At 40.6% G+C, this 110,281-nt stretch overlaps 6 protein-coding genes across 13 annotated transcripts; 3 read left to right on the top strand and 3 right to left on the bottom strand.

Moving 5' to 3' along the window:
* The first annotated feature begins 9,600 nt into the window (after nucleotides 1–9,600).
* Nucleotides 9,601–20,930, top strand: atp1b1a (ATPase Na+/K+ transporting subunit beta 1a). Its single transcript, XM_044128838.1, has 6 exons — nucleotides 9,601–9,957; nucleotides 14,920–15,048; nucleotides 16,351–16,506; nucleotides 16,655–16,839; nucleotides 19,174–19,257; nucleotides 19,352–20,930. Exons 1-6 carry the CDS (start codon nucleotides 9,864–9,866, stop codon nucleotides 19,613–19,615), a joined length of 912 nt encoding a protein of 303 aa, XP_043984773.1. The 5' UTR covers nucleotides 9,601–9,863; the 3' UTR covers nucleotides 19,616–20,930.
* Nucleotides 20,866–42,919, bottom strand: nme7 (NME/NM23 family member 7). Of its 2 annotated transcripts, none has more exons than XM_044128834.1 (12): nucleotides 42,605–42,919; nucleotides 40,564–40,665; nucleotides 40,295–40,461; nucleotides 39,288–39,398; nucleotides 37,072–37,122; nucleotides 36,700–36,907; nucleotides 36,483–36,588; nucleotides 31,235–31,299; nucleotides 30,573–30,641; nucleotides 30,261–30,362; nucleotides 23,117–23,224; nucleotides 20,866–21,012 (listed from the first exon to the last, which is right to left on the bottom strand). In XM_044128834.1, exons 1-12 carry the CDS (start codon nucleotides 42,605–42,607, stop codon nucleotides 20,980–20,982), a joined length of 1,125 nt encoding a protein of 374 aa, XP_043984769.1. In that variant the 5' UTR covers nucleotides 42,608–42,919; the 3' UTR covers nucleotides 20,866–20,979. The 2 variants fall into 2 exon arrangements, with proteins under 2 accessions (XP_043984769.1, XP_043984768.1); XM_044128833.1 differs by having other exon boundaries at nucleotides 40,564–40,677; nucleotides 42,605–42,792.
* Nucleotides 41,911–47,529, top strand: zgc:172121 (uncharacterized protein LOC337599 homolog). Of its 3 annotated transcripts, none has more exons than XM_044128836.1 (9): nucleotides 41,911–41,924; nucleotides 43,149–43,261; nucleotides 44,093–44,160; nucleotides 44,914–45,071; nucleotides 45,164–45,267; nucleotides 46,155–46,316; nucleotides 46,858–47,063; nucleotides 47,167–47,246; nucleotides 47,317–47,529. In XM_044128836.1, exons 2-9 carry the CDS (start codon nucleotides 43,157–43,159, stop codon nucleotides 47,415–47,417), a joined length of 984 nt encoding a protein of 327 aa, XP_043984771.1. In that variant the 5' UTR covers nucleotides 41,911–41,924; nucleotides 43,149–43,156; the 3' UTR covers nucleotides 47,418–47,529. The 3 variants fall into 3 exon arrangements, with proteins under 3 accessions (XP_043984771.1, XP_043984770.1, XP_043984772.1); XM_044128835.1 differs by lacking the exon at nucleotides 41,911–41,924 and adding an exon at nucleotides 42,999–43,040; XM_044128837.1 differs by lacking the exons at nucleotides 41,911–41,924; nucleotides 44,093–44,160 and having other exon boundaries at nucleotides 43,126–43,261.
* Nucleotides 47,530–49,002: 1,473 nt separating this feature from the next.
* LOC122838298 (basic immunoglobulin-like variable motif-containing protein) lies at nucleotides 49,003–56,559 on the bottom strand. 3 transcript variants are annotated; one of them, XM_044128841.1, is made up of 10 exons: nucleotides 56,312–56,559; nucleotides 55,511–56,048; nucleotides 55,255–55,384; nucleotides 53,517–53,612; nucleotides 52,550–52,654; nucleotides 52,355–52,449; nucleotides 52,149–52,281; nucleotides 51,936–52,019; nucleotides 51,771–51,867; nucleotides 49,003–51,102 (listed from the first exon to the last, which is right to left on the bottom strand). In XM_044128841.1, exons 2-10 carry the CDS (start codon nucleotides 55,989–55,991, stop codon nucleotides 50,797–50,799), a joined length of 1,527 nt encoding a protein of 508 aa, XP_043984776.1. In that variant the 5' UTR covers nucleotides 55,992–56,048; nucleotides 56,312–56,559; the 3' UTR covers nucleotides 49,003–50,796. The 3 variants fall into 3 exon arrangements, with proteins under 3 accessions (XP_043984776.1, XP_043984775.1, XP_043984774.1); XM_044128840.1 differs by having other exon boundaries at nucleotides 55,511–56,043; nucleotides 56,203–56,559; XM_044128839.1 differs by having other exon boundaries at nucleotides 56,203–56,558.
* si:ch211-201h21.5 (uncharacterized protein LOC555526 homolog) lies at nucleotides 56,019–60,509 on the top strand. Of its 2 annotated transcripts, none has more exons than XM_044128844.1 (6): nucleotides 56,019–56,112; nucleotides 58,638–58,839; nucleotides 58,958–59,140; nucleotides 59,212–59,323; nucleotides 59,398–59,534; nucleotides 59,970–60,509. In XM_044128844.1, exons 2-6 carry the CDS (start codon nucleotides 58,657–58,659, stop codon nucleotides 60,333–60,335), a joined length of 981 nt encoding a protein of 326 aa, XP_043984779.1. In that variant the 5' UTR covers nucleotides 56,019–56,112; nucleotides 58,638–58,656; the 3' UTR covers nucleotides 60,336–60,509. The 2 variants fall into 2 exon arrangements, with proteins under 2 accessions (XP_043984779.1, XP_043984778.1); XM_044128843.1 differs by lacking the exon at nucleotides 56,019–56,112 and adding an exon at nucleotides 56,801–56,853.
* A 1,450-nt stretch (nucleotides 60,510–61,959) lies between these two features.
* On the bottom strand, nucleotides 61,960–98,461 carry tmem131 (transmembrane protein 131). Of its 2 annotated transcripts, none has more exons than XM_044128846.1 (41): nucleotides 98,036–98,461; nucleotides 95,184–95,245; nucleotides 94,988–95,028; nucleotides 91,127–91,195; nucleotides 89,154–89,274; nucleotides 85,734–85,850; nucleotides 85,538–85,660; nucleotides 84,569–84,649; nucleotides 84,332–84,482; nucleotides 84,189–84,245; nucleotides 83,538–83,599; nucleotides 83,341–83,449; nucleotides 82,785–82,893; nucleotides 82,531–82,684; nucleotides 82,285–82,455; nucleotides 80,847–80,957; nucleotides 80,349–80,483; nucleotides 77,540–77,644; nucleotides 77,348–77,434; nucleotides 76,631–76,783; nucleotides 76,449–76,524; nucleotides 75,901–76,015; nucleotides 74,975–75,113; nucleotides 74,772–74,881; nucleotides 74,621–74,693; nucleotides 74,362–74,513; nucleotides 74,128–74,270; nucleotides 71,365–71,551; nucleotides 69,829–70,014; nucleotides 69,577–69,732; nucleotides 67,392–67,804; nucleotides 67,127–67,311; nucleotides 66,596–66,726; nucleotides 66,404–66,516; nucleotides 66,173–66,322; nucleotides 65,926–66,076; nucleotides 64,278–64,393; nucleotides 63,709–63,790; nucleotides 63,513–63,616; nucleotides 63,273–63,415; nucleotides 61,960–63,182 (listed from the first exon to the last, which is right to left on the bottom strand). In XM_044128846.1, exons 1-41 carry the CDS (start codon nucleotides 98,205–98,207, stop codon nucleotides 62,904–62,906), a joined length of 5,394 nt encoding a protein of 1,797 aa, XP_043984781.1. In that variant the 5' UTR covers nucleotides 98,208–98,461; the 3' UTR covers nucleotides 61,960–62,903. The 2 variants fall into 2 exon arrangements, with proteins under 2 accessions (XP_043984781.1, XP_043984780.1); XM_044128845.1 differs by having other exon boundaries at nucleotides 66,173–66,325; nucleotides 98,036–98,460.
* Between the last annotated feature and the right edge of the window lie 11,820 nt (nucleotides 98,462–110,281).

Genomic DNA, 110,281 nt, shown 5'->3' on the forward strand with positions numbered 1-110,281 from the left:
GTTAGTGAACAATAAGCAAACCACTGCTACTCAGTAAAGTCCATCAGTCCCACCTATTTACATACTGCCACTGGTGTTCAGTTGGTGCAACAATAACATCACGATGCTAAAGACTTTGTGATAAGTTTATCTAGCCTTTGTGTTTTCAGTTTCTCTTGTGTCCCTCTTTATGGAGATTTTTCTTTTGGTTTTCTACTAAGTTCAGGGTCATTTTTACAGTGTTTCCTCATACTTGGTTAGTTTCCTTGACCTCACCGTTCCCCTGTGTATTCACTGCAGGTCAACGGTTATTTTCCCTCAGCTCCTCCATGCTTTCCCACAGTTACAAACACATTTAGTTAATTAAAGTCACATTATCCTTGTTCCAGTAATCCCCCCCACCTCTTTTTTTTTTCCTTCTAGTTTAACATTTTCTTCCACCACTCATCTAGTTTTGAGGTGGCTTCCCATATCCATGTTAAAAACTGACAGGAATTATCTTGTTTGGTCCATAGAGTATGAAAGAGCACTCCAGCGCAGTAAGACTTACTTGAAAAGGGGTTTTTGTCGACTTGCATAAAAATAAAGAACTGCCACATTGATGCGCAACGCTGCGCAATCAAACTCGGAGTGAGTGGAACTTTAAAAACTGCAATGGAAAAGGGATCATCCCCCGCTGTGGTCACCGCATGGAAAATAACGTGACGCGCAACTTTATTGATGCTGCCGTGTAATTCAGACAGCCCTCGCCTGCAGGGCACGATCTGCATCCCAACGCTCAGCAGCAAACAGGCCCCCTGCTTCCAGTTCTGCTTCGGTCACAGAGAGAGATCGCCTGTAACATGCAACAACCCCGCACCGTCGCATGGAAGCTTAGTCTCTTGCTCGACCTGCTGTAAATAACTTTGTGCAAAAGTTGACCCGGCCCTTTAGCTGCTTCCCACTGCTCCAGTGCTTGATGACTAATAATCATCTGTCAGGCTGAGTGACAGTGATGTCAACGTCTGCAGATCCCTCAGTAGTAGTCGCCCCTCTTTGGTTGTTTGCACATTTTTTGTCAGCCTTGAATAATAGTGCATATTTTTTGAGATTTTATATGATGGATAAACACAAAGTTGAGCTTTTTATTTTAAATGGAAGGTAATAAGTACATAGTTTAAATTTGACCTCTCAATGAATAACAATCTGAAATGTGTGGCGTGCATTTATATTCATCCAGCAGAAGTTCTGCTCCTTCTTTTCAAAGTAGCTCAAGCAGAGTGTGATTGGATTCCTCAGGCTCTTCTGTGAGAACATCCGTTTTTAAGTCTCAGTGAAATCTTTCAGAAAGCTTTTAGTCTGGACTTTGACTGGGTCATTCCAACACATAGATCTACGCACATAGAAATGTAAAAACGTTTTGGCTCAAGTGCTAAAATTGGCACATTTAAATTACACAAACTACAAAATTCATCAAATTTTAAATAAAAAATTGAGTTTATTGTGATTTTTTATTTTATTTTAAGTTTTAGTGTTACCTGGTTGATAATAATCCTTTTTTTAAATGAAATCTATAAATTCTTAAAAAACAAACAAATAAAAGAATAAGCCTTATCTATTTGTTGCCTTTTTTAAATCAAAACAAAGAATTTCCAAATTTTGGGGTCATCTTTTTTTTTCCATCTTGCTGACCACATTTTTACCATTCCTGACCTGTGGTTGGGGTGGAGGTGTGTGATCAAAATCACTTCAAAGGTCAGAAATGGCCACACTTTGGACACTCCCGCTGATCTGTTTTTATTTTTAAGGTCGTTGCCGTGCTGCATGGTAACCTTGCGCCCCTATTTCAAGTCTTTTGCAGCCTCTGCCATATTTCTGCCAACATCTTCTCTGTCCCTGCTGAAAAAAAAGGCATGATGCTGCCACCACCATTTTCCACCAAAGTAGTTGGTTTCCCTCCTTTTTGTGAACTACAAATGTTGAAAACTTGGGTTGTAACTTAACATCGTCATCCGGGACCAGTCTGCTGGTGTCACAGGGAAACTCCTCCCCTTCCTGCCGAAACTGAAAGTAGGTCAGTGCAATGCATTATGGTATCAATAGTTCTCACTGCTTCATGGCTGTGGGCCCAACATTTGCATTGTGCCAGGTGATAGGGGAGTAGGTCTGCAACCTAATGCCAGCATGCAAAATGGTTTCACAAAGTGAATAAAAGACTAAGGGGAACACCTCCATTATATCAGCAGCTCAGAGACAGACAGGCAGATCTGTACACAAAAGTCGCAGCATCTGTGCTTCGGTTGTTTCAACTCATTCCAGTGTTTGTAGTTGTTCTTTCTCGTGAACGACTCCAGCTACTGTGATTTTCACACTGTAAAAGGACACACTACAAGCTAAATGTAGCTCTAATCACTGTTGCTCTCGTGGCATTCGGTGTGTTTTGCACGCTTAGCTTGCAGCATTTTTTCTGTAAATGGAGGCAGCTTAGCTTATGACAGATACAATGGATTTACTGTAACACTATTCAAATGACCATATACAGTACAGAGCAAAAGTTTGGACACACCTTCTCATTGAATTCAATTAGAAAGTGTGTCCAAACTTTTGCTCTGTACTGTAAATATTTCATCACCAGTATGACTTAAGTCATTTTTTGGAAGAAGTTATTTTATTTTTATTTTTTTATTTTTTTCCTAAAATATTTGTTGGAAAGAAAGAGGAGGTGATTTTTTTTTCCCAAAAAAATGACTTAGGTTATTATTTCAGGAAGGTGACAATATGACTATTGCTAAATATAACATATCATAGTATTAATCAATTATTGTTGGTGGTTTTTTTTGTTAGTGATACTTGATTTGTCTTTGTTTGTTTTTGGGGGTTTTTGAGAAATTGAAATAAATAGTGATTGTTCATCCACTGTAGTTGAAATTAAAACGATATTGATAGGTTAGAGATTAAATATATTTGTTATATGTATTGATTATACAGGTAATAAATGTAAGATTATGTAAGTGGTTAAAGTTTGCTTTATATTTTAGTTTATACTTCCACCCATTCCCTTGATTATATCATCCTTTATGTTGTTTTTTTCCTAAATATTGAAAAAATATCAATAGTATCAAATCCACAATCAGAGAATTTTATGTTATCATTAGCATTAGCTAATAATTCTCTCTTTTTTTTTGCAAGCCTGAAGAGTTAAAAAACAGGCCTGCCTGTTACATAATCCTGTAAAAAGAAACTCAAAAAATGCACAAATGTTCAGCAAAATTAAACAGAGAAACGTCTACATCTCTACAGCTAAATCTGTGAATGCACATGTCCAGATAATTTATAGAAATATGGATCATGCTCTCCTATATAAAAAAACCCAACACATGTCAATATGTGTGGAAAGTCTCAGGGGTTTTGCTCGCACGCTGGTGTTGCCTGTGACGCCGTAATTCTGGAACTATTTGTTCAAAAGTCACAAGTTTGCAGCAGAAAAACATAAACAGGCACCACAACCCCGAGGATACGAATCACCCGACTGGAGCTTCCCTCAGCTTGGGCGTGCCCATCCTCATTAGAGCATGTAGACGAGCACAGTGCAAGGAAACGGCGGCAGCAGCTTTGACACCGTCCACTAATCAAACACTTATCTGATTAATGTGAAGCATTAACGCTGGAAGCAGCCAAGAGGCTCGTGTTTGCTTTGGTTTGGCTTAGATTTTCTATCCTGGCAGCTTGAGGAAACGGTGTGGAAGGTCCCGCAGTGTTAGGGTAACAGACAGGCAAGAATGCAATATAGTTGGTTTGTTGGCAAACCAACTACCCCCTGCTCCCTGTGCATATAATACTGTAGCCATTAGACTGGCAAGGAGGAGCAACCAAGAAGCACATTGCAACAGATCTCCACAAATATGACTTTGATGGAAGAGTAACAAGAAGAAAGCCATTGTTGAAATAAAGCCACAAGAAATTCCGTTTGGCGCCTCTAGATGCAGTAAATGTGTAGAAAAAGTTGCTGAAAATTGAACTTTTTGACCTCCAAGCAAATAAATGCCATTCCTGCTAGTACACTTATGGTAAGACACGGTGGTAGCATTATCCTATGAGGACGTTGTGCTTGGTGACTGACAGGGACATTGGTCAGGGTGGGTGAGAAGATGAGTGGAGATAAAAAAAAAGGATAATCCTAGAAAAAAACCTGTTAGAGGCAACAACAAAAAACAGAGACCGGGACGGAGCTACGCCTGGAGCGATTAATCAGATTAATCGTGATAAATCGATTCTTGAAATAATCGTCAATTAATTTAGTAATCGACTAATGGTTGACTGGAGAATAGAGACTTTATAAAAGGCCATTTGCAACAAGAACATTATAATCAGAGCGGTAATTAAGCCAAAACTGTGCAAAAAATATATGCATTTTTCATTTAAGACAAAATAAACTTTGCAAGTACGTCCACCCAGTTTTAGCTTCACCTGGTTCAAATTGTGCATAAAATCTTCAACAAAAATCAATACATCAGCCATACACTGTATGGATGTAAAGTCAAAAAGAAAGGGCTGAGTGTTTCTCATTGCTGAGAGTAGTTTTACATCTTGTGCTACAAATGATCCAGAATACACCGAGGGGCAACTGCATATTATTCATTCAATAATATGCTTATTTTAAAATATTAATTGAGTTCTACAGAGACATGCTGCATGCGACAATAAGGTCCAAAATAAACTAGAAGTACCTTGTAATGAATCAAAAATGCTGAAGAATTAAATGAAAACTTGAAATTACAGTTATCGATTGAATAAGAAGCAGTTCTACACAGATACTGAATCAGAGGGGCTCACAACAAATGATTAGTACATAAAAGAAAAAGAAAACCATTTTTAATTTTCCTTCCATTTCACAAATTAAAACCTGCCACTTTGTGTTGGTCTATCACAGAAAAATAAATAACAAAAATATATTGAGGTTTGTGGTTGTGACTATGTAAAAAGGTTTAAGGTTTATTGAGAAGTTATTATTTTTTGGAGATTTTAAAGTCTATTCTCTTGTCAGATCAACGCTAGGACTTTAGCAGCCCAGTGTGTCGATGTGGATCACTCAGCGCACAGTGTGATCGCGTGCCAGCGCCTGCTCACCCACCTGTAACACAGGCTGACATAGAGGTCAGCACACGTAAAGAGGCCCCCTTTATGATAAAGGTCAATCATGTGGCCCCCAAGAGGGAACATGTTATTTGGGGAGTTTAAAAAGAAAAGCAACGTCCTAAAGATGAGAGCATCATGTGTGAAATAAGATAAAACCTAATCTGAGGCTTTGAAGAAGAAGGATTGTTCCATTTATTAGGGGTAGGCGATATCGACTTAAAGTTTTAGCTTTATTTTATTTTGCGGTAGTATTGTGATAAAGATAAATCTGACTTCTTTTTTACATAACATGACTTTGTGTCACAGCAATTACAGTCCCACAAAAACAATTACTGCTCTTGCAAACTATTCCCATTTATAATGTGCTTTTTTTAAGGACAATTTTGGGGGATTTAAACATCATTAATTGGACTTTATCATGACAACGATAAATAATATTTCTCATGATAAGATCAACGATAAGATAATTGCCCACCCCTACCATTTATTGATCTTTTTATGGTAAGCAACACCCTACTTTGTACATTTGTTGTTATAAAAATGAATCTGGATTGTTTTAAGGTTCAAAATGCTTTTATTTTTGACATAACAGTTTCTATTAAGCCGTGGTAAAATAAAGGATTTGTCTTATTTACTACAGCAAGTTGGTAAAAATAGGAAGACATCCAAAACTGTTTGAAGAAGTGACAGTGAGTCACAGTCACACATATGAGACATAACATTGTCAGATTGAAGTGAATTTATTTGCATCTCATTAGAAAGTTATTCAGCAAGGCGTTAAGTGTTATGTTTAAAAGTAATTTTAACAATTTACAGAGACAGGATATACTTTGCAATTAATCTGAACTCGGTATAATAAAGTGAAGATGTCAAAGTCAGGTTTTAATTTCATTTTCTAACTAAATGGAAACAAGAAAAAAACACACAAAAAACAAATAAATTTAAATTTATTTTCTGACATGGGTTTTCCAGGAGGTTCTTAGTTTCCTCTTACACCATAACTCAGTTTCAAATGGAGTACCAGATTTTTTTTTGTTTTGTTTTGTTTCATCCATTCCTATCCACTGAACTGTTGAAGATCCAGCGCAGGACGCCAGCTGCATAGAGGTGCTATTGTTGACTACCTCAAGTCCAGCTGACAGACTGCATACCAGATTCCCTCACAACCTGCTTCAGAATGCCTCACCTCCTGGTAGTCTTGACAAAGCCTTCATCTATGTAAACAGAGAGCTGCCATCTTATCACTCCAGAATCAATAACAGCCCCACAAAAGGAGCGTGTTACACTGTTTACTTTTGACGGTGCAAAAACAGGAAAGTATATGACTCCTCTCCAAACTGAGTTATAGATTATTTAAATAATAGGGTCATAAATAATTATGATTCAGTTTGAAAATATTTAATAGTATCCTTTTATAGTATTCACTCCCTATTATCTTTTTTTTCCCTCTTGTCACTCTTCCATAAAGGTCAAATTTGCAGAGAGCACAGCTATTAGTAATTTAATTCTCACCCCTGAGCTGTAGGTCTCTGCAGCTCCTCCAGAGTTCTGAGGAGCTTCATTAGCTTCTTCTCTAAATAATGCCATGTGAGATACTATTTTACTTTTCAGGTGATGGATTGAACAGTGTGGTGAGGCGTTTGCAATACATTATTTGGAAAGATCATGTATCATCATTTCTCTTCCACATCGCAATCATTGACCACTTTTTTTTTTTTTTGTGGTTAGTCATATGAAATCCTACTAAAATGCATTAAGGTTGGCGGTTGTACTGGGAAAACATAGGAAACATCTCAAGGGGTGTGAATATTTTTGCTAAATATTGCAAAGTTATAGTTAAACCTTATGGGGAAGAAAGCTCTGTGTATTGATCTGCTGACCTCTAGTCAGCAGGTCAGATAGAATAAAAATAAAAACAAACCCTGTTTGTGTAGTAACATATTTTATTTGTGGTGTTAGTTTTAATCTATTGTCTCTTACTCTTCAAATAAAAAGGTCATGGGTGAATTATTGAGCCAGATAATACTTCATATAATCAATAGGCCTTCCATTCAGTTTGATTTAATACTGTTGTGAAATGTAGTTGAATAATAGTGAGTCAATAATGGTAAGGCCATTCTTCTTGCATGAGTAATCATGGAGTAACTATCTGGTTTCTCAGGACAGTGTCCTCATTTTCTGACTCATTGCCAAATGATTCTGAGCTACTGTGCTGTTTTCAACAGAAACTTTATTTCTTCACTAACGCAACAAATTGTTTTTCCCAATAGTTTTCACAGCATCATATTAAAAACTGTATTGAAAAAATCTATATTTTCTGTATTTGCATTCAGGTTTGTCTGTGTGTATCTAATCAATTAATCAGTATCTTAACAAAAACGAAAAAAAGAAAGAAAGTCTAATTCAGTCAGACCAGAAGTAAGTTCACCTTCTACAACATGTTATTAATTGTCATGACTTAAAAAAAACAAACATTTTTAATAGGTTTCTACTGTTGTTCATTTCAGATATAGGCTACTACATTTTTGAACATACCAATCAGATTTTTAGATGTTGGCAGTTTTTAGGAGCAATATGGTTCGAATGAAATGTCTAATAGCTTCCTAGTATTTAGCTAGCAAGACTTTATTAACAAGCACATTTTCTACTGAAACCTCCATGCTACAAAATTAAAGAATATGCAAAAACATGAAATGACCCCGCCTCTCGCCCGGGACGCAGCTGGAGATAGGCACCAGCAACCCTCCCGACCCCATTAGGGATGAGAGGTGTTCAGAAAATGGATGGATGGATGAAATGATTATTCAGAATAGCTTTGATTATGTTATTGTTTCAATCCCATCAACAGCATGTGTTTCTTGTTTTAGTCAGACATTAGTTAGCACGTGTCCTACATGTGTCCGATTATAAACTCCTTTTTAGTTGTCTCCAATGTCTAACATTGAGCTCATATTAAAGTGTTTCCATGCTAGTCTGCTTCATGTTGTTATTGGCACATTTAGAGCCTGTTTTAATTTGGCTAATTAGTTATTTAATATAGTTGCTTAAAAACAGGCTAACTTCTAACTGGCGGAATGCTTACTCCAAGTGAACTAGTTTTTTCACTGAAAAGTCAGAATGAACCATTTGGGCCGGAGTACTTCGCAACGTAACGTCAGGCTCACGCAAGATCCCGCCCACGAGCTCACTGTTGGAGGGCAGCGCCATAGAGGGCAAAATAATTGATCGCAGACGATAACTACCATCATCTGTTAACATAACATGCTAAATCTTAAAAGTATGCGTGTTATATAAAAGAAAATGAGACATCGAGTTTTGCTATTAATTGTCAAAACAAGGTAATCTAGGAAACAAGATCCAACATTTCACAGGTCAGTAAAAAAATTTCATTAAAAAAATAGAGGGAGGAGGTACTATATCAGTTTTGCTAGCTTAGTCAAACGGTCATGTAGAAATTATGTTTGTTTTGGTTCAGTTAAAAGAGTGTATCAGGATTCATATATCAGGATGCTATATCGGCTAATTGAGCTGTTAGCTCAATTAGCCGATATTGAGCTGACTATACATAGCTATGCTACATTTCTTGCTCTATGTAGCGTAGCTCCGACATAGAGCAAGAAAAAAAGAATATGAATGGTTTTGAGTTGTTCTTCATCGGATTTTTTGCATTATTTTCCATTTCTGTGGTGCACTTCACTAAATTAATAATACCTACATCTACAGGTTTGATTTTTTTTTTTACGAAATTGTTCTACTGCGCCAGCGCGACTATGGATAGCAAGTACAAAATCGTCTTTTTGCCTTCTGGCATTGTGCGCATGCGCGACATTTCCGGATGTAAATTTTGCGGAAGTAAACAATAACATCTGTCCATACAACCTCTGTGTACTTTGGCAACTGAAACAAAGCCAGCCTTTTTAGTCATAAAGTCTGATGTAAATGGGCTCTGTTAAGTAATAGAAAGAACTCCAGCAAGTTCAGAAAGAAATCCAGCAAGTTCAGAAGTGCATTGTTCCTTTAATGCATGTAGCTTGTGTCAAAAACAAAAAGGGCTTATTATCTGCACAATTTTGCTGTCTTGAAGTACTTCCATTCATTAAGACTATCGATAGACTAGCACTGTTTGTATTAAGCTAGTTGTTACATGAAAGCTAAAGTACTGCATGTTCAGTTCTATTTTTTAACAAGAGTATTTGAGTAGCTTTTTGTACTTCTAAGGAAAGTTTTACAGCTCCATACGCTTTAGTTGAGTAAAATTATTATCATACAACATAACATTACTGTTACATGAGTACAAACTTTGTACCTATGTTTCGTCTGAACATGCAGAGGTGCCTTTGATGTCACCTAGGTTTATTGAGGAAACGGACCGGTTGCAAACGGTGCAGGTATCGTTTAAACGTCTGCAACAACCATTGGGTACTTTCTGTGTTGCCCCTTACTCCCCCACCTCCCACACACCTCTGTACGCTGATATGCGTCTCCTGTCTGGAGCGACCCCCCTCCTCGGTTCGCTTCTTACGCAAAACGCAGCGAAGGGTTGTGATTTGCTGAGCTGAGCCCTCCCTCCTCGATGGTAACTTATTACAGGAGTTTGCAGGCGGAGCTGCTCCCCGTGAAATAAATTGTGAGTGGTACAATTGGAGGAGTCGGGTACGAAACTGTCCTTTCGTGTTTCCTGTGAAGGACAGTTAACAGTCGCAGCTTTTTAAAACTCCGGTGAAACCTTTACAGAACGTTAACCGGGGGGATATTTCTGTGGAGGTAACATGGCTGGGAAAAAGGAGAGCGACGGCGGATGGAGGAAATTTATATGGAATTCAGAGAAGAGAGAGTTTCTAGGACGAACAGGGGGCAGTTGGTGTAAGTACTCCATTTTTTTTTTCCTCCTCCCTTCATTGAACTGAGCCAGTTCTCGTCAGACGTCTGTCGCGAAGGATGATAGTCCTAAGGTTGTTTCAAGGGAGAGTGGAAACCATTTTTTCTTCTTCTCCTCATTTCCTGACTCTGCAGACAGTCAGCACCTGTTAGAGCACAGTGGCTCTGACACGCCGAGTCGTGACTTCGGTTTCAGTGCAGACTGTGGGGAAGAAGTTTGTCTGCTAAATCCGTGACAAGCTCATCTGTAACTCCAGCCACCAAACACAAATCCGGGTTTCCTTCGAAGAGTTTGGCCCGGATTAAGAGTAGTGAAAAATATAAGCTGATTAATAAGCTCGATAAACCAATGAACTTTCGCTTAAACTGAATGACATCTCTGCGATGATGGCTTAATTATTTATCTGGATTCAGATATGGTTAACTGACAATACATTGTAATAGACAATGATTACCATAGGCGTAGCCCATGTCGTGCCAGTCAATTATTGCCCTTTAGAAAAAGGTCATCTTGAAGGACAGATTGTTGTGGGCCAGGACCGTCCACTAAACGAGTTTGGCTTAAATGTTTGTGATTTCCTCCACGGTTTTAATGGGTTTTTTCCACCAAGGAGAAGCAAGCGGAAACAGAGGACATTTATACAGTAATAAAGCGGATGGCTAATTTTGCTAGGCCCCATCTTTCTCTCATACCCCCGGATTATTGAATCAAACTCTTGATAATCGTTTTAGCGCTGTTTTCAATACTTTAAGACGGATGTGGGAGCTTGGCTAATGCGGGCAGATCTGGGGGATGATTTGATAGGATAACCCACAGTCGTTACACAGTCCTAATTACTGTTGCTAAACCGTTTTACCAATTAGAAATGATCAGCTTTTCCCTTTTTTTATTATTCGGCTCCGGCGCGAGTCTCACCGTTTGGGAACACGGTGCTGTGCTAGAGAGCCGATCACGACTCACATGTCTCATGGGCCGCCCCTCTGTCTGCCTGTCTCTCCCAGCTATTTATTTATTTATTCCCCCTTTTCAAAGACGCGAGACGCTGGTTGGCACGCTTTCCGCAAGTTTAGTTCGCTCGTTACTGAGAGCTTAATGATAGCTGGAGGTGCACAAGTCTCATTCTTTGAGGTGGGGGGGAGCAAGTTGTAGACGTACCACCTACAACTGCTCGTCTTAGCTGGCGCGTGCTGCCTAATGGCGAACTCTTGGGAGCTACTTTTCTGCGCAGATTTCAATCAGCTCGTGTCACTACAGAGCTAATGTTACCATGCCCGCAGTTAGGCTTAGCGAGAGTCTGTCCTGTGTTTGTTGTGGAGGGGGGGGAAGTGACGCCCCATTAGCTAAAAGTGTCCACTGAAAGCAACAGGTTTATCTGTGGCGTCCTTCAGTAGCCGAGAGGAACTACGGCCCGCCTTTTGAACTGCCCTCACATATTTCCGGCTAAGAGTTTGTTTGTGTTTTCAGCACGTGAACTACAACGAGCGGTAGGTGACAGTCTGAAAGAGGCCCGTTATTTCGTCCCTAGATAAACACGTATGTCTAAATCGGCTGTAGTTTCAGTAGCCCGAATACTTTTCTGAGCTTTATCAAACATGGAGAGAGATCAGCGGGGACGGTCCCTGCACAGGACAACACGCTGCAGCAGGCCGGTGGGGGGAGGGGCTCTCCATTCAAACTCTGCCTGTCAACCAGACTCCCCTCTGCCCACACTCCGCTTCTCAGAATATTGCATTTTCCGGTTTGTTTGGCGTTGTTTTGAAACCCACTTACCTGGAATCACGTAAAACAAAAGCCATAAGAACAATTTTGTATTATTATTATTATTTTTTCTTTAAACTATTATTAGTATTTTACACAGGATGTTTCATTTCACAGTTGGAGCTTGATTCGCATCCGCCTCTTGGATGTTTGACAGTCGATGATTTAACGCTATTTTCCACAATTAACTTAGCTTGAACGGAAATTTGATTATGTGATTCCAATAAACATTACTCACCAGCAGCAGACTGCCTAGAGTTGTATTAATATAGAGTTATATTACTGGATCAGAACCGTAATAAATGCAAATTGCATGGAATATAAAAGCTTTGTAAAGTATGCTGAAATTTAAGTTAAAGTTAGAACATTTTAGGATGATGACTGTATTTTTGAAATTACTGATAGATAGAGAATGGTTAAAGTTTGTGGGAACAAAATGAGTTGCTTACAGGCATAAAATGGAAGAAGGCAGAGACGGAACTTGCACCAAAGCGGGGCTCGACTTGGTGAAAAGGGTGACTTTTGTTTTATTTAATAATGTTGCTGTGGCAAAATTTAATTACGGTAATAGAATTAATGAATAGACAACTGTTCAAAACCGGTTCCTTCATTCGTTGAATTCATGGGTACAAGGCCAGAAATGCAACAGATCGGAATCGGACAAATTCCACGATCGGCTCTCATTCATGACCGTCCAATGCTGCAAAACCCCAAGTTTTTTCTCCCCCTTACATTAAATGCATCTAAACTAACAACTTCCACTACATTAATGTATCTCATGTTGATACATGAGATACATTGATGTATCAATGTAGATACATTGATACATCAATGTATCTACAGCTTCCTTGCTGTAGAAACATTGATTCTGCTTTGTTTACTTCATTTTCTTGTTGGATTCTAAGCTGTTACCTCTATCACAGTCCTACAGCACATCATGGTTTTTTTAAATGCTCCTCAGTCCTTAAAAGCAAACATGTGATCTGCGTCTCAGACCTCTTAAGACCACTGGAACTCAGTATCAATTAGTTAGGCCAAGAGCTATTGGCGGCTTCACTAATTTTATATGAACATATTCATGTTTGGATGACTGCAAATTTGTGTTGTTTTTTTTTGTTAGTTTTGTTTTTTTGGAAAGTAAACAAAAGTTGACCTGGTGAGGTCTGATTGGCTGGCTTGCTTGAAAACATGAAGAGAAAAACATTTATTTTTGCAAATTCCCTTCACCTTTTTGACAACAGGCAGCGAGTGGCACAGTGTTGGAGAGAGAAATAACTGCCATCCTCCACGTGCGTTGCATGTCAGCATGTCTACAGTGACTTCCTGACAGGTGCATCACCGCGCCAACGACAAGTTCAACTTCTATCTAGAGGCGTTTTGTACCCACTACCTCCTTGTTTTTTGTGTTTTTTTCCTTTCTTTTTAACCCATTCCCAACTCAAGAGCGCTTCTTATGAGATTGTGTCGCTCAAAAACTTGTCGGCCTGTTGCGTTCAAACACGTGCGGGAAGAATATCGGAGCCAAGCAGAGAGCTTGAGCGGGGAAGGGCCCAGTGAGTCCGCTCATTCCCCCGCTGTCTGTTTGCAAGAGATTATTGTTCAAGAGGTGGAGGCCGTTAACTCGCCAAACCAGTTGATGTGGACGAGAACCTGGAAGTGGAGGGAAGAGTTTCAGAAGGCACAAGTGAGGAAGAGGAAACAACGTGAACTCTGGTACAGAGAGTGCAACGGTGTAGAGTGTCCTGGGTTTTTGGGGTTTTTTCACATCTTGACAAGGTCAAGTTTAGGCAACACAACAAGCTGACCTTTTCTAAGCATTGCTTTAAAGACACAACAACGTTTGATCAGCGGTTCTGTTGAGACTTGACAGTTTTAGCTACCAAGCAAGATAAACTGAACTGTTACAGGGGTGATTGAACAAAAAGACTCCATCCAAGCAGCGGCTGCACACTGTAGCAGTAATGTAAGTTGTCCCCCTCACACCCCCCCATCAATGAACCTTAATGAAACTCTGCCAACAAGGAAAGCTAATAACATTCAGTCCACTACAGGGACATAAATAAAGGAGCTCTTTGTTTATTGAGATAAGGACAGCGTTGTTTTACCCAGGAACCTGTTGGAAGCGACACGTTGGGGGTGGGGTAAAAGACGGTGGACGGGGGTGTCCACATGAGAGCGAGCGGTGATTCTACCCGTCGCACTGGAAGCGCGACCCTGCAGCCGTTACGTAATTGGAGTAACGTTTGAATCGGGCTGGAAGTGTGGAGAGACTCCTTTCACCGCCAACTTTGGAATGAGTTTTAGCTTATTAAATGTGTGTTATTTCTCAAACTCCACGCTAGGCTGAGCTTATTTAAAGGGGAAAGAAAAAGGAAAAGTCTGAGGAGCTTCAGCTGTTCAATGCTTCGCTAAGTCCATAAAACAACAAAGAGTTTTAAGAGCTACAGTCCGGATTAATGAAGTGGCTGTTGACTGCACTTGCACAATATATCAAATCAGAATTATATTTGTCATAACAACTAGGCCCTGTCACAATAACAGATTTTACTGGATGACAATTTTGTCCCAGAAATGATTGCGATAAGCGATAATATTGTTGTTCAAATGAAAACTATCGCTTTCACTTGAATTTATCGTGCGATTAATTGATTTATCGTGACAGGCTTAATAATGTCCGATGCCTGTTGCAATGTGTGATGCCAATGTTTGCCTATTGCACTTTTTAAAGCCATGTTTTCATTAATTTACATGCCAAAAGTATATTAATTTGGCCAGTTGTAATAACCTTCACTACTCTTGGTTATAGATTCAGTAATGGTGGCGAGGAAAAAAAAAATGTTTGCATGTTTTCCTAACATGGCGCAGTTAAACGACATGTTTTTATTTCTCCCTAAGGACTATAAGACCTAAAATGAAAATATCTCAAAAAGTAAGTAGTTCTTATTCCAACAGGATATGAAGAAACTTATACACATTATTGTATCACAGCATCTAGGTTTAACTTCTGCAGCTTTAATTCAGCTCCAAAAAGGGCATCAGAGTACAAACAGAAGTCAGACTCAGACCTGTAAGTTTGGGAAATTGTTGTTTTTTCAATTAGAAAAAAAAAACCTGAAGCTTTTTCAGCATCTGATGTGACTGGTGCTTCTCTAACCGTCGGCCCTCTTTCCACCTGTTTCTCTCTCCAGTTAAAATCTTCCTGTTCTACGTGATTTTCTACGGATGCTTGGCCGCGATCTTCATCGGGACCATTCAGGCTCTGCTGCTGACGATACACGAGTTCAAGCCCACCTACCAGGACAGAGTGGCTCCGCCAGGTAAAACCGGGAACTTTTTTCCCCCCTCCCGACCATCCTTCCTGCCGAGCGATTCGCCCGTCGCCAAACGGCGGCGCGGTCGGACGGTTTAGGTGTGCTTTTGAGCAGCTACTGTATCCGGAGTCTTTCTGACCTCGAACAGGCTCAGCCATTTTGTCCTTCACTCTCTCCCAGCCAGTCAATGGTTCCCCCCTCAGGCTGCGGGGGAACTGAAACGATTTGGGATTATGAGTCACAGCAGCCTGCTTTTGACACGGCGAGCTTGTTGAACATTGTTTTGTTTAGAGGAAAAATAATGCCATTTCTCATCCCTGAATGGGCTTGTATCCAAGGAGACCGGGGGTGGGGGGGAGAAGGTGTTTAAAATTCGAACGCTGCCGTTGCAATAGAAGCATTTAGAAATCTCCTGCAAGCTTAGAGAGCGTTTTTCTTTTTTCTAAGTTGTTTTCATAGGTGCCAAGCCTCCCCACCCCTCTCTCTGTTCCCCCCACACCTCCACCCCATCATGTTGCGCCAGCACTTGTGTGCGCAGCACATGCTTCAGCCTCTGCGGTATTTTTAGCAGCCATTGTAGACGGCCGGCTCCGTTTTCCTGCCGCTCTCAAACCACCGACAATCGACGAGATCAGCAGAAGCCTGGCAGAAAGTGTTGGCCTGACGGTGAGCTGAAGCAAGTTTCCACTAGAGGAACGAACAAGAAAGCAGAATGACTCTAATTTTTTTTTTTCTGTTCTTGAGCTCAACCCGCCTCCCACTCCGGAGCTAAAAGTTTCCATTGTGAGAGAGAGAGAGAGAGAGAGAGAGCGCCACACGTGAGAGTGGATGGGTGGGGGCAGGGGACTGGTGAACTTTTCACTAGTGAGATTCTGACACTCTTCTCTCTCGCCCGGCCTCTTGCTTAAGTATATGGTGACGCATAAATCCACCCAGCGGTAAAAAAAAAAAAAAAAAAAAAGAAAACAAAGAGGAAAGGTTAATGAAAGTTATGTCTTGGATTGCCGTTAGAGCCCATCTCACTCTGCCCCGGTGCCACGCCTTCACTTGGGAGCTTTTGTGCGCGAGGTCTGTGGAAAATTCCCACTCCCAGGAGCTGCCAGAGACCATCCCCAAGACCCTACATTGTCTTAAGATAAAGAGCAGAACCTTGCTACGGCTTTGTTTCCCCTCTCCACCCTCCCACCAATCATTAATCTGTAGTGGTTTTGTTTTGTTCTTTTTATTGTGTTTTTTTTTTTTTTTACATATTGGTTATAATTTTCACTGATTTCCTTCTTCTTACCCAAACTTTTTGATGTTCCTCAGGTCTGTCACACACGCCCCGCTCCGAGAAATCTGAAATCTCTTTCAAGATGAGCGACCCGTCCTCGTACGAGAAGTACATCAAGAGCATGAAGGCGTTCCTCACCGCATACGACCAAGAGAAGCAGGACAGCGATCTGAATTATGAAGATTGCGGTGGCAAGTATCCAGGAGTCGTCACATTTGATTACTGACTGGCGTGTGACAATTAGCTATGGAGATTTGGCATTTTCTCACATCAAACACGTTAAATTCTGGATGTTTTTGATTGTTTTTTAATGTGTGTGTTTTGATTCGCTATTTGCAGACACCCCCACGACTTACATAGAGCGTGGCAAACTCGAGGAAGATCATGGAGTGAGGAAAAGTTGCCGTTTCACCAGAAGCTATCTTGGAAGCTGCTCCGGGGAATCCGACGACAGTTTCGGCTTCCGTGAGGGAAAGCCGTGCCTCATCGTCAAGCTCAACAGGATCGTCAATTTCAGACCAAAGGTGTGTGTCCCGTGCATGGAGCTGCTGGTTCAGTCGGGTTTCCTTTAAAAGATTAAAACCAGACCGCAGGTTACGGTATTCAAAGTCAGCTACTCTGTGAGTTTCTCCTTCAGCTTCAGACGTCCTATCTGCTGCTGGTTTGTATCCCGGTCAAACAAGCTTCCTAAAAATGCAAGAGAAGCTTTCCACAACACTCCAAAGGTCCTTCATTCTTAGCACAGTTCACTGCTAACGCCGCAGCAGACTGACACAATGATGCTAGATTCTCAGAGTCATCGAGGCATTTACACCAAAATCTCAAACAAAAAGCCAGTCAGGCTCTTCAATTTCCATTTCTCAATTAGGTGTGATCTGCCGATTCCTTGTTTATTTAAAGCTGCAGTATGTCAGAAACAACCAATTAGCAAAAGGGCGAGGGTCTTGGAGCTGTTAATCAACCTCATGTACCTGCTGCTTACTGTGCTAACGGTGGACAAACAACTTGCCATTCCAGGCAAAAGTGTTTATCTGCAGTTATTGGTGGCTATGCTAACTAGCCTTAGCATTCATCAAAGGCTCCATTGTGGGGAACTAGCAGTAGCGTAGCAGACAGAAAGGAGAAAAGGGAGAGTAGGAGCGGCGTGTACACAAGGATGTTTGACAGCGCTAAGAGCCTCCCCTCCTGGCTTTGATTGGTGTAGATCTGCAGATGGGTTTGATCTTTGCTTCAGGAGCGATTTTGTAACCTAAAATATTTCCAAACACCAAGATTTGTTTTTCTTATTAGACACTGAAGGTCATTCAGTCAGTTGGGCAGCAGTGCACAGAAACAGGCGGGGGAGAGGCAACTTGCCTGTCTCCATACAGTCGGCGGATAAAAAGCTGACCCTGTCTGGCATCCCAGTTAACCAGTAAAGCACAGGAGCAGTTTGGTGTGTCATGATATGAAACCCAGCATTATGAACACTAATTTGATTCTTTTAGCTAGCTAACAGTGTTGTCAACATTCTGCTAGACGATACGGCTGAGAAAAGTATCACGATGTGAGGGTTTCATATCAGTCGATATCGATAAGTGTTGACTCGGCTTTTTGTGTTTAATGTCTGAAATACTGACAAACCGGCGGCTTGAACCCTTCTAGTTTTATCCAGTTTTCACTCCATGCAGTTTGAGGCTCGGTGGCAAAAACCTGCAACTGCTGCTTACTTAACAGGTTGTTGCTAGGTAACCAGAGAGCGATGCCACCAACCTCCCTTTGCTGGTTGTGAGAGGTTGAGCAGCTGTATCCCCCAGAATGCTGTGCGGTCCAGTGAAATGATTGAAAACTCTCTCAGACGTATTACCTGTAGACATTGATCAGGTGTCAGTGGCGATAAATATTTTCGATTCGTTGTCCAGTCTTTCTTTCATGTGTGTTTCCTGAGCATAAATGTATGTAAACCTGCTCAAATGAACATTTTGGAGCATTATCATGCACATGATTAATTTATGTTTATAAGTGTAGCGTCTCGGATTCAAAACCTGGATGTAAAACCGGCGGGCGCTGAATAACGTGTAACAATGCGCCAACAGCACCTGGGCGATTGTTTGACGCGGCTGTGGGGATGTTGGTGAGTTTTCCACGCAGCGCGGTTCTGATTTTGATTCAGGCGGCTGACAGAAACATGCTTTCGCCTAAAGGGGAAGCCCGGCAACATGAAACATTAAAGTTACAGGTGTCACACATACATCCTATGAGTGCACGGAAGCTGCAGGTCAGCCCTGTAGCTGGCATGTTTCCTGTTTCCTATTGCATCACGCGACGGCTGGTAGAATTGAAGACTTCTGTAGGATGAGTTTGATTATTGTGCATCAACTAGTTTTTAATAGGCTGAACAAATGAGCCAATAACAATACTTCTCACCGTAGACACATGCTCAATATCAATAATAAATAATAAGTCTGATAGAATGGTCAATAATATCACTGGACTCCGAGGCAGAACCGCACAGCATTCTGGGGGATGTAGGCGGACGAAAGGCTTTAGCTGTTCAGCCTCTTGTAGCTAAGGTATCAGCTGACTAACTCGCTCTCTTGTTACCTAGCAACAACCTGTTGAGCAGCAGTTTAGGATTTCACTACCATAACTGCCTAAAAAAATCTATTTAAAAAAAAGTGAAATCTGTAGTTAAAACAGAAAAGGTCACACCCTCAGTTTGGGAGTATTTCAGATATCTAAAACTAAACACTAATCAATAATTATTGATATTGACTGATACAAAATGCTTATCTGTTCCTGATGTTGTCCGGCCCTAGACTGAATTTTTACTTTTGTGACAAAAACCGTCAGTGTGGAATTCTGCTCTCTGTCTTTAGCCTCCTACCAACAACAACACCCTTCCGGATGCTCTGAAAGGGAAAACCTTTGAAAACTTCATCCCCATTCACTGCAAGAACAAAGTAAGTCTGTGTATTTCACTACTTCTGTTGGTTTGCAGAACCAAGGGCTTCCCTGCTTGTTGGTTAGTGCTAACTCAGTGATTCCCTCCCACAGAGGGAAGAAGACGAAGGCAAGATCGGAGAGATCAAGTACTTCGGGTTCGGTGGGATCGCCGGTTTCCCCCTCCAGTACTACCCGTACTACGGCAAGCGGCTGCACCCCACTTACCTGCAGCCTCTGGTGGCCATCCACTTCACCAACCTCACCTTGAAGGAGGAGCTCCGCATCGAGTGCAAAGTTTACGGCGACAACATCGACTACAGCGAGAAGGACCGCTATCAGGGACGCTTTGACGTTAAGTTCACCGTGAACTTGTGACCCCAGGCACGATGAGCGCACAAAAACAAAAAAAAACACCGTAGAAAGATATTCAAGAGTTCAGATTAAGAAAAAAAACAAAACAAAACAAAAAAAACAACCACCACTAGTCTTTGAACATTCATTATTTACAGGACCTACACTTAATCCGTGTGCTTTACACTAGCTTTTCTCGTGTTTTCTGTCCAGTTAGAATGTAAAATACGCAAAAAAGTGAAAAAAAAAAGAGGTAGCAATAGCAAATATTTATTCTACTGTAAATGGGGGGGGGAGGGGTAAAAAAAAAAAGAGAAAAAAAAAGAAATAATCCTCGAGCCATGGGATGTTCATTGATTACTGTAAAACTGCAGTTTCACTACTGATGTGTAGCGAGTTGCGTCTCTGTTCCCCCCATGGTGTTTCATCCTCACGTGGTCTCTATATATTTTTGAAGTGTCCAGAGGTTGTAGGCTAGCCCCGTCGTGATCTCCTCTGTCTTATGTCCGCTTTAGTGGTCCAAGGTGTGTGTGCGCACATGTGTGTGTGTGCGCGTGCGTGCATGTGGGCTCGCTCGCTTGCTCGTGTCCGTGCAGGCGTCTGTAGTTTATGTGAGTGCGTGGAGTGTTTGTCAATGTGCTCAGACTAACTGAAATACTAGCATGGTACTCTGAACCTTGAAGACCCATGTGTTGAGAAAAGATGACTGCGCTCCATCTTTTTTTTTTTTTTTTTGTGTTTTGTTTTGATGCATTTCCTTATTCAAGTTCGCCGTAGAATATGTTTGCTCACTTTTTTTTTCTTTTTTCTTTTTCCTCCTCCGCTACACATTTAGGTGCTTTTAGACGATAGTTCTGTTTGATGCTCTTAACATCAGTTCATTCTTAATAGTGTAAAAGCTTTGTGGGTCCAGCCTAAGAAGACTGTCACCTCCATGGAAACCGTGGCAACTCAGTGCTTTTGAAATCTGCTTTGCTGGAGACGTCACGTTCCGTGATGTAACTTACTATTGAATGTTTTTAGCCATTTTCATAATGGAAGAATTTTATATTTATGCAGTTGTACATTTTTTTCTTTTCAGTTTTTTTTTTTTTTTTTTTCCTTTTTTCAACGTGTGATGTTTATGAATCCAATACCAAAGTCGCTGGTCTAAAATGTTCGAGAAAATCAGAGGCAATGCAGTATCATGTGTAATAAAGATGTTGTAGTGGGTGTGAAACAAAAACAAAACAATACTTAATTCAATGTTTGAGATCAAAAACACACATCAGGAGTCTGATCTTGTCACTTTATTTAATCTGCATAAGGCTGAAACAATAAACGGAAAATTGAGACAACAGTGAAGTCCTTGTGGTGTGTGGTGAATGAAGCGTGTTTCCTCCTTTCCTTCATCCGTCCAAAATCCTGAAGAAATATTGCACCTGGAGAAGATATTCCAAGTTACTCTTATTTTCACCAACAAATGTAAAGAAAAAAAAAAATTAGAATAAAAGGGAGTTCTTCAAAAGCACAGAAGAAAACAGCTTGTTCTGCTTCGCACTGATGACATCACAAGAGGCCCAAGAAGTAAAGCTGATCCGCCGGCGTTACGACACAAAGGACTTTTAACTGATTTCCTCACAGATCCTGAAAATCTCCTGAGTTTCATTCCCGCCAACCCTGATGCTCAAACAAACGTATCAATAATAACAATAAAAAAATAGACATAGAATCAGTGTGCGTCCATGTTTTTTCATTATTATTTAGACATTTTCCTGCAGCATTCCCACACAAGCTAGTAAGTACACAGCTTTGAATTGGAAAATCAAAAACTGAAGTGAAAGAAGAGGGAAAAGGGAAAAACATAAATAAAGGACTTTGTGCTTTTGCAGTGCAGCTTTAAAGGAAATGTATCACAGTATTTTCTGAATTCATCTATTATTTATCTGATTTATGTGGAACCCAGGTGTCTGACATCACACGCAGTCACACTCAGCCCCTCTCCTCTGCACAGGCCCTTTCTTGGTCACTCCGTTTCCAGTCTTGGGAAAAACGGCAGCCCAGTTGGCCACAGGCTAATGTTTAACAAGGAAGCGTTTGTCCTGGGTTACAGATCAGGAGTTCTCCCGAAACAATGACGTCCGATTGGTCCGACCCACTGCCTGCGAAACAATGGTTTTGTTTCAAATTCCCCTGCCACTCTTGTTCTCCTCAAAACCAGCGTGATCTGAGGTTGCCCCGGCCCACAGAGCGGAGTCATGGGACTTGTCTAAAGACGCGGCTTCACAGAGTTGAGGGCGCTTTGTTCTCGGACGAATGCAAGGTGGCTGCTTATGCACGGGGCCGTCAGACAATGACGAGACTCATTGGTGGGGGTGAGAACAGTCGCGCTGATGGAAACGTGTGGGAGTGGCATAAGGAGTCTAGCAACAGCACACACACACACACCATTTTTTTTCCTCTTCTTCCTCTGTTTGTCATGCTATGGCCACACACTTCCATGTGCTTTGCTGGCAGTTCCTAATTGTAGTTTATAATTGTGAACAAGAAGGAAAAAGGATACCCTTCTTTTGTTTACAAAATGGAATCAGAAAAGTGTGGAGTGCTTCTGCGTTTCACAACTAATCAATACTCTCACGCGAAACATGACTGCAGTTTTCCAGCTGATCACCGGCTGATTCTGATTCTTTTTTCTCTTTTTTTTTTAATTGCCTGAAAAGTAGTCAAATAAAGCAACTAGGCCTGTCACAATAACTAATTTTGCTGGACGATAAAATGTTCCAGAAGTTATCGCGATAAACGATAATATTGTTGTTTTTGAGACCAGGTAAAATACTGGCAATCCTTCAACAAAAAAAAAAAGAAAAGGGCCGATTGAGACCAAAGTCCCAGACTGAAGACTTTTATCCTCCAGTTTTTAGTAGAAAGAGAGAAAAGAGGAAAACACTAAATGGAAATGATTCAGCTTGTTTTAATTTATCATGTGACTAATGGATTTGTTGCTTATTGCAGCAGCTTGATAGTGACAAAGTTGCTAAGTTGGCAACAGCGTGTGGCTGTTGTTAACAGAGCATGTGCAGATTCAAATTCAGTTCAAAGACACTTTATTGATCCCAAACAGAAACTGAATGTTGCTGTAACTCATATTAGTGGTCAGGACTCTCATGGGAGAGCAAAAGGGGACAGTGGATGATTTTCAGACCTTTGTGGAGGGAGACATGGTCAGTTGAAGAAAACTGGGGCACCTCTAGTCTAAAACACACTGTGTGAACCTCTGGGTATGTGTTTAGGGTATGTTTAGTGTTTTGCAACCTTTTCATTCACGACTGGTTGTAAATTGGGAGACTTCTGAAGGCAGGTGGTTGGAATTTGTGGGGGGAAAAAAAAATAAAAAATCAGAAAACAATGCATTGTTTCTCCTTTTATTTCACCATTAGGTTGTTATTTTATAACACGAGAAAATGTAGGAAAACCAATAAAGCTTAAGGGTTAGGAGTAATTTGGTGTGTGTGTGTGTGTGTGTGTGTGTGTGTGTGTGAGACCCACCTCCAGAACTCCGTCCTCTGGGAGGTCTGTGCAGTGCACTGCGTTCCTCACTTTGTCTTTCCCATAAAGGCCGCGCAGCGTGTTGGGACGGAGGTGCCGTGCGATTTCCTGTTGCATGAAAACAGCCTGATTGTTATATCTTTCCTGATGAACACAAGGACACACCGTCCCATTGTCATTCAGCTGAGGCTTTCAGCAGCAGCAGCAGCAGCATCTGGTGACACACGAGCCGGGGCGTCCAGACGTCAAACTCCTGCGTGGACGATACAGCTGAGGTTGGAAACTGAACATCCTGTCCTCTTGCTGCGCTAATAAAACTGTGATTACTCAGCAGCTGATCATGTGATCCTGGAGGAGAAGTTAAAAAAAAACAAAACAACAAACCCCCCCCCAAAAAACACTGACACGCAGAAAAGCTTTCATGGACTCCATGGGGAGAGTGACTTAGAGGGGATATTTTCGTTTTAGTTTTATGTCAAGCTCACATAACGAGCGACAACACTGGACTGAACGAAACGGGAACGTTACAAATCATTTAACTCTCTTATTTCTTTAGGAAACTTGAAAGCATTTCCCATATATCAGCATATCACAAATCTGCCCTACAGCTGCACAGGTGGTTTCCTCTCCCTTCTTCTTCTTCTTCTTTTGAGTCTAAATGACTGTTTCCTTTCAACATCAGACACTCCCAAGGTCAAAGCTGGGTTCTGTTGCCGTGCGCGTCTCCAGGAAATGCAACCCTCCCCACGGCGTCTGCCGTAAGAGGGAGGGGCAGCTTGTGAATAATTCATTTACTAAGAACACTGTTGACTCCCTGTCCGTGGAAATCTTGGACAATAACCTTTGTTAATAATCTTTGACAATAATCTTGGACAACCAGTAGTAAGACGGTTTGGAAATATCCCAGAAGCCTGAGGGGGATGTGAAATTTTCCATGTTAAGGGTCCGACTGGCTCTTAGAAAACATTTTCCTGCAACCTCCATAACTCTGTCTGGGAAAGAAAATACTCTGGAATCCAACCTGGTTGAGAGGAAAAAACAAAGATAAGATGGAGCTTCAAGGACTTCAGGAGGTGTAGTTCAACTACAGACCACCTGGTTTTATTTCAGCTTTTATTTATTTTTTTCTCGTCATCGTTCCAGTGTCTCTTTCGTGTTTCATTTTCAACTTGAATTAATAAATTAACATAGCGTCCGTCTCCCTCCATCTCAAACTGAGCCACTGAACCAGAAGGTTGCCCTGGTCTTCAGGTTTATAAACCTGTTAGCTGCTCGCTGACAGGCTAACTGCTGTTAGCAATACAAGCTAGCAAGCGTGTATTTCTCAGCATTTTGTGCCTTTAAAGTGCAGCAACATGTTTACCTAAGAAGGTATGACAGTACTGTGTTCTTTTAGTAAAGAGCAGCATTTGTCTAACACTTACTATATTCCAATGAAAAGGCTCTTGTCCAAACTCCTAGAGGCCAGAAGCAGTACTGCACCATAAACCGACTTTTTATGGATTTTAACTCGATGGCATTACTTTTCCTTTAAGACACTAATCTAGCAAAAACTAAAACAAACTAGAACAATTTACCACTATGTTCCTAGAGACATTAATATTATGATATTATAATATTAATATTGTTAATACAATTTACTCCTCTGGGAAGCAGATCTTTGGAGGTCATCCCCACCCTGCTAGCAACAATTCTAGCAGTTTTCCGTCATTCCCAAGAATTAGAGCTTCTCTCCGTTTGATGAGTACTTCTTTTGTTTAGAGCTGCACAAACAGACAACTTCTTAGTTTTGATGAATACCTGCAGTGATTTCAAAAGAACATTGATTTTAATTTCTGTTTTAAACTGCACTAAGACAATAAGATGTTTATTGAAACACAAGGGGTTAGTAAAATGATGCTATTTGTCGAAAAAACTATGTAAAAAACCCCCCCAAAAAAACAGCCCATGGTCGAATACAATGAGAAGGAGAAGCTTGTGGTTGCAGATTGTTGCTCAATAGAGTCTAGAGGGCCACGTAAAATGTTATGGCAGACCGAATTTGGCCCTGGGCCTCGAGTTTGACACACAACTAAAATAAATCCCAACAACAGAGCGTAGAACTTCAAGAAGGCCTTCAACTCCATCTCATCTTATCATGCTGAAGGGGCAAAATGATGTAAAATCTACTTTTGTTTTGAGCTTCATATCATGTTATAATGTTATTCCCTCATCAAAAAGATCCCTGGAGTTTTGCCATGATATAATAGAAGAGCCGTGTTGGGATGACTTCCAGAGGGCGGAGTTTCAAAAAGACCAGGGTTTTTTTTTAAAGAAACAGAGGCCCAATTTCAAAGCTTTAAATTAGAAAGTCAAATTTCTTTTAAGTCATATTTGATATATAAAACATTTTTATAATAACTGAATTTACTTTAGTGTGATACAAAATGGCACTATGTGCCTGGAAATCACATAATAATGGCTTTAATAGAAAATGTAATTTTCTTTCTGTTTGAATGCCAGCATTTATATTGTGTACAGCTGCTAACAGGGAGAGCAGTGTCTTAAACTTTCCATGTCAAATATCAGCTAGTTCTCATAAAACCAGCAAAAACAAAGATTAACATAAATCTTAACTGTTGTCTTCCAAGATCACATTCTGCTGTTAACAGTTCATTTGACAATCAGTATTATGATGAGGATATCGCAATAAGAAGTGAGGTGAAAACAAAGAATGACATCAGCCGTTGACCCTCCGCTGATTGACGACGAGCTGCCTGCTGCAGCCTGGACATGAAGCGCAGCCACCTGGAGACCTGTCCATGCCGCGCTTCAAAGGAACAGGAGGACAAATCTGGTTAGCAGTACGAGGACGAGGTGCTGCTCCCTGCAACCCTATTGGCCAACGACGAGGTGCGCTTCGGCATAACGGACCGGGGTTCCTGTAACCGCTACCACGTGTGGACAGTAAGGACTTAGAAGTCACCATGGCTGCCCAGAAATGTCTGATGTCCTTCCCACCCTGCAGAGGTCAGGGAAAGGATGTCCACGGCGTTTACACACACAGTGCTAACCGATTTCAGTCAGGCGACTCACAAGGTGAATAAATGTTGAGAATGTGTCTTTATCTGCCAATGAAGCCTTGGTTCATTGGCAATGAAGCAAATAATTCTGGTCCGGCCTGCTTTTTCATTTAGGAAATCTACACTCTAACACAGGTGGACTCCCTCTGCAGCATGGAGTTATATTTAGGGGTATCAGATTATGTATTATTTAACAGCAACTCTAAATGTATCACGGTGGCAGCAGCTGGTGTCTTCTTACCTATTATGGGAAAGAAAATCAATAGCAAAAAAATATAGCCTCCAGAACAAAGAGAGCCTTTCAAGCCCTTCGTTTGTCGTCATTATGAAACACAATATACGTAACAACGGCCCACTGTTGCATGTAGCAGACATGGCTTCCTCAGTCACTGATTTAAAGGGGAAGCACTTAGTTTTAGGAAAATCAATCTCTGTGGAATGCACTTCAGAACCGGTTAGCAGGGCAGAACCGTGTCCCCTCGCTCTCACATCAGGGCCCCGTCACGAGACAAGAGCCCGATCCCGTGACTGCAGGAAGGTTTAGGTGTGAATCTGTGTGTGCAACTCCTTTTGCACTGGGATTGTTTACGTTCTCTCCAATAAGGAAACGTTAGAGTCAATTGATTTGACCTCAGCAGCCAGCTGTACAGTCACGGTGATTCCCATCAGACCCGTGCTGTTTATAGATTAGTCAGCCGGAACAAATCCATAGCTTATTCTCAGCACAAATAAATAAGCCTCCTACTGGTAAAAGACGCTTTGACCTCCTCGTCCAGTCGCAGAGTTAGTTACGGAGAAAGTTCAGCCTTATCTCTTAATTCCGTAATAACGTCTGGAATGTCTTTGCGCTTCAGTCAACAAGAAAATGTTCCGTACTTTGGGAGCCATCCAGACACCGCAACTTGAGGCAGCACAATCTAAGACAGGTGAAGAGAGGGAGTGCTAACGTTTAGGTTAGCGCTGAGGAAATGCTGCTGCGGGGGGGCCGAGGTCACACGGTGATGAAACAGCTTGACCCCCCCCCTCGGTGTGGGAAGGCTAACGCAATCAAAGTGCTGGCCGTCAAAGAGTCCTGAGCGGGGCGACAGGCGCGGAACGGAACGGAACGGCGGCAGATGAAAGATGCGACCTCTTGAGCAGTGTCAAAAATAAAGCAAAGAAATAGTTTAAGAAGTAAGAGTATGTTTTCAAATGTGCTGTATGTTAGCTTCACAGAGACGGGAGCGCAGCAATCTTGATGGTCAACTTTACCTTTTTTCAGCCGACTTCACAGTCACTATTTTTAAAAATATATATTCTGCATGCAGGGCTTTTATTGCATTGTTTCTTATTTAACATGACAAATTTCTTGTCCTGATAAGAATTTTGATTTATCGCCGTCATGACAAACTTCACTTATCGATGGTAAATGAAAAAACAAAACTGACAGTATTATTGGAATTATTTTTGCCATTTTCTCCTCTGTTTGACCAAAGGATTACATGCAGTTCCTGTGTGCAGTTGACTGATATGAAATTGCATTTTTTACGTCAAGGGTCGTCCTAAAGAAGCCTGTTTAAAATGGGCAAGTTTTTCCAAGAACAGTATTTGTGTTTGTGGAGTTATAAATGTTTTCACAGCCATATAGATACCTAAAAAAAAATTGGTATCAAGTAGTTTTATTGTAATCTTTATCGTTATCACAATAGCTCCAAAATATCGTGATGAAATTAATAATAAGTAAAATATGCAAATTTTCGGGGGGGATTAAGACCCTGGCTATGTACAACATTCTAGTTTTGTTGTCGTACTGCAAAGTATTATGAAAACACAGAGTGTTTCCATTGACCATAAAATGTGACCCAGAAGTACCTGCCTCTTAACACTGTCGAGTGCTACAACCAGAAGGGTAACCTGTTGCTGGGTTACAGAAAAATCAAGCAATACATCAGCTGTTAACAGAGTTTGCCACAGAGCTCTTTGAGCGTGTCGCAGATGGACAGAACAACGCAGGACACCAACGTGTGATCGGATGAGTCCATGTTTTGGATTACTGTCGGAATGAGAGAAACTAACAAAGCTGTTGTCACCAAAAGCCATATGTTCCCTTCAAAGTGACATCTTTTTAGGATTTCAGACTCCTTGGAAGCTAAACTCTCCCTTTTACCAAGAAGAACAAACACGGACTTCTCAAACGCATCAGTTAGCACGCTTACAGTCAGAATGTCTAAAAACTCTGTCACCTCAAATATATACATTCACTTTCGTCCTGTTCTATTTTATTGCCAAACTTTTCTCTGACTTTGGTGCAAGTGGTACTGATGGTACATGGGCTGAACTCTTCACAAAGCAAATATGAAGCAAACCAGCTGCATCCTGCAGCCTACTGAGTTGTTGGCTGTACATTGTATACGATCTAAGGCTGCGACTAAGTCTGAAATACTATTTTACTTTATCGCTGCATTGTTACTGCAATAAATCTCAAGAGAAAGTTATAATCACATATTGTCCAACTGCAGCTGACAAAAAGAAAATAATTGTGACTTTTAGTGCTTAAAATAATAAAATTAGTAAATTTTAGCAGCTCAGTTGCAGTACGTACTTTCTACGATAATGGCGTTATTTTTAGAGCAGAATTTTCTTTTGCGAGGCTTTGACAAGAAAGCCTGACCAATTTTAAAACAGTTTTTATCGTCACTTTATTGCTATCAGAATAAATTCCTTAAATGTCATCATAGAAGTTAAGGGCCATATTGCCCTCCCCTGTTCTGGAGTTAGATGTTGGTTCTAGACATAAGATGAAGCCCAACTTATCAATACTGCGTGTGCATCTGAGAAAACACAGGTGCTACAAACTAAACACATGGCAGCCATGTTGGAATTCTTGGATTGGAGTTTGTAAGAACTGTAAAAAAAATGTAATGTACACCTTGAAATGTGACTTCAAGGGCTCTTACTGATCATTTATCTAACTTCAGGTGGGAAAACTTTACTTTAAACTTTGGCTGTCATGTAGTTTTGAAGTGACTTGAAAGTACAGTGGTACTTGGAAAACTTTAATTTACATTTCTTGTTCTCTAGGCTTAAACTGGAACTGGTTTTTACTGCTGCTGCTTTTTGAATATTTAAGGGCTTAAAAACACTTTTTTTTTTTTTTCTTACGGTCAGAGGAATGTTGCAATTTCTGTATCAACGTTCCAAAGGAAAATGTGACTGTAGTTACTTAGCGAACAAAAAAAAAAGAGAAGCCTAATAGAAATGTGATGATAAATTCCTTTAGCTAATTATCAGAAGTTTGTTCCTCTTTTGTGGCTTTAATGGAAAGAACATCTCTGAGTGTTTCGAGGGAGGACCGATGGATGGTGAAACAGAGACAAAAAAAAAACTGAAAAGATCTGCGATGGAGAGAAAAACAAGCTGACCCTTTGAAATTATTAACATGATACAGAGCTGACTCATCGGTCGCAGCTGCATTTGGAGGAGAAAGTCTGCAGGTATGTCGTGTAGAACTCATGCTGACCAAGCACAGCCTCTTCATCTGATTCCACATCAAGTGTTGACCTTGCTGTAATCGACGGAAAACACGCCCACACACTCTTCACCGGTTGGTTTCAGGATTGTGTGAGTTAGCTTGAGCTATAAAGTGTTTCGCATATATGGCGTAAAGGTAATTTTATATATGCAGCACATTTTCCGCAACAAGGCAATGCAAAGTGCTTTACAGGAACTAAAAGAAAATGCAAACTAAATAACAAACCAAAGGAAAGAGCAAAAGAAGAAAGATAATAACGCTGATCCAAGGAGATGAACTAGATACTCCTATTCAGAGTTGGTAGATAAGTATAATTAAGTATCCTCTGGTCTAATTCCTTTTCTGGTTTGGAAGAAAGCCATAAAATCAAAACAAGTTAAGCCACCTTGATTTGAAACTGAACATCATGTCTACGGTTTTCATTCACCAAATTTATAGTGATTCAAAAATATATCTAAAAATGCATTTCCAAACTCCCTCCCTCAAACATATTAAGTCGGCTGCTGTTGCTGCTGCTGCTGTTGCTGCTGCTGCTGGTGTAAGACACAATAAGAACAGTTGAGGTACTCACAGGGTCGGAAGGTCCACATAATTCTCTGAAAGACTTTGGTATATCTGCGCCTTGGATCTCTAACACAATGCAGGGTCCAGAGCACAGCTCGCTCACCATACCCTGAAAAATCCATTCAAAAATGTAACAACAGACTCAGGAAGCACACAGACAATAGCTACAGCTCAGCTGCTGTGACACTTTAAAAAAAGAAAAAAATTTTTCTAATCAACCCCCTAGATCTTCTCACGCCGAGCCTTTGTTTTTGTGTAACCAAATGTAGCAATGAGCATGATGGCCATGATGGCACAACACTGTCATGTTTACACTTACAGGATACTCCATGACGACGCCTTTGTAGATCTCGTAGAATTCCTCTGCGTTCGCGTGGTTCACGTTAAACTGTAAATATATAAGAACAAGGAGGTTAAAAAAAACAACAAAAAAAACCAGGCAAAATGTCAACTAGATTATGAAGACTGAACACAAGAAGACAGAATTAAGAAAATAAAGGACGTGTATTAATCGGATGGAAACGCTTCCTTCTAAAGAGTGTCAGCAGCTTTTAAAACAAGCTCAAAAACATACCTAATATATCATCACAAATATTAGAGTATGAAACCATGGACGTAAAATGGGTAGTTGTTATTTACAATTTTCGTCTGAAATTAGGTCTGGACTTTGACTGGGCCATCCTAAAGACATGAACATGCTTTGATACAACAAATAAGTCCATAAGCTCTGGTGTACGTTTAGGTTTGTTTTCTTGCTCATGTTGTTTTGCAGCCTTCTATTGATTATTGAGAAACGTGTAGATAATTATTTAAATACCTTTTTTTGTTTTTTTCCATACCAAAATTGATACTCCTCTTTACATAATTTTTTATTATCTTTTGACAAATGCTTGTCTCACTTTTTTTGCTTAATGAAAATAATTTTAAATCAAGGGACATTAAATCAGAGGGTGTGAATAATAATGTGTGTCGAACGGTTACCATTTCAAGAGCAGAGATTTTAAAACGAGCTTCATGTATGGAGTTCAGGATCTTCCCAGTCAGACCTGCGAACACAACACAGACATTCAACAAGCTTACGCCGATTTATACATGCTGGTTTGAGTTCAAACGACCTGATGATGCATCTTAAAAGAGACCAATATGGAGAAAAATCTGCGCAGAATTTTGTAGACTGGAACTATTAATAATGATCAGAACTTTACTTAATTTAACTTTTTTTTTTTCCAGGGTGGGAAGACAACACTCAACTTTACTGAAGGGCTAAATTAGAAATATTTGATCAGAACTAACATTTGCTGGAATAAAACAAAGATTCGGTAACTCGACCACAGTGGTGAGAGGCATTTTTGAAGGAGTCTAGGTGTTCAGCTCGAAGACCACTGTATCAACTATCAAGCATGGAGGTGGCTGCATCATGCTGAGGAGTTGTTCAGCTAACAGCGGTGCTGATGCATTGCACAAAAGTAGGCAATACAATGAAGAAGATCCTGAATCAATAGAGCTGAAACTCAGACATTAAATCTAACCAGGCCTGTCACAATAACCGATTTTGTTGGACAAAATTATTGCGATAAATTATAATATTGTCATTTTGAGCCCATTTTTCAACTATTGCATAGTTCTCACCTGAGGTCACCCTACAGGGAAATGTGTAGCTGACAGCCATCTTAGTAGGTACCAAAACTAAATGTCATGACAGTAGCTTTGGAGTTGCTATGACAACAATAAACAAGCCAGAAGCTTAGAACTAGCTCTTGCCTCGTTCCTATCCAACTTAACAACATAAGTGCATTACAACTATTACTCGATTGCAGTTTTTGACTACTCTACCCAGTAGTAATAATAAGGGCATATAAAACCACAAAAAAATTAAAAGAACTTTAATTTCTAAAGAACACTGGAACTCAAACAATTTAACAGTCCAAAAATAATCAAAACAACAATAATTAAAATGGATTATGAATTATGATGATGGATTATGAAGTCTTGGTAATCAAAATTGAATTTGAACAATCCTAAAGCAGACCGTCACTTTGACGACTGTTATCCAAATGAAAATGATCATCAGTTTAATATGTTGTGTGATGATTTGATTCATCGCTTATTGTGACGGACTTAGTTCTAATGAACCCAAGCACACATCGACCCGGTTTTGAAACAGAACAAGCCGACTAGGCTTCTCAAACCTGCTGAAAATGTACGCTTAAGAGTCACATGCTCTGCATAAAACCCACCTAAAATTTGATTAACTCGACTATTACTGCTAAAACAAAAAAGGCAGGTGAAATATCCAGCCAGAGCATTGTCAGGCTGTTCATTTAGCTCACAAAAATATGAGTGGGAAGGGTATTTAAATTTTAAACGTGTGCGGACTATAAAAATCAATAACATCAGATGATGGGTGTACGTAAACCTCTGACAGGCAACACAGTGACCTCAGTTTCTCCTTTAGATGAGGGCTTCCTGACGTACACACGGACCACACCATCATTTCTGTCCAGTCAACATCTCCGACAGAGAGATTCTGAGCTGTGTGTGTCGAGTCACCGTGGCTGTACATTAGTGTAAAAATGCTGCAGCGGTGAAGGCACATCGGTAACATTGAAGGTCAGACTGTCTCAGACTCCTATTTGAACGAAGGCGCCGCTCTCATAATCTCAGTCTGACATCCTGATGAAAAGTAGCCGGCGAACTCATCCGACAAGACAGTTCCCATTAACTGTGAATGCTGCGGCATGCAGACGTGACTTTCATTTTGGACCAGGTGCTGCAGCGGGCATCGATAAATTTCCGTCTGGTTCCGTCACAGCCGAAATATGTGCGTTAGGTAATAAACCACCCTCTCCCCTCCGCCCCCCTGAGTCCTTTTTGCCCTCCCCAGGCAGCAGCCAGCCCAGGATCAGCGCAGCTCCCCGAAGCAGCTGCTGCTGTTGCTAGGAGATCCCATTCCGGGTGCCTGGCAACAGAAGCTTCTCTATTCCGGTCATGTCTGGGTGCGTTTTCAGTCACAACTTCCTTCATGGATAACTGGGATAGGCCAAGCTCTGAAGGCGTAGCTGCCACGTAAATTAGGGAACTTGTAGTTGATCCCCGGGGGGGAAAATCACAACAAGTATTTAGGTACTATTTGTTCTCAGCAGAGCAAATTGTTCAGCCTGGTTTACTATTCTTGGCTCAGACCAAATATATCACAGCTCTGACAGTAAATCCTTTGGAGTCTCGTTTTAAACAGCAAAAGTGCTTTTGAATGAACTCCCATTTGTAAACACACAAAAACTCGTGGAAGATGGCTAATTTAATTGAAAAGACAAAAGCTAAGCTAATGAGTTCGAGCCATTTTCCCATTTGGAAGGATGGAATAGGTGAAGGACTTCGCTTTGCTGCCGTCGTGAACAGATGGAATAGCTGTTTAAGTCAGAGAGAGCACACCTGCTTCCATGTAAACAGCTCCTGCGCTGCCAAACCACAGAGAGGGCAGAGAAAGTTTAAGGTTACACCCTGGTGAGATTGTGGCATTTCAAACTCACGTCGCTTTAGAAACAACCAAATAAAATGTTGTCCAGTCTTTAAAAAGAATAAGATAAAGAGACAGAAGTTAAAGTGTCCTCGATAAATTTGTGGCAACGGATTTCACCTTTTGCATCCATCCATCCATTTTCTGTTCACCTTTGTCCCTAATGGGGTCAGGAGGGTTGCTGGTGCCAATCTCCAGCTGTGTCCCAGTCAAGAGGCGGGGTTCACCCTGGACAGGTCGCCAGTCTGTCGCAGGGCAACACAGAGACATACAGGACACACAACCATTCACACACACACTCACACCTAGGGAGAATTTAGAGAGACCAATTAACCTGACAGTCATGTTTTTGGACTGTGGGAGGAAGCTGGAGAACCCGGAGAGAACCCACCATGCACAGGGAGAACATGCAAAACTCCATGCAGAAAGACCCCGGGCCGGAAATCGAACCCAGGACCTTCTTGCTGCAAGGCAACAGCTCTACCAACTGTGCCACTGTGCAGCCTCACCTTTTGCATAAAACATGAATATTCTCTGGAAAACTGAACCGCTGCCATCAAAATGCTCACAAAAGCAGGAAAACACAAGCGAGTAGCTTCTGACAATCATCAAACATTCAAGTATACATCCCACTTAAGCATGTTACTTAAACGTATACATATTAAGTATACATTCTGTACTGCTTACAATCAGTACAGAAAGTGCTTTTCTTGAAAGTGTTCTCAACCCTTGAATTTTGTCACATTTTGATACATTATATCCACAAACTTGAGATGGATTTTTAGGGATTTTGTGGAATAAAGCATTGCCAACCTCTCAAGTGGAACATTTTCTACAAATAAAAATCTGTGCAAAATAGCACCTTTCAAGTCTCGCCCTACATTCAGATTTGGATCCGTGCTCGGACTTTGAGCATGGATCCAACATGCTTTGATCTAGCTGTTGAGAGTCACTGCTCTGTCTCAAGTCTTTAGCATCACATGTGTTGAGATTGGTAATAAATAATGTGTTACACTTGAAGGAATCTAACAAGTCACTCAAGGTCACCGAGCTAGAAATACAAGAGCAGCAAAAGAGAAACAATGAATAATAATAAAAGTCAGACATTAATAAATCAGATTGGTCTAATTAGAAAATTGCATTAAACTGAATAACCGCATCTGAAAATTAGACTTATTTTGTTTTCTTCCAACAGTGTCTTTCTTCTTGCAACTCTTCCACAAAGGCCAGATCTGTACTCCATTTTGATAGGAGTTTGTTGTCAGCAGAATTCTCCTCCTGAGCTGTATATCGCTGCAACTCCTCCAGACTTAACATGGGGTTAGGATTAGACTTACACTTTTTTAACCCAACTTTGTTTTCACATAATTTTCCCTCCACTTTCACAGCACCCTGCTTCATCAGCGCTGGTCTAACACATAAAATCTTGATAGTGGTTGCAATGGAACAGAATAGCAAATGTTTAAGGGATATTAACCCTTTTCAAAGGCGGCGTGAATGATAACACCATTAACCACTGAGATAATTCATCAGGGAGTTGATTGCAAGCTTAACTCTGGCTCAACGAGGCCTCGCAAACAAATAAAGTGTATAGCATGTCCTTTCATCGCCTTCTCTCACGGACAAACATTTGAACATGTCCCGGAAGGCGCAGCACATGTGTGTCTGCAGAGGTTACATTAATAGTGGCTCTATTCCATCTAGGTGTGGCCAAAAGTCGTGTTGGAGAGCAGAGGACTAGAGTCCCGCTAACACTGCAGTATGAAAGTTTCATCATGAAGTGTTGGTCTTGACTAAACCTCTAATGGATTAGCAAGACTACTAGTATATGTCTTTATATAGTCTCTGTTCAATAAATAACATGCGGAACTATTTGAAGATGCAGCATTATACAGCTCTTCTGGGAAAAAAAAAAGAAAGAAGTGGTTAAATAATGTCAGACTGAAACAACAGTTTCTATATGAGTTTAAAAAAAATAAGACAGCCTGCCCTGAACCAGAAGAGATAGCACTGAAGGTAAACCTCAGGAGGAAGATTTTTTTATGGAACTATGTAATAAATAAACATAGTGGGTGCAGGAGAAAAAAAAAACAAAAAACCCCGAGGGTTTTTTTTTCTCTCTGTCCGGAGAATTTCCCATTTCACAGGTCAGAGCCCCGGTGGCATGCTCCATGAACAGGGGATCAAGCCTGGGATTAGGATAAATCCTGGGTCATTGTTTTGGTACCAAAGTGTCTTTGCATGGCTCAAAAACTTTTAACAGCAATAGCTGCAGGGAGCTGTGAGTAATACAAAACAGCTGCGTTACAAATCCGTACAACACAAAGTAAAAACATACAGTGCCAGTCATAAGAAATGACCAATTATTGTTGGCATGAATTCTATAGGTTTGGGCTCTTAATGGTGCATTTGAAGCTAGCAGTAAAACAAAACTTCACTTCTCTAAGCGTTAGCCAGTAGGTTAAATGTTACAGTCTGTAATATTAGACAAAGAAATACTTAAGAAGGGCCTGGACAAAATGAACTCTACAGCGTAATAAAGTGCATAAAGGTCGATGTCAATGACAGTTGAAGCTTGACGGAGGTTGGATCATCCAAGAGGACGACAACCTCCAACAAAGCAGCAAATTGCAAGAGTTGTAAAAACGAAGGGGCGTACTTCAGTTTTACGAGGATTTGTATTAACATTGCTTTGATATGTGATGACCTGACCTTCTGTTATGGCGTGAGGCTTGATGATGCAACACGTGCTGTCTTCGCAGACTGCTGAGTTGGGAAGACCGGGGCCTACCGTGGAAGGGAAAAAGAATTCCAGCTCCTGACAAACACACAAACACAAAAGCCGCAGGTTCACCATTATCTCTGGGAGCGGACATAACGGGCGATGAAGGCCCGGGCAAAGGGTGACTTTAGGTGAAACGTTTCTCACTCTTGCGGCAGCGGCGAGCGACTCGGAGCCGTGGCAAACGTTTTGGATGGCGTCGGTACCGAACTTGGCGCGGATGCTCTGCGGCGCTTCCTGTCGTGCCACAGCGGAGTCCGGTGGTCCCAGGAGCACCCTCCAGATGCACATGGCCTCGTCACCCGTCAGCTCCATGGCGACCACAGGGCCCGAGGTTATAAACTGGATCAGGTTGCTGCAAAATGGAGCAACGTTGAATTTAGCGCCGATGATTTGAATAGAAAAGTGGAACACATTGCAGTGTTTCGAATGTCACTGCAATGTCATTTGGATCATTATCACCACTTCTGGCAATGGTCTTGTGCCCAGAGCCTGCAAATCATTTACATAGGCACTCACTTGAAGTAAGGCTTTGACTGATGTTCCACATAAAAGTCTGCCGCTTGACTCCTGCAATGTAACAAAACCATAAACCAAAGTTAATCTGTGACCAAGTGATCTTGGACTTTTAAAGTGAACTCTGTGTACCAGATTAGAGTCATTAAGAGCGGTCAGAGATAATTCTGGGCTTTAGTCTCTGATCGTTTGGGAAATACTTCTGGACAGCAAGTGAAGCAGGACTTAATTAACAAGGTCATTATCTTACACGCCTTTAGTTTGGGCTTTTTTAACTGTGATAATATCAGTTTACTGTTGGCAGTTTAGGTAAGCTCTGAATTAAAGAGTAATAAAGCAAACATATGCTACAGCTAACGGCACAGGAACCTCCACTAGTCACACCATTCAGGAATCAGACGGGTCTTGATTTGCAGAGATTAAAAAAAGTGTTTTTGTAAAATAAATAAATAAAAATAGTCCTAAAACAGGTTGCAAAAAATTGGCTGAAAACCAGAATAAGCTCATGTGCAGCTCGACCCACAATGACTTTTTCCAATCTGTGATCAAAATGTAAATCCTATCAGGTTGTTCTTTGGTGCACACCCGTCAAGTCTCCCATTTCGGGTGGGAAACTACTGCATTTTACCCCTCTGTCCCAGTGTTCTCCCATAGTAGTATTTTCCCATAAATGTCCCATATTAGAGTAACTCGCCTACCCCCCTACCCTTAACTGTAGTCACCCCCTTATCAGAGTTGCTAGTCTTTCTTCCCCAGCCCTTACCTCTCTTACGGTACTTTTCTTCACCCCCCCCTCCCCGTCTGCTGGTCAGACGACATCAGCAGACGGATAAAGATTTCCCTAATTTCAAGTCCAAATCTTGACAGGTATGACTTAAAGGTCTCGTCACAATATTTTGTGATACTATCATAATAACAATAACAGCAATCATGGCCCCAAAAACAAATACTGCCCTTGAATAGCGTTCTCATTTGTAATGCTGTAATGTATTTCTTTTCGGACTAGTTCCATAAAGAAGTGTGATTTGTACCACTGCGGGCGTTAACTGTAGGAAATAGTAAAAACGATCAATCCCCACAACAGGGGAAGTTTTGAGGTTTTTTTAAACATCAGCAGGCCCAGTCTGTGATCCTTAGAGGGGAAGATCAAACTGGACGCACCAGCTGAATCTAGTTACATATATATCTGAAAAAAGCAACTACAGATTAAGTAAGGCCAGGTGCTGACTGGTGTTAATTTTTTTCAAATCTATTACCGTTTTGTTCAAATTGATTACCAATGAGCAGTTATACTTTGGACTGAACTCTGGTTGGACCCCAGCTAACCACCTCCGCCGGTGTAGATGTCGTTGCTGTGGAAGGAAAACTCAAAGTTTGTTATTTTTGAGCATCAGTGACGTGTTTAAAAGGCAAAGTTTCAGTTTGATGCTTCGGAGCTTCCGATCTCTGTTTGTGATGGAACATGCCAGATTGGCAGGACTTTTGAAATCTGACTTACAGATTTACATTCTCTGGGAGATACGCAGCAACACTGTACAGAATAATAATAATAGCAGTAATACAGCTATAGTTATAATAGCAGTGCTAACCATGCTATTCACTAAAATGACACAAACTTCTTTTATATTAGTAAATCAACGTTTTTAGTATGACACAGCGCTCACGCATGCTGGAATGTCACTTTTAAGATTTAATAACCACAAGTAGTTATTAAATACTAAAAAAAAAAAAAAAAGGATTTCAAATGCAGTTCTCATAGCATTTTAAATTAAAGTTAAAAAAGGTACTCTTTCAATGGCTCCTAATACTTTTTGCCACTTTTACCTCCAATTTTAAAGTAGCAATAAAAAGAAGTCACAGTATAGTATAGTACTCCTATTTCACTTTGAAAAACATCTTAAAGAGCAAAAGGATACATCAAGGGCGTTTCATTCAGTGTCCTCTAAGTAAAAGTGAGCTATTAAAGGCTATCCTAATTGCCTGGAAGCTACAACTAATTTGGTAATGATTACACCACCAATAAATAGATGTAGCTCTTTTTGCCTTGTGGCACGTCACATGTCCGCTGCACTAAAGAAAGTCATTCTTCTGTTTAAGTGAAGAAACAGCCAGCAAACAGCCTGTGTCTCCCTCTTGCACGAGGCCGTGTCATAAATTTAAAGAGTACAAGGAGTAGTAGCAGCACTCTCACTAAACACCCTGTGGCAGGGTGACCTTACCATGTAAGCCTGGTCATTTTTGCTTTGGTCACAATCAGTTTGGCGGAGTGAATCAGCTCAAAGATATCGCCTATCTTGTTAAGCACATCCGGCTTCACCAGAGCAAAAGTTCTGGAACAAAGAAAGACAGAAACATGCGATGTGAGATTTTACAGCGTCAGGCGATAATTAGGTTCCATTTATTTATGTGGCATCGACTCACTGCAAAGGTCGTGAAATGGCACTTCACACGTTCACAGACAAATTCATATACAGACTCAGATAGATTTAAATTGATATAAATATATTGAAACTCTTAGCTGTGAGGCATCCATCCATCATCTATGTTCCTATTATATTATTCTTACATTCATCTGGAAGTTCATCTCAGGTCTCAGCATTACTTTTTGGGCTTTTTTTTAAAAACTTTCCATAATACAGCATAGTTCGTGGTTTAAGTTCCACAACATATTCCTTTAGCTATAAAGCCAGTAATGACAAGCAGTGTGCATGTGAAGTCTGAGGTAAATGATACACAGTTTACAAATAAAATTCTGAAAAGTGCGGCAAGCTTTTTTTACTCACCCCCTTTTCCCTGATTCCACTAAATAAAATTCACTGCAACACTACTGAGCTTATTTTGAGAAGAAAATGGGCAAAAATGTCAGTTTCTAGGTGACCTAAGCTAGTTGAGATTTAACAGTTTGTGGACATAAGGTGACAAAATGTGAAAAGGTTTTGCGTCTGCTAAAGATAAATGTATTAAAGTTTGTTATACTTCTGACATTATACTTTATGTCAGAAGGATAAAAGTTAATAAAAAAAAAGAAAACACTTGCATCAATCTTTGATACTAAAGGCAGGGTTCCATATAAAGACGCATATATTGTTTAGTTTACAAATTACAGGTCCTGGATTATCATAAGGTCATTACCCTGCATACAATGGGGTTGATTGCTGTGAGGTACAGTGTGTACAGTTACTAAAGCGGATAAGAGAGATTTATTGCACGGCCTAACCAGGCGTACCTTTCTATTCTGCTGCCGAGTTTGTTTGCTGTGAACTGATCTCCGTAATCTATCAGTTTCAGCTGCCGTGAGAACACGGTCACCCGATTCCCCAAAAACAGGTCCTCCAGATGGAGGTCTTCATATTTGATCCTTCTCAAAAACATCCTTTGGTGCTTTAGTTCAAACTGGAAAAAGAAAAAGAAACATGTCAGTTTGGGGGTTTTTTTTTTAGAGACATTTACAAAAAGCGTGGGGAATTTAAAAAAAACAAACACATGAAGTGGTACCATTTCTACAGAGTTGTCTTTAGGGTAGAAGAATAGCTGGTAGCGCCGCAGCAGGGCTGCAGTGGGATCATACCACTCTGCTAGAAAAGCATACCGGTCCTCCTGAAAAAAAGTCTACATAATTTAGGGACAAAAATCTATTTTCATGCACTATTGTTTATTCTATTTCATTCATGTGTCTTGATTGTGAAAGACCTACTTGAGTTAGGTAACGCAACAAAGTCAACACCTGGTTTTTATTAGCCTTGCATGACCAGACCTAGCTCCAACGAATTATGGTAGCACATACGACGAGTTTGCATTGCCCTCAAGTAAATACTTACTGATGCAACAAAGAAACAAATCTGAGCTTTTTCAATAATGACAAAAAAATCTGTAGTCACTTTCTATAGATGTTTAATAAATAACTTGTATTTTATTAAAGGATAAATACAAGTTTTGTGTCACAACTTGCATCAAGAATTATAATCCTTGTATCTGATCACAGGAGGCTTGTTTGAAACTGTGGGGGAAAAGTTTTCTGACTGTCTCCTGTATGTAAACAAGTACAGTCAAAATCTGGAATTTTTTAATGTGATTGGAATTAGTCATTCTGAGAAAATAAATTTGACCTTAAAACAAGCGAATAATGACGGTCTATAACCACGTTGACCTTGAACCTCCTTGTCTCAGCAGTAGGTGCTGCTCACTTAAGACGTTTCCCTTAGATGTGTGAGCAGTTTGGCATCTGGCAATCTCTTTATTAGCCAATTAATAGTTAACAAAGCTAAATAAAAAAAGCTAGCTATTAACTAGCCAGCTTTCTTAGCTAACTAATAGCTAGCTACTAGCTAACAAAGATGTAATAGCTGGTTAATAACTAAGAAAGAGAAGAGTGGTTGAATGTCTGGCTACTAGAGTGCTCTTATGAATTGGTATTAACGCAAATATATGTGATCTTTATTGTATAGTCCCTATGAACTAGAAAAAATAGCAAAAGTAGTACTTTGCACCAAGTAGTATCATTCTAGAATTGCACCACTGACAAAAGCAGTATATTGGAGTTCTCTGTTATGTTATTTCTGACTTGTTCTTTTTGTTGTCTTTGACTGAGATGTTGCATGTTTGGATAATTATCCCATCTGGTTTTGAATCCTGTGCAGTTGGGAGAATTTTTTGCTCTTACATTTTTATTTTTTTTTACCTTTTCAACAGATGTTATGATATGTAACTGAGGCAAAATTTTTATTATTTTTACAACTGGGAGCAGCTGATTAGCATTGCAATAGTTTACATAATAAATATTATAAAGATATTAGCATGTCTTAAGAGACCTCTTCACATTCATTGCAAGACTGACTGCTAGTGGAGACTCTCCAAAGGTACTTGTATGAGATGAGTTTTTGGATAGATAAAGTATTTTCGAATTGAATTGAGTTCTCTCTTTCCTGACAAGAAAAATATTCTTCAATAATAAGGTTCCAACATTCTCAGATATCAGCAGTCTGAACTTCTTTTACTATTTCCACCATGTCATTACCGTGGAAAACCACTTTTTGTGTTCGCTTATTGAGTGGTGTGTCACTCAGCAGGGGTATCCTAGAAATGTTGTGAGTCACTACTGATAGTGAAATTCGAGATATCCATAATTAACGGACCATTACAAGACGTGCTTTGAAGATTTTACATCAATGTCTAAACTAGAATTTAACATAAATGTAACAAATAAACATTTATAAGCATTAAGACTAGTTTAGCCGAAGCTTTAGCTAACAGTTATAGCATTTAATGGTCAATACAATAGAAATGTTCATATATTCGAAGCATGTAGTTACAAAGAAACGTGCAGGTATTTATTATTTGGGAAACTTTAGCTGCTAATACTAATACACATCCTGAACGTGAGCTTCACATTGGGAGTCTGCTAGCTCTTGCTACACTCATATTGCTAAGCTAACGTCAACAAACAAATGACTATCTAGTTCGTTCACTTTCTAAGCAAAGCACTGGGTTACGTGGAGTTTTAACATTAGTGTTATCAAAGTTACATGTGTTAACTCACCATTTGAAGACGGTAATTTATTCTATATGGCTCGATACGGTAGACTGTCGGTTTTGCCAAACGTTAGCTATCACAGGCTATGCTTCGTTGCTATAGTAACTGCAGATCCAACTCGAGATGCATTCATGGTACATTGTTGACGAATGCCATGTTTTTAAAACCAGCCTTTTTGTCATTTCAGTTGTCCCAAACTTTTAGATATAATAAGAACCCCCTAATTATTATGATATATTCCAACCCTTAACCAGTTTGTCTTTTTTTTCTAAGCATTTTAATCTGTGCACTGAATTTCCACTGTATCGCGCTGACTGGTTGAAACTATTGTCTCAAACGCCATCTAGTGGTGAATTTAAATATGATCGATTTATGTCATTTTCAAAAATATTCCGATTATCATGAACGCAACAGTTGACCGTTAACCCGGAAAAACAACACAGTATGAACTTTAACCCTCCTCTTCTCCCACTAATTTCGCTCTCATGTTTCGTATAGAATAATGACTTATTTGAACGAAATGTTTTGTGCAATTTCCTCGTATTTATAGTGTCTACCATGGCTTCATCTGCTTGCATAAAACGGATGATACTCAGTGATGGTCCCCTGATCTTGGATGGTGGTCTTGCAACTGAACTGGAGGCGCATGGAGCTGAACTTCAGGTGAGCCAGAAACCAAATAAATAGAGACCTGCTTTTCTTGAGTCCAAGTTCAACCAGTGAGCAGTTATAAACATTACGCTGTTGACACCGATTTCATGAGAACTTTAAATGTTCATATTATCAGCTGATAGGTTGTTTGAATTAATTTGTGAACCTAAAGATTAATTAATTAATTATTATGTTTTTATCAGGATATATTTGGCCCTTCATTCGTCTGCTGGAGGGTTACCCTAACGTGTTCCATCCACCAGATTGCGCCATTTTGGATTTTGATATATTTTCTTATGCCCAAGATATTCTAATTGATTATTGTTTACCTACAGGTACGTAGAGCACATTGCTCTAGCTCTTGAACTTTTCTATTTTTCATTAAAAACACAAACTTTATTATGTTTTATTTGTAAGAATAAAGTTGTGCATAATCTATTTTATTATTTTTTCTAATAAAATCTGAACAAGGATTATAATTTAGGCTATAGATCCCAGAAAGAAACATAGTGGAGGCAGTATCATACTGTGGGAGTGATTTTCTTCAACAGCAACGGGAAAAACAATGGTAACAGTAGCCTTTAAAATTCAATCACATGATTAATAATGCCTAATTTTGGATAAAAACAGTTGCTATCATAGAAACCGAACGTGGAATTGGGATAAATAATTATTATAAATAATTAGCACAATTTTCAATCATTGTTTTAACACTAAAATTATATTTGAAATGTATTACAAGGTATAACTTTGGATGTTGTAAATGAGGGTGAAAGCGGGTCAGCCAAACACGGATGTATTTTTTGAAAGCTGGATTGAAACTTGCTTTTTTTTTCCCTGTAGGGGGATCCTTTATGGAGCGCCAGGCTTTTACGCACGAACCCCCAGGCAATAAAGGAGACTCATTACAGGTAGGTTGCTGAAAAACTGGAGAACTGCAGTGAGTGCCTTTGGGCCAAATTAATTAATTAATTGTAAATTAATTTTGTTTGTTTGAGTTGTTAATCAATGTAATCATTTAAAGGGGCAGTCCTATACAATTTCCAGGCACATAATGTCATTTTATAGTACAATCAAACTATTATATTAACTTCGGTTGTTAAAAGAACGCTACATGTATCAAAAATGAGTGAAGAGAAGTTTTACTTTGCAATTTAGCGCCTTGAAATTGGGCCCCTGTTGCTCAGGAAGTCATCGCAACATGGCTCCTCTGTTAACCCTTTAGCAACATTTTTACTAGCGTTTTCCTGAGCAGCAGCTCGTTTAATGATGCTAGCAGATGCGTAGTTCCACTAGGTGTTTGCTAGGTTGAGTGGGGGAGATGGGGCGGCGAGAGCAGCTCTGTGAGGCGGATACTTGGAAACTGCAGCTGCCTGAGGAGGAGCTTCGTCCTCAAAGGCGGGGCTAGGTCCACCCAGGTGTTTTTCACAGCTCCATGGTTGCTGTGGAGATTAAAGGATTTCTCAAACATGCATGAGGGAATAACATTATAACATGATGGAAAGCTCAAAAAGGTAGCCGACACTACCCCTTAAAGAACACACTTCATTGTTGGATATGTTAAATTAGATAAAATAATCCATCCTCTTAATCTCAAAATGACAAATTACTAAACTCTAGCTGAGTGGTCCCATTTCTTAATGAAAGCTACCAAACGCCAACAGGTTTCTCCTCAGCGGCGCTGATGTCATCACGACTGCAACGTACCAGGCGAGCGTCCAGGGATTCATCAGCCACCTGGACGTGGGCTGCGATGAGGCCAGAGAGCTGCTGATGTCCGGAGTTCATCTGGCCAAAGAGACGGTGGAGACTTTCCCCTCTGGTAACAAACCGCAACCTACACGCGGAAAAGAAATTCAACGTGAGCCGAGTTTATTCATACGCTTTGACGCCGTGTCAATATTTTTCCGCCAGGGGACAGAAGTCTGTTGGTGGCGGGCTCCGTTGGGCCGTACGGAGCCTTCCTCCATGATGGATCAGAGTACAGCGGGGCGTACGCGCAGGGGATGAGCGTGGAGGTGAGTGGCTCCTGGGCGCATGCCGACCGAGTTCCTGTACATGTCAGGGGATGTAAGATTTCAAAAAAAAAAAAACCTATTACAAAGCATTACTTTCTCTATGAAGCTTAATGACATCTTATGTGATCGATTTAATAATGGAGTGGAATGCTTTGAAACATTTCTGCAAATGAAAATCTGTAAAGTGTGGTGTGCTTTTGTATTTGTCCCCTTGAATGATATGTTTGTAGAAACTACTTTGTGTCTGTTAAGTTTGCAAAGATTTTTACCTGACATTACTTACAAACTAGATCAAGATTTAGTTCTGAACTTTGACTGGGCCGCTCTATTTCATTATTATGCTTCATGAAATTTCTCCTGCTGTATGTTTTGGGTCGTTTCCTGCTGAAAGGGAATTTAGTCTTTAGCATTTTTGAATTTAGCTCCATCTATTGTAAGAGTGGGCATTTATCATATAAATTATCATTTATTGTGTTTTTTTTTTTTTTTACAAGTTAAGAATTTTAATTCATCATCAGCTCAATAAGTTCCAAATAGTGTTTAAAAAAACACCCAGTATTATCGGAAATGTTGTCCCATGAAAGAATCAATAGATATAAATAAATTAAAAAATCTGATTAAAGATCTGCGGCTTAATGAAATAAATCATTCTTCCCTTAATAACCAGCTTCTTGGGGAATCCCATTTCAAATGTTCTTACAGAGCAGTATTTGTGTTCTTCTATGATCTTGTTTATTATTTTTTATCATCATTATCACAATAGTACCACGAAATATTGTGATAAAATGAAAAGTCCATATCAAAACCTGAAAAAGTCATCAGTGAACGCAGATATTTACGTACTGTCGGAGAAGTGTCGACAAATGGCTGACCTGTTCTCCATTCAGGAGCTCAAGCAATGGCATAAGCCGCAGGTGGAGTGCTTGGCAGCAGCCGGGGCCGACCTCGTGGCTTTTGAGACCATCCCGAGTGTCAAAGAGGCCCAAGCCGTGGTGGAGCTGCTGAGGGAGTTTCCGGACTGCAACGCCTGGCTGTCGTTCTCCTGTAAGGTAACCGCTGGCGACCCGCAGTCCGTTCACTTTCACCGCTTATTACAGTTAGAAACCGGTGACCAGGCACCAAATGTGCCGGGTGTAGTGATAAGACTCAGACCTGAACCTTCAGAGATGCAGAAAGACGGTTACAAAGTCAGCCTTCCGTCACCAGAAGAACATTTCCAGACTCAGCCATGTTTTTATCTTTAGTAGCAACGATTACTGCTACAGTGTCTTCACACAAAAAAATCAATTCTGCAGCTGAACCAGAACGCTGCTGCTGGTGTTCTGACTAAAACCAGATAGCTAAAGCACATCATCCCAGTTCTACAGTCTTTACACTGGCTCCCTGTAGCCCAGCGAATAGACTTTAAAATACTGCTGGTAGTTTATAAATCATCAAACTCTAAAGATCTGTTGTCATCGTATCAACCTTCTTTGAACTGTCTTGCTGCTGAAATGTGCTACACAAATAAACTTGACTTGATGTAACATTAAATCCCCCAAAAAGACCTCCATGTTGTTTTTTATTCTCCCTTCACCAAATCATCCCCAGGACGAGAAGCACATTTCGGACGGCAGCCCGTTTGTGGATGCCGTTCGGCTCGCCTGCAGGTCGCCCCAGCTGCTCGCTGTGGGAGTCAACTGCTGCCGTCCAGCGGTGGTGGAGCCGCTGCTGGACTCGGCCAGGGCGGCCCTGGGCCCCGGCGTGAGCTGGGTGGTGTACCCAAACAGCGGGGAGGAGTGGGACACCGAGCAGGGGTGAGAGAGTCTGCTGCTGGTGGTGGTGCTGGTGGTTCTGCTTTTCTGTCACTCGAAGCCTCTGCTCTCACTGAAACCGTCTGGGTTTCCTTTTCTCGCAAAGATGGCACAGGTCAGAGCTGGCGGCCGGATGGACGCCTGAGCTGAGCGACGCCTGGCTGAAGCAGGGAGCCGCTCTGTTAGGTGAGGTCCGCCGCTTTCCCACGTGACGTTTCGCAGCGTCTCCTCTGAGCTCCGTCTCCGTGCACCGCAGGTGGCTGCTGCCGCATCGGTCCGGCTCACATCGCAGCGTTGAGGGAGCAGCTGAAAGGAAGCAGCACGTCTTCATCAGATCTGGCCGACAGCAACACATAAAGAGCGTTTATGATCCTGTCAAAGCCCCTCCTGCTGCAAAAACCCCGTGAAAAAACTCAACGCTCTCCTTCATCAAGTCGGATCAACTCCAATAAAGTGCCATTTGGTGAAACAGTGGTTCGCGTTTGGTTACACAGCACACCATGTGCAGCTGTCCAATAGAGTCTCTCTGCATAAATAAAATGATTTGTCGTTTTGGATTTTATCATTTGTATTTTCATCTTGTCAAATGACGTAGAGCAGGGGTGTTGAACTCTATTTGATTTTGGGCCAAATCAAGATGAATGTTTTTAAAAGTGCCTGAATGTATTTCTAAAACCCGTTAACAAACCTTGAAAATATTAATAAATTCTTAACATGAAATGATATTATGATGTTTGTGTCACTAATTTGGAAATATTTGCCCTCAACCATGATGGGGATATGCAACTTTTTATTACTCATAGGAGTAAGAAACACATTCACCTGTAAGTGGAAATAAAAAGCACCCTGGATCCATTTTTGTGAAAAATCTGCAATAAACTCACAATTACGTATTAGCGCAAAAAAAAGTGCGGGGATTTGTTGACTTTGTGTGAATTTTCACGATAATTCGCAAAAAAGTAGAGGGGCTGATTGATAAAAACATCTGTGGTTTGATTGATAAAATAAAATTTAAGCACACTTATCTTCACGGTTCTAGTTCTGCGTCCCTTTAGAGTCTAAAGGGCCACATGAAAAGCTCCGCTGACAGAAAACAGTGAAGGTTGCAGATTAAATATGTTCATGTTTGTACAGTTTAGGAGAGAATTATTGACCTGTCAGGTTCAGGTTAGCCCAGCCAGAGTCAAAAGCGGAATCTGATATTAGTGACTCGCTCTTAATCAAAACGACCTCCTGGATTCAACAAACACTTGAGGATCTTCATTGGTCTTGCGGTCTCCGACAAGATGCTCATTTGAAAGTTGCACACTTGCAGTCAATCTAGTACAACCAAAATGTTCGCATAAATTGCTGCAACGCTGTGTTCAACAGTGACAAACAGCGACAACATGCACACCTGCTGAGAGCTGCTGAGAGCTGACCTGTGACTCCATTTGACCGTATGATGCCACCTACTGTGACTTTTAGGTATTGAGAAGAGAGAGAATAAAAACATATGGCTCTGAGAGAATCTGTGGAGGGGACAAACAGATTAGGGTGATGGAAAGGAGCCCTTCCGACTTGAAAGACTTGGGAGTTCATCAGCAGAGATACATATTGAGAGATGACCTTCTGCTTTATCAGAAACAAACCTTTTATTTCATTTTAAACCCATCAGGACTATAAATAAATCAAAATTATGTTTGGTCAAAGCTAGCTCTTGTGTTTTGTTGATTTTCATGGCAGAACCTCAGTTTTCCACAAGAGTATAAGTCTCTTTACAAGCAAAGCTGGCTGAGACATTTTCCAGTTTACTTTCCACTTTACAAGTCAGCAGTATTTTGCGTTGGTCTAACATAAAATCTCAATATAATTACACACAGGTGTGCTGTTGTAGCAAGGTATGAATACTTCTGCACGGCACTGTCACTTGTAGCGAGAGAAAAGGGACAGCTTCATGGTGTTATTTAAAAAAAAATCTGATTTTATTGTAAAATGAATAACTACAAGAATCCACGTGAACAGGCTTCCTTCATCACATCTGTGTTAGCTGAAACACAGACGGTATCACAAAGCTGCAAACCAAACCGTGTTCCCAGAAATGAAAACATGAGGATCACATTTTTAAAGAGATGTGACACGCATATACAGCTCTTTACAAAAAAGACAAAACAAAACCATGGCGATCCACCTATCTGTTACTGGAGGATTTCACGAGTCACAGGAGAACGTTGGCCGCTTTCACAACACTTTGACTGGACGCCATTTCCACTAAACCACTGCGAACCAGGCGGGAGACATTTCCACTGACTGTACCTGTACAATAAACCCTGTTGGTGCGTCATTTCTGAACCAAACGGGATTGTGGGTAATGCTGTTGTGCATTTTCTAGGCAGATCTAGCTCAATATGAAGCCCACAGTTCTACCGCAGCCAGGATAAGGTGAAGAGAAAGACCTGGAACTGTGTTCACGATGAAGAGATGACGGCTAAGAGCAGCAGTGCTGAATGCAGGCATGTTGGCTACATTCAGGGGTGATTGAACTAAAAAAAAAAACAACAAAAAAACTTCTCAAGATTTGATGTTTAAAGTAAGTTTTTAAACCTTCAAAAGTGTTGATGCAACTCGGTGTTTACTTCTGAAACTTTACCAAACACTCGTCTAAATACATGTGGCCATTGTAGATGGGAAAAAAATAGTAAATATCTGCCAAAAGACATTACAGATTAATTGCAGAATTTTTCTAAAATAAATAAATGAATAAATAAAATAAAAAAATTCTAAAGTTTAAAATTTCCCAGAAAAAAACTGCAATTTTGAGAAAAGAAAAAACTTGGAAATTTTGAGTTTCAAAAAGTAGAAAATGTTTGGCTTTCCAAACTCAGAATTTTCCTTGTTTTTCCAATCAATGTTCCGAGATTAATCTCAAAACTTGGGTTTTTCTCTCTCAAATTTTAGACATTTGGAATTCAGAAATTTCCTCGTCTTTCTAGAACATTTCTGAGATTAATCTAAAAATTCCCGAGATTTTTGGCAGAAATGTGTTTTTTTCTCTCTCTCCATCTACAACAGCCCTAATACGCTGTTGTAGTAAATTCTTCCCTCCTCATGATTTGCCATTATCTTTTATGAATGTTGCAAAAGATGACAGTGTTTGTATCTCTACTCCCCGTCCATGGACCGGAAACTAATAACAGTTAAGATTGCGTCTTCTTCATTCAGTGATAGCTTTCACGCCGAAGAGTGTTGATGTCAGTGCAAGTTCTAGAGCTGATCGAAAAAAGTTTGGATGGGATTTTCCGACCAGTTGCTTCTATTCGGACTGGAATTTGTTTCCAGTGGCTGGAGAAGTCCTGGTTCACCTTGCTATATTGTTTGTGGAAAGAAAGAAAATCCTTTGGCAGTGCTAAGATGAAACAGTGGAAACGCTTATTTTGAAGCTCCTGTAGCCTTTGGGTCACTCCTGAAACCGGAAAAATAAAGTCACAGCTTAGGGGATTGTTCCCGTATGTGGGGACACAAAACAGGAAAAAGGATTTTAGATGTGATCAGGTCAAAGGAACGCCCAACACCAACAAAAACCTTTAAACGCTATTTAAATATTTCCTAAAAACTACAAATAAAAACTGTTAAAACAATGAGCTGAACCAACACTTTGCAAGGTTTTTTTAGGGGGCCTATCCTGTAGAATCATCTGCTCTGTATCTTGTCGTCGGTTGTCATGACGTCCCGCCCCTGCATGTCCACAGGAAGCGTCTCAGTCTGTGATGTCCTCCTCCAGGTCGCTCTCGGGGGAGCCCCTCTGTCTGTACTCTGTGGTGTTGGACAGCCGTTTCCAGCTGCAGGTGTCCCTCTGACTCCCCATGCTGTGCGAGCGTCCCAGCTGAGCCAGGCGTTTGGACGGCGTCCTCTCCTCCGAGTCGTCGGCCACGCTCCCGTGGGCCCGGTCCGAGGCCGGCTGATGGAAGTCGTGGCACAGATTCTCCAGGTTTAGAGCCCAGGGGCCGAGCTTCTGCCAGTTCACCCTCTGGAAGGCCATGATGCAGTGCAGGTTGCCGCCCACCTGTGACACACGTGGTTCAGAGAGGCACCACTTCAATGTGGAACGCAGCACAACGCAATGTGGAACGTACCTTTTTTATTATTGGCTATTTTAAAAGGTTGATTTAAAAGAGGCAAACTCATTTTAGTGTAGGAAGAACCAAAGTTTATGATGACTGAAAAGGAGGCCTTCTATGTTCAAAGACTGGGAGCTCAACAAAAAATTAATAGTATAAAAAAACAAGGGTAACAGAAAAAAAAGTTAAAAAGAGGTAAGGAAGGAAGGAAGCAGGATAGGAAGAAAATAAAACCAGGAAATAAGGAAGTAAGGAAGATGAGGCAAGAGGAAGGAAGCAAGCAAGAAAAGAAGGATAGAAACAAAGACAAAGGAAGGAAGGAATGAAAGAAGGAGAAAAGGAAGGGAGCATAGCAGAAAATAAAGGGAAAGACAGACAAAGGAAGGAGATGAGGAAGGAAGAATGAAGCAAGTTGGACATGAAGGAAGGAAGTGGGACAGGAAGTAGAACAGGCAGGAAAGAAGTCATGAAGGAAGGACAAAAGAGAGAAAAATACTTTCAATACTAATGCAGATCTGATATTACGAATAATAACAAATTATTCGCAATATCCCGACTTATCCAGCCACTGCAGGAACCTTAATGGAAATGTACCAAGCGTTAGAACACGTACCTTTTTGGTCTTGCGGCGCTGCAGTCCCCTCTCTGTATGACGGATGTCCAGGTACTCTGGATTCTGCGTGTTGAGGTCGGTCACGATGTCCATCCATCTGCACAGAGAAGGTCCAGATCAGCAGGAGACGGTTACATTTCCCTACTGAACCGAAGAGAAACCTACTTTTTACAGTGGATCGCTGGATGTTTCCTACTGGGCTCGCCGATTAAGATCCAGTGCTCCATTTCATTTGTGAGCAGAGGACCCCTTCACACAGGAGACAAGCAGTCAGTCTCTTATGACGATGTTGACCGAAGGGTTTTGGGTGGATCTTGGACTTCAGAGAAGCTGTAAGTGATGGCATTCTTCTACGAGATGAAGAGTCACATGACCAACCTGTAGGCCTTTGCTGCTTTCAGTGGCGTAGCCTCGAAGCCCACTGGGCAGAAGTAATGGTTCTGACAGTGGTAAATGTAGGCCATGGACTCATCCTTCAAGCCTTGGGTCAGCTTCATCAGCGCACCTTCAGCTACAGAGCAGAGAGCAGCTGTTACTCCTCTAGCATTACTCCTCCAGCAGGTCTGCGCAGACGGGAGACTCACCCGTTTCTCCAGCCGTCTTGTGTTTACCGTGAGGCTTGTACAAAATGTAGGAGCAACCTCGCACTCGGAAATTGTCGTTGAGTTGCCTGAACCACCTGTAAGGAGTTGGGGGGGGGGAAGGGATTGGACCGTTTAAGAAGGTGTGATAGATACTTTTCTTTTGCTAAAAACTATGAAGGGAAACCATTTGAGTACCGCATCAACGTGGCATTGCCGGTGAAAGGGCCAAACTTGATGTCTTCGAAAGGCGGCTGGAAGCCCAGAATGTGCAGCGCCTCCTCCTGAGAGATGGGCGACAGGCTAGCCAAGCAAATAACGAACATGAAGTTAAACGGAGATGATTGTTTGCACACATAAAACTTTCATATTCAGCAAGTACAACTCCGTATTCCTTACACAACCGGGCAGCTTTGTGAGGGGCAGCTTTCTCAAGATCAAGTAAACTTGGCATTCACCCAACATCTACATACTGACCAGGACCAACAAAACATTAGTGAAATATTCTAAAAAGTGTCTACTTGAATGAATTCCCCTATTGTTACTTTTTCATATACAACGGAAATCACTTTACTTTTGATTGCTACTGTTGAATAGTTCCTACTGTTAACTCAATGGAAATGTCATGACCCAGAAAGAAGGCACCCATAATTTCACTGACCACAAGAGATCGCTGTACTTCATGGCGACACGGCTGGATTTGGTTTTCAAGCTGTTTAAGGTTCTTCTTGCTCCTGCTTTCACGTCCTCCATATTGGTTCAACAGGATAAAGATCTAGAGATCTAGAGGAGCATTTAACAACAACACGCCAATGTCGTTTTCTTATTGTATGGACTCAGGACTAACACCTTGATGGTCCAGAGTCTTCATTTTAATCTTGCGTAGATTCAAAGCCTCGTGAGTCAAGATGTGACGGTGTCTCTGCCCACAGACCTGGTCTTGAGTTAGCAGTCACCCCACTGTTTGCCAGATTTGCGACTTTTTCGGTAAATGTAGCGCACTCACTACAAGAAAAATTGGAATCGGCAGGTCCAGGTTCTAAAAATGCATCCAAGCAGAATTTGGGTCTTCTTAATGCAAAGCTAACTGGATTAGATGTTGAAAGTATGGGCGGGGTTCAGGAGTCTCACACTAAATGAGACCGGAGCGACTCAAGCCGCTCACCTTCCTGCACCCAGAGTGCTGTACAGGAAGTTCCAACAGGACACCAGAGAGGAGATGCCACAAGACGTCTTGTACTGCGGCCGGCTGATGCAGTACCTGCAGGAACAGAGACGTAAAGGGTTAACGTCAACGGAGAAACAATCGTCTCACACGAAGCAGGTAGAACGGCGCAAATTCTGACCTGTGGTTCACCCCTCTTGACGCCTGTCAGCACTAATAATTCTTATAAACGTGCTTTAAGGTTTCTAGGAAATTATGCAAATGAAGCTTTTTTTTTTGTCTCCTGCAAAATGAAGTCGGCCTCCCGTCTATTGCAACATGTTTCCATTAAAGGTCGCAGGGTAGCAGCTGCAAAACCAATGTTGATTTATAGTTTTATATGCTTATATGTTGGGGCTTGAAGAGCCATCTAAGGTCATTCTGTATTACACTGAGGTTTGGAATTGAACTTTAAGGCATTTACTGTCGATTGAACCCTCAGTCGATAAACAAGGAGGCAGAAAAAAAACAACACTAGTTGATAAATAAAATCAAATTTATAGTAAGCATCAAACTGTGTGTCTATTTAAAGTATTGCCCAGTAATAACCCCAGCCTCTTATGTAGCCTGCTAACAGTGCCTAGCAAGAAGTGTTCAGACTTCTTGCATTTTTCCACATTTTGTCACATTAGAAGCACAAATGTCACTACATTATTCTCATATTAGCCTACAATTACAAAGTGGATGCAATTATAAAGTGGAGTGCATTTTCAACCTCTTTCATCTGACACCTATAAATAAAATCAATTTGCCTTATTGGTACACTGGTCTACATTTGTATAGTTTAATTTATAAATGCAGCCTTTTTTGTGCCAAATGTAAATGTCTGAAACACTAATCAACAGTTCATATCGCCGAGAAAATACTATCACGTTATGATACATGGAGGTGGCGGCAGCATCATGATCAGCAAAACAGGGAAAAGATTTCAGTCTCTAGGCTGGTAGAGACATCCCAAAAAAAGACTTTCAGCTGGTATTGTCTCAAGAGTAGCTGAACACATACAATATTTTTTCCGATTTTTTTATTTGCAAACGTTTTTTTGAGAACCATGCATCAGATTTCCTCCTCTTCACAATTATGCACTAATTTTTGTTGGTCTGTCGCATTAAATTCCACCAAAAATATTACAACGTTTGAGTCTTTAAGGAGGAAAGTTTTGTGTGTTTTCCAGGGACATGGTGCCATTTTAGAGCACAATCAAGTAACTGTGTTAACTGTGCTTGTTATAAAATGCTGTATATATCAAATATGATTTAAAAGAAATGTTAACACCTTGAAATTAGGCCTGTGTCGCTTTAAAAACTCCTGCTCTTTCTGAATCTGCGCTGTCAGGAAGTCATCACAACATGTCTCTGCTGGCTAGTCTGAAGGATCTGAGTGAGGAAACTGCAGCACGGAGGAGGAGCTGAGTCTCAAAGGCGGAGCTAGGCCCAATCAGGGGTTTTTCACAGCTGAATGGTTGTCATGGAAATTAAAGGATTTCTCACACACGCGTGAAAGAATCAAGAAAACACTCCAGTTATGTTTTGGATGAAGGAATAACATTATAATGATGTGGAGCTAAAAAAAAAAAAAAAAGAGTAGATTTTACATAATATTTCTCCTATAAATTGGCACAATATGATACATTTTAAAGAACGTAAAGGGAACTGCAAATTTTTTGCTAAGACGACAAAGGAACAGAGTTCAATGTTACCATCTTCTGAGGTCCAGCACTTTCCTCTGTTTGATCTCCTCCAGGGATGCAAGAACAGGGACATCCTGCAGATTCCTGCTGGGTCTGTCTGAAGCCCTCATCTTCTTAGAGCTGCATTTCTTCCCATTGCCTGAAAAAAATAGGGCACAAGATTTTTGGATCAACACTGTCTAATAAGTATAGAGTTGATATGGAAGTTGTTTAACTAGCTTAAGGACCATACAGCCATTAAAGTAGACAATTATAGTAAGCTTACTGGTTCTTATTTTCCTAGTGAATACTGTATTAAAGTCCGCTGTGTCAATCTCCCAGGCTAGAAGAGGCTTAGCGTGGCCGGAGGACAGCTCATCCACGTCGCAGTCCCCGTCCGACCCCACAGGACCCCCTCCAATGTGACCGCCGCTGAAGTCCGAGGAGGCTTTGGGCTTCCCGTGCGGGGCCCCGTCCTCCTGCTTGTTCCTGGTCACCTTCGGCGGACAGCAGTACACGGAGGCCGCCTGGTTGAGCAAAGCGTAGTCGGAGCAGACCGTGTAGAACTTTTCCCGGGAGTGTGTGACCGGGCAGGTCCACTGCAGGTGAAGCTCAGCACTCGAAGCCCGCCTCAGCCTCGCGGCGTCCCGGGCGAGAGAGCTGATCAGCCCATGGTCCTCCTCCTCCCTCTCCGCGGGCCTCTGCAGCTCCGAATGCTCCGCGGGCCGGGGGAGATTCGCTGCTTGACCTTCTGATGTGTTAGGCATCGGGGCGCTGCGTGCGATGATGGAGGATGGAGGTGGCCGAGAATGAGGGCGTCTTCTCTGGGGATAAAAGAGCAGAGCTGGAGGAAAGATGGAGGTGGTGTGGCAGACTCCTCACGCGCAGGTTACTTTGAACACATGAAAACAGAGATCTGACTCAGTTGTTTAACGCATAGCAAAGCAATATAGTGAAAATTATTTAACAATACATTACCTTTAACCCAAGGCGAGTCGTCGCGTATTAGGAAACCAGAGAAAGAGCCCGGCTAGCCCGCCTGGTGCTAGCTGTGCGGCTATTAAACATTAATTAAATAGCATGTCACCTGTGAAGCCGCAGCTGAACGAGCGCAGCTACATCCCTCCTACTCTGGAGTTAGCTGGCATTAACAATACTCTCTAGTCGGCGTGGTGGGTTTTTTGTTCTCTCGGCTGTTCCTAGGGACCCCGGAGATAAGCTAACTGCTCGCTATTTTACATTGACATTTACCGACCAATAACTTCACCACCGTAAACAATTTACGCTGAAAATCCCGTTACTTCGCCCCACTGACCCGTATCTTCCTCCCAAGCAAGCTCACAGGACTGTACCATTCCAGAGACAAAATTTTGGGGGGACTCAAACAAATATTTCAAAAATAAAAACTATAATAAATGGAATAAGAATAATACACGCACATCTAGTTAATATTTCAAGGCTGTTTAGTTTGAATAGTATGAATTCAACGTTACATTTAAAATAAGTAGTATTTGTACATCACTGTCGTCGAATCTCCCCCCTCGCAGTCAGGTCGTATTGCAATAGTTCCACCATTTTTAAATAAATCACAAGAAAGTACTCAAGTGGGTGTTTAAACCATATACTGAGGTAAGTCAGGTGTTTACTGGCAATACTTTTTAAACATTAGAAATATAGGATAGAACGATACTTCCTTAAACAACTTTAAATTGGCAAAAGGCTAAGTTTATTAACATTTTCAAGCTGCCGCACAGCAAATTATAGTTTGTGAGAGCTGTCCGAGATTGGGTTCTGCTTAGAATTATGCAGCTTGACTTCTTTCCCAATTTTGTTAACATACAACCATAAGCTGTAATGTGTATTATTGGACGAAAAAACAACGCATAGATTCCAATTTATTTTTGAAATAAAATAACTTTTTTTTAAGGTTAGTCAGAATAAAATACGACAAATATTTTCACACACAAAACACTTGATTTTTATTAGACAAAAAGTGAGAAACAATGTATTCAGTAATTTTCTTGCCACCTATCAGTTATGTGCTAATTTGTTAGTCTACATCTAAAATACGTGGATATTTACGGTTGTATATATATGAAGCCTTTCAATGGATGTGAATACTTTTGCAAGAAAACGTAATTCCTAATACGTGACAATGTGTATCATGTTTTCTTTCATCTGTGAGGCTTTTATTAGGAAGTTGTAAATTGGTAGGTGTAACATCTTAGTGAGCCTGTGCAGGAAAAATTGCGACACTGGGATCAAACATTAGCTTTGTAATCAAAAAGACTACACTTGTGGTTTAATGTTTACCAGAGAACAGAACAGTGCACTCTTCAGTGACCTGTAATTAATGAACTACAAAGGCCTCAAAGATCTAGGAAAGTTTTAAGCTCTTAAACCGTTGAGTGAAAACTTCTTTAGCGAGACATATGAGTGGATTAAAAACAAAGAAAACTCTCATGCTAGCCCTCAGCTTCATCCTTCAGCAACAGCTAATCCACATTTGTATTAAGTGACACCAAGAGAGTTCTCTACAGCTGGTAACTACTTCTAACATTTTAAACAGAACATGTCTTCAAAGAACTCAAACTATCCCAGATATCTCAGTAGACTTGGTTCGACTGGGGACTAAAATTGCAGCATTTGTTATGTCTTCAGCTGGTGCGGTTTGCTTACACAGTGTACTGTGTCTGACTGAGCAAATCCCTTGAAAAACCTGTTCACCTCCTTGCAGGCGGTGGCGCTGCACCAAGAACCACTGAAGGAAATGACAGGAAAAACCTCAGAAGTAGACATTGTAAACGTAAACAAAAATGGAGTAGTGTCAGATTTTAGCAGCTAGTGGATTTTTTGTCTTTGGTAAAAGACCTATAGCATTAGACTCATGTTTGTTTCGATTGTATTTACCCAGAATGCCCAGGATGCTATAGTCCGCATCCTGTCTGTGGAACGTTCTCTTGTCCATGTATGCATTCAAAATGCACCAGAGTTCACTTCAGCCGAACTGAGACTTATATTTTTGGGCGATCAGAGTCCACGTCAGAAATTCATTACGCATTCACACCTCCCCAAACAAACCGGACTTTCTTAGCAAACAAACTAGAGTTCTATTAAAGTGGATTAAACATGACTGGTCTGAATGCGCCATAAGTGTTATAACTTGACATAGTGCATCCCATGACAGAGTGCATTTTAAAGTATGGGTACCTTCGTCTGTAGAACACAAAGCACGATCCACGTATGGAGGCCTTGGTCCTCGTGGCGGGTTTGATTCCTGGCCTGGTGAAATTTCCTGCATGTCTTCCCCCTCTCTCATTACCCTCTTTTCTGTCGAACTACTTTCAAATAAAGGCCACTAGAGCCAAAAAACCCGCCACTGATTTATTTCTTGGTATGTTTGGCGTGTCCAGGATCACAACAAGGTGAACCATGGCAAGCAAGTTGGTGATCATCGACACAGACTGCGGCATTGACGACGCTCAGGCCATAATGATGGCCTTGGCGGCGCCCAACCTGGAGGTCCTGGCCGTGACCTGCGTGTTTGGGAACGCCGCGGTGGAGAACGTGTGTCAGAACGTTTTGCGGGTTCTCTCTGTCTGCGAGCGCCAGGAGGTGCGTCTGCTGGAGCAGAACCTGAAGAAGAATTACTATTCCAATGTTTTAGAATAAAGGTTTACAGTCCTTATTCATGGCTTTCCATTTCCCGTCCTTTCTGCTTTTACCTCTACAGATTCCAGTGTTTCAAGGCAGTGCTGGTCCTCTTGTTGGAGTCAGTAGCCCATTCAGTGACCACTTTGGAGGTGATGGACTTGGGGATGTGATAGAGGATAAAGATCCTCAGTGGAAGGAGAAAATTCAACAGGAGCACGCTGTTGATGCCATGATTAGATTGGCATCTAAATATGAGAATCAGGTGAGAAGTCCCAGTATTTTTATGTCTGTGGGGGTGACCCTCTGGCATTTCTAAACCCCTAACCCCCACAGGTCTCCTTGGTGGCCCTGGGTCCGCTCACCAACCTGGCGCTGGCTGTCAGACTGGATCCACGTTTTCCCCAAAAGCTCAGAGAGCTCTTCATCATGGGAGGAAACATGGAGGGTAGGGAAGCAGGAGTTCAAATGTTGCCATGTGTGAGAGGACGTGCCTCGAAACGCTCGTTTCTGTTACTGCAGGAAAGGGGAACGTGACCGTCTGTGCAGAGTTCAACTTTGCAATGGATCCAGAATCGGCTTACATTGTTCTAGAAGAGTTCATCTGCCCTACTTACCTCGCTACATGGGAATACTGTGGTAGAAATGCCCTGACTTGGGTAGGCTGATCAAAGAGTGTCTTGTAAAATGATTTTACGCTCCATAAGTGTTTCCATGACAAAAATAAGAAATGTTCCAAGGGGCACAAATACTTTTGCGAGGTATTTAAGTCTAAGTCTAAAATGGTCTAAGAAAGTCTAAGAAACTCAGAAAATTAATAAAAAAGAAAAAAGAGAGAAAACATTTGTAACTCAAATGTTGAAATTCATCACAGATTAAAATTTCTGTGATTAATATAAAAATTTTGAGTTTTTCCTCTCAGATTTTTGACATTTGGAATTCAGAAATGTCCTCATCTTTCTAGAACATTTCTGACTATAATCTACAAGTTCCACGTTTTTTGGGTTTAGAAATGTACTCCTCTTTTTTCAATCTACATCGGCCCTGAGGCGGAGTCGTATATATGACCCATCCCACATCCCATTGTTTCGCAGGAGTTCTTTGAAGAGCTGGTCAACCAGGACTTCCCGGCGGCCCGCTTCATGAAGACGGTGACATCAAAGTGTTGGGCCTACTCCAAAGAAGCCATGAAGAACAAGAGAGACGTGTACTTCGGGCCTGGTTTCGTCTCTTACGACTCCTACGTGATGGCGGCCTGCGTGGACGGCGGCACTGTGCTGGAGAGCATCGAGTGCCCGGTGCGCGTGGAGCTGCAGGGCTCCATGAGCCGCGGCATGTTGGTGCTGGATCGCACAAAGTCTCTGCAGAAGAGCCACGTTGTGAGGGTCATGTCTAAATGTGATGTGAAGAAGTTTGGTCGGCTCCTAATGGAGTCCCTCAAACAACCGTGGGGGAAGTAACCTGTTCGGCTGTAAGGTTTATTTTTCTTACTACAATGCCTTCAAACGAGGGACAAATTTTACAAGAATAAAAAAGTGTTGTTTTTTTTAGCTGCTAAATAAACTTGGGTTATCATGAAAGACAAAACTTTGCGTTTCCTATTTCTAGTTAAACAAGATATATTTCAGTGAAAATATCACCCTAAAAAAATAAATCTTTTTTTAAAGTGTTAATCTGCTGTGTGTTATTATTGGAATCACTTGTTAAAGCCATTTCATTAAAAAAGTTTTGGTGCTGAACACTTAATTTTTTCTTACATATAACATAGGAATTTAAATCATACACATAAAAAAAAAAAAAAATCAGTTTTAGATATTAAAATGTATCCAAGTTCATCATAAGCTTCTTCTATAACAAGTGAAAAATTCCACCAGGTGTAGTTTTTCCTTAGTGGTCCAGCAGAGGGCAGCAGTCACCCGGTAGCGCTGCAGCCGAAGCATGAATTGTTGCATCGTGCCGACATGTTTTTATCTTTTTGAGGAAGAGGAACAGCACACAGTCTGAAGAGAACTAGCAGCTGCACCCTTGCAGCACTAGGACAGCTTCCAGACAGTATTTCATAAGCAAAAATAAACATCCAGACAAGAAAATCGAAAGATGTTTCCTCATAGCCAGAGGAAGGTTGACGGGTTACTCTGCCCTTATTCGTGGGTGCATGAAGTGCTCATTAAAATATCCCGGAGAGAAATGGTACATCCCTTCCGGAATTCAATGCATCATCAATTCTTCCCGCCTTATTCTACAAAAAACATATTGAAGAATTGAGTACAATAAAATAAATGCATTAAAATGCACATAAAAGTAATGATGGAGAATGAAATGTAACTTTTGCTCTGTTTGTGATTATTTGAGAGGATAAATCTTTTTTGCCTTTGGTTTCACATACTCCCTTCTTGCTGACATCAAATATGTAAACTTTAGGAAAATTTAAAAAGACGGCTAACGAACACAGTTGCTGACTGCTCTGGCTGTGAGGTGTTCATTATGTTCATAAAAGACAGATTGGGGGAAGAAACTGGCTGGTTTTTGCCATTAACTGCCAACTTGTGTCCAGGATGTGTGTGGTCTGCAGAGAAGTTAGCTTTCGTCTAGTTCTTTTCAAAATAACACTGCTAATCAGACCAGGTTCTGGTTCCATCTTGCTTGGACTTAATCTGCAGTCAAGTTTCTCAAAGACATTCTTAAAGCTTTCCTTTGAGTTCCTGTAATCACTGAAGTATGACGAAGGTGAGCAAATTTGGTCCAAAGTCAGCTCTTTAAAAAAAAAAAAAAAAAAAGTTTAAATTCATTTATTTCCGTTATGTGATCATTTGTGCTGATAACTTGTCAGATTTGTAATCGGCAAAACATTTAAACACCGTTTCAGAAGTTATACTTGTGATGCTTGAGGAAGATTATCACATTATGAACATATTCTTGTTATTCTAAGAAAGCTCTTTGTTACCCCAAATGTTTCTGTCAGAACTTGTACAAACAATTCAATTTAGTTTATCTTTTTAGTGCCAATTCACAACAAATTTCTTGAGACACTTTACAAAAAAAAACATAAAAAAAAACATGAGAAAATCAAGAAGAAACCCCAGATTTTCAGCTGAAATCCTTTAATTAAATTTGCAGACAAACGAAGGCGACAAGAATACAGTTCAAACCCCAAACTGAGGAATTTAGCTTTACTTGATCGCTAGACCAAATAATTCCACTTTAAAAATGGACAACATAAATGTTCCTAAAACTTTCATGGGGTGGGTATACAAAAAAAACATCCAAAATATCCAATACAAATCCAATTTTAGATTTTTTTATTTTTATTTTTTAAAGATCCCTTCTGCCGAATAAAAAGCAAAGTGCAACAATCCCGATGTGAATGACTATGTTTTGGCCTCTGAAACAAAGCTTTCTTTTCTTTTTTTTAAATTAAGAAACCAATAAGAACTGAGCTTAAATGTGACTTCAAATAAGTTATTTAATACTAAACCTTTAGCGGCTCTGCCACGTTTCTGAGAAGGAATGCAGCATTAACAGCCTTTTTATGCCAGCCGCGCACTGCAACAACACACATTACCACCAAGAAATTTTGATCTGGTTTCTAGTGCAAATATCTTGGTACACTTGAAATAAGAAAAAAAAAATAACTTACAAGCAACTTCTCAGCAAGATGAAGAAAAAGCACTAGTACTTTTTCTTCAATATTAAGGAATTATTGGTTCAAAACAAGCTTCTTTATCTGGCTGAAAAGTTACTTAGAAGTTTTTTTTTACTTTTATTTCAAATATACCAAGATATTTGCACTAGAAAGCAGAACAAAAAGGCATTGTGTTTTTACAGTGCGCTTATTTCCGGGGTCTCCTGTTAAAACAAACCCAAATAAAAAGTTAGCATCACTGCCCTCAGGAATAAAAAAGCTGCAGAGAAATAAATGTGGAGCTCATCCATGGCTCCCCGTAACGTTGCTGTCTGGAGGAGGGGGCGGGGCTTCTCTGATAGTAAAAGACTAGTTTAGCGTACAGGTAACGTTCGCCAGCTGCTGCTTAGTTGCCGGTATTGGAGGAGCTGGGCCAGGGCTCGGAGCTGCGCCTGGTCAGGGTGGGAAGCCACGCGCTCCAGGGGTTGAAGGTCCTGCTCATCTCCGAGGGAGTCGTCGGCGACTGTGACGGCGACGGGGCGGCGGCGCTCACCAGAGTGGTCAGAGCAGCCGGACCGGTCGACGGCGAGTACGGGTGCAGCGTGGAATCTGCGCCCGTTGACCAGATGGAGTTGCTGAAGGGCGTAGTGGCAGACCACGGGCTGCAAGTGTTTCCCAGGAACGACTGCGGCAAAAAAGCAAAACACAAACAATGGCGTCACTGAACGGAGTGAGCCACGGCGGTGACGGAAAGCGCCGTCAGCGGGGAGCTTACGGCCGTCGGGGCGGTGGGCGAGCCGGAGCTGCTGGGCCAGGTGTGCAGGGGGTCGCTGCTGGGCATGTCCCAGATGGTCGGGGTGAACTCGGGCCAGCTCGGCTGAGGCTCCGAAGGCTTTGGGAGATTCATGCCACTGAAAACTGAAGCAGACGCACGAGAACGCACGGCGTGATTTTGGCTGGCTAACCATGTCACGCAACATCCTGGTGTTGGCTCGGGATCAGGCGTGTGACGTACCTTGCGTCAGGTTGAAGGAGCTGTTGGGTCCGAAAGCAGAGAAAGAGTTGTCAGATTTGTAGTTTGGACTGCCGGCCGTGTTGATCGGACTCCATAATCCAGAGCTTCAGGAGGAAAGGGAGAAAAAAAGAAAAGAAGAAAATGTGTAGATGCTTCCGACAGAATGGGTGTTTTTTTTTTTTTTCTCTCTTCGTACCTGTCTGAGCTGTCGCTTTCCACTGACATCATGTTGGCCAGAGTCTTGGCTTGGTTGTCGCCTTTACCCGGGCCGGAGCCGCCTGCAGAAAACATCCAACCTTACTGCTGAGGCAAAGCCATCACTGAATCATAGATTCATTTAGTGGAAACAGTCAAAATTAGAGAAAAAAAAACATGTTTTTCACACACACACAAAAACAAAACTTTTAGCATCACACCAGTTTGTATACAGCAGCACTGGCATCGCGGCAGAACACGATTCATCAAAAGTTGAGTTTGTCATTCAAAATGGTTTAATCTGTTCTCTTCTGTAAAAACTCAGACTGCATTTTCCCAAAAACTCTGCATGTAATGCGTGTAGCCGCTTTTAAATACAGGGGTCATCGCGTGAACACACTTACCAATGTGTGATTTTTAATTTCATTCCTTATTTAATGGATACACCGCAATTACAAAATTGTGGTTTTTTTCCGACATCAGCGGAATATGGGAAAAGTTCTGCAGGCATTTGTAACGGAAACGCAGCTGCTGTTAGGGCTGAGGTGTTAACGCTCGCTGTAAACTCACCTGGGCTTTTGTCGTAACCTGCGGCTACAGCGGCGAAGGTGGGGTTGCCGTTCTTGCCTGGCAGTGGCGCTCCTGCAGACGGCTTATTTCCTGGGGCCTTTTTCTGGTTCAGCTCGCTGGGGAAACCAAACAAAGGCAAATCTTTAGAAGCGTCATCAAACTAATCCACCTTATTCATAAAGCAGTTTGTCCAATGTTAAGGAGAAATTGGCCCAACTAATGGCGGCAAGAAAACAATTAATAGCTACATTATTGATAAAAACTACAACAGCGCTAATGGGTTTCCTGTGGGATACTGAAAGTTTGCACGTTGTAGACCAGAGGGCCATCAACCACCTGCACTTCACATCACTAGATACGTTTAAAAACAAACTAATGCAGGTATAGAAAGTTCAAAATGGCGGACTGCCTGGACAAAGACATACATTGTGAGGTATGAGTTGTTTTTGATATACATGCTGATGTGTGAGGACTTGCTTTTGCTTTTGTAAAATGTTGTTCTTTAAGAGTGATTTAATATATATATTTTCAAAAAAATATGAATTGCACTTAAACAGCTTACATAACGAGATGTTTTCAAATATAAAAATATGTGTCTGCCCATTAAGGTGTTATGATGCGGTCCATTTGTTCATTCACATCAACATGTTTCATCCCACTTAATTCACATTCAATAGTGCAGAAAATGTGATTATCTGAACGAATCAAACGTTTTCTAAGTAACCACCATATTTGCAGATGGCGTCGAATGAAAAGGCGGTTTGTGGAAAACGCAAAAACAAACAGGCACAGAGAGAAAACTGCAGGAAAAGACCAAAGTTATCAGCCACCATTAGTCAATATGCTCAGCTCTCCCTCTCACTACCAGTTATTAAAGAGAAAGCAGCAAGTAAAAGGGGCTGAAGCCGAGGAGAAGATGATGTGAGTGGAAACCACACAGGGCAGAGTGGATGAAATGGCTTCTGATATGAAAGGAGCATCAGGATGTGGCAACGCAGAAATACAAGTCTGCTAATACAGGAAGTGGTCAGTGAGGCTTCGGTGTGGGTTTGTCTTTCTGCAGAACGCTGCTGTGTGCGCCACATAAAGCTGGGTTTTGTTTCCGACGTCTTTTCTCAGAGTAGTTCTGTTTGTTTGTTTAGATCCCTTAAAAAAGTTTTCCTGGAGACATTTTGCCACAAACTTTATTTTTACATCTGCAGTGATGTAGATGTAAAAATAATCTACATCACTGAACATAAAGTTTGACGTCTTGCCACCGATTCTCCACTGTTGATTTTGGTCTCCCATAGCTCTTTTGAAAAATCATCTGCGAAAAATTTCAAGTAGCCGCCACCAAGTATGAGGTTTGTGTCTTCAGTGCCTGAATCAGACAGCGACGTCTCCTCTGATGGCTGATAGATGATGAGCCCCAGTATCATGTCTGAATTATCAATATATCTCATGTAACTGTTTACATCCGTCGCCACCATGATTTGTAATGACGTATCTTGTGAACAAGCTCCTTCACATGCAATTTTAATTGCATTTCTTATTTATTGGAAACACCGTAATTGTGAAATTGTGTTGGTTTTTTTTTTTCCACATTAGCGGAATTTGGACAAAGATTTATTGCACATTGGTAGTGGAGACGCAGCCGGCCACGTACCTGGTGCTGTTCAGCACGCTGCTGTAGGAGCCTCGGGACAGTAAGCTGGGCGAGGTGGGCGGAGGGGAGCAGGTCCCCGCGGTGGCCGACCGCTTCAGGAACGGATCTGCGTTTAACGTCTGCAGGGAGATCTGCTGGAGGCTGTCTGCTTCTGAACATGGGAAAAAAGAAAAAAGAAAAGCGGTGAGTGATTTGCAACTTGAACCGACTCTAGGAACGACCCGGACAGTTTCCAGTGTGCGCTCACGCATGCTGTTGATAGGAAGAGGGATGTCCCACTCTGGAGGAGCGTAGTCCTTCTCTCCCTCTGAGCTGCTGCTGTGGCCCAGCTCCGGGACGGAGGAGCTCGACGACAGCTTGGCTAAAAGCAGGGGCCGCCCGTCATCCGGCTTCCCGTCTACTGTCGAAGAAATGAAAACGGGTCACCAAAACAATCCCAAAGGAAACCGGGAGCAGAATGCGAACGCTCGGAACGCACTTCTTTGTTTCTGCGCCGGTCTCGTCTTTGAGATGAGGGGGTGAAGAGCTTTGGACGCGAAGCCTCTGCGCTGCTTGTTTTCCAGCGGCGTTACGTATGGAAGCTCCAGAGAACTGCAGCGATAAAGATTTATCAAACATAAACCAACGAAAGCAAACTCATTTTAGTAAAAAAAACACAAACAAGTCAAACCTGGATTTCTCTGTTTGAGTCTCTTTCTTTGCAGCTTCTTGTTTTCTTTCTTTGGGTTTGCTTGAGAAATTTGAAGTTTCCTCTTTTGTCTTCCCAGGAGTTGTTGTCCTCCCTTTCTTTTTCACTGGTTCCTATCAGAAATCATGCATTTAAGTGGCTTCATGAAAATATTCACACTGAGATTGAGACTGTATTGTAGTACTCCAATGAAAAAAATCCCAACTCACTTCTAGTTCAAATGTTTTAGTTTTGTCCTTTTTCCAGTGTACCAACTTAGAAGTACTGCTAATTTTACTGGCAGATTATTTCACTTATAACGTGGGAAAATGTCTCGTTCTTTATAAAATAATCTTCCAGTGAAACTAGTTCTTCTTAAAATCGATATTAAAGGATTATTTACTTAAAACAAGCTCATATATTTTGCTGAAAAGTTACCTGTAAGTCTGCAGTCCTGTTTCAAGTCTACCAAGATATTTACAGTAGAAACTAGAGAAATGAAATCCTTGGTAAGAGTTTGTGTTTCTGACGTACCTCTTTGAGGTTTGTCTCCACGTCTGGGTTTGAGGTCTCTGTGGTGGTGGAGGAGCTGTCGTCGTTGTCTGCCAGGTTGTCTTTCAGCTCGTCTCCCTGAGTCTTTAATCTGGGCTTTTTCTCCTTTTCTTCCTTCTTTCTCGGCGCTTTTGTTTTCGAGCGCTGCTTCCCTTTGGATTCTAACACTGGAGACAAAACAGCCACGGTTTGTCAACACCAGCGGAGCCGAGCCGGCCGACATCGAATCGCAACTAGAAGACGGTACCTTTGCTTTGAACGGATCGAGAACTCTGGTCCTGTAGAGCCTCGGCGGCCAGCGACTCTGGGCGATCGAGGTCGTTGTCCATGGCTCCTATGAGGCTGGAGTACTCTGGATCCTCCTGCAACGACGACCCGGGCGAACTTTGACCCTGGAGGTCCAGCTGTTTGCTGTTGCGAGCCTTCCGATTAACCAGCTGGCAGGGGGCCGGCGGGCCGTCCTGGGCGGAGGCCGAGCTCGCTTTGGGCAGCTGAGACGGAGCCGCGGGCACAGACGGGCGGCTGAAGGGCATCCTGGGCCTCTTGTCCTGGCTGTCGGGTTCCAGTAAGTTCCGGCTGCTCTGTCGACCTCCGACCCTCGCCGCGCCGTTGCTGGATGGGTAAAACCCCCTGGAGTTCTGGGTCGAGTCGCTGTAGTCACTAAACCAGATGGGAACAGAGAAATCAGATTAGTTGTGAGGTTGAAACGTTTAATTGATGATTGAAATAATCATCAAGTAAAGGGAACGTGTTGTGGTGGCGCAGGGGTTAAGCACAACCCACACAGAGGCCTTAGTCCTTGATGCGGCTGTCGCAGGTTCGATTCCCGGCCTGGTGACCTTTGCCGCATGTCTGCAGAATGTGGCATTTTTAAAAATCTGACCAATAACTAATAGTCAGAATAATCGATTACTTGATTGCAGCCCTAGTCGGTTGTTCCTCAACCTCATTTCCTGTCTCTTGAAAGTTTTATTGTAACAGTCACAGAAATAAAACCTATAACACCAACTCATGATACGAAGCCAACTCTACTGATATTCAGATTTAAATCTGATTGACAGATGCAGGTTCAAAATTCACAGAAGTTTGGGTGTCCTTTAAATTCACAAGGATGTGCTGCTTTTAGTAAATGACAAAGAAATCCCAACAAAACACAGTAAAGGTTTTAGTTTTAAGGGATGCAAATTACTTCTGCAAAGCGAAGTAAAAGTTTTAAAGTAAAAACTGCTTCCAAATTATTAGGTTACATTGTAGTTGTTTAAAAACTGAACATGAAAACGGTCAGAAGTTGATCCAGAGGAACACTTGAAACAAGCTTTTTCATGACACACCGACCAGAATGCAAATGAATACAGATAAGAAGCTTAATTTGACGAAGCAAAGCTTTACCTTGTGATAATATATACAAATCACCTCAATGGCTGCCGATAGGTACCAGTACCAGACATGGTCACGGTGGTTAGGCACAGACTCTAAACCACAACCCAAAGTCCACAGGAGGTTTTCCCTCCGTTCAAGAGGCCTTAAAACACAAACTGTGATTGAACTTGTGACATTTTTTTAAGGTCTATATTACAGATCTACAACAGAGTATTAGGGCCATTGTTGATATAAAATTTAAAAAACCAACAAACAGATGAATGAATAAAAGAAACGGCATATTTCCATCAAAGAACAGAAATTTTGAGACCTTTGAAATTTTCTAGAATAATGAAATGAAACTTCTGGGTTTCAAAAGTAAAAAACTAAGTCTGAGAAATGATCTCATATTTTCAAACTTGTGAAACTCAGAAATGTCCTCGATTTTTCTGCATACGTCCTGAGACTAATCTCAAAATTCAGAGTTTTCTCTGGCAAATTGTCGATTTTCAAACTCAGGGACTTCCTTGGCTGTTTCTAGGACATATCTGAGTTGTTTTTTGGCAGAAATTCACCCCCTTTTCTTCTCCTTTATCCATACGCTGGCCATAATACACCGTTGTACAGATCAGATTTTTTTTTTAACTGCATTTAACACATGGTACATTTTGTGGACTCAAAGTGAAGAGAAGTGCATTTAATGCCTGTAGCAGTAACAGGCCAGGATATCTGAGTGTTGTAGGGCATCATTGTCCACATCTGAGAGGCTGTGGACAGTAATGAGTCTATAATCAGTGTTCTTTGTAGACATGGGGACACACCCGTTTCTCTTTGGGAGCCAAACTGCACCGCCTGACCCACAGAAATATGCATCTAAATCACCCAGTCATGACTGGAGATATTCTCTTCAAAAGGCAGAGAATATCCTGCGTCCAAGCAAGAAATCCTGCAGCTGCAGCTGAGATTGGCTATTACAAGAGTACGATTTGGATTTGGGAGATTTTTTCCATTTATTGATAAAATATAAAATAGTGAATCAAAGACTTTTTTTTTTTAAATTTCCTGTCACTTACTTTAAATCTCTGTGAATTTGGACAATTTCCCTGAGGTTAAACGGCCTCCCCGTCTCCATGCTGGAGTTGGACTCCACCGAGACGCGTCTCTTGAAAGGCTCCCAGATGCTCTGCGCCTCCAGAAAGGCGGTGACGATCACCAACAGAAACATGGAGCTGCAAAGACAAGAGACGGGGGGTGGGGGGGAAGGCATGAGCCGTCTGCGAAGGCCCAAAGGAAAAGTCATCTGACGCAGACGGAGTCGCTCTCACCTCATGACGACGGACACTATGATGTAGAGCTCGAGCTCCCAGCTGGGTCGGGGCAGGGTTTCGGCGCAGGCGGCCAGCATGTGGTAGGGCAGAGAGGCGTTCAGGACGAACACGAACTCCGAGCCGCCCCGCGTCACCAGTTTCAGCTCCCGGATCACTCGGGACGAGGTGAAGTCGGGTGTAAACCTGAAGCAGAAGCGGAACCGAAACTCACCCGTCTGCATCCTTTCAGGCCACGAATGACGGCGAACTGAGCCGTATGTCGCTCACTCCTGGCTATTCAGAAGGATCAACATTTATTCGCTTTCAGAATGAAATGGAGTCGCCACGGTAACATCAACAAATGGTATAATGCAACTGCTTAGATGCAGTTGCATTATACCATTTTCATTTTGAGCCTCTTCAGGATCATGAATGTTCTTAAAGGGCCGGTTGTGCCAGAACGGATTGATAAAACTCATTAAAGAGCGGTTAAATTTTTAATAGAGAGCCATTTCTTAAAATGAAATATTGAAAGGTTTTTCACACTGTCCCTCCAGGATTGTTTTTGTGATTTCTTCACATTCCAAATCTCTGATCCTGTGGAGTTAATTTAGAAATATTTGCAAGGAAATATGCAATATCTGCCCTTATTTATGACGTTCAAATTGAGACGATCAATTTTGCTGCATGATAAATTTTCCAAATAACTATGGCGATAAACGATGATCTTGTTGCTTTGAGAGCATTTTCCGAATAATATCTTAGTAAAAGGTATGATAATGTTACCTTTAACCTCTCAACGACCAATAAACTTACATTTTGTACAGAACACAGATATTTTCCAAATCCAAAATAAAACACAACAAGCAAAAACAATAAATAAAATGGAAGCAGAAACCACACACAACCATTAAAAAGATGGATTATGAAGTCTCTGTTAACAAAACTGCCCTTTAAGAATATTTATTATATTGAGCGCATTCTAACTTAGTGTGTGATTAATCGATTAATTGCGCCAAGTCGATCAGAGACAGTAACTTGACACCAAGTAATGGAGAGGAAGTAGTGAAATAAAAGTAAGAAATACCACCAACCACAGGTGGGAGTTAGCGATCACTTAAATGGGTGTTTTCAATCATTGGGGCTGATAGATTTGATGTCTGGAGTGTAAAGGTCAACATGAAAAAAAGATACCGCGGGCCAGGTTTGGATTAAAATTATGTGTGTAGTACATATGGCCCTTTAATTTGGAAACGAATTAGTGGAAACAAGGCGTGCAGGACATGATAGACATGCCAGAAGCAGAGACTGTGACAAAACATCCATTATATTCATTTCACCTGTTTACCCACACAGATGATTGTTAAAAAGACAATTACATTTTATTACTCTGAATAAAGCCTCGCCAATATAATGCAATCTGTTTGAGGCAGACCACAACATGGCTGGCTGAGTAAGATGTAAAGTAAAATATTAATAACTTAAAAAACAAGCAGATTATTTTTTTTCCTTTTTGCCAGTGTAAGAGTAAGACAAACAGTTTTGATCACTCACAGTATGACGATGTCTTTTGAAGCATTCGGCTTAAGTGCAAACTCCTGACAGTTGAGAACTTTGAATCCATAACCTTCGCACGCTTGGCCGTTGATTTCTGCCGATTTGATGGTGATCGGGAGCAGTCCAGTGTTCTCCACTCTGAAGGTTCTCTTGAGAGTAAAGTTTGGCTCCTTAACTTTTATTTCTGGAACACGGAACGGATCGGAGGTTAATAAAAATAAAACAAAAAAAAAGAAGAAGAAAAGAAAAAAAAGCTGTTTTATTCCAACTCTGTTTGGTAAAGAGCCGAGGCTAATTGCTCTAGAGCTAAAGAAACAGTGTTTTTCCATCTCACGCTTGCCCTTCCTCCGCGTCACTTTCTGACTCAAAAGTAGGTGTTTGTTTTTCGAACCAACCCAGTTTGCTCCGATTGGTTAAAAATGAGGCCGGCCCAGTCAGGTGCTTTCCCTTTCTTTAAACTTGCCAAACTAGCTGTACGGCAGAGACTACTCAGATGTGTCGTCATGGAGACACATCTCCTTATGTGAAGGGAGAAAAAGCCTGGACAACGATGAAGGCGCCTCCAGCTCTCCAGGGTCACCGTGTTCAGTGATCTGGTAGTACAGCCACAGCTTTTAACAGCTTTGTTGCCCTTTTAAATTCAAACCACATATTTGAAGTTGACATAAAAGTCTCTGACTTTGGGCTTAATTGGTTTTAGAATAGGGATGAAACGATTAATCGTGATTAATTGATTACTGACATGATTGTCAACTAATTTAGTAGTTGATTAATCGTTAAGTGGAATATAGACTTTTAAAAAGGGCATTCTCCCCCCCATATTTCACTTTAAATAGAGCTGAACCGAATAATCAGGATGAATCGTGATAAATGATTAAAGTAATCCTCAACTAACTTAGTAATTGATTTTCAGTACAGTATACAGATTCCAAAAAAGACTATTTGCTGAAAGAACAACACACTCAGAGCAGTAAGTAAACCAAAACATGTAGGAGTTTTGTATTTAGGATGAAAAATCTTTGTAAATTATGTTTCCCCAAAACTCCTCAAGTGGAATAGTTTTAGCTTCACCTGGTTTAAATTCTGTTAATAAAAAAAACAAAAAACTCCCATTAACCAACCTTTGCTATCCGATTATTAATTGATTAATTAAAAAATAAATGACCCCATGTCTTTTATTGTTAAGTAAAGCAGAAAGGTTTTTGACATGTGGATGAATTATTTTTTTTAGCTGCAGAAGCATCAGTACAAATGACCAAACGTTCACTAAAGGAATGTAACTGCATTGCATTTTATTTTCTCATGTAATGAGGGAACTGAATTGTTTAGCTGCATCTGTCGATGTATTTCAAACATTGTGTAAGAAAGGCTGAATGAAAAATCTGGAGAAAGTGCCGAATTTTTTAAACCCGATTAATCAACTAACCGTCAGAATAATCGATTACTAAAAAAAATGCTTAGTTATAGCCCTACTTTATCACCACAGATAGGAGATTGATGACCTGTAAGTGTTAGATTGTGTGTCTTTAGCGCATTTTCATTCTTTGTATTTGACCAAACGTGCATGAAAAGAGACGCATGTCTGCTGACGCTCCTAAGTCCCGGTCAACATTTTTATGGAGTTACTGCAGAACTACTCACACTACCACTTGAACTTTCCCACATATTGTCAGATTTCACCCACGAGTAACCAAGCACCCTGAATGCAGCATCCCCCACTGTGAAACCGGTGGGAGGTGCTGTTAGTGTATTTCTGATATTGTATAAAAACAGAAGGCGACGGCAGAATCATGCTGTGGGAATGCTCCGAATACATTTGTAAGTCACTGTAGATGTACAACTGAGCAGCTTTTTTTTTTTTTTTAACACCTTGGTTAAACATTCATGAAAACCATGAGCTCATTTTCATTCAAAGGAACTTTAGTTTGGGCAAACGCACAACACATTTATAAAAATAAGTCCTTGTCATATTGCCAATAATCACTAATATTGCACAGACATTTATGCAGCCTGACTCCTAATACTTGCTTTCTTTTATCATTTTTGAAATTGATTATTCCATTTTTCTCACAACTGGATTAAAAAAAAACTATCACATTTCTTCACAATCACTAAAACCTTTCGCATACGATCGTAGAAATACGTTAAAATATACAAAGGACACTTGATCGTTTTAAGCTAATGATGCATTTGCAGCAAAAAAGAAATAAATAATTCTGACGTGAAAAACTCAGCCCTTTCTGCTCGATTAAACATTTCTACAGTTTATGGCTGATCATATTTTTCGTTTTAGATTAAACAGTTCAGAATTGGAAAGCAAAACGTGATTAATATTTATTTATGGAATTTGAACCAGGTGGAACTAAAATTATGCCACTGAAAGAGTTCTGGGTAGAACATGACTACAGACAAAGAAGGTTTTTTTTTTATCTTAAATGCAAAATGTATCCATTTTTGGTACTTTGAGCAAATGTCCTTCCCCCCCCCCAATTTGTATACTCCAAACAACCAATCAACTATTGAATTAATAATTTCAGCCCCAGTTTTCTTAACTAAAGTGAAATATGGGGAAAACATATTTCAGATTCTTTCAGGAGAAGGAACCATTTCAGGAATTGGACTTAATAAATAAGTCCAAGAGACGTTGAAGCCTTTAACTTGCATTACACACTCAGCAGGGCAGGCAAAGGGTTAATCGTTCCACAGTGTCAGATTCCATGCAACTCTCCCTCAGTTTCACTCCCAGAGATCCGGACGTACTTTCTGTGCAGTCTTTCAGCAGCGCCTCCGTCATCTTGAACCTCAGCGAGCTGCCCTGCCCCGGAGGTTTCCCCGCCACCTTCAGGCTCTCCGTCGTGCCGCGTCCGTGGAGCACGATGGTGTCGATCACCGTCAGGTTGTTCCTGCACGCATTCCCAAAGCATCCAGAGGATAAACATGCCACTGTATTTAGTGAGGCCACAGCTCTCTGGACTTTAGTAGAGGTATGGTTACCTGACTATGAGAAGGGAGGAGACGCTGTGGTTTCTGACGGGCGTGAACCTCACGCTGAATGACTTCACTTCCCCGGGCAGCAGCATGAGATTGTAGACAAAGGGTCTGGTTGAGCCTTCGACAAACCCTGAGCTGCTCTTTATTAGGGACGTCTGCCACACAAACAAGAGAGGCCGTTAGCTGCTAACAGCTTTCACATGCTGCCTCAGCAGTGCTACGATCAGCAGGAGGGAAAGCCAGTAGATAATGCAGCGCTCACTTGGTTTCTGTGAACCTGGAACTCGAATGTGCTTGTATCAATGTTGATACTGGACAAATTTCCCAATGGCAACCTGAACGTTTAGAGCACAGACAATGAGTTGGAGAAATGGTCAGAGAATAGATCCTGTAGGGTTGAGAGGATTTGTCACCTGTCGGCCAGCTTTCCAGAAAACACAGAGGGGTTGGGAAGAAGCGCCAGCGGGAGAACTTGGACGTAGACGGGGACGTCTGCAGGGTTCTGCAGGATCACCTCCTCGTCCTGCATTGCAACGGAAACATAAGCTTCCTTCAATTCGAATACGTTGAAAGATAATCCTGCATGTGTGTCATGAAACGGAGGGCTTCAACTCACAGAGGAGCTGTTTGTGCTGGTCAGGGGGAACATGATTCTCTGTGAGGAGTTGACGAGTGAAGGCCAGGTCAAATGGGCCGTGACTTTAGCTTCGATGTTCTTCTGCAGGTCCGTGTTGACTTCGAAGATGGCTTCGATTCTTCAGGGGGAAAGAGAGGGAGAACATTTATGTTTTTCAGCAAGAATAGTAAGACCGAAACTTAGTAAAAGGTGTGTTTTCACAGTTTTCTGGGGCTATTCTTTTACCCCGCATCGTTTAACTTCAGAAAACTGAACCTTCAGGATGGAGTTATGTCCGATTACCATTTTGTGATGGCTGAATAGTGCAAACATGTTGCTTCAGTCAGTCCTGTCACGATAATAAACTTTGATGGAAACGAGTGTTAGCAGCTGGTTACCAGTAGCTTTACCGGTCTTGAGTCACAGAACGCAGTGAGCAAAGATGTCTGTGCACGACTCAAACCTTTAGCTGACACAGCGAGAGAAAAACCTACATAGAATGACAGTAAATAGTCCTGCGATGTCAAAATTTAAGACCTGTGATTAAAATATTTAAGGCTTTTTTAATGAACTGAGGGAGATTTTAAGGCCTTAAGTTTTGGACGAATTAATTTAGGACTAAGTACATGCACATACCCTGAAGAAGGGACTTAAACAAGTTATTTTCATTTTAAATATTAGCCATGCTAAAGTCCCGTCTACTTTGTTAAAAAACATGTGCAGCAATTTCAACTTATTATTTTTTTTTAAACAATGTTTTGGCAGAAATAAAGTTTAAAACAAAATTTGCAACTTTAACTGCAACTAAACCAAAAAAAAAAAAAAAAAAAAAAAAAAAAAAAACAGGGCCCAAAATCAGCGATTTTAAGCCGCAACAGTCACCGACAAACTTCGCAACATCTAAGAGGGACAGAAAAGATGATTACTTGTGTCCTGATCGCTCTTTGATCTCCTTCCATCGTTTGAGGAGTTTCTGATGAAGGTCTACGTCGGTATCCCAGATGTCCTCCTGCAACACCAGACCGTGAGGCTTGGATTCAGCTGCAAAATAAAAAAAGAAGAGAAATGAGTTACACTTCGGAAAAAAAATTAAATAATTACATTTGCAAAAGGAAGAGAAAACTCAATAGAGAGAAATACAGAATGTGTAAAACCCAAGATAAGTTAAGAGCTTAAGAAAAGTCTGAGAGGACAGACGGAATAAACTGGAGCTCTGATTTACACTCAGTCACCAACGATCCGCCATCTTAGATCAGGTTAAGTGCATTTTAGCCAGATCTACAGCTTTGCCATAAATCACTACCAGCAGTAGTTACTACAAGCAGGAAAATAAAAAGTGACACTTTCTTTTTTAAATCACTGCGCAGCATGAGTGATGCTAACATGATCCCGCTTCCCCATAGAGACAGAAAGGCGATCTATCTGAGCTTCAGTTTTGTGAGCTTTGAACGCCACACAAACACACCAAACTTACATTTAAGCACAAATGGCAGGCCCACATAACAGTGATCACCACACTGCAAGCTGGCGTCAAAATAAATATTTGCCACCTGGAAAACATGGGGGAAAAAAAATAAATAAATAATAAAAATAAGTTTACGTCCACAACAGCAGCAACAAAAGAATCAATTTCAAATCCCGAGGAGGATTTTCTACCTTGGATTTTCGTCTTGGCTCCAGCTCATCTTTGTTGTTGCGCAGACGCTTGTAATAAAACCTGATGTCCTCCGTCAGCGACTGGATCTGCTGCAGCCGGACTTTTTGTGTGAAGGAGCTCTGGATGTTGAAGCTTTGGTGAACGACTTTTCCCTGAGGAGACAACGGAAGAAACGGGACTCGCATCACACAGCCAAAACCCACCGTGGGGCTGAAAAAATTATTTTAGTAATCGATTATTTGATGGATTCTTCTGACGATTAATTGATAAATCGGATTTAAAATTGTCACATTCTGTGGGTCTTTCATTTAACCACTTAAGGCATTTACTACACAATAGTAGAAATACATTAAAATATGCAAGTAAACAATCCAATCCTTTCTTATAAAAGAAAAAAATATTTAATTGCTTAAAATGCAATAACGGCACTCATTTAGTGAGTGTTTAATTAGTAGCAGCAAATTAAATAAAAAATCTGCAGCAAAAAAACATAATTACAATACGTGAAAATCTCGGTTCTTTCTGCTCGACTCATCAATACAGTGGAGGACTGAGCTGATTGTATTTCTTGATGAATTAATTTTCTGACAAAACATGATTGTATTTACAGACAAAGAAGGGTTTGTTTTAATCTCAACGGCAAATTGCATATGTACCGATCAGCGTCGTACCCTTTTTGTGAGACAAACGTGTGAGAGATCCTGACTGTTACTCACTGGAAACGAAGGCGGCAACACGATGTGCCTGGGTGAGCTGTTTAATGTCCCCACTGCGATGAGAGCTTTGACGGGGATGGTCAATATCTGAAACCATAACAAAAAAGCAGAAGAAAGTGAACACGAGAGATGACTTAAGCTGCCATTTTCTCCCTAAAAAAAATCTAAAATAAAAAAACAACACAAACCAACCTCATAATCTGTTGTGATGTGAATGGCTCCGTCGTACACGCCCTCCAGCGCTTTGGCGACTAACGTCACTCTGAAAGCTGCATAATAGCCAGATGCTAGAATCACCTGAAGACACAAGAAGGGATGATTATTTCTTTCTGGGAAAGTGAGGTAGGAATATGACGTTTTACCGTGTAATGTTTCCTTTTTGTGATGAAGCAAAAATTATAAAAAAAAAAAAATAATTATATATATCACTTTAGTCAGCACTAAAGACAGTAATGTTTGGTGATCTCAATCCTTTTTAATTAGTTACACCAACAGAGACTTTCCTTGTTTTTAATCTTGTCTTGCAAAAGTTTTTTTCACCTCTGCTCGTTTTTCACGTTTTGTCACCTTAAACCACAATCTCCATTATACTGTATTGAAACTTGATGCACTAGGTCGACAAAAAAAGCAGTGCCAAATTGTGAAATCGACAGAAATGATGCATGGCTCATACATAAACGTGTACATGTAACATATTATGACCCTCCATCAGTGCATGGTAGTACTGTAGACCAATAACACTCAGAAGCATTTCTCAGAAGTAAGTTTACCGCTAGAACGAAACCTCGGCTACTTTTAGAAAACATGTAACTTCTTTTAAAATTCAATTTATTGGTCTGAAAACATTTATTTCCCTCAGCTTCCACAGGAACAAGCTGTACCTTTCGGTTAAAAATCCCTACTGGACCATGTCCCAGTAACACCACAGTTACTGGGAAGGCTAAACTATTTCTCAGCTAAAAGCTTATCTGTAGTACTAATGCAGGAGATTAAAAATAAATGTAACTTCAGGCTTTTCTCATAAACTGTTGCTTAAAAACAAACAAAAAAAGCAACTAAAGCAGTAAACACATCTGGACTTCTACCAAGAGTCATTAGAGGTGAAATATGTTGACATCTTTTAATTTCACATTTATTTTCCATCCTCTGCCTCACTGGCAACTGAACACAAGAACAGAGGCTGCTGTTGTAAACTGAGCTGTAGAAACCGCCGGCTTAAATAATGTTACATTCAAATCATTAAGAGGAAAAAAAAAATCTATTCCAGTAAAGCAGCACTTTGAGTTGTGTCAAATTCTTGCATAGCAGAAACTGCAGAGCTTACAGTAAACGGTTTCAGTGGAAGTGAACTTCTGTAGCCACAAGTTGTTCATCTCAAAAGGAAGCAGACCAACAGCGCTATCAGATAACAAGGTGCTGTCGCTCAGTCACAACAGCCTCACCGCTGCAGCTGTGTAACACGTCAGCAAATGTGTATTTGTGTTTCAGCTCATTTATGTTCGTTTTCATACAGGTTTTATACTCTGTGAAATATTTCACATTGTTTCAAATATGCAATCATGTAAAGTACAGCTCAGAAAATTAAAACAAGTTCATTTTTTCGTCTGCATATCTTGTAAATATGATGATTGTGTGACCTATTACAGATGATAAAAACCCCTTAATTTAGTGTCCCCAAAAATTGCAGCATTATGAAAAGGTTCCAAAATTTGGAAAGTTGAGTGGAAGGCAAAAGTATGTAAGGGAAAAAATGAACACTGGGAGCCTGGAGAGGATTGTCAAGCAGAATCTTATAAAGAATTTGAAGGAGCTTCAGAAGGAGCTTCAGAAGGAGCGGACGGAGGTAGGAGTCAGCACGCACTGATCCACTTTGTTCACTTTCGATACCAATACAGATCTCTGAGGTTTAATATTAGCTGATACAGAAATTGTATCCTGACTAGACTTGAAACGTCAAACATGAGGTCCAACATGTTAAAAATAAACTGCAAACATGACTGAAATGGCTTCTTAGGCCCATTGTAGATAGAAAAAAAAAAAAGGAGAAAATTTCCAAACAAATTGTTTGAAAATTTACTAGAAAAATCCTGGAAAGTTCATAAGTGGAAAACTTTCAACATTTGGAAATATTTTGTTTCAAAAGTGGAAAGCTTTTGACTTTTGAAACTCAAACATTTCTATGTTTTTGACTTTTGAAGCTTCAATTTTAATGACTTTTTTTTAGAAAATTTCTGAGATTTATTTCAAAAGTTTTTTTCAGAGTTTTTCCTAGCAAATTTTAAACTTTTTAAAAATCAGAAATTTCTACGTTTTCTGTAGAAGATTTCTGAGATGAATCTAAAATTGTCCAAGTTTTTTTCTTGCATACATTTGACTTTTTGAGCTCGGAAATGTGAGTTTTTCCTAGAAAATGTCTGAGATTAATCTCAAAATTTGAGCTTTTTTGACAGGAACCTACTTCTTCCCCGCCCTCCATCTAAAATGGCTCCAATATGCCACCATGACACACAATCAGTGCTACAACTGAGTGATTTGTATCACAACATAATCCTGTTAGAATGGCCTAGTGAAAATTAAGGAATAAATCCCATTGAAAAAAATGTGGCAAGCCTTAAACACAGCTGTTTACTGACTCACACATCTGGTAGAGGCTGAATACAAGCACACACCGCACTTTTCAGATTTTTTTTTTTTTTTTTTTGCAAACAGATTTCTAAACCATGTAACAGCTTCCTTCCACTTCACAATTACTGCACTGCTTGTTGCTCCATCACACACTCATGCTTTGTGGTTGCAATGCGTCAATGTCAAACTGGTCCTGTAATTTGCATGGCTTGTATTGTTTTTAGTCTCTGACGGATCAATAACGCCTTATCTCGAAAAACAAACAGAAGAGGTCAAACCAAACTGATTCCAAAGAAAACACTGTGAAGGCATGAAAAGCTCCCAGAAGCTTCCAGAGGTATCGTTTGGGACAACGTTTGGGGTGGGGGGAACTCACTGTTTTGTGATGCGAGGCTGAGGCGTTTTGCAGCTCCTGCAGGCGACTCAGGGCTGCTGTCGTGTTCCCCTTCTCCGTCTTCAGCAGCTCCATGAAGAGGCTGTCTCCTGTGACCAGCCAGGATTTTATCTCCAGCTGCAGGACAGAATTCACAGAACCGGCTGATTTTGGACGAGGGATCCAGTTATTTGTTTCGCAGAACAATGTGTGACTGTACTCCATGTTCCTCGCAACTTATCAGCGAGTGCTGCAGAAGTGGGGTTGTTGGCACAAACGCTTGTGTTGCGACACGGCTTGCACTGGGCTCAGAGTATAGAAAAGCACAAGCAGGAACACCTAAAAGGCTTATGTAGACACGTCTTACCCAACGGGACGTTGGACAACGAACTTCAGCACAAAAACTGGAGCGTGTGCCCAGGGAGGGAGGGGGACACCTGGGTGGAAAAACACCCGCAGAATGTCGCAATCGTTACGTCAGCAGGTCACGGGACTGCTCACCTCGATGGGGTTGCTGTTGACGACCACGAATATGATGCTGCTGGTGTCGGTGGCGCTGCGGACGCCGAAGTCCAGGACGTTCTCCTTCACACTCGGGGGCAGGACAAGGGGCTGTTCAAGAAAAAAAAAAAAAATTTTAATTAAAATTCACAATTTCACATTTACTTCACAAGCAATTTGTTATATTTCATTACAGTGCTTTGCAAAAGTATTCATTCCACTTTACAGTAGAGCTGGCCTAAACAAAATCCACAGACAGTGTGTGTATTTGTGCAATTTGACATTTCGAAAATAAATTTACTCAATGAAAGCACGGCCATTTTGGAAAAACTGTATATTTTTTTTTTGATGAAAGGTTTTGGTTTATTCTGCAAAAACTGCAAAGGAAACATTTTTTCCGCATCACACGATCAACTACCGGACAGTACCACCGACACAAACCAAGAAGAAAACGACAGGAAGTGGCAGGATGATGATGGCGCGGCAGGTTTAAACGACCTGTCACGTGAACAAACTTGCTCACCTGTAATTGTAATTTAATTTTTTATTTAATAGAAACACAGCAAGAGCAAAACTGTCCCTTTTTGGCATTAGCAGAATATCGACAAACATTTTGCTGACATTTGTAACAGGAACGCAGATATTGTGTCCAAACCTGATCCAATCAAACTAATTAACTTTAAAGGCCCAAGCCAGAAGCAAACCTGACATATTTTAATTACAATTTTACTGCTTTCATATTTAGATAATTTGAGTGAACTGCAAGGTCTCCTTTTTTTAGACTTGTTTAACATACAATACATAAACTTCCTGTAAAACTACCCGAGTTCCTATACAAACCCACCTGATTAAAGTTGCCTTTGATTAGTAGTAAACGGAACATTGATCAATATATCTGATATTTGCTTGATGATGATAAAGTAATGTTTATTTGGTTGTGTCACAATTAGATACTATACGATGTCTTTATGGTGTAAGGCACTTTGAACTGCCTTGCTGCTGAAATGTGCTACACAAATAAACTTGACTTCATCTCCAGTATCAGCTCTTTTGCAGCCTCTAGCAGGATTTTCCTCCAGATTAAACCCATATCTAAATCCACCTACCCAGGGACTCTGACCAGCTGATCTCCAGTTGTAAAAGATTTCAAAAACAACGTAAACTTTTCCTTCACACCGTTACACTTAGTAAATATTTGTCTGTCATGCAAATCTTAACAAAAGAGTGTTTGGCTATAAGGTGACAAAACGTAAAGCTTAAGAGACATGAATACTTTAGAAAGATACCTTGTGCACTATATATAGGCTGGGTGTTTCTCCAATCTCACCACAAATGCATCAATGTTTATTCAACACTGCTTAGATCCACAGGGTTGGGGTTACTTAATTTAATAAATGTAGAAACTCTGCTACGCTCTGCTTCTACGTCGTCTTCCTACCTCTAAGAAGCCCGTGTAAGCCCGGACGGGCAGGTGAAACTTGGACGCGTTTGTGATCAGCAAGATATTGCTGTCTATGTGAATGGAGGGTCGGACTGCCCGGAAGAGGAGGGAGAAGATGTAACGGGACTCGTGTGGCGGGATGAGGATGGGCGTGCTGAAGTTTTGCACCTGCGACAAGGAAGAGAGAACTCGTGACAATTTGTTCCTCGGCTCCCGGAGAACCGCAGCTCGGCCGGCACTCACTTTAAACATGATTTTGGCCTCGTCCGGCAGGGACACGTTGTGTATCCGGATCGCGAAGCTGAAAGCGTTTGTGAGGAAAATGGCTCTGTCCACTGGGTCGACAGGGCTGTCTCTGATGTGGAACAACGTAGCCGTGTGGTCAAAGCCCAGGTAGCTACGGGAAAAATAAACAGATAAAAAAAAAAAGGAAATAAGCTCTACTAAAAAAAAAAAAAAAAAAATAGTTCACTATGTTTCTTAAAGAAATAACTCACCCTTCTAAAACGTCTGCCTGGTATGGAATTTCAAGCTTGGAATAAGTCTTTTCTTTTGCTTTCACTGTTATTTTGCCAGAAAACTGATATGGTCGTCTTGCTTTTGAGGCTGCAATAAAAACAAAGATAAACAGAGTGGATAAGCCTGCTGTGAGAAGACACACGGCCCCAGAAGAGGAAGTTGTGTAATAGCAAATAAAACATTTTAAAAAAATCTAGCTCAGCAAGAGTTTGAATAAAATTGTCCAAACGGACCAAAAACTCTCTAAAAATACTATTTTCAAAATGGTGCCTTCATAAATATAAAATTTTTTGAAGTGGAGATGAAAAACAAACAACAACAAAAAACCATTTTAAACACAAAGAACCAAACCCAGACACATTTCTGATCACTTTTCAGGAAACTCACATCATGCTCTACTTCCTTAATTGGTCAGTGAAACTGGTGCATGCAGACGGCAAGAGAAATCATGATATTTCATTTCCCTTCGCCCTAGAAGCCTTTCAAAAACGAGCTCACTCTCGCCTTTAAAAGCAAACAAAAACACCCACTCACCATCGAAACTAATGGTTGCAACTTTAGTATATCTGCTCTCTCCGGCTTTGAGCGTCACCGCTTTAAAATCTACGGTGACGGCTTCGTTTGATGGTGTTGTGCGAACACTCTGAGGGGAAGAAGAAACAACAAAAAACCCGTCACTTACTGCAAGTCTCCAAGGAGAAAGATTTTATGGGAGCGACGGGAATACGAACTGTGATAGGAACGTCTTTTGTTCCCGAATTTAAAAGATGGAGGTTCAGGAGTTTTGGACGATCTGTGTTGGGGAAAGAAAGCAGATAATCAGTGTTACAACTAGAGATGGTCCAATCCTGATATTAATATCGGTACCAATATTGAAAAAAATCTAGATCGAGTATCGGTGACGATGTGCCTGATCCATCAGGGCGAATCTATTCAGTCTAATTCTATGCTTTGTGCTCTGAGCGACGTCATGCTTCTTTACATTTAGAATCCTAATTGCACTTTCTGAACCATTGGAAAGGTTTGTTACAGTTTATTTGTCGCATGATTGACCAAGGTATTTTTGTTACGTTGGCTGTTTCACTCCTAATTGCACTGAATGAACAAATTAAATTTGTTTTTACATGTTTGACCAAGCTTGTGAAGCTGTTGGTGTATTTAAATGTGCTGTACTGGTGCAAAGTTAGTAAATAAATTGATAATTCAGTACATTTATGTCTGCGGTTTAAAAGAGAAGAAACCTTTTGAGTCAGTTCAGCTCTGTAATGGATCGCTGTCGGCCAGTGTTGACCTCTGATATCGGTATCTGACGTGAAAAATGTGGATCGGTGCCTCCCTACTTGCGACAATTGCAAAAAGCGTTTTCCCGTAACTCCACGTACCTTGTGATCGAAGCGTTCCAAAGTCAAGCATTTCTGTGGAGGAGTATATACCGGGAGCTGCGAATAGTGATTAAAATCAAAGGGTTACGGCGATGCGGGAGGTGGATGGATGAATTCTGGATTAAAAAGATTCAGAAGCGGACCTGACGTGACCTCCACCTCAACCGGGAGGATGATGAACTGGTCCTCATTTGGAGCGTTGGTTTTGATCCTGATGAAAGCCGTGTGGTTGTCCGCGTCTCTCGAAGAGAAGCTGGCTCTCATCACCCCCTTCGTCTCGAAAGGAGGAATCTCCTGGAAGGCGGAAGAGGTTGGCGCCAATGAGATAAAAAGTTGATAAAAAAATAAAATAAAAGGTTGCATCCAGAAGAGGGACTCACCCAAAGCTTTCCGGTGCCTCCTTGTTGGCCAGTGGGAAGCTCTAAATGCAGATCTCCTCCACTGGAGTACATCTCCACCACCTGAACAAAGTACGGCAACATCCCAAACTGATCCAGAAAGTGGGTGCAGATTCACCATGTAAGGAAGTATTTGGACCTTGTTAAACCTTTTCACATTTTGTCACGCCACAAGTACAAAACTTTAAGTTATTTTATTGTAATTTTCACCCAAAGACCAGAACATGGTGCGTATTTGTGGTGCTAGATGATTTCCATTACTCTTAACAAATGAAAATGCAATAACTCTGTTTTCATTACAAACGTACGCAAAACTTTGTCGACATTCCGCTAATGTAAAAGGAAAAATTTATTTCAGTGTTTCCATTAAATAAGAAACACAATTGAAATGAAACTTGAATTAAGTTTATTCACACGATAAGTCAATAAAAAAAAAAATCATGCTACACCGTCATCCTCCTAACCTTAATGGTCCACAATGGGGAAATTCAGCTGTGTTTTTATTTCATTTTAAAAAGATCAATCGAAATGCATATAATGTCGATGTTCTTCTAATGAGCTATAATTTGATCCAGGTGCGTTAAACCAGAGAGAGAACTAAAACATGCAGGATGCCGGCCCTCCAGGACTGACTTTGGACACCACTGGACTATATCAGGACTTTTCGGTGACGCCCTTCTCCAACACACCTCAATCAAATGACACAGCAACCTTTAGCTCTGCAGAGGCCTGATAGCGAGGAATCATTTGGTAGACTGGACTCTGGTCTGTGATTAGACTGATTTGAGTACGAATAGAAAACGACTTAAATATCAAATCGCTTGAGTTATATTATGTAGAAGATCAAAATAACTTTGGTTTATAGATCAAATGATCACATTGAGGTTTGTGGGTATAAAGTGACACACTGTGAAAAGGCTCAAAGCGTTTGAAAGAATCTCTTTAAATTACCTGCAGCAGTTCACTGTATGGGTTGTGAATGTTTATTAGAGGGGAGAAGCTGCTGTTCACAGGGACCCGGGCCCCGATGAAGGGCCGCAGCCTGTAGGGGTTCGGGACGCCGACCCCGAAAACCTGAAGGAGACGGAGAGGCAGAATAAGTGGCGTAGTAAAAACTAACTTTAGTGAGAGGTTGTTCTGTTTCTACCTGGTATGTAAACACTCCATGATGTGACGTATTAATAAATAAAGTGTTTTCTACATTTCCAACAACTCGACCAAGAAACACGACATCAAAAGATGTGTTCCCTCCTGGAGGAATTATCTACAGGAAGAACAGAAGAATGGGAGGATACACGTTAAAAAAACACACACACACACAAAAATCATCCTTTATGCATCAGATGAAATAATAACCCACAAAATCATAACCGCAGGCAACGCAATATTCACTATGAAAACCGTCGGTGCTGTAAACGCCACATGCTAACTTTAGCATGATGGTGGTGGTGATTGTGGGTTTCTGCTGCAGGTTTCCGAGAAAAGAGCCATTTACAAAGTCTGCTCTCACAACAACATCATGTTTCAGTTTGATGGAGTTAAGATACGGTGCACCAAACGGCACAAAATCCATCTTAAAGGAGACGTCTCTGGTTCTGGAGTGTGCAGACAGCAGCAGTGTTTTTTAGGGTTTTTATTTTTACCCCTTTTCCTCAATTTTGCGTCTTCCATTAAAAAGGAAACCCATTAATTTTTTTTTTCAAAATTAGCCTTATTTAAGACGTACATTTGATCAACAGTGCAGATTATTTGAAAGTGTCTCAAGTTTCTCAAAAACGCCACAAAAACCTTATGCTCCGAATAACCAACATTACCAAGAACAAGCAACCGAATGGTAACAAAACAGAATCTTTACAATAATATTTTTAATATTTTGTTAGTTTTAGAGAATAAGCAACAACAAATCAAGCACATCAGATCCACCGATGATCATTTGCAGTCTGATGCGACACACACGACCAGATCATGTGATCCCAGCAGCACAGATGTGAGAATGATGATATGCAAATGTAAAACCAGACTAGCACAATGTCATTATTATTATTAAAATAATTAAATAAAAACAACAATTTAATGGTCATTACTTTTACTAAACACTGTAGTAAAATATTATAAAGCTACAATTATAATTCTGTGATTCACAAACTAACATTTATAGCAGGGGTCTGGTCTGTATTTTAACTAAAAATGATAAATAACTAACTAATGTTTCTGCAGATGCATGTTCTAGTAGGATTGTTTTTATGGAATAATTGCATTGAACCTCTGTAACAGAAAGCCACTAAAAGTCCCAGGTATATTCTTTAGATTTTTTGTCATTCAGTTGAAAACTAAGCTTTATTATTTTTATTTTTTAAGAAAAACATAGTTATATCAACAACTTCCAAGAAAATGTCTCCAACCTCTTTTTTTCTGCAAAGCTTTTCAAGTTTGAATTTGTTTTAAAGTCTAAAAATAGAAACAGAAATGTGGTTTCCTGTGGGAAATGTTGATCAAAAACGAGAGTTTTCTCGTTCTCTTCGTCGAAACTTCCTTTGACGTTTGTGGCTCTAAACGAGTTTTATTCAGCCGGACTCGGGGCAGGAACGTTTCTTTGGCTCGTTAAGGTTGCCGAGCCCTGATGTGGACAACTCGACAATCACAACTTTCACTTGAAACCCTTGATCAGACAAAAGTCGGCACTGTGGAACCGGAACTGTGAAACCCTTGCTGTTTAACAAAACCTCTACTTTGTGACCAAGAAGAAGAAAATACTTCATTCAAGAACTGTTTTAACTCACTCTGTTTGGCGAAATGATGTAAATAATGTACGATGTTAAGTAGCTGCTTTGACAAACTGGTAATTTACGAGATTTTCTCACTTATCCACTGTTAGAAAATGTGGTAAAGTGTGTAATTTGACTGGAGGTCATAAGCTCCAGTCATCTGGAACAAAACGAACGGTGTGAAGGTGAAATAAACCGTTTTTGATGGTCGTGCAATAAAAATCCCCGTGCTCCTAATCTGTGCCGTCATCAACTTGTGTCTTAACACAAACCTCCCTCCCCCAAAAAAAAACAAAACAAAACAGCAGCAGGAAGAAAACGGCCAGCATGCGAATGTTTCTGAGCCGCCACAGACTGCCGGAGAGCCAGAGAGTATTTTAGATGAAACATCTGCTTGGTATGCGAGTATTTAAAAAAAAAAAAAAAAAAAAAAAAACTACATGGGAGGCAAGCAGCAAACCACTGAAAACTGAACCAGCTTGTCTCGCTCTCCCTCTTTTTTGAAACCCTCAAAAACATTTCGTTCCAACCACAAAGGTCTTCCCAGTTTTATTGGCGACTAAACTGCAACAAATAAAACAATTACAGGGAAGAAGTCACTGAAAATAAAAAGAAAACAAAGACTGAAAGTGGAGACAAAAATAAAATAAAAAATCAGTTGTTTCCCTTTATCGAGAACACGCTTCCAGAAATGTAGAAGTTTTCCTTCCTACTACAGAGTTCCAGAAATGCCACTAAGTTTCTTTGATATCTCAGTGTTATCTCAGAGTGGAAGTGTTTTGCTGCTGATGCTGCTAATGAAGAAAAGCAAAGCAATGAAGACAAAAATAAGATGTGAAGTCATTGTTCTGCTACAGCAGCAGCAGCAGTGGATATGCAACATTTTACCAACCAGGAATCTGAATTCTGACTATTTTCCATAAGTTGTGTTAAACGTTGACCTGCTGTTGGAGTGTGGATTTCATGTTTCTGGATTTCTATTGAACCAATTCGCACTGATCTGTTGACAAAGCCAGCGAAATGATGTCTCCTCTTGTTTCATTAACAATTACACAATAAAAGGACAAACTGCTTTAGAAATTCAATGATTCACAGAGTATCGCTATGAGCTAAGCTTTAAAGCCTGAACCATGAGTCACTTGGTTCTGCTTCTTTTCTTCCTCCCATTATTCAGTCATTCATTGTGTGTTAAACAGCTCGTCATCCCGCCTTCATAAAAAGCTCAGGACAGAGATGTCCAAGCATTTTCCTCACCAAAAACCTACATAAAGGGACCGCGGGGAAACGGGGAAAGAAAAAAAAACATTTACTTTTTCCCCAGATTTATGACTTTAATCTTCTGAGACTTTTTTTAATCTACTAAACAATAAATAAAATTCAAATACTTTAGCTAAATGAGTAAAGCAGACAATTGTTTGTTGGGGAAAAAAAAAAAAAGGATGCAGGCTGCACAAAATCAGTCCAGGGGCCACAAATGGCCCTTCAGGACTACAATTCCCATGGATGAGCACACGTGCCCTATGTTAGCATTTTTCACATTTCTCTGCGTCTACACGCATGGTGCTCACTAGTTTACAGCAAACAAAGCAGGGAAAACAAAGATCTCACAGAAATGAACCATTTGGCTGCAACATAACTTTTGAACTGCAGGCGTTAAGCAACAGTGTGATGAGACAACATGACTGAAGATGAACAGGGATGATTTTCCTTCCGTTAGCAGATAACTTGTTATATTTATCAGATTTACAACAGCAAAAAGAAAAAAAAAAGAAAAATCGATTTAAAAAGTGCCGACTACTTACCCTATTCTGAAAAAAGGAGGCGTGGAAATGTGCTGTTGTTGCTGATATTGATATCAAACTAATTTCTTCTGAGCTAGGATTATGTAAATAAACTTTCTCCATTTTTGGCATTCCAACCGGCCTGTGAAGGAAGACGAGAAGGTTTGTGTAAGTGCAGGTTTTCAAAATCACCACTGTGGGAAAAAAAACACAAAGGTCAGACGGAAAAGAACTGAAACCTGACTGCAGATTTCACATTCCTGGTTTCCACAAAGTTTTAACCTACCAGTGCTGATTTTAACCAGTTCTCTTCACATAAGTAAGCACTGGGAATATTGTTATAGATACAAGTCAATTATTATTAACAAAATAGGGTCCCACTAACATGTTAATGCAAAGACAAAAAGATTAGCATCTTTCAGAAACTAGTGCGCCTGAATAAACGCCAGAAAACAGTTAGAAAATAAAGTTTTGGTCTTTTTCCACACAATCACAACTTTTACAACCAAGATTATTTCTGTCCATAAGGTGTGGAAATTCTCAACCATGGTACTCTAACAAAAACATTTTTTACTTTTAGTTCAGCCTGAAAGTTGTCCAATTGTGCTAAATGTCTTTCTTTCCTCATTGCATCTTTTGTAAAAAAAAAAAAAAAAAAGTAGTGAATAACTGTGAAAAACAAAACTCTAAAACAGTGTCCACATGTTTGAACTTTAAGAGGTCGTTTGTGTTAACTACTTAAAACAAAATAAGAGACGCAACATCTTGTGGAGACAGGATTCGACACCACCGAGTTACTGTCTCCAAGTTGTTAAAACATCGTTCACACCACACCATAGGACTCTTTTGATTTACAACCTGTCGGGCAGCCAGCCGCTGATATGAAAATGGCACAATATGAAAATCAAGTGCAGCTCTTGTGGTGTTTTAATCACTTTCCCTCCCACAGAAATCAGACAAGGTCATTTTCAGCTTCAGCAGAAATCCAGCCATGCCCAGAAGGTCGTTATGGGAGGTCAAATGGACAAACTTCTTGGATCTTTCCATCCTACGCTCTGATGAAAACTTTCAGACCTGATAAGTGGGCTGAATGAAATATGTGTATGAATGAAAACAAACCTGTGTGTTTCCAAGCGAGTTTCCTGAATCCTCAACTAGGAAATATGTATTTTAAAGAACACGGATGTATGATCCCACAATCAGACGAGTATGTGATCTAGTGAGTAGTTGAAGCTATTCATTGGCTGTGGAGTTAGCTTGTTTTCTTCGGGGCGATCCAGAGATCAACGAGAAAAAAGGATTTAGATCATCTTACCAGCAAAGCAAACATGATTTCAGTGGACATTAGCTGATTTAAATTTAAGCCTTTAAAACGGTTTTAATATCACCTTGAATTAAATCAAAGGCAGAAAAAAAATATAAATGTAAGGGATGGTTCCTGCTGTATTGTAACCAAGCATAGCAAAAACTGGCATCTCTAGGATCTGTTTGTAGCTGTTAGCAGCTAGTTTGTGTTTCTCACACCATCTATGGCTCTCTAAAGTCTTCACCCCCCTTAGTGTCTAGCCTAAATGTTTTGCTTTTTGCAGAATGCGCCTCGCCTTGAATGGCTCAGCAACAGAAGTGAACCAGCGGCAAAAACAAACAATGTCCGGCAAAATGGAGATAAAACTGCACTTACGCATGATAGGGGAAAAAAAAAAAAAAGCTACTTAGCTAGCTAGCAAGGGTATATTTTTCCAAACAAAAAAAACCAATGAGAAACAAAACTCAAATATTTCCGCCAGGAAAAATTTAAGACGTCTGACTAAAGTATTTAAGGCCAACTTCAATATTTTTTTATGACTTTAAAGACATTTTAATCCCTTCATTTTAAATACATGAATTTAAAGGACGCACAGGCACCCTGCATGAATGAAAACAAACCTGAAGCAAACTATGCCAAACTAACAGGCTTAAGATTAAAGAAAGATAAAAAAAAATAAAATACTCACTGTTCATGAAAGTCTAGCATTGGAGGTTCAAATCGTATAGGTCGGCAGTTCCCTCGGTGCGGGGACGTGCTGCAAGAGACGGGAAGGTGTGACAGCAACAAGAGCAGGCAAGCCACAGCAATATCCATGCTTTGGGCTCAGTTCAAAAGTTAGAGAGACTAGATGAGCAACGAACTCCTGGTTTTTGCTCTTTTTAGGACGTAAATAATACAATGGATCCCTTCCCATCCGCAGCACACCATGTCTATGTCCAAAGTCTTCATGAAACTTGGAAAATGACAACAACAAAAAGAAGAGAAAAGAAGCAGGATGGAAGGAGCTTTCAGTGTCAATTTCAGGTTGTGGTGCTTCTCTAGACAGAATTGCTTTGGGGCTGTAAAACTCACAGAACTTGTCCGGCGACAGGTGTATCTAAACAATGGACAGAGGGGCGGCTCCCCCCCGCGGGAGGGAGGAAGTACACAACAGAAACGTGAAATGTGAGCCTTTATGTAAATCTCATGCAAAAGGAAGTTCAGAGATGGCAGACGTGGCAGTCAGCTGAACGTCGGCTCATTTAGCAGGAGCTGAACATCATGTGTTCATCTTGCCACATATATGACTAATTCATCTATGACTAAGATTCCCCATCCGAGGCAAATATTTAATCCAACTGCGCTCCCCTAATTATACCGTCTCACATTGAAATTACAAAGGAACACGCTCGGGTTTATATAACTCGCCTAATTGCGTTAACGCCGCCCTGCAGTCGGACAATTTGCTGGAGATCCGTTTCACCTTCTTTTACCACCGAGCCTTTGCTTACAAGAGCAGACAAAAGCCGGAGCGCAGCGCTCCAATAGCCGGGATATTCCGAGGCGGGATGGGTTTACATCCCCGGGGAGACAGAATGTGCCAAGATTCAATGTTCCTACGGGATGAACCGTCACCTAGAGCCTGTCGCCGCTTTGTGCCGCTAATATCACAACTGCTGACAAGAGTTTTGGAGAAAAAAAAAAAGGAAGAAAAATAGCTTGCAGTGGCTACATTTTTCTCAGCGCTTCAGAGCTGAGAGAGCAGAGGCTCTTCCTCTATGACCTGCAGTGCCTTGCAAAAGTATTCATTGTCTTCACTAGGGCCAGACTTACAAGGGTTTGGGCCCCTGGGCTGGAGCCAGTTTTGGTCCCAGAGCCACCAAGGACAGATTCTTTTGCTAATGCAAATACGGTAGTCCTACACATCAGCAGGTTTGACCTGATGCAGGCTTATTACATCCACTGGTCAATAACACCAAGGTGTGGTTGATAATCCTTGTGCATAAAAAAAAATATGCATAAAAGGAAACATGCATATTATATGTTAAATACAGTCATTCCAGAGGAAGAGGAAATGCTGCTTTACACAAACTGATTCCTGAGCTCAACATGGTGAAGTAAATGAGGAAGTGTGAGTCTTAAAAAAGAAAAAAAAAAAAAAGAAAAAATTCAAAACACTCCTTTGACACGCCTCAGTCAGCACTCGTACTATGATTCCACGAGATAATGACTTTATGGACTTTAACATAGCTGCACACAGTGAACCCTCCTTGCACAGGGAACAAACACAAGTGCAGATGATGCATGCCGGGTACGCGTAACTGCAACGGCTGCAGACCACAAAAACAGAAACATGAAGCCACAAGTCAGCTACGTTTTACAAGCTTCCTGCCAGCCATGATGGAGAGGCGTTTTCAAGTTTGAGCACCGCTCTATCTGTTGGACACACACACCCCGTCATAACAAATCACACCCAGAAGATGCACAATGCAAGAAAGAAAGAAAAAAAAACTAAACCTAAAAATCAGTGCAGCGTCCAACTGCAAAGAGACTCACTGTAGTTCAAACAGCATACGACTGAGGGATGTTACGACAGTGACTACAAGGCAAACTTCCCCAAAGCCGTCCACTGTCTGCCATGTTTGTGTTCACACACCGAGTACGGTGGAGAGATCCTGCGAGTCACAGCTCTGCCCTGCTGGACCCGTTCTGAGAATAGAGGAGAGCTCGCTGCGCTTTGGCCAGACGGGTGACTGAAAGCTTGCAGCTCACTATATGTAGCAATTTTGACTTGTCGGTTGCCCCATACTGTCGCACCTCGCTATTAAAAGTATCCCGTCTCTGCCCAGCTACACCAGCAGCTATTTAACGTTAGTCACATTATAAGAACGGGGGAATAGTCAAGTGTACGGCAGGCGGCCTTTGCGCTTGGTAACAACAGATCACAACTGAGTGCAATCAAGAAAAATATATTTATACGAGATCGTTTCACAAGCTTGGTCAAATGTTAGAACAACTTTGATTTGCTCTGCCATTAGGAGTGAAACAGCCAACGGAAAATAAATAATAAAGAAACTATCAAAAACAATAAGCTGACTACTTTGGTAATCTGTGAAAATAAACTGCGACGAACCTTTCAATGGTTCTGTAAGTGCAAATAGAAATTCTAGCTATAATGTAAACAGAATAAAGCGTAGAATAGATCTGCCCTTATGGATCGGACACATTGTCATAGATACCCGACGTAGAATTCTGTAAAATATTGGCACCCATACAGATATAAATATCGGATCGGTGCTTCTCTAATGTAAACACATTTCAGTTCTACTGTTCTTTCCCCACCGAGCGTCATGAACATCAAATCAACACATCCAATTAGATTCTTTTTTAAAACAAGAACAGTTTCATGTTTATTGACTCTTAAATTTAGGGCGGATTTTCCAAAATCCACACAAACATATGCACACACTAACATTTGGATGAGTCTCCTGTAGCAAGCTGCACCTCTCTCTCACACACTCATTTTAGCTTTCAAAAACCCTGTGACATCTTTCTGGCTGGATATCCGACCACTCTTCCTGTTCCACTCGTGGCTCATTTTAATTGGTCGATTTTCTGTCACCATCAAAGCATCGTCCACACGTTTCCATGCAAGGTAAGCAGCTCATCCTCTTCCAGAATCTTAAAATGCTTTATCTATTTCAAACTAATTTAATTGTATAAAAATCACTCAGTCGTAAAACAAAAAAAAAAAAACAAAAAAAAGAAATAAGATGGAATGATTAAATGCAGTGCAGGAACAAACAAGGATTAAATCTGACATGAACTTAAAATACTTTTTATATTAATTGTGTTGCAGCTTCTTTTATTTTTGTACTTACTGTTTGTACTGATTATTGTATTTATTGACAAAACTTGTGTCAGGTCATTTTAACCTTTGTTTTAAGCAAGACAAATTACTTATTGTCCATCAGCAACTGATGAAAAATAGCCTTTTTGCTAATTCTGCCGCATTTTAATCAAATATATCAATACAGTTCAAATGTCAAATTAACGGGAAACCAGTTCCACCCGTATTGTGAGAGCACATTGAGCCTCAGAGAAGACCGACTCCTTCCAGCTTGGTTGCCTATATATTTGGTAATGTCTTTAAAAGTTACACCGTTCCGACTGTCAGGTAAGGTGGTGACAGCATCATGCTGTGGGGTTGTTTTGCTGTCAGGTGTACAGTGACATTGCATCAGTAGCATGAAATACAAAAGGATGACAGCAAATTCATCAACTTAACCTCAAAACAAATGGCAAGACTTTAAAAGACAAGGAGGTTTTCCAACAGGACAAAGACAAACAACAGAACTGGTTTTGCAAATGGATACAACAGGTCCAACTTACTAAAGCACATTTACTCCAGATCTACAGGGGATGCATGTAAATATTTGAGCTTTCTTGTAGTATTCTGACAGCTTGGATTATAGAAAAAGCTGAAAAAATGTCAAACTTGTGCGTCCAGTTCTTGCTTTAAAGCTTAAACGCATCATTAGAAAGCAAAAGTAGAAACATGTCTTACCTCTGTTGATGATATAAACTAAAATCAATGTCAGACTCTCCCTGCAAGATAAAAATCACATGTGAAGTAATTATCATAAAACATGATTATTTAGTCAGAGGCTCTGCCAGTTGCATTGCGTGCAAACTTAGTGTTTCTTAATCAGGTTGATAATCCTGTTAACATTCAGATGATGGATGGAAATGAAAGGCCTTACCTGTAAAAGGCTTCCCTCACCAAAATGTAGAACCTCTAGAATTGTGTCTGACTGAATGAATGCTGTAAAAAACATAAGGAAAAACAAAACAAAACACCCGATTAGCTTTATTTACACCACCATCATAGTTAGAAGGGCAGCTTTTCATCTCTGTACATTTACCAACTAACAAAGCTAATAAAATCAAACGTTACCTTAAAAAAAATAACTAATAAAAAAAAGCTCAAAACATGGTGTCATTTGATTGTGCTGCAATAGTAGATATATATATTTTTTTTTAAAAAAGCTTATTTGCAATGCAAAGAACCGAACATATAAATAGAAGAAGACAATTTCAAACTCTGGCGACAGAAAAGCAGAATTAGATGTCATGTAAAAATAGCTTTGTGAAACCGCTCGCATTTCCTTATTGACAAATGAGAACATTTTCCGCTCAGTCCGTCTACCTCCCTGAGCCACTGGTTGTAATTTCTTGCAAAGGTAATTTAAAGCTCTCTTAAAAGATTCACGCTCCATATCTGCTCAGGGTGGGGGAACGTTTGGCTTCAGCCACAGGTTTTGAACCGAGGACAGCCCCTCCGAACGATGTGCCTGCGCCGCGCGTCTATTTCTGGATGTTATAAGGTGTCGGGTTGTGAAAAAGGTAGTAAATCCTTTACAATGGCGCTGCTATCAACAAGGCTTTAGAGAGGCGGACATCTTTTATTTCAACTGCGATGGGATTCCCTCAAATTAAGCCTGAAGTCCAAACTCTGCTGGTCAGATGTCTTTACTGTGTCCACCTTCTCACTGACATCTGGACACATTTCCTTCCTAGAAAGATTGAATTTACCAAAAAATAAAAAATAAATAACTTAATCAGAGTATGTTGCATCATGTTTTTGTAACTCAACACTAATCACTTTAAAAATTTGCAGATCACACAGTTTCATCCACTGATCCCAAGATATGTTGTGACATTTCTTAGTAACTGTACTAAACAAACAGTGCAGCAAGTGTGTGTGTGTGTGTGTGTGTGTGTGAATGATCTGGGCGTTAGCTTAACTTAGCTTTACCAAGTTAAGACCAGGAATTAAAAAAGAAGAAAAGAAAGAAAGGCAGCAACAACAACAAAAAAACCCATTAAAAAGTGACTTTTTTTCTACATTTGGCTTCATCTGTGTGTCAATCCCATGTAATAAATAAAATTAGAAATGTATTATCCCTAAGTATAATAATTTATGTTGAAATGTTTGTGTTAGTATTGCTGAAACTGTGGTATTTTTAATTAAGGTCATCACACTGTGAGAACCTCATGCCAGCCTACGCTCAGGGTGGAAACACGATGTGGCTTGGAGTTGAAACCCTCCAGAGGTCAACAAAATCCCAGGAGTGCAAAGGTAGCATCTCAGATTAAAGACTTTGTGTATTTTCAAAAAATAAATAAATCACACCTCACCTCTTCGGACAGAGGGTGGGAGCAAGCATGTAAAGATAGTTTTTCTTCTTAAAACCAGTTTTATTGCCTTGTTGGTCAAGTATCACCACTCCGAAAGATATTTTAACACAACAGTGTGTCCGTTTGTTGTTAGGCGAAGTTGGAAAAGCTAATGGCTGGTTCTTTTAGTTGGTATTCCCGAGTTGGAAAGTTGGCGGTTCCTCACCAAAACAGAACTCGGCATCCAAAATGGCCATGAAAACCATTTCCGTACAGTTTTGAAGATGAGATTTGTTAAATAAATGTGATACAACTTCCCTAAAACTTTTTGAGCTAGCGCAAAGGGTTACATTAGGTTTGACATTATTCCCAGATCCCAAATTTTAACTTTAGTGAGGCTCTGTTATAAATTTTTCTCCACTGCATTTTCAGTTGAAGCAAATTTCGACCTGCTTAAATCCTCTTTTTGCCACTTCACAGCTCCACATCATGGCTAATTCATTTGCATTGCAAATAATCCAGCATTTCTAAAGGCTCCCAAAGCCCAACAACCAGCTGAACTTGTGCCACAGTTTAAAACCGTGGATTTACAACTTTTAGTGTAGCATAACAGGCATGAACAAGTTCAAGCAGTCAAATATCGAGAGGTTGGAAGAGGTTTTCTCTGGATTGTGGAAGCAGTGTAAACAGTAACAGGGCACGTTTCAAAGTTTCCACAGCTGATGTTGACAGTGGATGTCACCTGTCCGCCCGTCTCTGACCTGACATGAAATGATATGACCGCAGCGAGCCGCAACCCGGCTGGGTAAATAACAACCGGACTGTCATTTAGCCTGTGGGCCGAACCGTCCGTCCCAACCTGAACCCGGGAGAGGGTCAAGAGTCAAACCGAGGAGCCACGTTTACAAAGTAAAACTCTGACTGTCTCACCTCAGACATGACTCGGTATGAGGAAGTCACCTTCCTGCCGTGCCAGGACTATTTCGCCACTCTGACATGTCTTCATTCCAGTGCTTTCAGGTCATACAGTGACAGGTTTAAAGCTAAAATTAGTATTAGCAGTGGTGCTAAGAGGCAGCTTCGTACCTTTTCAGACTTCTCTCAAATGTAGAGTTAGCTTCACTTAGCCTTATATGGAGGGTATGACAGCAAGCACAGAACGAAGGAAGCTAGCGTCGCCCATAGGAGCGTTTAAAAGGCCACTTACAAACCAACATGTCGGTACTTCTTTCATTCTGAACTGTGCTAATAAATGCCACAGTCTACCATTAAACCTTGTTCATGGCAATGAAGGAAAACCATAATTCAGTGTAAGCGGGCTAGCCGTGGTAAAGTTGGCCCGCGGAGGTAAGGCTAACCTTTACCCGCACTTCACTGAAAATGCCTACGGAAGTTAGCGCTTGCTAACGCCGACACAGCCAGCTAAGTTACAAACCTTGTTTATCCGCCCGCGCGGCGTGAATAAAAGCAATAAATAACATCCTGAGGACTCCGACACACGCTGTTCTTCTTGTGTGAGAGCAGCGGCAGCGCTGGGCTCTCTCTGGACTCGCCATGCTGCAGGTCTCTCTGTTGTTACGATAACAACCGAGCGAGTGTGCGGACATGCCCGTGTAAAGCTCTGCTGCCTCTGTCAATCATAGCCGTGAGAGGAAAAACTGCGGCTCCACTGAGCAGCAGCTAACCACTCAAACAGGACGGTGGCCTCTTCTTCTGCCTCCTCCCTCCTTCTCCTCCTCCTCCTCTTCTTCTTCCTGTTCTTCCGCTTCACGCCGCGTCACCGGTTACTACAGGCAGCAACTCATCACCCGCCCTCCTGAACCATTGTAGTGAACAGCGCTTTTAAAAATGTACATTTTACATGTTTTGCTTCAAAGCAGCGTCTTAATGGCCGAGGCTTGTAAAAAGCACCAGGCAAAATTCATATGTATCTAAGCAATTTGTTTTTAATTAAAGCTACTAGTCCGTTTTTTTTCTGTATCAAATTCATTCGACTCATTTACGGCACCATTTTACTGTCTTTTTTGTACTAGTTTAGCTCCTTCGTTGTTAAAATGTTATACTTATTGAGATAAAATCTACCCGCCAAAAAACCCTGACATAAGGAGAAAATATGCTCTCTATTTGTTCTAGGATGTCTGAGTTGCTGGAAAAGTCGAAGTTTGCCGAAAAGCGCCGAATTCAGAATCCAGTTAACGAGATGGATATAAAAACTAACAAAAGTGGGCAGTTATGATTATTTGTCATAACTTTATGGTTTGTGAGTTGTTAAATATTTGGCACACGCAGTGCTGCCCAACATCTAATGTTGAACATGTTTTATTTGTGTTTGAAACTGAAACAAATTCAAATTCACCGTGTAATCAATTGAAATTCGAGTTTAAGACTAGTTTTATACAATTTCAAAGATTTGAATAGAAAGAATATCAACATGGCACATCATCCTGTGAATCACTTTTGTGAATTACTGTGGTGAAGGCATCATTCTGTGGTCATGCCTTGGTTTCTTTGAGAAATAAAAGAAAGAAAACTATGTATCCTGTTTTATTAAATTTCAAATTTAAGCCCTTGCTTTCTGCTGGTTTAACGCGTAAAATTCCAATAAAACACGTAGATGTCTATAATTGTGAGACGACAAAAAGAGAACATGTTCAATGGATAGCAATGCTTTTTGCAAGGCAATGGATTCCTCCAAGTAATTACATCTTCAATCAGTTATTTACCTCCCCCAGTTGTAGACCTTTCTTTGGTCCAAACGAAATGATAACATTAGAAAAGCAGTGAACACTGAAATAGTGAAGCCCAAAGCCAAATTATCAAGCCATCTGCTTTAGTAAACAAGCAGAAAATCTGAAGTATGAAGATAGATGTTTACGGTAACACTTAACGCTCGAGAGCAATAAATAAGCTTAAACTGAATATAACATGATCCTAATGAGTGCTGTCACTTTGAGCTGGTGTGAACTTTAATAGCTGCCCCTTACTTCTCAGAAAGCTGCAGTGTAGCTTGAGGTGTGAGTTTCATTTCTGTTGTCACTGTTAACACACAGAAAAAGCAGAGAACCAACTGCAAAAGGGAGTGCAGTACAAATCCAGTTTAGCTCATTTTGGGTGGCCAAACAAACCACAATGTCAAAGAGCATTTGTAACACAACACCTAGATAAGGTTTCACTTGTGTGATAAGGAGTGTCAAAGGTTGGTCATTTCATGTTGTCTACTGCTACACCTCCTCTCAATGTTAATAGCAATACTATTAAGATGCTGACATACTCTTGAGCTTCTGCTCTAATTATGAATAACTTCCTTTGGCTTCGGAACCGCTCTCTTATTTTGGCCGCGCCTCTCACTGTGAACTAATTCTTGCTTTTGTGAAGTCAAAAGCATCGAAGCAAAGAGGCTCTTCTAACTGTACATGTAAGATGGAAAATATAAGTGCATGAAAGGTCTATAAAACAAACTCTTAATCTGTCAACCATAAATTAAACTAAAACCACTTATGTAGTTCCCAAAAATATACTTTTTTAAAGAGAATGTAATTACTTTAAAATCTCAAAAAAGAGAGACACTTCAGATGACCAGTGGAGCAATCAGTGACTGATATAGTATCTAGTAGCTATAAGAGTGATGATGGTTAATGTTAAGAGTCAAATGATGAAAATAATGCGATGTTCCACCATGCTTACAAAGCTTCAACATTTTCTAATTAAAGTATTTAGCTGATACAGGGCATCATGCTAATAACCTGTCACACTAAGTCAAAAAGAACTGAACATGTTATTAGTGTGGCTTAAAGCTTTTTTATTTCCTGATCTTAAATATTTTTCCTCAGATTCCAGAGTTAATTAATTAAGGAGTTCTCCAGGGCTCTATGCTTGGATCAGTAGTCTTCCACTCATACAGCTCTGGAAAAAACTAAGAGCCCACTGCACTGAACCCCATTGAAAACCTCCTGGTTATTCCACCAAATATTGATTTCTGAACTCGTCCTGAGTTAAAACATTAATATTGTTGTGCCTAGATCAATATGAACTTGTTTTCTTTACATTAATCTGAAAGCGCTGCATCTTTTTTTTTTTGTTTTGTGGTTACTTTGACCATATCTCGTTTTCTGCAAATAAATACTAATGTTTTGCTTAGAATTTCGGAGACATGTTGTCAGTAGTTCATAGAATAAGGAAAATTTCTGCTGTTGTATCTTGCTATGTTTACATCTATCTAATATCTATCACATTTAGTCTCTTGAGTCTAAATGTGAAGAAATAAAGTACATTCATCAAAACTGCTATCTCTATAAAGTGTGCTGTTTATGATGTGTGCAGTATTCTATATTGTATTGGGATGAGGAGCGTTAAAACTAGTCCATTTGCTACTGCTTCAAAAGAAATACTTTACATTACATCACTATCTCCTTGTTTTCAGATAAATGTGACTCAGAAGGAAGCGTAGCTGTCTTCCAATCCAAAGGTTGTGAGCTTCACTTCCACCTCCCTCATGTTAAAATTCAGCCACCTCAGGTACAAGGTGGTTGAATTTCCACTGGTGCAGACGAAGCGTCTGTACAGCGTGGAGTTATTACTGAGTCACTGCTACAGCATTCAAATAGCACTTTCCTGAACTTCACACCTCCAGTGTATATTATTTACTTCCAGTGCTACTCGTGGTATTATTAACTTAAAGCAGTATATATTTCATTGATACATTTGCAAAAGTAAGGCTGCGGGCAGCGTGACTACAAATGAGAATGAAGATAAGAGTCAAAATTCCTCTTGTTGTACCTATAAAGCTCTTATTGACCAAGATGCATTGTATTTCAATGAGTTCATCGTTCCAAATCTGTCCGACAGCCGTTTCCTTCATGGCTACAGTCTTGCTCGTGAGTTTCTAAATGCATCCTTACTGTTCAGATCTGGCAACAAAGGTTTTAAATCTAAATTTAGTCCGTATTTGTCTAATAATCTCACTAAACATATTATTAAAAGTCAAACGTGTCTTTCTCCGCTGTCACTGATATCCTACGGAGGATCTCTGCGGACTTTTGGAGGCATTTTGTGATGTCTGTTGTTATCAGTACACACAGGCATGTTAATGTTGAATTTAAGGCTTACCTACGTTGGAGTTTTTGAAATGAAAGCCGGTGACCATCAGTGCTTACTGATAAATCATGTTGTCATGGTTTTGCACTGGTTAGACCACCGACACAATTCTTACTCAACCAGACATAACTATTCGCTTCACTGACAACGCCAAGCAGTCCCCCACATCGGTTCATGAAATGCTCGACAGCTTAAGGATTTATAAATCAGACTACATCTTTTTGCTTCCAAGCGAGTCTAGCTCATTAGTAAATTTAAACTTTTCTTTAAAAAAACCCCCCCAAAACACTAACATTACTCAGCTGGTATTGGTAATCACATTTTATGACATTTCTGCAAGAGTCGCCACAGTTGCGCTCATCGTTTGTCTTTCAAATGGTCTGTTTTGTGGTATTCACATAACTCCACTTGGATCACTCCACTTCGTTAAGTGATCCATTTAATGTGGTTTTCGTTAAGAATGTCTTAAATAGCTCTAATTTCATAACCACCAGTTTTTTTTTGTCTTTACCTCCAGACATAAAGGTGTCCATTGTTGAACCGCACCCTCAACTCAGAATGCATCGAATGTTTTGTGACTCATGATTATTGATTGTTTCTTACACACGTGTGAATGAATCAGTAGGATCGTAAGTATGAGTGTTGCCTCTGCAGGTTGATGTGTAATGAAATAATCAATGTTATTGACGTCCATTGTACATAAACTAGCCCTCAGAAGCTCTGCCAAATGCAAACAAATACTCCAGGGCAGACCTGTTCGCTCCACCTTCAACTTTTCCTGTTCTGTCCCATCATGGAAATGTTTGAGACATGGGGACAAATGAGGTCACAGAGGTCATTCTGGTCTGTTTTTGTGTGTAAACAAATACAAAAAAAAGACAATGAATTTTTGTTCCACGTCATAAAATGAATTTTACTATCTGGCAAAGATAAACTGACAGAATAAAAAAACCCAAAAAACAAAACAGTTTACGAATGAAAATTTTATCTGTTGAGGGCAAAAGAAAATGTAATTTAAAATTTTGTTTGATGATCTGAAGCATTGGCTGCACAGTGGCGCAGTTGGTAGCATTGCTGCCTTGCAGCAAAGAAGGTCCTGGGTTTGATTCCCGGGGTCTTTCTGTATGGAGTTTGCATGTTCTCCCTGTGCATGGTGGGTTCTCTCCGGGTTCTCCAGCTTCCTTTCACAGTCCAAAAACATGACTGTCAGGTTAATTGGTCTCTCTAAATTCTCCCTAGGTGTGAGTGTGTGTGAATGGTTGTGTGTCCTGTGTGTCTCTGTGTTGCCCTGCGACAGACTGGCGACCTGTCCAGGGTGAACCCCGCCTCTCGCCCAGAACATTAGCTGGAGATTGGCATCAGCAACCCTCCCGACCCCATTAGGGACAAAGGTGAAAAGAAAATGGATGGATGGATCTGAAGCATTTAATTGAGACTGAAATTTAAAAAAAAGCAAAGGGAAGCAGATATTTTTCCATGTCACTGCAAACATCAACCATCAACCACCAAAACATTTTATTTCCATTAAAATGTTTTGGTGCCACGGTTGTTGACTTTTCAGTGACCGCAGTCCATAGTCGTGGCTCTTTGGACAGAGACGCTTGGGGGCAGGAGTTCTCTGCCAGGGGCGAAGTTCAGAGTGAAAACCGCTACAGACGTTTTCTGCCTAACATTGTTCACATAAACATGGGAAAGAATCTTGAGGTAAGAAACAGGAACGTCCACATTCTGCCTCCACTCCATGTTTACCGGTCTTGTCTCAAAACTGATTCATCACCCTTTGTCATTCTCTCTGGGACTCGACGAGTTTCATTTGTAAATAGGATGCACTGCACTTAACAGGCTTTTTCAGTGTTTGGTACCCAGCAGACATGCGGGATGTTTTACATGTCATGTGAATGCCTCGGAGTAAATGTTTTACCGCACAGTATCAAACATGGACTGGTTATCTTAACGGGGAATTAATCGGCACTGAAGCTGCACTGTCAGTTTTAGCTAGGTAAAGTCTGTGGGCATAACACGGCTCACAAAAGCTCACACAAGCATTATGCAGGGTTTGGGTTGCTAAAGCTTTAATAGACAAGTTAATGTGCAAGCACAGTAGGTGAGAATTAAAATGAAAAAGAAATCATCTTTGGATAAAAAATGTTTTACAATGTGGATATCTATGCAGCATGTCGTACACAACTCTATATTTACCTCCACTGTTTTGAATAAAAGCTAAATACGGCTGAAGATGTGAAACAACTGGATGGTGTAATTCTGAGAGCTTCCTATAGGGGGCAGACAGGTTTCAGCTGCAACATGAAGTCAACCTTTAATACACAACAGCTGGACCGTACTGATGTGTTCGCTTCACAGATTTACCCGTTTTGCCCTGGTAAACGATGATATTTGACACTATTAAATGTCATGTAATGTTTGTGGATAATGTGTTTATTATTTATTGTCGTTTTATTATTTAATATAAGTGCACTGAGGAGAAAACCAATTTCATTATGCTTTCAGCACATGTTGGTCCAGGACTCGTTCCTCTGATCACCTTCTTCCTGCTTTTATTCTGAAGTTAATAAAAACATTTCACACTCAAAACTTCTGGATGTTTGCCATTTCAAGGAAAGCAATCGCTTCCTTAATTTCATTCAAGGAAGTAGAGTGTTTAAAGTGGAGTAATTTCAACCTTTTGGCTTATAAACTTTAGGTTTTACTCACCTTTGAAACAATCTTAAGAAAAAACGTGTTAAATTTGAGCCCCAGAATGACTGTGGTCTAGAGTTTTTTTTTTTTTATGGCTTCATTTCTAGTGGTCAGGAGTTCACTTATATTTATCTTGGGTCAAACAGGGGTTATAATCTGTCAACTGGCCCAAACAGGTTCAGATCCAAAATAGATGCGAACAGCGTGTGACTACAAAAAGGTTTCCAGCAAAAAATCTGCGACTGAAATAATCATGACATTTGTTTAGCCTTTTTTAGTGGTTCTTGATTTCCATGAGTCATAAAGCCTCTTCACTACAACGGCAAATAAACTCAGACGCTGGGAGATACGCAAACGGAGATGAGGTGGTTTGTTTACAAGTACGAAAAGAAAGTAGTAAGAGTTGAAATGAAGGTATGAAGCTACTCATAGCCTCCCGGAAGCAAAATATCTCATTTTACCCCCCACAGGGAAAATGCACTAGAGCATTCCTTTGGGTTTAGGTCAAGTCTATAGTATGTGGATGCGCCACATACTATAAGTCGCTGCAGAGTTTGAGCAATCTAACATGGCTCCGGTTCTGCTGCATCCCAAAGATGTCTGACATGGGCTGAGACGTGAACTTGACCTGTACGCACATTGTCATGTATAAGAAAGCTGCTGCAGGCAGGTTCTGCAGCAGTGCAGCTAAAGGTCTTATGTTATGAATAATTCATATTAAATAAGGTAGCGTTTCAAGTGCGTCTAATACGTTCCGATGTTTAGTGTGACCAAAAGGTGGCGTCTCTGGAAAATGCATATTTGGTCCCACACTTCTGCTTAACACTGCAAAAAAATAAAAAATAAAAAAAATAAAATATTTTTGACCTAGTTTCTGGTGGAAATATGTTGTTACATCTTAAATGAGATTTAAAAAAAACTCACAAGTAACTTTTCAGCAAAATATAGAATCTTTTTTCAAAGTAAATTTTTTCTTAGCATTAATTTTAAAAAATACTACTAGTACTACCACTGGCAAATTATTTCACTTAGGACATGGGAAAAATGTCTTGTTATAGTTGAAATAATCTGCCAGTGCTAGTACAATAGTACTGTAAAAAGTACAAATTTTTTTAAATCAATTATTTACTTAAAAGAAGCTCCTATATCTTTCTAGAAAGATTCTAGTAAGTTAGTTTTGTCTTATTCCAAGTGCACAAAGATATTTGCACTAGAAACTAGACCAAACATCCTTGACAAGACTTTGTGTTTTTGCAGTGTACATATGACACTATTGGTTAGTTTACTACCATATGAGTGCAATTTAATGTTTATATAAATCAATTTAAGTAAGATTTTGTGTTTTTGCAGTGATATGGATAACAGCGACGTATTGGTTTAATTAAAGATACATCATCTCAAATTCCAGAGCACAAAGACATATACCTGCATCAAAGTTTTCACTTTAAATTTTCTCGATTTGTTGATTTTTTGTTTGTTTGTTTGTTTTTAGTGGCTTTCTATAATCCTCACATATAGAAAATGTCATGTAACAATTGTAGGAGAGAGAAGAACAAACAGCCGAAGAGTGTAAAGTAAAACAATCACAAAACAGAAAAGAAACGATCATGTTGAGAGAGCAGAGCTTCTTCGACAAAAGACGCCAAACGTGTCCTTGTGGTTGCTACAGTAACCACCTCCGAGTGTTTGGCAGGGGATAAGTCATCTCCTCTGCCGGAACAGAGCAGATGCACTTCAATCTCTAGCATCTGATGAGCGATGTCCGCATCATCAGACGACTCTCAGCAGCGCTGAGGACCCTTCAGCTGTAGAGTTCAACCTGAGAGCGTTTCGTAGTCATCACAGGCATCTTAAAAATGTCTCTCCCCCCCGACGTGGCTAATGTTTGTTATGTAGATCTGACACAGGTCTGACCTCTGTGCATTTTTTTTAAAGGGCCAGTATCATGTAAAATTGACATCTTTTTTAAACTCCACTTCATGTTTATACATGTTTAATCTCACTGCCTTTTTTAAAAAAGTTTAAATTTGATTCAAAAAAGGTTTCACTTCACTTCAGGCTAAAAATAATTCTCAATGTTCTTGAAATTGTGATAAATACATGTCTACAATTAATGAGAACATTGATTATTAGGATTAATTGTTATTTTAAGATCAAATGTTTCTCTAAAATGTTTGCGTGTGAGTTTATTTTCACCTTTTCTTTGATTCCTGTTTCCCTGGTTTAAACAAATAAGAGTGAGTAAATTCCTGAGGTCTAGTCAAATACTCCTATTTCAAGTGTATGAAGCCAGGAAGTTTTAAAAACACTGGACAGGCATCGAAACCTTTGCAAAGCTCCGCATCATGAGGCCTTTAAGACGTTTACGTTTACTGAAATCGCCTCCTTGCAGTCAGAAAGTCTCCGGTTTCTTTCTTGCCTGTTTAGTTTGCCTGTGTGTGCCTGAGTGCTCTCCTCTTTCTTGGATGCTCATCATATAATCAGTGATTAGAAAACACCTGTACATGAGTGTGTAAAAGGTGGTCATTTGATGACCCTCGTACCTCTGTGTTGGCCATGTGACGAGCTGGCGAGCCGCACCGAGCCGAATAAAGCCGAACGAATAAATGAATTTAGACAATGCAATGAAAACCGAGCGAGCAGATTAGTTATATTATTGGGTTAATTTTCATAGGAACAAAAGCTGCTGGCTGTGTTGTTTACTTGCTGCCTGAATAAGGCTTCCTTTTGGCTTCCCGCCTCAGGGAGCTTTGCCTTGGTGCCTCTCGGTCCTCTCAGATCAGCAGCCGCAACCAAATCCGCTCTACACTGAAAAAAAAAACAACAACAACAACAATAAAACGTTTCTCTGAAACAACTTAAGAAAAAAAAAACAGTCAATACAGTTAATCTTATTAGCAATAATTCTGATTTATGATTCTGAAATCAGGTTATTTGAATCAGAAATGTAGCTGGAGCAAAACAAATAAAATTGTCGGTCAAAAAATTTTGTCATTTTTTAAAAAGTTGATAAAAAAAAATTAATGTTTTCAGTGTATGAATGCTTTTCGTTATAATCCATCCATCCATCCATTTTCTGAACACTCTTCGTCCCTAATGGGGTCAGGAGGGTTGCTGGTGTCTATCTCCAGCTGCGTCCCGGGCGAGAGGCGGGGTCACCCTGGACAGGTCGCCAGTCTGTCGCAGCCTACTATGTTATATGGAACAAAATACCTGTTGCTGTTTTTATTCCCACTCAAGCTCACAATCACACAGTTTAAAACAATGTAAACGCCTTTCAAAGGGCTTCCAACAATATCTTCCAACTGGTGTTATGTGCTCAGATCTAATTTGATTTGTCTTGATTAGATTATATTCAAGCACATGAGTAACACTTAATTTAATTATGGCCAAACTGAATCAGAGTACTTTGTGGTGAACATTTTTCTTCGCAAGAGCTTTGCAAACTAGAAGGGTGCCAATCCTGTGGTTTGCTCGTGTTTTGTTTGAGAACGCAGAGCAAAAATCTTTCTTTTTCATAAGACCTAGTTGCCTCACAAAAGATCTCTTTTACTAAACACTTGGCTTTAAATAATCTGCTTTGCTGTATTCTACAATAGAACAAGAACAAACCGAGTGAGGGACAGTTTTTACAAAAGGACTGTAACCCTGAGAAACACTTTGTGACACTATGTGACGTCATGCTAGATTGTGTATAGCATGTCTATTTATTTATTTATTGTTTGATATTATTGTGCAAAGGAGAAAACTGTGGCCCAATCTTGTTGCGCTTGTGTGCACAGTAAAGAAAAGTACAATGACAATAAAGATGCTACGCTGCGTTGCGCTGCGCTACTTTAGAATAGAAATAACCTTTTGTGGGTGAATTCAGGTGCACCAACTGACAGGCAAGTCAATGAAATGCAGATTCACCCAAGGATGAAAATATAAACAGGAAGTAAGATTAACATACTGTACAATAAGGACAAAGAAATACACTTATTAAAAATAACTCAAAGGAATGTGCACATGAGTAGGATCATTTAAAGAATGTACAAAAGTGTATGTACATTTGTTCATATAAAGGCAACAACAGACTATTTATAAGAAAACCTGCAAACAGAGACTTATTAGGTTTGTCTGGAGTAGTGATGGTCATAGTGTGATAGCTGCTAGGAGGAAGGATCTGTGGTAACGCTCATTTGTCCACTTAGGATGCAGCAGTTTGTCACTGAAGGAGCTCCATAGATTAGCAACAGCTTCATGCATGGAGTAGGACATACAGTTCATCAGTGTGATGTTACCCTGAGTCCTTGTGTCTCCTAACATCTGCACTGAATTGCTGGGTCAGCTAAGGACAGAGCCGGCCTTCCTGATGAGCTCATCTGACCTTCTTTCCTCACATATTTGGTGTTTCATGAGCAAAGTGTGACTTACAAGACAAACTTAAAAATAAAAAATGAAGCTAAAGCAGAAAAAAAAAATGTCCTCAGCAGCCAAAGACAACATGAAAACCCCAAACGTGCGCTTTCGTTGCAAATTCACATGTAAGCTAATGTGTGAGGAACAACTGTACTATGGAAAAGCTAGGATTGAAGATGCTGTGAGGGCTCTCTGGCTTTTAGCAGGAACGCCAAGATGCTCTCATAAGATCACTGTACCTGAGGGCTACTGGCTAATTCACTCCCTGACTGAAATAAAATAGATCACACTTAAAAACAAGAAACTTATTTTAAACCTACTCTAAGTAGGGATTAATCTAAATGATATCACAGTACTCTTTTCATTCAGTTTGTGATAACCGTAGTTATAAAAACCTTTCAAATTTCTGTTTTTTTCTTTTGATCAAATCAAAATAAAGGAGACGATCTCTGATGGAGTTTCTCGGCTGAAAACATCAAAGTGCCGATCGCAGGGAGCATACAGCGTGTGTCCCACGGCGTACTCTATGTAATATTAACACAAAAGGCAAAAGGTTCTATTGCTTTAAGCGAGGGGGCATTAGCTGGCTGAAATAGGTACTCAAGTCTAATCTGGGATTAGCTTGGCAGCGCCGTATATTGCCAAGGGATTTCTCTTTAACCTTATGCCTGCGCCGACCAGCAGCAGGCGGTTGGACGGCATAACGGCTCTATAACGAGACCCATGATGTTTTCTTTTAGAAGTACCGTAAATACTTCACACGAAATACCTCATCATATGTTGACATACCCATTTGTGGAGTGGTCTTCACAAAACCCTGATGTCAAGTCCATGGAGAGTTTGTGGGAAGAGCTGAAAAGGTGTGTGAGAGAATTAAGGCCCCCTAAACTTTAGTCATTTATGTCATAATCTTTACACAGTGAATATAAAATAGACTACAAACGTGAAAAGCCTCCGGTTTCAGATTTAGATTTAGACTGATCCAAATAAAACAATGTTGCAAAGCGTCACAGTGGACCGTCGGTGGAGAACCACATTCATGTCTTTAAAGAGTGGCCCAGTCAAAGTCAAGACTTGAAATGTGAAAACGTTTGAGGGATGTAAATATTTTAGTGAGGGACTGAATGTTACCAATTAAATGAGGGTCACAAGAGAAAATGGTAAATATTGTTGGAGGCTATTAGCGTAAAACTGAAATAGACACATTACAGCAGTTCAACGATCCGGTAAAGACGTCTGGGACGACTGTGGAGCCTCTGGAGACGACGACGACGCAAACAGGAATTTCACATAATGAGACGGTCAAAGAAAAACAGAGCGTCTTCAGTCAGAGGCTTCTTCAAATTCTATGTAATACAGACTGCTACAGGAGATCTTTCTGTCCCACAGCCGTCACCATCTACAATAACTCCTGGAAGAATCTTGAGTAATTTGAGTTCCAGGATTTCGATTGGGTCAATAAAGTTGTTGTTTTTTTTTTTTTTTTGCT

This window comes from Gambusia affinis, linkage group LG10 (assembly GCF_019740435.1).
Source record: "Gambusia affinis linkage group LG10, SWU_Gaff_1.0, whole genome shotgun sequence".
NCBI classification, from domain to species: domain Eukaryota; kingdom Metazoa; phylum Chordata; class Actinopteri; order Cyprinodontiformes; family Poeciliidae; genus Gambusia; species Gambusia affinis.

What these genes read in the sequence shown, in the direction of transcription:
- zgc:172121 (XM_044128835.1), top strand. An exon ending in GAGTGGGACACCGAGCAGGG is followed by an intron (nt 47,064 to 47,166) that starts GTGAGAGAGTCT and finishes TTTCTCGCAAAG; the next exon opens with ATGGCACAGGTCAGAGCTGG. An exon ending in GCAGGGAGCCGCTCTGTTAG is followed by an intron (nt 47,247 to 47,316) that starts GTGAGGTCCGCC and finishes CGTGCACCGCAG; the next exon opens with GTGGCTGCTGCCGCATCGGT.
- atp1b1a (XM_044128838.1), top strand. Translation starts at nt 9,864, where the DNA reads ATGGCTGGGAAAAAGGAGAGCGACGGCGGATGGAGGAAATTTATATGG. An exon ending in ACGAACAGGGGGCAGTTGGT is followed by an intron (nt 9,958 to 14,919) that starts GTAAGTACTCCA and finishes TTCTCTCTCCAG; the next exon opens with TTAAAATCTTCCTGTTCTAC. An exon ending in GAATTATGAAGATTGCGGTG is followed by an intron (nt 16,507 to 16,654) that starts GCAAGTATCCAG and finishes CGCTATTTGCAG; the next exon opens with ACACCCCCACGACTTACATA.
- tmem131 (XM_044128845.1), bottom strand. Translation starts at nt 98,207, where the DNA reads ATGTCCGCACACTCGCTCGGTTGTTATCGTAACAACAGAGAGACCTGC. An exon ending in CCTCCTTTTTTCAGAATAGG is followed by an intron (nt 85,851 to 89,153) that starts GTAAGTAGTCGG and finishes TTCTTCCTGTAG; the next exon opens with ATAATTCCTCCAGGAGGGAA. An exon ending in CATACAGTGAACTGCTGCAG is followed by an intron (nt 84,650 to 85,537) that starts GTAATTTAAAGA and finishes TACTTTGTTCAG; the next exon opens with GTGGTGGAGATGTACTCCAG.
- si:ch211-201h21.5 (XM_044128844.1), top strand. Translation starts at nt 58,657, where the DNA reads ATGGCAAGCAAGTTGGTGATCATCGACACAGACTGCGGCATTGACGAC. An exon ending in CTGTCTGCGAGCGCCAGGAG is followed by an intron (nt 58,840 to 58,957) that starts GTGCGTCTGCTG and finishes TTACCTCTACAG; the next exon opens with ATTCCAGTGTTTCAAGGCAG. An exon ending in GTAGAAATGCCCTGACTTGG is followed by an intron (nt 59,535 to 59,969) that starts GTAGGCTGATCA and finishes ATTGTTTCGCAG; the next exon opens with GAGTTCTTTGAAGAGCTGGT.
- LOC122838298 (XM_044128841.1), bottom strand. Translation starts at nt 55,991, where the DNA reads ATGCCTAACACATCAGAAGGTCAAGCAGCGAATCTCCCCCGGCCCGCG. An exon ending in CACTAGGAAAATAAGAACCA is followed by an intron (nt 55,385 to 55,510) that starts GTAAGCTTACTA and finishes TATTTTTTTCAG; the next exon opens with GCAATGGGAAGAAATGCAGC. An exon ending in AAAGCAGCAAAGGCCTACAG is followed by an intron (nt 52,020 to 52,148) that starts GTTGGTCATGTG and finishes TCCTGTGTGAAG; the next exon opens with GGGTCCTCTGCTCACAAATG.
- nme7 (XM_044128833.1), bottom strand. An exon ending in AAGACAACTCTGTAGAAATG is followed by an intron (nt 40,462 to 40,563) that starts GTACCACTTCAT and finishes TTCTTTTTCCAG; the next exon opens with TTTGAACTAAAGCACCAAAG. An exon ending in GCCTCACGCCATAACAGAAG is followed by an intron (nt 31,300 to 36,482) that starts GTCAGGTCATCA and finishes TTGTGTTCGCAG; the next exon opens with GTCTGACTGGGAAGATCCTG.